Source organism: Gasterosteus aculeatus, chromosome 8, assembly GCF_964276395.1.
Source record: "Gasterosteus aculeatus chromosome 8, fGasAcu3.hap1.1, whole genome shotgun sequence".
Lineage (NCBI taxonomy): Eukaryota > Metazoa > Chordata > Actinopteri > Perciformes > Gasterosteidae > Gasterosteus > Gasterosteus aculeatus.
Window position 1 is genome coordinate 19,150,359 of NC_135695.1, and position 130,633 is coordinate 19,280,991.

Genomic DNA, 130,633 nt, shown 5'->3' on the forward strand with positions numbered 1-130,633 from the left:
TTATTTGTACATAATACAGTTAACAACCTGCCAGGTTTGACTCAACTTTTCCCCTCCGCATTCAGCAGACTCGTCGCGCTCCTTATTGTCTCCGGGTCTGTAAACGCCAGGTAATGCAGGCACATGCCGTCCTCCCAGTGCGGGGCCGACTGGTCCTGGATCAGCCCCCTCTCCGCCAGCTTCATCACCAGCAGGGCTCGCTTCACCGTCAGCCAGTTGTGCACAGCGGCGGTCACAGTGCCTCGTGGCCCCCACAGGAGCGCCTGAAGCGCGGCCGCCACGTCGGCCACCCGCGGCCCGCCGCTCTCGCTCCGCAGCCCGGCGGCCAGCTGAAGGAGCCCCCTCCGGTGGGGGGGCATGGACGGGTCCAGAGGTGCCGGGCCGTCTTGTGAGTGCAGGCAGTATAGAATCAAGGCTCCGATCTGGGATTTGATGTAGGCGAGGCCGTCCGGTACGAACTGAGCGGACGGCAGCGGGGTCAAGACCACGCGAGGGGATCCGTGGGTCCCCCATAACATCTGGATCTGTCCTTTTGTCTCTGTCTTTCCCCGCTCCGTCTCCTCTCTCAGTCCGCAGGTCTCGTGGCCTCGCCTCCTTCCTGAGGCCTCGCCTCCTTCCCTCTCCCCGCTGGGCCACACCAAAAAGATCCCCCGCGGTCGCAGCTCGGCTACGGTGGTGCTGATGTTGCACAGATGTTGCGAGCCCTTTATTATCTGCAGCAGCAGAGCGCACACCCGCCTGTCGTACTCGAAGCTGTCTGCGCGCTGCAGCGAGCTGCCGTCCAGAACAAAGTCCTCGAGGGTGGCCTGAGGCAGGTCCCTCTCGACGCTCACCAAGAGCCCTTTCACGAGGAGGGACTGAACTGAGGTCAGATCCTCGCCGCCTCCACTCTGCGCTTCGGCAGCAGTGCAGTCGTCTGACTTGGAGTGACCCGATGGACCTTGAGCTTCCAAGCGGCCGGAATCATTCCTCGTTCCCTGGAAATGAGCGACCACACTCTGCACGTTGGCATGCGCCGTCTGGCGCTCGGTTTGAGCCGAGGAAGCTCCGTCCGTCTGTTTGTGCACCTGCAGAGAACGAGAGGGAAATTAAAAACATACACGATTAAAGTCACAATCAAAAAACACTTGCACTGTAACATTGTTTTGTCATATGTGACGAAAAATGTCTTCTTCCTGTCGCAGTTGTGACACCTGATGACGGTTTAGAGGAAGTGTTTCTGGCACCGCAAACCAGTCTTGCCAGTTGCCAGTCAAGATAAAGATCGAGTTTGCACAGCAGGCCGCTTTGTATTGCATCTTGACTGCAGTGCACAGCAGGACATTTGAACCTCATGCATCATCACACAGAACATTTTGTACAGGCGGAGTGGTTCGAGTGGCCTTAACGTTACCCGTAGGCCGAGCACCCTCCCCGGGAGCTTGTGGCAGCGCAGGCTGTAGTAAAGCGCGTCTCCGACCCGCTTTGGCTCGCTGTCCTCACACAGCCGGAAATCCTGAGGCTGGTAGGAGGTGAGGTCGCTGTCGGCGGCCTCTCCCTGCAGCAGGACCCCGGCCTCCGCGCTCTGTGCCGCGCTCCTCAGAAACAGCAGGTGTCGACGCTGAATCCCCTGAGACACGAGCCTCCGGTCGTCAAATCTGCCCAAGAGGCACGGCAGGTGTTTGTCTGGGGTGTCGAAGGACAGCTGGGAGAAGGACAGTAAGGGGACGGGACGCCCGCTCACTGGCTGCAGGTCTCCGGCCTCCTCGTGGAATTGGGCGTCGGGCACGGGCGCCAGCATGTACGCGGGGTTGTCAAAGTTCTGAGGGCGTCTTTGCAGCGGAGACAGAGGGGAGAGTTGAGGCACGTTGTTGCCGGGGAGGGAGAGGGTGCGAGATAACCTCTTCTTTGGGACGGGCGGCGGGGTGCCATCGGAGAAAAATCTCAGCTGGTGTCGGAGCCGATCTGAGCGACACAGTGGAAGAGATTTAGGTCAGACTGGAAGACTTTCTGTCCGGATGGATGGTTCTGAAAGTCCAGAAATCACACGCATGTTACTGAAGGTAAAAGTTTCAGCTGGTCACTGGGAAGAGGCCCCCGGGCCAGTGTAGAGATTACATTTCTATACTGGCAAGTGAGAGCTGGCCTGGGAAAGGGAAGTTTGGGGTCCCCCGAGACCCGACCCCGGATAAGCGGTTGACAACGAATGAACTACTTCCTCTCTGCTTCTTTCAGTTCTCACGAGAAAAAGACGAACTGAGCCGGCCGAAGTGCACATTACAGGAACATGCGTACCTTTTCTCTCACACTGAATTGTTTACGTCAATCATGTTTACAGAATTGGGGAAATGCACAAAAGACGCAGCAGGTTGCATGATGACATTAGGCTATATTCATCTCTACAGTCACATTTTGCAGGGCTTTTTTTTTTTTTTGCATAACCTCACTCTGTCTTTCTGTAAGCCTACCGTAGCGCTGGTGTACGGGGCACAGGACTGCGTGGCAATCCGCGGAGTCAGAAAAGACGTCGTCGCATGCACAGTTTGGATGCTGGAGTCCGACGGGGCTGAGCGTCGCGCTGTCAAACTCCGAACGTGCGGAGGAAAGGCGCCTGTGTGCACAAAATAACAAAGAAATATCTCGAGTGCGTTCACTCTGGGACGTCAGCAAATAGATTAAATTCACAATGGACCACGTGATGATGGATTCGTGTACTGATGAGACAAATAGCAGAATAACCATCGGCGTGTATCTCCCTGGGAGACGGTCTGTTGGTCTCACCTGAGCTGTTTGACAGGCAGCGCCGGCGGCAGTTCCTCCGCTCTGCTGCAGGGACCGGACGCCATCAGGGATCTACAGAAGGTCCCAACACCTGTACCCCTGCTCCTGCACCTTGCTCACTGCTTTCACTGGGCGTAGTGTGTGTGTGTGTTTGTGTATGTGTGTGTGTGTGTGTGTGTGGATGCAGTGGTGCCTCTCTGACATACTTCCCTTTGTCTCAGTTACTCCCTTGGTTGCTTTTTTTTAAACCGGCGTCTGTCTGTCTCTGTGGAGCTGCAAGTTTCAAAGTGGGCTTTTTGGCTCTCGTTATCTTTTGGCAAAAATCGAAGCTTGAGGTTGGTACCGGAAAAAGTGGTGTCTGTTCTGAGGGCACGCACGGCTCTCTGCGCTAACCTCAACGTGACAGAATGGGGAAGAGCAGTTATGCAGCAAAGTTCCTTCTACTTGCACGGTAGATTTTTTCCGTTTCTCGGTTGATCTAGATTCTTCATGCGTGGAGTTAGCATGAACTTCACCTCTTTTGGATGATGCACTTTGAGCCCCTACGCATGAGGTGCCCTCTTCGGGGCCCCGTGCTTGCATGCAGGTGTGCTTGCTTACAGATACTTACAGATAAAGGCCGGGATGACGAACCTGTCATTTTATTTTACTTTACAACCGGGGGATTGTGGATGCTATCTATATTGCTATAAAATAATAAAACGCTTCATCGCCCTGTGCGCAGAGAACGGTTTTGTCGAGAGGTCAGGGGTCAGGGTTGCTGATGAGAATTGGTTTGATGCTAAAAAAAAATAATCATTGACTCACCACTTAAGTGAATTAATGATTAGACTCCAACTGTAATCAAGAACACAATATTCCATAATTATAAAATAAATAAATAATAAAATATAATTCTATAATAATAAGAGGTTTGGAACCACTGTGTCTGTGAATACAACAAACGCAGAAAGCCGTCTTTGGCTAGAAGCATTAAATGGCTTGTGTCATCCGCACAAAACAAACAAAACAATTTGATTATAATTTCAGATCCACCGTCCACCGTCTACTCTTGTCTTCAAGGGCTCATTTTTGTGTTTTCATCAACCGCCACTCGGAGCAGAAGCGCTCTGCATCACAATGACGTTTTCCGAGCACATCGCAGTGTGTGGGAGTGTTGGATATGAGGATGCATTAGTCCCCCGTCATTGAGGGGCCCTCCACTAAAACCTCTTCATATGCTAAGGGGCCTTTGTTTCTCGGCCTGAGGGACGAATTGGCACACATTCATGCAAGTCCACAGTTCATGCTAACTGTGGCAGCTATTCAGACGTTTTGGACCCGGTGGCTAAATAAAGACAGCTTGAAAATGAGTGACATTTAAAATCCTGAATTCATTAACCTTTCAACGCTATAAATATTCACTCTCTGACCGTTATTCTAAAGGTGACCGTCCACGAATGAACAGCTCGACATTCAACGGGAAGCTTCGAAGTAAATAAAACCAAGAAAAACTCAACACAGAATATAGCTGGGGCCTGTTTATTATCAATTTGCAATTAACAACTGCTACATTTTTCCTGAGTTTTCATTGCTTGATCTGACATTCTCGTCCACTGATAAGACAAAAACTCATGACCAAATGCACAATTGAAGGCGTACTAAAGCCCTTGGTTCTCAATCCTAATGGCGAGAGGTGAAGTGTTTCTTTATAGCCTCGTAGAAGCCACCTTTGTGTTTGCCATCAGGGTTTCTGGGCATAGAAGAGGATAATACCGTAGCGCCGACGAGGGGGGTAAGAGAAGCTTTTATCTCTGCCTTTACTGAGATTTCTTTCTTCTGCGAGTCCTTACGCGTCCCCCTTTCGTCTTTGAGACCGCATGCCGTCTCCTTGTCCTTGTTGAAGCGCCGCGGCCCACATTGGGAGAGGAGGGCCCCCTCGCTCGCCATCTGCGGGCTCTGGCTCAGGGTGACGAAGCCGTACGGGGTGGTGACTTTGGTCAGGTGCGGCAGGGAGAGGGCGGCTCTGCTGGCCGGGTCCAGGCAGTGCTGGGCCTCGGCGTTGGTGCAGGGATAGGACACCTCCCTCTGAAGAAGAGACCTCCTCTTGGCCCAGGGGGCTGAGACGCTCCACTCGGCCCCGCGGTCCGGCCCGACCGGGACGAGGCCCAAGGATGAGGAGGACGGCGACGGAGACGCCGCCGGCTCAGGACTCCCGAAGCCTTCTTCTGAACCCGCATCGTCCTCCCCCGTCTCCTTGTCCAACGACTTGGAGCTGCTCTGCACGGACAGCGTTGGTATGGTGAACTGTGGGATGCTTTCGGGTGTCAGGATGTTGGAATAAACGCTCTCCCGGCTCGTCTGGGAGTCCGATCCCGGGGAACCCCCGAGGGACCTCGCGCTGCTGGTAGCCCACAGGAGTGCACGGACTCCCGCGCTGCTGTGTCTCCGTGCTGTGGAGAAATCATCTGAGCAAACAGCTCCAATGCTGAACGTCCGCGTTACGACTTCCTTGGCCATCGCCGAATGTCTCTCCCTGCCTTCGCACACAGGCCTGGTTGTAGGGAGGACGGACCACGGGGAAGCTTTTATGCGTCGCTGCATCAACAAATGCGTAAATGTGACGGAAGCCAAGGCCAGAAATGGTCTCCAGTTATGGAGATTTTCAAGTATGGAGGCATAATGATGGGCCTCCTTCGCAAACCTCTTCATATGCTAATTGGAAGATAGACATGATGCAACATCGCCACGCCTCTCAGAACGCCAGAGTTGTTGCTAATTTTATTAGCAATCAATCTAGCATTTTTTTTTATTGGTCAATTAATTGTAGAATATCACACCATCTTGTCTAAATGTTTGAAGGTCTCCAAATGTAGTTATTTAGATTATTATTTTACATTCAGAAAGAATACAACAGCATCTGCTCAATTAAGTAGCTTGAACTAGAAAATATTAAGTGTTTTTGGTTGAGAAATATGCAAAGTTAAGTCACATTTTCTGTTAATCGGGTATGTATGAATCTGCAATAAATAACCTGTAGTCTTCAACCGAATGCTATTGTGTGTGTGTGCTTTACCTGGAATATTCCATCCATGTTTTAAATGTTTCAGATAATCAGCTTCTTTAAAAAAAAAAAAAAATCTATATGTGTGGGTTATATACAGGTTATATATACATTTTTTTCTGGCCTGCTAGATGTCCTTGGTTAGTCATGTTGAAACAAAACAATGTTTTTTGACCTGCTTATGTCAAAACCAGGCGCGCCCGCCACATCTCGCGGCCTTTGGCGGGTTAATTGGCGGCCTCCGTTAATTGGTCCGCTCTGATTGCGCCAGGTGCGTCGGTCTCTCTCGGTTGGCTGAACCGTGGCAGCGTCCGGGTACATCTCACCCCCCCCTTCCTCCCTGAACCCTCACCTGCAGTCCCTTCAGCGTCTCTCCCCCCGGCCTCCCCAACGCCACGTTCACCAGGCTTTGACCCGCTGCAGCATCATGACTTCCACCGACATCCACCGAGACACCGCGGAGGAGCTGGAACAGCCGGAGAAGCCGGAGAGTACCGAGGTAACCCCCCCCCCCCGCCCCCGTCCCGCGGCAGAAACCCTACAGCCCGCCGCAAAGGCTTTGTTTTCACCCGTGTTGTCTCCTCTGTAGGCCGTCGTCGTAGCGGGGAGAGACGGGGTGCTTCGCTCGATGCTTCGCGGCCTCTTGTGGCCCTTCGGCCTCCTGGTACGAGCAGCATCCGCCACCAATCGTTCTTTGTGCGTTGAACCCGCTTTTTAACCCCCCCGTGTCTTCTCGCGCTCAGGTGCGTGCATACCGCGGGGTTTGGTGGGCGCTGGGCTTCCGTCGGCCTGCGGAGAGCGAAGTAGCAGCAGCAGTCGTCGTCGTCGCCGACGCCGCCGGCCCCCCCGCCGGCCCCCCCGCGGTCTCCAGCCCCGCACGACAGAGCCTCGCCGGCCGCAAGCGTCTGCACCGGGCCACCCGCATGCTGCTGTCCGTGCTGCCCCGCTGGGTGCAGGGCGCCCTGGGCTACCCGGTGTCCAGCAGCATCGGGTGCTCCCTCTCCCCGGGTATTGATGTATATTGTACCTACTTGTTGAAGTACTAACCGTGGAAATAAACTTCTTTAAGCTGCGTACTTTTGGGTTGCATTGTAAGAACGATGCATAGGGCTTTTATTACATTTGATTTTACTTTGACCTTTTGTATAGGAATTTATAATACACCTCAATCGGTGAAGGGTTGTAGTTATATTACTAAAAATAAGCTTGTTTCCCAACAGAAATTCGTTACTCTCCTACTAAACCTTGTGGAAAGGGCAGCAAGCGAAAGCAGGATGAGTTGTATGATGATGACGACGATGATGATGAGGAAGAGGAGAATCAGACCTGGGTGGAGGCGCTCAATCTGGAGTATGCTGACGACGACGACGCTGCCGAGGATGATCCCAACTATGAGGTGATCGCTCCTATTTAACTCAATCCGTGCTCCAACTTAACTATTCTATGTATAAGGAAGCTGGCGGGTTAAAGATCCATTGAGGATTTCTTCTCCGCACATGATTCCTTTTTTATTGATTATTGTGAAGTGCTGAACCACTTGTCAGACCACCGCACCACTTTAATCTTTGACACCCGATTCTGTCCGTCCCTCAGCCCAGCACTGTCGAGACTGAGAGTGAAGAGTACTGCTCGCACAACAGCACAGAAAGCGACATCGAGCTTGAGGGGAAATGCGTTGTCATCGAGGACGTGGACACGGTGAGCTCGCTGGAGGAACAAAAAGAAGCCCGGTCGATGTACTAATGTGACTTCTTCCTTTCAGGGCATTGAGATCTGTGAACCATCGGAAGGCTCCGGCCCTGCTGTTGTGTCATAGGGACTAAATGTTGTGTTTCAATGTTTTTGTATTGTTAATATATGCAATAAAACATGTCATAGCTGTGGCCTCCCACTAGATGGCAGTAGCTATTTTTCTATTCCACTTGAGACAACCCGTGTGAATGAACGTTGACCTCAGTATTTTGTACAAGGTTTGTTGAAATGCAGCAAATGACAACATTTTAAAACCTGTTTATTTACAAATACTTTTTCAGATCACCAAACTCGATGCTTGTTTTTAGGTTGCTCCGTTTCTGCAGCTTGATCCAGCCTGTGATTTACTAATAAATGTTACACTGAAACTTATGAACGCCTTCCAGTTGTGATTCCTGACTTGCAGCTGAAGCCTTTTGTGTGCTGTTGTGTCAATATGCTTCCTGGTGAGCGCAGCAAAGTGTCTACAAATGCATCATGTGCTGCAAAATGGGAGCTTTTTCCAAGCCGCCTACTAGAGCTTTCTCCCTGTATACCTCTCAAAGACTGACTTTGACTGTGTAAGTGCGCTGTCATCCACGTGTGCATAGAACGGACTGCACATTAACGTGACACACTATGAAAAACGCTTTTAATGTGTTCAAATATGTGGCTGTTTCAGTCTCCCTCAGGCAGTCTTTTTTTTTTTTTTTTAAATTCATGGCCAGTTGACTTAACTTTCTGACAAACCACTTTTTGACTTCAGCACCTGACTTCCTGTTTGACCCCTGAGGTCATCTAATCAGGACATGAGCGTCCTCGCCTTGGGGGGGGGGGTGAAGAGGGTAACTTTGCTCTTCTGTCCTCCCTGGCGCTCTGTAGACTGAGTGTCTGGAACCCGCCGGCAGATTACTGTGCAGAGCCACTTGGACCTTTTTTTTTGAGGGTGAACGCGAGAGCGGAAGCGACACACAATCGCTGTGAAGCGGCCGCTGTCATCGAGGCGGTAAGGAGAGCTCCGCTGACTTTTATTTACATGGCAGTAAATTAGTCACGAGTACTCGGAGCTTCACAGTGACGTCACGGGGGTTGTTCTGTTTGGAGGGAGGAGGCCTGCGTTACAAGTTAAGATCAAACCGGTGACTCACAAGTGTCAAAACTGCAGAAATATCCGCTTAATACCTAATATTTGTCTGAAGCCTTTTCCCATAATGGAATCGAGTAACATCCTCTCATTAGGACCGTCCCTGCCTGGTAATGAAAAGATGCTAATGAGTTGCATTGTGGGAATTATTCTCTGATCTCTGCCGTGATCTTTTAAAAACCTGACTTCTATTTGAACAAAATGAGACTGGATTTCTGCTTCGTGCAAAGTTCTGTTCTGAAATGCAATGCAGATTTAATACATATCTAATGAGATCAGCGTTTACACGTTTAAACGCTGCACTGAGATTAAGAGCTAATCATCGAGGAGACTCCATTGTACAGCGAAGTACTGTAGTAAACATACGAAGTGATCACAGCGTGGCTTTTTAAAGTGAGCTTGAATCTGAATCGTGTGCATTTTGTTTTGACTTGTGCGTTGTTTTTAAAATGAAGGTCAACGTTTCATCTCCACGAACATTTGACGATATGAACCTCCTCAAAGTGCATCGCTGCCTGTCGCGTTGGAGTTAATTTGTCGGCTCAGTGTGTTCGTGTTGGGAGTTCAAAGGACCAGATTCGGGGAAGCTATTCAGTCGCTGACAACGAACGCCTGGAAACACTTGAAGTGGTTGTGAAGGTGAACTCTGAGGCTCTCCTTTTTTTTCTTTCCACCTCCCGACGCTCAGGTGCACGTGCAGCCGCCACCTTCCCGAAGCAGCCGAGTGCACTTTGGTATGAATTAAATGGTGTGTGTGTGTGTGTGTGTGAGGGAGAGAAGGGAAGCAGCAGCAGTGAGCGCTGGATACAGAGAAGGAAGTGATGGTCTCTGGGGGATCTCATGGCTGTCTGAACGTTTGAAGGGTAAAGGCTGCTTCAGCATCGACCCCCTCTCTCTCTCTCTCTCTCTGGTGTTTGTACCCAGCTGGGGACCGCTTTGAAACCCCCAGAAACCTCCGTCTTTGCCTTTCTTCTGCAAGCGGGGTGAAACGCTGTGTCTGGGGTGAGAGGGGTGAGGGGGGGGGGGGGGGGGGGGGGTAAATGTCATGCAGAGTCCCAGGTGTGCTGCAGAACAGAGGGCGGCTGCGTCGTGCAGCGAGCGGAGGCCTTGTTGTTGCTGCGTGCGGAGCCATTTGTCGCGGTGATCAGTTTAGACGCAGGGAGGAGGGTGGTGAAGGGGGTGATGGGGGGGTGATGCAGGCGGCGATGGAGGCGGCAGGGACTTTTCATTTAGCATCTTTCAGCTGATCAGAACGAATCGAGGGAATTTGTTCATGTGAAGTGTATTTTGTGGGTTTAAGCCCTTCAAATATTTGTGTGATAACCCGATGCCCTGACCCATCACAGCCTCCCCCCCCCCCGCGGCTCCTCATCTGGATGATGTACCCAACGTCTCACGGCGGTCCTCCATCACACCGGCCGGATTTAGAGGCTTTGCCGCCGCGTGTGATTGTGTTCGTCCTTCGTCTGTGCGAAGGTCGCCGGCTCACGGCTCACGGCGCCGCTGATGCTGATGCTGATTTGGAGACACGGCCCCCACGAGGCTTTTCAGCGACTTAGCCTTGTTCAACCCGTTCACACCAGCTGGAGGCTTTTCTGACACTTTTTTTTCGGTAAAGAGACACTCGGAATGCGTGGCAGTCTCAGTTTGTACGTCCTCCTCGATCCCTTCCCTCGTCTCCTCTCCTGGCGTCTACATGAAATATATGACCACAGCTGCAACATCTGTCCTTTGTTTTCTTATGGGCCTCTGTGAGAAGTGTTCGTGACAACGTATAAATATTTGCCCTTAATTCAATATATAATGATGCACGCCTCTTTTCTGCATGGTGGGTGAAGAGACCTTTGGTCTTGGGTGGAGAGGTGGAGGCACACGATGCAGAAATGGGAGGAGTGGACGAATGTCAATCCTGTACGTCTCAACGGAGACTCCCGGAGTTAAATGTTCTTCATTGACACACGTTAACTTCTGCAGAAGTTGAAGGGGACTGATGTTCTGGTTTGGAACGAGACCGTCTGCCAAATTAAAGCTTAAAATAGAGACAAATAAAAGTTGTAAATGCTTCCATTGAAGCAGAGTCATGCTTTATAGATTCATGTAACTATTATAATGAGGAGTTAGAAGTGAATGTATTCTCTTTTAAGAATAAGACTCACAAATGCAGTAAACCTCTTCGATTTAAAAGCACTGCAGATCATTTTGTGATGTGAACAACCAGCATTAAGCATGGAAGAAGCATTGCAACGTTCCCACTAGTGAAGTTAGATAATAATACATCATATTCTATCAGATGAACCTGTTACAGTTGTGCTTCCCCCTTCATGCATCGGTTGATTTTGCGGCCAACCTGGGCCGTGCTCACTGGGAACTGTTTGACAGTCCTCCTCTTTTACAGTAAAAAGTAATGAAAGGGATTATGAGTTATTCACACAACTCGTACGTTGTTTTGACGGGAGTTTGGACTTGAGATGTGACTGCAGGTACGTAAGTGTAACTCCCGTGCTGGTGGATTTATTTATTGTTTGGATTTATTCATTATTAGCTGGCAAAGTGTCTGCAGACAGCTCGTTAAAACTCGAGTGTTTAGAACTAACTTCCAGCATGTCCCTCTTCCTATAGTCCATTTTTATATTGTATATTTATATCATGTTTATCTATTTGTCCAAAACAGAAATCTTGATGTATTATATGACAATTTAATATTCCCAAACATTTGTCATTAGATCATGCGTATTTTGCATATTTTGGCATAACATTTCAGCACGTTACTTCATTAAGAGGCGTGACATTTAACGCTCATCCCTGTTGTGTCTAGTTTAAAGCGGCTTCGAGCGGAACAGCTTGTTCTTCAATCTATTTTCTTTTGTGTCATCTTGAAAGGCTTCTTTCATATTTCTACATTCTCTGAGATTCTCCTCAGCCCCCCCACATTATTTCCCTCGCTGATTCCCCGCAGTTTGTGGTGACAAAGTGCTCCAATTACCAGCTGTCCAATTAACCCCACAGCTTTTTGCATTTTCTCATTGTTGTGATGAAACATTTCTCTGCTGGTTCGCACAGCGTAGGACAGATGAACAGAGTGACTGAGAGTGATTCTACTGAAGCTATTGAATGTCTGGCTGATGAAAACTATTCATTCTGCGGTGAGATAACATGAACACATCTTGCAGAGATTTCGCTGCGTTGTTCCCTGCGCTTCACTGCTATCGTTTTGTCGTTATGTTTTGGGGCGTGTGCCCAGCTGAGTGACAGTAGTGATAAAATGCAGAGAGTGTTAAGCTTCCTTTCTTGTGAAAGCCTCCCCCCCCACACACACACACACACAGCAAAGAACTCAAATCCTACACCTGCATCTTCTTTGATGTGCCCACCGGCACTAATGGGATTTGTCATCTCTTGTGATGGAATAACTGCTTTCCTTGTTCAGGATGTGCATGTTTCCCTACATGCACGCACGCACGCACGCGCGCACACACACACACACACACACACACACACACACACACACACACACACACACACACACACACACACACACACACACGCTGGAGGTAAAGTTAAGCTCCTAATGAATGTAACTCGGTTGATGAGTTGTTATCAGTGACTCGGGCCAATTAATTATGAATGTCCTTCGTGACTACGACACAAACACTATGCCATCTGCCTGTTTTCATTTACAATTTTGCGCATTAAGGTTATTTATGCTTGGCTGAGGTTGCAAACTTGGGGCACGGATAAAAGCAAAACAACTAAATGATGACTTCTAAGGAGCCCACGGCTTGTACGTCTACTCAAGCTTCTGCAACGATGAGAAGAAAAAGAAACTAAAACAGTCTGTATTGCACCAAATGGATGTGATGCAACATTTACTCGCATCAGTGCATGAAACATACAGGAATGACGTTTTTCATTTTCATTCTGACGATGGTTTTTCGGACTGGTGAATTGTCGCCACTTTCTGCTTATCTCGATAAGCCTAACGTCCATCTGCATTAATCTGCATTTTCCTATGCAGATTTTCTTGAAATAAGATGCATGTTTTGCATCAGGGATTGCATGAATACATTGATGGTGATTGTGATGTAGACTGAGAGGTACCGGTGCGGGCACGTACTGTGTATTTATTTATCTATTTTTAAGGTTTATTCATATATTTTAACCTAATTTCTTTAAACCTAAGCTTTTTTTTTTTTCAAAATATTTTTCGGCCCAATATTTTTCGACTTTTTTCCATGACATTTCTAGACAATGTATTTTGACTTTTTAAAAATATTTTTTGACATAACATTTTTCACTTTTCCATGACATTTGACACCTTACATAGTTATTTCCTTTTTTTCAGAATATTTTTTGCCCTAATATTTTTTCCCTTTTTTTAATGACATTTCTTGACACAATGTATTTTGACTGTTTGAAAAAAATATTTGACCCAATATTTTTTTATTTGTTTTTTACAAGACATTTTTTTTGACATCCTTCCACCTGACAACCTGACTATTTTTCAACCTAATTCTCTGTGGGCAATCGCCTGTTTGGCCACTTCATTTCCTGTGAGCTTGAGAAAAGACTTTCAGCTTTTGATTTGGAAACGAAAACAGAAGTGAATCACGACCCACCAAAAGACCAAAGCATCCAGAGTGAGCCGAGACCTGTCAGCAGGGAGGGAGAGACAGATCAGAGTAGCTTTGTACAATTAGTAGCGGGAACAGAACCTGGCAGCTAGATGCGCTACTCGCTCCCGCGTCCTTACATAAGAAACAGCCGGGGGCGCGTCAGCAGGACTGATGAACTGCAACACGGAGCGCTCCTCTGATACCTGGAGGCATCAAAGCAGAGTCTCCAAAAATAATCAGGAGATGAGGTCAATGTGTTGAGAGAGAGCGAGAGAGAGAGAGAGAACAATGGGAACACTTTTGTCTTTTGCCATTTGTCATCTCTGTGAAGGGCCCTCGAGGAGGCGGCGGAGGTTAAGAGCAGCCTTTTTTCTGGCTTTGACGGTAGCTGGACATAACCTTCCGTTGACTCATCGCAGCGGCCCGCTGTGGCGCCGACTATTGCACCTCTGGTGATTGCATAACCTTGGATTCATTGGTGGCCTTCCAATGTCTTTCCACTCTGTAAGCTCCGTCCGCTCTGACATTTGTATGTCTGTTGGGGGCATTGCGGCGCTCGGGCTTAACTCCTACTGGCCACCCATCCTAATCTGCTCTCCTGGCCTGAGAAATAACGAGCTTAAAGCCAAACAGTGCAGCCGCCAGCGAGATATTTTCCCCCTGCAGTCGCTGTAACATGTGCGCGGGCATATAGCTCTTTTTAAATGTACATATGCAGAAGCACATTGTGTAAGTGGTGAGGAGAACATCAGAGGCCGAAGGGAGAACACGATCCCTCCGCTCTCTGAATGTCATTACAAAAAAAACAAATCCCATTTCTGAAATGTGTACTTACTGATAACGTTTTTAATTCACTTCGGCCGAGCCAGAGCGTGGAAGACGTCTCCTTCCCAGTTAATCTAATTGGTTTTTATTGTGCCCTCCATAGTCCGTCCGCTCGCATCATGTGAAGCGATTTGGATTTCTTCTTGTCTGAGCTGCTAAAACCGGCTGGACACCACAACAAAGAGAAACATCAGTTTTCTAATCCGCCCACGTTCCGCTGCCAGGCCTCGATCTGCATACGACGTGGGAGGCTATTGTGTGAACTCGCCGGTCTGATGCCACATTAAAATATGTGCTCACACACGTAACCGCTTATCATTTAATAAAGGCACCACAAGTGTAATCAAGACCAGATGAAGTGGAGCAGGGAGATAACTTCTACTCTAATTCATGTTTTTTTTGCACAACCTTCATTATGTTTTTACGGCCTGCGGTTCATTAATCTCCGGGTAGATCTCGCTTAAATGCTTCCAGGCTAACAGGGAATAAAAAGCATTTCTTCTTATTGCACATGTGGAGCAAATATTGCCACAGGCTGAAGATAGTACTCTTTTATTCTGATGCAGCATCCTGTTCTCAATAAGATAAAATAAGGGATAGAAAAGCTCGGCGAAGTCTTTATGAGCAATTGTTGCCTCCAGGTGGGTGCGAACCCTGCGTTAATGTCTGGTCTTGTGTCTGCATTTATTCATCACGTTTGACTTCACAGATTTGAGCACAAACTACAGCAATGCTGAATCAGTGAAAGGGTCCATAGCAATGATCATTCCGCTCACACCTTTTCACCGCGATGCATGAATAATTGTACACAGCGGCGCCGTACGTTGTTGTTGGCTCATCTGGCGTTAAGCAGTTCAAAGTCTCTCCCTGTTTGGGGCGTTTCTGCAGTAAAGGTGGAAATGAGTTTCAGCAGAGCGGCGCTCGGTAATCCTGCCCTCGGCGCCTTCCGGCCGCACGCTCTTTATTTACTCCTGACAGCTTCGAATTGGAACTGTGATCACATTTTTCCACCAATGTTCCTCAGCCACGCTCACTTTTAGAGTCAACCAGCACCGACACTTAAGTGAGTCCCCACCTCGCTTGTTTCTCTCACTCCTGACATCTCTTTTACTCCCAGTCCAGCCTTGTTCTCCTTCAGGGATTCATCCAGAGCTGAGCCTGACATTGTTCAGCCTCCCTTTCTCCGTATTGGACGGCCCATTTGTTAAACCGGACTGATTGGATCTGAGATTGGAAGATGAGAACAGGGAAGAGGAAGAGGTGGATCAATCGGGGTCAGTGCGTTTCTCTGGGCGACAGTTCTGTCGTTACAGTCTGATTGAATGGGAGCGAAGGATCCTCTCGGGCCAGTGAGTCTACACTGTTTGTCTACACTCTCCCTCCTCTTTGCACGTCGGAGATGCAGATCTATCAGACGACAGCCTGCAGGAGTCATTGTGAGAGAGTCGAACCGGCACATTTACTCTCTCGGTTCAACCTTGTTTTTAATTTAACTGTTAGTTCCACTGTCACGGTTGCACATAATTAGACTTGTAGACTCCACTTTCTGACAGTAGGAGTGGATGATCCATTAAATCTATAGACTGGAACAAATGGCACACACACACACACACACACACACACACACACACACACACACACACACCTTAATATCTCAATCCTGAAATGAGCTAAAAATAAATCAATGTCTGAAAATACCGATCGTGGGAAAACAACACGCGCATCTTTGGGAGAGGACGCAAACTCGTTGCCACATCATCAACTTCCATGAGCTCACGACCAAGGAGACGGTGGTCAGAGAGCATTGGGTGAATGTAACTGGGTCATCACAAGGAGCTGGTTAAGTGTGACCATCTATAGGACGAGGCCAGCGGCTGGACATTGTAGAGGAAATATACTCTTTCCTGTTTAAGGACTAACTGAACTGGCAAATGGCCTGCATCCAGTTTTTAATCCATGATGTTCCGCTGTTACAACAGACAACGTAAAATAAACGAACCGTCCAAATCCCTGTTGAGTTGAAGCGAATAAATACATTTTTGATTACTACAGATTAATTTCTCTCTGAGATGAAAGCAGATCGTAGCCTTTGCCACTATAGACCAGAGCCAGATTTGAGGGGATGTGATTGTGTTTGTCCAGTGGGAAAGGGGCTTTGGAGTGCGTATTTAACTGTGGGGGGGTGGATCTCGGCCTGTACTGTAAGCAGACGTTGACGCTGTGATGAATATTGGTCGGCTGAAGAACGTCCAGCTTGTTGCTTTGATGAGGACACAGACAAAGAAAAGAGCAATCAAAGCCGTCTCCTCATTTAAGCCCAATAAACCCTTTTGTTGTCATTTCCGCTGTGAATAAACAACACGTTCATGTGTTCACAGCGTGGTGACTTGTTTTTTGTGTGAGAGAGCGGCGAGGACGATGATGACCTGCAGCTGGACAGATCGTTTTTGACGTGACATTGTGTAATTAAGCACAAGTTGCTTTGCTGTTTACTGGGGCTTTTAGTTCTGTTGCATCTTAATGTTCCTGCAGCGTTCTGCGTGTCGCCTCCTCCTCCTCCTTCATTTACGCTTGCCTCAGCTCCCGTGACTGATTTTTAACCTGCTGCCTCAGCTCGTTGGGGGGCTAAAAGCTTTACATGACAGATTATCTGTTGTGTATTTTTCTCGGGCTGCGGCCATGTTTTGTGGACAAATTCGCCTATATTTTTTTGTTTTTTTTCCCCTCCGTATGATGGCAAAAGCTCGGCGCAGTAGGGCCTCCGCTCTCTGACACACACACACATCCCTCCCTTTTGTTTAAAATTAAACATTCATATAACTTAACTAAGTCGGTCTTGTGAATAATTGCTGTGATTTAATTAGTTGACCCTCAACACTAAAGGCCAGGGGCCGTCTCTCAAGTGCGGCTCACATCGACCCACCAACACGCAGCTCGCCGTCGGGTTTGTTTCACCATCGTGTGTTTGTGTGCGTGCGCGTGTTGCAGATCGGATCTCATTCTTGGGGAATTTGAGCTTTTTAAAAAAATGTTCCTTCCCTTCAGGCTCGGCGTTGGCGATCTGAAAGTGTGCGAGACGGTGATTCTGAATATTTCACCAAAATAGAATAGAAGTATTTTTGGTTGTTCATGATAAGCAACAGAAAGGCTGCAACTCGGTAGGAACTGAAGATTCATACAAGGATATAAATAATGTTCCAACACTACATTGCTTTAATGTTTGTGGCAGAAGAGAAACCATCGATGGTTGAATTTATAAGTTAGTATTTATGTTATGTGAAGTGAGTGATCTGTTAATTTATAAAACAGCTAATGGAAAAGACGTGAGTAGAAAGTAGCCCTGTGGCGTCATACGATTTTTTATTTGCATCAATTGTCTTTTCCATCGTCAGTCAAACTTTGAAATCGCATCTGCACGGAAGCTCAATTGGTCCATTCACAGTGATTAAGCACAAACTGTTTCTCAGAAGTGTAGATTTTATTAACCTGTTAATTATATATAAAATTATAAACCTAAATCTACTACTGATATTTCAAAATGCTAAATTTGAAATCAGAGCATCAGCATCACATTTGCTTTTATGAAGATGTAGTGGATTAAACTGAGCAGAGAACGAGGTCACACTTTCTCACACAGTGTGTTTGTGTGTGTGTGTGTGTGTGTGTGTGTGTGTTAAAAAGACGTCATTCAAACTCACAGACAAACAATGGACTCGTTGTCGTACAGTACGCTTCAACAACAAAAGTAATTAGCATTATATAATATTTTTCCCTGTGACCACCAACTGTTTATTTACCTCTTTGCATGTAAAGCGCCGCCAGAGGGTTTAATCTCCCCGGGGCGCCTGTGGGACGGCGTGCTCATTAATCATCGCCGTGGAAGCCGCGTGCTTCTCCTTGCTCTGTCCGTGTGGCGAAGCAGCCCGACACAACGCGGGAGGTCAGAAGCCGCTGCAGTCGGCTTCCACTGGTGTGCGAGGGTGAACGTGTGCAACCGTGTGTGTGTGTGTGTGTGTGTGCGCGCGCACGCGGCTTCTGTATTTACTCGGGCAAATTTGCTCGCCGAATAAATTCAGTGTGCCTTTAGTCCCCAGAGTTCCTCGGAGCCGTTTCCTCTCTTCCTCCTCGCTGGGTCCCAGTGGGGGGGCTGCCAGCCTCCCCCTTTGGTCTCTCCCTCCCCACAGTCGCTTCATCCTCCCCTTGCTCCCCGCGGATCAGCCCTCGGGGCGAGAAGCAGACGTCCCGCCTTTGCCTCGTCCTCCAAACTCTCTGCTCACACATCTCTGCTCTCCCTTTGGGTCTTTGCCCCCCCCCCCCCCCCCCCCCCCCCTGTGGACCTCCATCCTCCCCCTCTCCCTCCCTCCCCCTCTCCCTCTCCTCTCCACCAAGAGTCACAGCTAATCCAGTCGCTCGCCTGCTCGGTATCACTCTGGTTTATTTCTCCCTGCTTCGGCGGAGCTCCGCTGAGTCACCGACATTTGTCCGAGCCGGCGGCGGCGGGACCGTCCGGCCTACGCGCGCGATAATATGTCACGCAAACACAGGAGCACCAGCATATTACTCATCCCGCCGCTGCCTGGCGACGGCATGAGAGTCCTTACCTTCCAGTCTACACAAAGCGAAAAACTGTTCACACATTTAATCCTGCAGAGATTAGAGACGTGTAATGGAGGAGACATTGAGTCACTGTCTGGAACTACATGAAATAAGCAGAGCCGCCATATTGGATTGTCTCCTTTTGGTAGCTGGTGCGTGAACGACTGTTCCTGTCTGATTTGGTTTTGGTTTCTGTTCGTACAGAACGTGTTTACTCGTTCATATTCGCGGTGGGACGAATGCGCCGCTGGTGAAGCACACGTGAGCTCGCCGCAGCCGCAGGGAGGCCGGAGCCGGGAAACGAGCTGAGCGGCGATCATCACTCACGCAGTCTTTTTCACGGCGGCAGTGAAGATCTAACACTGTTACTCACACACACACGCACACACACACACACACACAGACTCGTGCACACTCGGGAGAATTGTGTGATGGCTCTAGTCGTCATTGGTTCACAGCTGCAGCGGGCCGGCCGGTCCAGCAGCAGCTAAAGGCCAGATGGGCTGAGCGCGGCACTCGCTGTTAGGCTGCAGGACACCTCCGCACACACACACACACACACACACACACACACACACACACACACACACACACACACACACACACACACACGGGTGTGCATGCAAAGCAGGTGCACAGGTGGATGCTCAACAACGTTATGCCTCATACTCACCCATTTACGTCTCAATATGTGTATAATATGTATGTGTATCTTCATGTGAATAGGGTGTTGTGTTAGCAGCACTTTGATGGGTGCTAATAAATTATTGTTTTATTGTGCTGCAGCCTACAATGACCTCTGACCTTACAATATCTGAGTGAAAAAGGATTGTGTTGTTTAACATAGCTCTCCCTTATGTCCACTGGAGAACCGCATCCAATGGAAATGTTATATCCACTTATTCTTAAGGGGTGAAGTGAAATATTTCTGCATACTGGAGGGTTAAGGGTCCTGAAACACTAAAACTTGCATGTTTTGTGTTATTTACAAAAATAAACATCAAGCATAAAAATCCCTCGGCTCACAATTTAAGAGAGTGCAGCATTTCATAAAGGAATGTGCTGCCGTTCCTCCCTGAAATACTCTCAAACTGTCCCACTCGCCCACTCGCTCTCCGAATTCTGTCAGAATTACTTTTTGAAAGGTTTTCTCAGTAGGCGTGTTGCAGGTCCCGCTGGTGTTCCTCTCTTTGTCCTCCATTCACGGAGGTCTGCGTCTTTCCTCATTGTTGTGGGTCTCGCTCGGAGGGAGTGGGCGTGCATTGAGCTGCTCTACGTTGCCTGAGGCCACCAGCTTGTTGTTCTGTGTGTGTGTGTGTGTGTGTGAGTCGCAGGGATGCGAAACAGGCAGAGGGGTTCGGTGAGTCTTTGCTAATGGCCTCTGATCAAAGTGTGTTCTGGTTAGATGTGTCAAGCTTAGAGCAGTAATGCTTCAGTAAAAAGCGTATAATGAGCTCATAATGTTGGCTTTCGCCTTTTTAGTGTTGGTGGTCATTTTTGAGGCTGCGATGTTAAATGTCAGTGTGGATGAAGGTCCGCTGAGACGCACAGTGATGCTGATTATATTCAACTTGTAACGACTGGCGGCTTTTGTGATTTACTGTAAACAAACACCGCATGCAAGGCCGTGTTGTTATGAGAAGATATTTTACACACACTGCAACCACTTTATTTCTGACAAGCTGACAGTTCATATTTCCACCTGAATAAACACATCAACATTGATATACTAATATATGGGTAAACCTAGCAGAGTAGTTTTGAGCTTAAATGAATATTGCTGGACGAGAAGTGAAACATGATTCATCAACAGTTGATTTTTTTGGGGGGGTCCAACACAATATCTGTGAATTCTGTGGACTCAAACGCATGAATCTCACATAATACACACCATTACTACACAGTTGTACCTATTGGCCGCACTTGCATTCTTCCGGCATGCTTTACCCCTCTGCCTCCGGCCCACGCACACACAACGCGAGGGTAAGCAGTACTTTCATTTTGAAAAATGACCGTGGAGCCCCACCGCTGATGAACGCCCTTTTCAACCTGCGCAGGCAGGTACATTAACTTCATCTTATGCATAATGCATTCAGCAAAAAACCTGCTCCTTTAGTACTTCTGCAGAAAGCCTTGAAAATATCTTGCACGAGAACCCGCTGGAACCCGGAGTGATTACTGCGCTGTGTGTTGTTGTGGAGCTGCAGCGACTCAGCCCAGCAACGTGGCATCATTTACTTCACAGCAAAGGCTTAACCTGGAAATGGTTGGGGGGGGGTGGGAGGGGCGGAGGGGGCGTTTATGACATTCGTGAAGGTTACAGTGCCACAGGCTTTCGCGGCGCGCAGCCTTTTGGGTTTGGAAATGCAATAACCGGCTGTGATCTGTGTATCATCTCTGTTTTAGTGCCACCGCGCACACACACACACACACACACACACACACATGTGCACAGAGACTGCAGCACAGAGCTGATCCACTGTGTCTTTTGAAGACAACAACGCAGACTGCAGATGGGACCGAGCACGGCACAGCCTCCATTTTCACCTGGATATGACACTGCTGCTCTGCCTCCGGCGCCGATTTATGCTGTCTGGAAAAAAAACAGAAGCAGCAATGAAATGTAAAAGATGTGTGAGGAGGCCTGAAGGAGTGCGAGTCTCCCAATCCTTGTCGCCATCTGAGTCCACTTAAGAGTCTTTATTGAAGAGACTTGTATCCCTTTAAAAATGATGCATGTAATCTGATCTTATCGACTATTGGTGTATTTAATGTCCTCGATTCAAACAGCATTATGCTTTTTTTTCTTCTGTGCAACGACCGCTAACAACCCGGAGGTCAGTGTTGAACCTTCGAGGTCGTCATCGGCTTTGCGAAGCGCTCCGTCTCCCTTTGAATCCGTTTTGTCTCGGCCTCAAACAGAGAGCCCCCCACACCCCCGCGGTTTTATTTAATTAACGATCGAGCGAAAACTGCAGAGACATCACTTCCTGTTTTATTTATCAGCGTCGTCACTGTGATTGCTCAAAGAAAACAAAGGAGCGTTCCCACACCAAACACAATTCACCTCTGCGAGGCGTTTCTGCTATTCCATCTGTCGTCCTCGCCACGTGGAGGTTAAGAACTTCTCCCAAGTCATTTAGTCTGAAATTGCATCGCAAATAGTTTGGGCCTCGGTCCCATGTAGGGAGATCTACGAAATACAATCCACCCGTCGGCGGCCTATAACGGTTCCCACCACCTGGCGCGGCTCGCCGCCACCATCTATCCAGTTTCAGTGTGTCAGGGGTCGCTGTCGAGCTGGTGGTCTGAAATGTGTAGATTGAAAAGCAGTCCACAGAATGAATCCAATGCGATGTATTTCATTAGGTCCATATGTTGATATCTCGCTGTCGTGTAAAGGCTTTGTGGAGAGAACTGGAGAAAGTGTGTTTGCTCTCATTGTTTTTGCTCTTATGGACTCTCTTTGAGTTCCCTCTCAGGCAACGGTGGAAAACAATTCTAAAAACAAGGTGTTTGTGACTTGACGCTGATGACTAGCCGGCGGCCTTTAGCAGCTGAATGGCCAGATATCTCCCTCAGGAAGATGTTGAGACAAAACAGAGTTGAATTAACTGTTTGCTGGAACACAACTTGTTACTGGTTGTAAGTATTTAGCACTTTTCTGAATAATAATAAAAATATTGGATTAAACCAACCGGCTGGCCAATTAGCCATTAATCAAGTGTTAACGATCATTTGATCTGTGGGTGAAGGGAAAGATTGGGTTAATAACCAACTTTACACATTTCTGCTTGCCTAGCGTATCGCATTAATATAAAAACATATTGTTCAACATTTCCGTGCATTTATTTGAGAATATAGAAAAACAACTTGGTCCCATATGGAATCTCGCTGCCGAGTGTAATCAACCCACCACCTGAAGGCTTCAGTGAGCTGAGTTCTCAAGTAGGGAACTCGTCTTCCGTTTTCCCCCCACAGGACGTGAATGCAGCACAAAACAGAGTCAGAGAGAGAGAGAGAGAGAGAGCGAGGGAGAGAGGGAGAGAGAGAGAGCGAGCAGCAACAGCGCAGATGAGCCTTTATGCACAGCAGTCGGGTCTTCTTTCAAACCAACACACACACACACAAACACACGCACACACTGCGCGCCACATCCCTCCCGCCCACACACACACACACACACACACAAATGCCAGGACACTCACACACGTGCAATCCCATAAGCAGAGCACCGTCAGTCGGAGCCGGCTGCCGGTGGCAGACCTCGACGTGTCCGCGGGACGCAGAGCCGGGAGCCCGCTGTGAGAGGAGCTCCTACCCGGCGCACAGCAGAGGGGAGCCGGACACTTCCACCCGGGGGGCCGGAGATCCTTCGGCTGCAGGAGAAGAGGCGACGGAGCGGGGAAGGTGAGCGAATCCAATCCGGTCCAGCTGCTGCCGCTGGAGGAGGAGGAGGAGGAGGAGGAGGAGGAGGAGGAGGAGGAGGTGGTAGCTCGGTGCCGGGAGGAGCAACATTATCCCGCACGGACCCAAAGCAAAGCACCTCCGGGCGTGCAGATGTGAGAGGAGTGCCGGGCAAGTTCTAGTCCTGGGTGAGCAAACTTGACACACGAACACACACACACACGCACACGCACTCGCGTGCACTCCACTTGGTGCCGTGGGACACTTTGACACAAGAGGTCTGAGCGCAAAGTGACCGCGCACGTGGATCTTCTGGCGTTTCTTTTCCCGTTCCGCTGCTTCATTGTGTCTTTCTCGCTCACTTACGCCGATGACCTGATGAGCTTCAGATCTCACCCCCCCCCCCCCCAACCCCCTCAACCCCCCAACCCCCCTAAACCACCCGCGGTCGTGGTGCAGTCCCGGCTGATCGATTTGCTCTCTAACTCAAATGGACATCGGGTCTCATAATCTCGTCATCCTTGAGGTTATTATTGTTATTATTATTATTATTATTATCATTATTATTATTATTGTTTTGCATCCACGCGCGCACAGCCTCCCTGTGAGCGCGCGTGCATGTGTGTCTTTGGTTACCTAAATGAGGTTGTAATGATATAAGCGCGGGGCAGAATGGGGGTCGGCCTGTGATCGATCCCTGCGTGACTCTGCTCACTTCTCTCCTCCGTGTTTCCACTTCGGCTTTCATCTCCATCCCGACTGTCACGGACTGCGGTTCGACGATGACCCGGCGATCCTTCAACGCGACGCCTGCATGCATCGCATAATGTAAATAATGTACATTACAACTGCGATTGCGTAACTGTCTTTCTGTTGGAGAATAGACGTCACAGTTGCTTTGCATTTTATGGTGGCGATATTTTGTCCGTGATTGATTTTGGGTGCAGGATCAGAAGGTCGATGGCTGGAAAGTGACAAAAAAGAGATGGATGGGGAGTAAAACCTTCATGGGTGTTTCCACCCTGGTTTACGGAGCAGAGAACTTTAGTGTATCACTACACACAGATGCTAATCACCTCATTTTCGATCAATATTGAGATCATGATCATTTATCACGATAATAATGGACATGTATATATTTTTATTGCACGTTCACATTTACACTTCTGTCACAAACATGTTGTGCTACATTTCCCCCTATAGACATATTTGCAATGTAACAAACCTTTTTACCTAAAATCAAACCAACAGAGCCGACTTCTGCCTTCACCGTATTCTACGCTACAATACATTTTTGCATTGAAAAAAGATTCTTATTGAATCAATTAAAATGTAGCAGCACTTTATTATCTGAAATTGCATCAGCAGCCGCAGCTTTACATTCCTGCTCGGGGAAACATCTTTGCATCAAAAAAGGATTTAAAATAAGGTTTTTCACTTGAATTCACTTAATTTAGTGCAACAGCGGACGGGCAAAGTAAGTAATACACCGGTGGTTTATTTCTCTTTTACTCTGGAACATTCAGGAAAGTGTTTCCTATGAGCTGAGTTTTAAATCTGAATATGTTAGTTGATCCTGCTCATTTAACTGTGGGAAGCCCAGATGTTTGTCTCTCTGGGTGCTGGAATGAATAACAGCAAAACAGAAATTCACTAACCTGCTGAATTGAGCATCTTCTAATTCTTTTTTTTTTGTACTTAAGTAATTAAAACCGTACCCTGTGTAGCTCGCATCTTGTCTGCAATGACTGAGGCATAAGCGGGTTTTGGTTTCCCATCCAATTAAAGTAAAACGTTGTGTGTGATCTGGATCTAGATTTTTAGATGTTGCTCGTCTTTTGGCTGCCATTGTTGTACAAAAATAATCTTTAATAATTCACTTTTCTTTTTTTTTTTCTCGTGATATCGGAATTGAAGTTGCGCTGGTGAGGTTTTATTCTGCCTCACGGATTCCAGCCTGCTTGTCGAGAGCCACGGCAGCGGCTTCCGTCTCAAAAGTGACGACAAAACCAGCACTGAAGTCAACGCAATTACACAAGAGCACTTATTGGCACCCGAGGTGCCACTTAGCCTCACAATGTGACAGATTTACGTGTCAGTAATGAAATGTGTGCTGATGTGCCTGTGTGGTCCTCTGAGTGCTTTGTTCCGTCGGGCCTGTTAAGCGTCGTCCGTTACTCCGCCCACACTCACCTTCTCATCTCGCCGTGCGCTGCGCTCCATGGTGACATCACCTCAAACCCAAACCTGCCTCGAGCAGCAGAGTGGAGGCCGTTATAAAGGTTGAGATGAAGCTTAGTGAATGTTTGGGCCTTGCAAGTATTTTATTTCCCCACCTGGTTACCTCACACCAGCCAACACTACCACATGCCAAATGTGTGCATGGATGAAGATCTTTCTGAAATATGGAAACTAACGTGAAAGGGTCAATATAGTTTTTATACAATCAGTTTGCAGTTGTATTACTCCCACTTTTACATCATACTTTTATCTTTTTCCGACCCCCGTTATCGCTACTTTCAGCTCTCTGCTCGGTTGCCGACTGCTTTCCCTCGCACTCTGCAATAGTTGCGTGACCTTTTCGGATTGTCATAGCGGACCCAATAAATGGATATTTGTTTTTTAACTCCTTCTGGCTGAGCCGCTCACCACGTGACCCCCTGCCGGTCGGAGGCCGTGTGGTAAAAGAGTCGCTGCCTCGTGGGGGAACGATTCGAACCAAGGCGTTGAAACGGCCGGTGAAATACTTATTTTTCGATTCGATTTGGAGTAGGACAATTGGAGCCCCCTCCTCGCCCTCGCTGCCTCCCTCCTGATACGGTTGCTGATTGTCTGCAGTAGCGTCGTGTCGTGTGTGTGTGTGTGTGTGCAGAACCGGGGCTGCGTATGACGTTACTTTCAATGCACACACAGAACCCACGGCCCGTTGCCTGAATTTGACGAGGAGTGAATGGAATTATAAACGCGCATTTTAATGTAAGAGTTCATTCAAAGTCACTGACGTTGGCGTGTGAGAAATGGAGGCTCCATCAGGGCCGTTTATTGGTCGGAACAATAAAGCAGACTGATGGGCTCTGGTGTCGAGGAGGTTGTTTATCTTCCTCTGAATGTCTTTTGGAAGATGATTCAATTTCTGCCAGTTTCCCTTGAGAAAATGTACATCTACCACTCACCACCACAAAAGTATTCTATGGTACATACAGCGGAGTCCATTTATAGATTGTACGGCAGATTAAATACGCTGCCGTAGTCCCACAGCGTCATTCAACACTCATTCAAGCTCTGACTTTTTCCGTCTAGTCTGTCTTCCACTTTTCCTAATCTGGCCGAATGCTTTTTCCTCCGGTTCACTCCTCCGTGATGCTTCGCAGGAGTCTTATCTCAACCAAATTGGCTCATTTAAGCCGATGATAGGTCCCGTGTGACTCTACTGGACCGGCTCAGCGGGAACCGGAGCGGAACAGATGAGATACGGAGAGGAAGCAGAGGGGTGACAGAGACGAGATTTTGATCTCCGGATGCTGCATATTTCATGTTTTCCGAGGTCTGCGGATGGAAGAATGAGCGCTGAGACGACCGTAGTCTTACATAAGTACTAAAAGGGAAGCCGAGGGGTCCCAGGAGTGTAGGTAGACAGTGGTTACTACAGTACGACCCGGGGATTCTTTAACAATGTGAACAGAACTGGTTACATTCATTTATGTTCACTACACTGACATATAATTACAGGCTTTGGGCTTAAGTGAGCTGATATTTGAAGTCACGCACCACAGACCATCTTCTAAGGGTTGAAGTGGGCTGTTTATATACTCGCCGTTCTCTCCGGCTCATTTCCTTTTATCTATTTCTTTTGCTGCTGGCGGCTCGAGGAGCCGTAAAACAATGTTCCCCGGTTTGGATCGTCCATCTCGACGGAGAGAGAGCTGGAGAAAATGGAGTCAAATGCTCCTGTCATGAGGGACCATCCTAAGCCAGCACACACGTCACACACAGCGCGGGTTCGTTAGTGCTGACACAAGACGTCGATTGACTGATTCTGAATGAAGTGCGCTGCTGTTTCTATCGAATAATCTCGTACGATCGACACCCACGCGGCAGGACGGCGAAATAACCAACTTATCCGGTGCGTTTGGAGCCTCCTCGTCTCCTCTCTCGTCGCCGTGCCCCCCCGGAAATCCATCTCAGCGAGCCACCTTTAAGGGTGTCTCGATCCCCGAAATGCATCTCTAGGAGAGAAAAGCCTGTGACAGGCAGCAGAAGTGCGACGGCGAGCAGATGTTGCAGCTGCGCCGTACCGTCATATCTCATTGACGGCGTGTCTCATCCGGTTATCTGTCTCTGACTCCTCTCTCCTTTCCGTCCCTTCACCTCCTCCTCCGTTAATATCAGCGAGGGAGGGCTGAGATCCGAGGAGAGGAGGCAAGGAAAGGAATTGAGACACCTGCACCCAGACGACTCCTGATCCTTAACTGAGTCCTTCTCAGTCATTTTGCGCTGCAGCTGCATCAGCGAATCAATATGGTGTGATGCAATCGGACATAACTTGACCTCCCTTCAGAGTAAACAGTGAACGCTGAAAGGTGGTTTTCATCCTCTCTCAATCCCCAGAGCTAAAAATGTTTTTCTGCTCCAAATGGACAGCTACGCCGATTGAGACAGTTTATTAAGACGTTGGCTTTAAACCATTTATTCCAACCGTGACACCATTAACTTCACGTGTAATTTGTCAAAAGAGGCGATATTTTTTTCCAAAGAACATCCCTTGCGAATAAAGCCTCAATTCGGAGGGTCTTCTGCTTAATATTAACCAAGTGATGGATTCCACAGGTATTAAACTCGCCGTGCTTCCTCGCGCGCTCCGTTATTAAAGACATTTGGTAGCAGCTGAACCGAGCAGACGCGGCTCCTCGTTCTCATTGAGCCCTTTCAACGGACCAGCTGCGTCCTGTGGGTCAACTCAGGTTACACACAACCTTCATGCCGCCGTCTCCCCCCCGTTGTCTGTTCAATGAGCCGTCTTCGGTGAACTCATTACAAGATTGGAGCAACGGATGAAATGGAGTTTATTTTTTGTTGTAATGCTGACATTGTCTAAAGTACGACGCACACGTTCATCGTCATGCATTTGTATCTTTCCTCAACACTGAAAACCTCTAATGCCTTTGGCCAAAAACCATCCTGTAATTTGAAATATAATTAAATATAGACGGCTGTAGGTGCACACGCACGTATTTACACACCTCTCACGGCCTCCCCTAATTTATTTTGCTTTGCTCGGTTGATCAAAAGTGGCATTTTCTTATTTTCATAAAGTAACCTCACTCCCGGAAACCCACTTAATGACTCCGACTTAAACATATGAACTTTCCGTGTTGTGGTCAGATCCGCTTACCACTGAGCAAGGGTATTAAATCCATGATTAATTAATCATTCCTCTAATGGCTCCTGTCGTCCGGAGCAGCGTGTTTGAATCAGCTGACGCATTCAGTTTGCGGAGGAGAGTGATGATGGCGACGCTTTCAGATCAAGATACGCGTGTTTTTGGTTCATGGCGCTCTCTCAAGCATCGTCTCCTTCCCTCTCTCCTCCTCATCAGCAAGTGCGTCTTCAAACCCAGTGAACCCATTTTTGAATGTCCCACTGAGCCGTTAGTGTAAATGAAGATTAAAGAGCCGGTCTTTGCATCTTCACGCCGGCCCTTAACCCCCCAGTGCTCCTCCATCTCTCAGAACCAAAGCCCCCTTTTTATCTCCTTCTTCGCACGCTGAACATGAAACAGAAAACCGGTTGATCAAATAATTTTCCTGAAGTGGAGACGCGCGGAAGCGGGGGATAAGAGGTCCTTCCGTTTCACTTAACTTGATCTGCTCTCTCCGCTTGTGTCCCTTTTACGTGCAGCTCTCTGGCTCCCGTGTGCGTTTGGTCGTTTGCTTTAACGCATGAAAGAGAATTAAGCCTGTACAGGATCCAGGAGGTTCTGCGCCGCGTTGTCAAACCCAATTATCTGACGGAACATTGGATGAGAAGCTCAACAGCTCTCTGACATGGTGATAGCCAGCAGCTGGTTAGCTTAGCTTTGCACAGAGGAAATAAGAAAACAGATTGGCCGTAAGACTGAACAAGTGTGAAAAGGAACATTTGCTGTTTCACAGGTTATGTGCTGGACTGTTATTTATATTAGTCACACATGTGCAGGATACTGTTCATTTGTTTCCCCAAATGAGAACATTTCCGTGCAACACCAGCTGACCGTCTAGCATGTAGCTAACAAATTACTGCTAGCTGCTTAAACGCACGCGAGAGATGATTTGACTCATTGTTTGAGATGTTTTAGGAACTACACTCCTCTTAATGAGCTTCTAGTTGGACGTCGTCTGCCAGCTGACGAAAGGCGCAACGCGCTATTTCATTATGGGGGTGTTGATTTGAGCTGGTTGGATATTTTCAAAGTGACCTTTTCACTTTTGGGAAAATGTTTAACGTGGCAGTTGTGAATACTGATTAGAAGATGATACCGTGGTTTCTATTATCAATACCCTTTAAAAAGAGCTTCACTCTTCTTGGATGATAATATGTCAAACTAATGGAGATAATTGGCCTATGCTTGGTTTTATATCACAGGACTAGAATCAGGCATCATATTGTTCATGCAGCAGATGTCCTTGGATTTGGATAAGTACCCAATACAGTTGTACTCTTATGGAAACATAGGTTACAGTTATTATTGCATGCCCAATAATGTAAGCAATATTTTCCTGTTTCCATTAGTAATGGTATTTTATATTCCATGATATATACATTTGCAAAGGCAAAATAGACTTGTTTTGCATACAGCATTTCAGAAGGCCTGTTTAAAGTGACAGTAAACCATACGTCCAATTAATGCCTGCACGGTATGCTAATAGAATATTCCTTAGATACAGCTCTGCTGTTTGAGAAGCAGACCGGACGGCATGCGGCGGATTACAGAACGCTCATCACGATCCCAAGAGACACGGGACGTGTCTTTGACTTGTGAGCCTCTCTGGCATGTGACAACTGAGCCTTTTACTATAATGCCGCACCCAGAGAGGTGGGATGGGATGGGGGGGGGGGTACGTTTGAAGACGAAAGCCTTGTTCCAGCTTCTCTTTTGAAAAGGATGTCAAAGCCTGGAAGTAAAATCTCCGTCGCTTTGTTTCTCCATCATTGGAAGTAACGAATCCGCAGCTGTATGTGTGTCCACGTGCAGCTGTGACAGATGGCTGTGATGAGATTGTGCTAAATGGAGCTCTTCCTCCCTCGTCTCCGTGCTCTTGTGTTCCTCTCCCTCGCTCTCTGTCTCCGGTGGAACATATGGATTTTGTTTTGCCTGTCGGAGGCGTTCCATCAGAGGAAGTCTGCTCTAGATCTTTTCCTCTGAACTGACTCCCTGCGCTGGCTAGTTTTTTCGTTCCGTTGTGTTGAAGGTATTACAGAGGCCACGCTCTGCTCGCGAAATAACTGCATGTGCACTGTGCGCGCTTGGCCCACTTTAATCTGCGGAGGCGTTCTGCGCGCTGTTTCGGGGACGTATGGGGTTGTCCTTGTCTGCATTGATCACAATCGGTGGATCCTCTCTGCACACGTGCACGAATGCATCTGTGTGTCTTCAATGGCCTCCTGTCACATTGCCTCAGTGCTCGTGGAGACGCGGCTGCATGGGGCTGACATCCGTGTTGTCTTTGCTAACCTGTCATTGGTTAGCGATGAATTATTCATCTTTTTTTTTTTCTTCCAAGAAACACTGATCGTCCTGCCAGCCTGACAGTCGGCCTACGGTGCGCTGTCAGAACCTTCCATGTCTCTTTCAAAGACATCTCTGCCCGCTTCCCTTTCCCTCTGACCCGTGGTGCACGCCCATGGCTTTCTTTTCAAAGAATTTTCTGTGCACCCTCCCAACCGCCTCTCGCTTTTCTCGGCTGCAGTGAAACATTCAGAACATCAGAACCTCTTTCGATGGATCTCTCTACTTTCTCGGTGTCTGGAAGGCTGCGCGTGCGTCACAGTAAACAGTTCCAAAAGAGCCCCGTGAATAATTTGTATGTCAGGATGTAGCTGCGGTTGCGTCTATTTGCATGGACGAGGTTTTTCTTTTTTTTCCTTTTTTTTTTTTTAAGGGCGGTGCAGTGTGTGTTTTCTGACTCCAGCATGCTGTTTCATCCCAGCACATCCAATGCAGAGTTCCTGTGGGATGTCAGAAGAGATCCAAGTTCAGCGTGCAGGCCGGGGCCCAATTACTTGATGCCCATAGCTGTCCGTAAAGAGACTTTAAAGAGGCCCCTTCACATGGCAGCCAGCCATGATGTCGTAATCCTTCTTAGACTTGCTGAGATGCCGTGTCATGGACCCTTTTGAGGACACAGATGGCTCATCCCTCACTCGGGTATCGTGGACATTAGCAGTTCGCTTCAGGGGTAAATTTTCCCTGAAGAGTTATTTGAGGTCGGCGCCGTAGTGACTCGGCTTTCGCTCCGGGGGATTGGAGGCTCTGCGTGATGAGCTGAGGCTCAGCGCCCCTCCTCCCGGTGCCTCTTCATCCCTCTCTTCCTCACCGAGTCCTCCAGGGAGAGCGGCTGAGTCGTTCTCTCCTCCCCTCTCCATCCTCAATCTGCTCCTGCTCCTCCTTCCTCCACCTTCCTTCTGTTTGCTCCCACTCAGCCTTCATCAAAGGAGTTGACAGCCTGTGTCATTTGCCACGGTTCATTTCTAACTCCCCGCAGAGCCTCAGCGCAGAGGCCGTATGTCAAATCCAGCATTTAGCGGAATTTCTGGGTGCGTTTTTGTGATTTTATTTTTTGCTGTCGTCTATCCGGCCCCCTCGTAGGCGCCGCTGGTAGCCTGCGTTGTATCACGGACAGCAGCAGGAGCTGATGGAATCTGTCTTCGGTTTAGATTTACTCCAGAGAGATGAGAGAGAGTGTGGCTGTCAACCACCCATCTGACAACACATGCACACACACACATGCACACAGTCTATGTTCGTCTGAAGTGCCTCACTTTTGAGAAATCCATGTCTAATGTCCTCCTCCGGGCTCCGTCAGGACGTATAATCCCTCATCACCTTCCCTAAACCATCTCACATCACTGTTTTTCTGCTTTCATCTGTCGCTCTGCTAAAAAAATCTCTCTGTTCTTCCTTTGCTCCTATTTCCAATTGTATTTTGCAAAAGCCGGCGCCATGCTTTTCTCGTGCCTAATAAATGTTTGAAGGCACCCCGCTCCTTCTTTAGTCTCCTCGCTTTTTTTTCCGTTCATGGTCAGAACCGCTGTGCGCGCCGCCGCTCTTCTCCGCCACCTCCTCGCCGCTTCAGACTTATTTTACCAACACGCTCGTTGTTGCATTAGCTAGTCTCTCAGAAGACCTGGCACAGATACAGGACTCCTACTTACAGCTCATTGCTGTAAGCAGACGCTCCCCTCATTATTTAAGCGCCACAAAAAGGAAATTTTGGAAAAACTGATGCATTTGTGATTTTTACAAATTAACGATTATCCGCGGGGATTTTGAGCAACGCGCTGAACGCGATTCTGATGTTTGAAGATTAATCCACAATTGGCTGCTGACTGTCAAGGCTCTCTGTCTGTGCCGGGAGAACTGATCCAGCGCCAGCAGTGTTGCTCGAGATCCTATAATTGCTTCAGAATTCTTCCAGTAATTAATACTCTCGGTTAATTACCCCAGAATCTCAAACATCGCCTTGTTCTCACATTGTCGGGCTCAGCGCCACAGGACGGAAAACATGCACGTACACTCTGTCTCGCCAGATTTGATTATTTATCGCCCTGTTTGTTGACATGAAGGCTGTTTTCCCTCCAGTGATTTGACTCGTTCCTCGCGGACGGGGTGACATTTGAGCCGCGCCTCATCTCGCCAGTGGACCGGGCAGTGCGGCCATTCCCATCGGAAACAGAGGAACAAGAGGCCGGTAGAGTGAAGTAGGCCACACAAACGGGCCGAGCGGGAATATGGACGACGGAAACAATACATGGACACAGCCGGCTGGCTCAGTACATTTCATCAGCGTGCCATCAGGCCGTAACCGCAGTGCTGCCCCTGTGCCGGCTCTGATGCACAATGTCGACCGCACACGTGAACCAATCAAAAATCCAAATCTTAATGTTTGATGGCATTACAAGAAACAAGGATAAAAGACGGGAAATAAAAATCAATACACACAACAAAATGTTCCTTTTGTAAAAGCAGTTTGACATCCACATTTACATTTTTATCCGTGTCATTTTTTTTTTAATGTTCTTAGAACTGCAGGAAAAGAGACGCGCATCCCCGTTTCACAGGCGGCGGGGATTTGATGAGTCGACCTACATGAGGTGACGTGAGACACACTGGCATCACGGCTCCTCGCTTCTCGGTGAAAATGATGAGCTGCTCAGAGTCGGTGCACACTGACGTTAACGTGAGGGGCGACGCAGATGTCACGGACGCCCGCTGGCATCGTGTTACGGTAGTTTCAGATTTCTGCGGCTGCATTGGATTAGATGCTTCCCACGTTGCGGAACGTATTGTATCTGTGCATTCGTGTCGTCACGGTATGAAATGGAATAATTCAACTGTTCGACAAACCAAAGCGCCTGGGCGGTTTGCAGGGTACGTTGTCACTAGACCAGCTGTGTGTGTTTTATTTTTATTGTTTCATTAACCGGTTTCATCTTTCATAATGTTGTCTGCTTGACTTGAGCTCAGTGAGTGTGATCCGTCGTCTCGGTCATCATCAGTCTCCCCGGATGACTTTAGCTGTCGGTACCGATCGGCTGAGGACTTCCTGCATCCTGGAGTGAGATTTCCATTTCCAGCTGCATCGCATCGTAGCGCCTTGAAGAACACAATAATACTACTTACTCAATGCCAAAAAAGCAGCCAGCCGAAGGCTATATCTGGAAATTGTCACATGAGTGACGAGCCGTTATTTTCTATTACACATATTAAAAAGGAAAGATTTTCTTTCATCAACTTGCGAGTGAACCGAAGCGTTCGTTAAATATTAGACTTTAGACAACGTTGCCTCGTGGTTGCTAACATCTTTGCTGTATCAACTTGGTATCAAAATGTCCTTTTTGCGGTCATTTGGTCAAAAGCTTAAATGCCTCCAAATTGGAGGACATTTCGGTTTCTTGGTCCCAAAAGAGACGCCTGCGTGTTCATGTCCGGCCGACGGCTGCTCAGTCGCCTAATCTCTTGAGCAGTCTGGATGGTCTGCTGTTGGATCTGATATGATGTGGAACACGTGGACTCCCATCTCTCCCCCGTTTCCCCTGCTCTCACCTCCGGTACCTTCAGTGGGGGGGCGGGAGGGGGGGGGCTGATCGGCCCGATTCCATCAGTGCCTTTCAAAGACGTTTCCTCCTGGTTTATTGCACTGACAGAACTTTCCCCACCTCACTGCTGTCGAGTGATAAATTATGAATAGATGCGAATGCAGCAGCGGCACCGCCGGCCAGGCCCGAGGATTACTTTCAAATTGCTCTCCGCTCCCCCTGCAGCCCCGCCGGCTCGCTTCACCAGTCACACTTCCTTCCCAAGGGACCTCAAAGGCAGTATTAGATTCCCGCCCGAAACTCTACCCCCCCCCCCCCCCCCCCCCGCCAATCATGTAAAAAGTTTTTGAGAAATGAGTCACTATGGATGCCCAATGCACTGTATATAGTTACACAGCGCGCGCTCGGGTTGCAGCCCCCCCCCCCCCCCTCCCTCCCGCTGCGTTTGACTCCGACTGTCAGTGGGTGACGTCGCTTCTTTTGCGTTGATAACATTTCTCACTTCCCGCTCTGGAAGGCAGCGAAAAGGAGAGCGGCCCTCTCGGATACCCGTTGACTCCAGATAACCGGGGTGTAATTGGGCCCGGTTGAGGAGCAGGCAGTGAAAGGCGAGGCAGAAGAGGACGGGGGTCTTTTTAATGAAGCCAGTGAGAAGGACGTGGGGAGCCCGCGGGCCTTCAAGGAGGATTAGAGCGGGCTCCAGCAGATTTAGGCTTACGGTGCTTCCACAAGTCTCTCGACCTTCAGGGGCGGAAAGAGGACAAGGAAGAGTGTCGGGGTCGGAATATAGAGTAGTTTGCATCTTTTTACAATGCGCGTGATGTGCCGTAGTCTGTTTACCCCCCCCCCCCTTGTTGTAGCTTGATCTTTAGCTGCTCCCCATCCAGAGATGTTGGCAAACAAAAGGATGTTTTTCTAAAGGTCAGCGTCCCACAACACACTAACCTTTTAAAATACAGCTCACACACATTCCTCAGCGGGTTGAGGACTTTGCACGCCGCTCCGTCTGTTTCTGTATCTCGGTGCGTTCATCCGTGCTCGAGTGTAAAGCGTAAATCTGTGTTTGCGTGTCTGTCGGGGGGACGCGATGCGTGCAGGCAGAGCAGCGTGCGACTGTGTGATTCGGGCTTGACGCGTCCCGCCTCTGCCTCTCTCTGGACGTGTGGCGGGCGGCGCCAGAGAGCGACGGGGAGTCGAGCCAATTGGCGTAGAAAGCGCCCCGACGGGCTGAAGTGATGGCCCGTGACACGGCGGGCCCGGGGTCAGCCGGGGCGGGAAGTAGATGCCAGCGGAGATACCGATCATCACTCTCACCTCCGCCTCTCGACGACTTTGTCTTTCTGGTCCGTGGGTCGGTGCCAGACGCCGGGGCCTGCGGTGAATCTAAGTGAAACCGCAAAGTGCCGCTGTGATATCGATTAAGCAGCTGTAGTTGTGTATTTACAAGACAAACTAGGTCACGTAGGGCTCCTTTTATGAGGAGGTTGGCTGCCAAAGCAGTTGGCTGATCATTTGAGCTTGAGAAAATGACTCTTCTATTAACTGTGTTCATGCTTGGATGGAAGATCCCTTCTCTAGTTACATTGTGTTTAAAAACTGGAATTTGCTTCACGACTACCTTTGACTTGCTGTTTTTTATGTGAAAAATGTGCAAATTACAGTTCTTTTTGCAATAAATATTGATGTATTGTGATTATTTAGGTCTGCTGTGTCTGAAGTAATCGGGAAGGATGAGAAAACAACAGAAGTGTTCTTCTGCTTTAAATTGCTGCTCTATTTTACCGGGCAGCCTAATGGAAATAAAAGAGGGTAATGTCTAATAGGTTGAACAGGTCCCACGTATACTGACGGTGTGACAAGCAGCCGTTTGCTCTACAGTTCTAAGATTCGCAAAGCGATGGTTGTACTTTTCACGTCATTACACCTCGCGTTGAATCACCGTGCTGTCAAGGACACAAGTCTCACTGTTCAATGGGCCCGATGCCTTCAAAGAGGGTTGTGTTATTTCATCAATTCACCAGTTACTGCCAGACCAAATCAGGCCAGCAAACTAATATTAAATTCTCTTTCATATTCCTTCTTTTGAAAAACATCCCCAAAAGATTTGGACACGGACAAACGAACGTTTGGATCGGTTTGTCCTTTCTACCAATTCCACCCAATTATGCCTTTTCCGTCCCGGTGGCCCGCCGCTTCTCATCCCGGCTGAAGTCAAGGGAGTAGCCCGAGAGGAGAGCGCCGGCTGACTGACAGTCTTTGATCACAGGGGCTTGGAGACAGAATGGACATTTAATGCGCTGGATGCCAGTGGCAGCCTTTCCGTACGGCGAGCTGGCTGTCAAACGGGTGGCTGACCGGCGACGTTGTTCCACCGTGACGCCCGTATTATCCTGTCCAAAACCAAGTGTTCCACATGACTTGACGGTGGCCTTTTTTTATTTATTTTCTGCCAACATGACAGGGCTGCCATTTAAGAGAAGTGACACACACGCTTTAAAAGTGAGTGAATGGTCACAAAATGGCGTGATGTTTAGAAAAAATGCACCATAGGCAACTTAAACGTATAGTTTTTGACATTTTGGGGATAAATCTACCCCCCCCCCCCATAGGAGCACTATTGGATACTGGGTCCATGCTAGTTGTTGGGTGTTCCTACAGACTTTGACAAATAAACACATGTCTCAGTTAATCAGAAGGGAACTAAAGACTAAATTCAGGAATCGTTGGGTGTGCAGGTTTTCGTTCCCTCGCTGGCTTCAAAATAAAAGCATCCAGGCATTTCTCTGTTTGATATAGCAGCTTGTCGCTGACAGGCAGGTGCGTTTTAAGAGGATAAAGACAGGTGTGTCGGGATGGCGGGGCAGTAAATCCTGGGGTGTCCTAAACTAAGTATCGCTCACTGTCGCTGAGCTGGACCAAATTCGTAAGTAATATTGATACCGGTTTGAATGAAACCAGAACAGATAAAGACCGGAAACATTCACAAACACTGTTAGTGTACTTTTACATTCTTCTTGTAAAGTGTGTTGAGACTGAATGAAAGAAAACATCTTCTTTTTTTGAATGTGAGTGCTGGACTGTTTTTTTGGTGCGATGCTGTACAGGCGTCGCATGGACTGGATCCATTCACAAAGATTACATGCTCAATATTGCTTCTGAACACACAATGAAAGAAAAATGACTGTTGACTTAATGGAGGGCATTCAGTGCCAAAATATATAATCTGAATCATTAATTACTATAATTGGAATTTTTTAATCATCATTAGTCTCTTTGCAGGGAGCTCTCAACTCTTATGAGGCCTTGAAATAAACAAGCACAGCATAAATAACTCACCCACCCATTTAGTAGGGCTGAATTGACGGAGATCACTAATGAATTACTGTTACACAACGTTGCTGATGAAAGTGTGTGAGGTTGGGTGTCGATACGATAACACTGCTCAGGCTTCTATAGGCTTCAGTTTGCATCTCTCGGAGTGTGTATGCGACTTGGAGGAAGATGTGTCACCCCGCGTTACAGTGACGGCCCGTGGCATGGAACTAAATGTTCTATTGAGGCGTGCATCCCTTTGTGGTAACTCAAACTGACTGCGCTTGGAGGGTCAGGATTGTGTGGGTGTGTTTGTGTGGGAACCCTAACATTGGTTTTAACCTTCTCCTGTGAACATGCCTCAGTACAAAATGTGAAAAAGCAATAGTTGTTCATCAAAGTTCAATCAACAGAACTTTTTTAATTGTCAGGAGACGTGATTATTGAAAGAAATGTACAAAAAGAAAATCACCGGTGTGTTATAAGTGTTATAATTTGCTTTTGATTGCTTACATTTTCGCCCCAGCCACGGGCCGTGTGAATAATGTACCTTTTTGTCACTGAAATGAGTTTTTCTTTAATACCAAAAATCTGCTTAAAATAGCCACTAACCTCTTTTCCCATTGGCAGGAGACGAGTAAGCTTTTATGATTTCAGAGAGGGGGCCTATCACCTGCGGCATGCGTGCTGTCAAACGCGTTGGAAAAAGCAGCATGGAAGCCACTGAAGATACTAGTGGTTATTCCATTTTCTGTCAAACTCGGTGGAGACTAATTTGAAACAATGTTTAAGCACTTCTTAAATATGAGGGCCTCATATTTGTTGAACAATGCATAAGAAAAGCACCTTTTTAACTACTTAAACAAGGCGATTGAAAGACACGCAAGTTGGCCCATATCTAAAAAGATTGCAGCTCAGAGAAATCGCGCACATTCTTGTAAAAATTACAATATTTTACACTATTTAAAACATTTTAAAAGAAAGAAACCCTACGGCTTCTTCTGGAATTGCGTAATAATGTGATTGACGTGAACAATTCATCCGTGAGTTTCTCCTTGAAGACCAGATGATCTGATTAGCCATTTGCTACGTAAAGGTGTAGTGGAGTAATGTTGACCTGAGAAGAGAATGAAGTCACTCTCTCTCTTCGAGTGTTGTTATCGAGCTTCTCCACTCTTGGATGACAGACATGCTTTTAGTGCATTTAAGCTTGACTCAGTGGTTAGCTCACAGCCACCACTCTGCACGGCTCTCATGCAGTCGCCCTGACCAGAAAGCATTGTCGTGATAGCTAAGAGCTAAGAGCTACAAGCTACGAGCTGTGAGCTACAAGTTACGAGCTACAAGCTGTGAGCTACAAGTTACAAACTACAAGCTGTGAGCTGCAATTTACAGGTTGTGAGCTACAAGCTATAAGTTGTGGGCTAGGAGCTTCAAGCCACGAGCTTCGAGCTGTGAGCTGCAAGCTACAAGCTGTGAGCTACAAGTTACGAGCTACAAGCTGTGAGCTTCAAGTTACGAGCTACAAGCTGTGAGCTACAAGTTACGAGCTACAAGCTGTGAGCTACAAGTTACAAACTACAAGCTGTGAGCTGCAATTTACAGGTTGTGAGCTACAAGCTATAAGTTGTGGGCTAGGAGCTTCAAGCCACGAGCTGTGAGCTGCAAGCTACAAGCTGTGAGCTACAAGTTACGAGCTACAAGCTGTGAGCTTCAAGCCACGAGCTGTGAGCTACAAGCTACAAGTTACGAGCTACAAGCTGTGAGCTACAAGTTACGAGCAACAAGCTCTGAGCTTCAAGTTACGAGCAACAAGCTGTGAGCTACAAGTTACAAGCTACAAGCAGTGAGCTACAAGCAACAAGCTGTGAGCTACAAGCTACAAACTACAAGCTGTGAGCTACAAGCAACAAGCTGTGAGCTACAAGCAACAAGCTACAAGCAGTGAGCTACAAGCTCTGAGCTGTGAGGTACAAGCTATCAACATGTTGGGAGTTGTCGAGTGGCGAGGCTCCCAAAAAACGTTTTCACTTTTAACTAGATAAACAAAATGTATTTCGAATCCCCCTCGTAATGTGCATCACTCAATGTCATAGATCATATTTTTAGAACTTGATGCATATTATTGTGAGACGTTTGTCAGCTTTTACTTTTTAAAAGGACATTTTACAAGCTGACTGGAGGTTCTGTCTAAAAAGTTCCAGTCAAGGTCAAAGTCTCCATGTCAGTGGAACATGACCATGCAGCCCTGCATCCTTAATCATTTACCTCCTGTTCGCAGAAACCTGTATGTTCATAAGCCCTGAAACAGTTCTCTCTCATTACAGATTAATGGCACATGGCAGGACACATTCTTAATCACCTCTTTGTGTCCTTTGTTTTCACCGCTCGTGCTTTGCCTACGGCGGAAGTGAAATTTAAGAATCTAACTTTAAGCCATTATAATTAAAACCCTATTTGGAACTTTTTGTGTAATGGAAATTTTTGACATATCTGATCAGTTAACTGCGGCAGTTCAATCATGGAGGGCAGGAGCAAAACCACATTAAATATGTGGACTGTTTGCATAAGATGCCCCTCATCCATCATCTTCTGACTTCTCCTGTCACCTTGATGCCCGCACCGTTTCTTTTTTCATTACATACCTGTTTGCTGACGCACGGTGCAAAAGGTTACGACATCGTCTTTGGGAAGAACTGACACAATCTCATGTCTGCTGGTTTGCAGGCCGCTGTCCTCCAGCATCTGTACATACAGTAGAAAAAATATATTGTGCACAGATGGGAGGTGGGTGGCAAACCTGTACATACTCATATAAATGCACACAGAATGCTCAGAATCCCTCCAAGCGACTCCGCTCCCGCCAGCATCAACGATCCATCACCAGAGTGCACGGTGTGTGTGAGGATGTGTGTTTGTTCACTGCCAGGGCCTTCAGGGTCTCCCTACACACACCGATGGACACCGGCCGTGGCTTCCCTTGGCGTACATGAGTAATGTGTTCTTTTTCTCTCTCTAATGGGAATTCACACACACACACACACACACACACACAGTTTGGGCTTACGTAAAGCGCAATGAGTAGACGTGGTTGAAATGAGTGAGCAGCCATTTGAGGAGTTTTTTGTGGATGTTGCGCGTCGGCCTGTGTGCCTTTTCTGGAGAGCGCTCGGCAACACCTACGCTCTCAAACCAGCCCGCTGCTCATTTGTCAGCCGTTTGCTACACCTACAGTATGACGATGGACCCGACTCCGTTCTGCTGCTGTCCATTGTTCTCAGCTTTTTTCTTGCAACAGATAACACACATACACAGGAGAGAGCTACGTACAAGCCTGTATTTTGAGGCTCCTAAATAGAATGTTGAGTCCTTCAAACAATCACATTACTGCTGTGACTTAGCAACTGGGTATTAGACAGGGGCTGGTGAGCATTTTCCTCCAAAAAAGCAGTAGTTCACCTGGTTTTTTTGATTGTTAATTGTTTTTTTTTGTAAATATAGAATATAAGATAGAGTATCATCTTCTAAACCTTTTAGTATCTGAGTCTACCTTGACACGCGCATGCCCGGTGTACTTGCTGCTGGGCTGCATTCAGATCGCTCGCCTCCCCGCACACGCACACCAGCGCTTCTCGGCTTATTAGAGAAGCGCCATGAATACGTTAATGGGGTGTGCGCGTGTTTAATGTGTACAATTTTGTCCGAGCATCAGCAGTGCCCTCTGTCTCATCTCGTCCTAATGCCCCCATGTCGAAACATGTGGGCGCTTCACTTCAAACGGCTGAGAAGGACCGGGTTTTCACGCGGCCCATTAGTGCAATTTACTGTCCTTTCCAAGCCCCTAATAGCTTAAACAAAAATAGCGCACGGAGTAATGGTCGCCTCTGAAATAAAACGCCGTAGGGGTTTGTGCAGGGAGAGGTGGTGGGGTTGAGGGTGGGGTTGGTAGAGGGCAGGGGGGGGGGGTTACAGAGATGGCAGAACATCTCAATGAGCCCCTTTCCCCTTTAGCTTCAAATCCCTCTTTACTTTCTAAATTTGGCTCTGTTGCTATCTGACCTGCAATTGGCTTTTTATTTCTATTTTTTTTAAGCGCACAGGCTACACTTCCCTCGCTCACTCGCCGGGTATCCACAGTGTTTTGGATACTAATTGGGCTGCAGTCGAGGAACTCGTGAACACAAGGTCATCCTCTTTCTGCGCTCTGCAGTCCCGTGACGACCCGGGCTGAGAACTGCTGCACACAGGTGGCACCTGGCCGTACCGGTGGAGGAATGGGTGACAAGATTTTGGATGGTTGCAATTAAAGGGTGAGACCACAACTGTCATTTTTAATACAGCAATGAATTGTCATTTTCCATTTTGTTGCGTAGTCAAGCCAGTTAAGTAAACAAGCGTGAGTCTAAAGCCCGCGGCTCTCTGCCGGCTGGTCATAAACAATTTATTTAGATGGTGACATGATGATCATACAAATGTATGACATTAAAGATTAAACACGAGTAAAATTCAGTAATGGCTTTGGTTAAAACAAGAATCCCAAATATCCTCTTGGCTCTAATAAAGCTTAATCTAGAAGAAACTAATCATTCCCTTTGGTTGCGTCAACAGCTGCTATTTTGTGAAACTTGATAACATCCTATTTCCTGTTGTTTCTATCAGCTCATGACTAAAGACTGCTCACGTCTGATGACCGTGTGGTTTATTCTAATTGATTTTTGAAAAGAAACGGGTCGATAAGCTGTCTTTGAATTAGATATAGATCATAACATACGCAATTTTACATTAGGCAGCACAGCAAACTGTTAAGACAAAAATAAACAAAAGTGTATCAATGTTGAGTCACTTCAAGAATGCATCATAACTTCAGGCACTTTTTCCATTAGGAAGTACTGGATCAGTTAATGTTGCCCGGCAACCAAATGATAAGCACCTCTTGCCTTATGCTACTGGATAAGTGCACAGAATATACCAACCGTAATGACTCCATACAGACAAAAGCCATCTTCTGCAGCAGGGTGATACTACAGAAACAAGACCGTACTCGCTGCCTTTGATATGCGTGAAAACACCCACCTAGATAATTCCTGAAGAGCTGGTGAACAAATGAGCAGCAGCTGTGAAAGGGTCTAGTGGCAGAATATGCAAGAGAGTATGAAGCTGGGAAAGGGGTTGGTGGGAGGCAGGGGGGGTGTAAATGGAGATGGTGCAGGCGTCTCCATGACAACATGAGACACCTACAGCATTGTCCTTTCCGAAGCCCATCGTAGCATTTGAAGTTCATGTCAGAGCCAGAACGTTGATTCTGCCTTTTTTAACACGTAGCTGTCAGCCGACATCGCCGACCACCCACACTCCCGAAGTAGAAACGCAGCAGGGGGACGTGGAGGAGAAGCAGCTCCTTCCGCTCTCCGTGACCCGCAGGCCGTCCTCCTGTTGCGTAATCGCAGACCACAACCGGGCACTTGTGACTGCAGCGTACTGCCAGTTAACAGCAGCCTCCCAGACTGCTGTGCGGAGCTGCTGCTTGTTGACCCGCCGCGCTTCAGCTGGTCGGGGGCCTCCGGGTTTATGAGTGAGTGACTGCTACCAGATATGCGTTTGGACAAGAGGCTCGTGTGATTGACATTTGAAAAATGTGGGGTAGTGGGTGGGGGTTTGGAGGAGGGGGACGCTGATTGTTTCAGAAACCCGCTGACTGTGGTTTAGAAAAATGTTTTAAACTTGGAAAATAAAAAATGTATTGGAAAAACTTTCAGACGTCACTGCTTACAAACATCATAGAGGTAAATTAAGTATTAAGTATTTGCAGTCTCGCACGACAGTACAAAAAATAATTTGTAGTTATTTCCTTAGAAATAACCGACACGTTTTGCCTTAGAAATCACAAACAATGTCCAAACATACTAAATATATGTGCTCTGCTTTGAGCGCACAACTGTAATTACCACGTCACTCCTCGAGAGCCTCTTTGCTGGTCAGAGAGCCGTAACCATGGAGATTTTTTGCCAGAAATATGTTCTACCTAGAAAAGCTGAACCTTACTTTACTTTGAAAGGTCATTAACGTCACAGAGCTGCCAGCTGTTGTCTATTATGAACAACATCACTACTTCTATCCAGGGTCTGCATGGTGCACAATATTTCACCAGGAACCGGATGCAATCTGCTTACTATTGTTTCCATACTATTGGGTTCCTCGTGTGTTAAAACATTCAGTTGTAGTGAACTGGATATCATTTGAGGACGGAAATTAGGATTCTCAGGTTCAATTTCCCCGATGCCAGATGTGAGCAGTGTCTCATTCCACGACAACAAACTGAACATGATTCAGATACTTTACGATAGAATTAATGGAACATATTTACTCAGATAATTATTTCTGTAGCCTCCCGTCTTCTCTGGTTGAAACTAGCAGCACAAAGTTCTATTATCAAGAAATCAACAGACATTGGCTAATGTGGGCGTCTGTTTTTTATAAGGGAGAGTACCAAAATAAAAAAACTATATTCTGCTACAGTAAAAAAAATAAAGAAAGAAAATGCGTCTGTGAGGAGCTGCCTCTATATACATATGCATATAAATGACACTTCCTATATAAATATAAATATATCATTAGACCACAGTGCATAACACAAAATGTGTGTGAAGAGTTTTGTGTCAGGCTGCGGCGTTGACAGTTAAATGCACGTGTGGCGTGTGGTTACGGCATCCACTGCGCCTCTTTTTGTTTGACTGACGGTAGAAATCTGAATCTGCGTCTTTAACAAAGCTCAGCTCATTTTAAGTCTTTTACCACAGTTCTGCTCCCATTCCAGTGTCCGATTGGCTAATGGGAATATCCGTCTCTGAGCCAGGGTGAACTGTAAAATATAAGGTGTGTCGAGGTGCAGGACATTAAATAAGTTATGAACTCATCTGTTACCGTGGCACGAGGTGAGCATGGAGGGTGAGGGGGGGGTTAAATTGTAAAACACTCCCTTATTTTAAACAGATGGACATTCTGGAGTTACTTTCCGTCCCACTACTTAGTATTTTACAATGCATTTCTAATGGGGCTACCACTGCTGCCAACATCCACAAGCAAACAGAGGGCTGTGTGTGTGTGTGTGTGTGTGTGTGACACATGAAACCCGTTGGCAGGTCAGGCTCCCTGATAAGCTTCATGCCTCAGAGACCCATGCAGATGATGTGATGGGCTGCTGTATTGTGATGCACTGAGTTGTATCCTTGTGCCGCGGCGAGTGACCTTGTCAGGCGTCCACTCAAACACTGCTCATACTGCACCAGGATCCCATCTGTTTTTCATTGTTTCACGTTTCCTTCAGCCTGTTTACATCCTGGTATTTTCTTGAGTTTAACATATCTCCTCACACAATAGGAATAGACCCTTTGAGTGCATTTCTCAGTGCTGTATTGTGCTTCTAATCATTTTTCACATTCATTCACAATGCGGGAAATAACAAGTTCACACATGAAATTGACATCGGGTTATTCCTTTGTGTGTGCAGGCATGTGCTTTTTAAACCGGAGTGCTGGCAAGGCACAGTCGACCCTTTGCAAGTTAAATAGCGCCAAGTGAATACAGACTCCTTTGAGGATTATCCGGGAGCTCTAGCTTTAATTTTGCTGCCGTGTCGGGTCAATTAGAGTTTATAATAGTAATTCCACTCATTTAGGGTGATTGATAGCTGCTGTTGGAGGGGAAATTGGGTTCAATTAGTTTGTCTCACTGTCGATCCCTTCGTCTCCCCCTCTCATTCTCTCTGTCCCGCCGTCCGCCTTCATCCCATTCTTTTGTCTTTCCTCAGGTTTCTGGCCCGGTGATTCGAGAGCAGGAGGAAGCCGTGAAAAAGGAGTGGCATGGGGACGAGGCCGGGCCGGGACGAGCTGGGCTGGCTCCCGCCTTTCCTGGTCTTGCTACTGATGAGCACGGTGTCGCCCGCCCAGAGTCAAGGATGTCCCCAGCGTTGCGATTGCTTCGCCAAACTCAAGACTGTGTCCTGTTTTGGTAAGCGGCTGTCCTCGCTGCCCGACGGCATCCCGCTGGACACCAAGGTCCTGGACCTGAGTGGGAATAAACTCCGCTGGGTGGAGCAGAGTGACCTGCTTTCATATCCACGTCTGGAAAAACTGGACCTGAGTGACAACATGGTCAGCAGCCTGGAACCGAATGCCTTTTCCAGTCTGCAGAACCTGCGGTCGCTTTCACTGAGGGGCAACCAATTGAAACTGGTCCCCATGGGGGCTTTCGCCCGTCTGTCGAACCTAACATCACTGGACCTCAGTGGGAATAAGATTGTCATTCTTTTGGACTTTACTTTCCAAGACCTGAAAAGTTTGAAAAACCTTGAAGTTGGAGACAATGACTTGGTTTATATTTCCAACAAAGCCTTCCTGGGTCTGGTGGGGCTGAGGGAGCTGACCATCGAGAGGTGCAACCTGACTTCTGTGTCCAGCCAGTCTTTGTCCTACCTGCAAAACCTGGTGGATCTGCGCCTCCGCTACCTCAGCATCTCCACCTTGGAGGACCAGAACTTCCGTAAGCTGGCAAACCTGAGGGGCCTCGAGATCGACCACTGGCCCTTCCTGGAGCACGTTCCCCCTCACAGCCTGCAGGGGCTCAACTTATCTTGGCTGTCTATTACTCACACTAACATCACCTCTGTGCCCACCTCCGCCCTCCGCATTCTGGCTCACCTCACCACCCTCAACCTCTCGTACAACCCCATCTCCGTGCTGGAGTCCTGGGCCCTGCGGGATCTCATTCGGCTGAAGGAGCTGCATCTGGTCAACACAAATCTGGCGGTGGTGCAGCCGTACGCGCTGGGCGGTCTGAGGCAGATCAGCCTCCTGAACCTCTCCACCAACGGCCTGGTGTCCCTGGAGGAGGGAGCCTTTCAGTCCGTCAACACTCTGGAGACGCTGCGTTTGGACGGAAACCCTCTGGCCTGCGACTGCCGCTTGCTGTGGATCCTCCAGCGCCGGAAGACCCTGAATTTCGACGGCGCCTCCCCTGTGTGCATGTCGCCCGTGGAGGTGCAGGGACGGGCCCTGAACGCCTTCTCCGACTCGGCCCTCTTCGATCACTTCACTTGCCAGAAGCCCAAAATCCGCAACAGGAAACTGCAGCAGGTCTCGGCCCGCGAGGGGCAGGTCGTGTCGTTCGTTTGCAGAGCGGAAGGCGAGCCGGCGCCGGTGATATTCTGGATCTCGCCCCAGCGCCGCCGCATCACCACAAAGAGCAGCGGCCGCCTGACGGTGTTACCAGAGGGCACACTGGAGATACGGTACGCCCAGGTGACAGACAGCGGCACCTACATCTGCATAGCCAGCAACGCGGGCGGAAACGACACCTATTTCGCCACGCTCACGGTCAGCGGGCTGCCGCTCGACGCGGCCCTGCTGGCCAACCGCACGTACTACGCGGGCGACCTCAACGACACGAATCTGAATGACACCAGGGTCTTCTTGAAGTTCACTCTGGACCTCAAGACCATCCTGATATCCACGGCCATGGGCTGCATCATGTTCCTGGGGGTGGTGCTCTTCTGTTTCATCCTGCTGTTCGTGTGGAGTCGAGGGAGAGGCCAGCACAAGAACAATTTCTCCGTGGAGTACTCCTTCAGGAAGGTGGACGGACCCGCCGCCAGCGGAGGGCAGGGCGGCGCTCGCAAGTTCAACATGAAAATGATTTGATTCTAGTGGTTCTGTTTCTCTCTTTAGAATTCTTGCCCTGTTTGAAAGGCGGTGACGTGGACCTCTGAGCTTGCAGAACATAAAATGCAGTTATTTTTTGGACATTTTATTCAGTTCAAGTTTTTTTTTTTTTTCAAACTGCTGTATATATGAGAAAAGGACAAATCTGCATGGATTTGATATATTTACATTGCCCATTTGTCGTCTGCTCAAGTCATCACGCAGAGCAAACCTGGATTTCTAAAGTATAAAGATGTCTTCAAATCTCAAATAGACTCAAATAGAAAAAACCCCAGCGGTCTTTAACCTCCACTTAGCTCTCGCCAATTCAATCGTTCTTCTCTACAAGGAAGTCGTCTTTAAAGGTCTCTGTGCTGTGTGACCTCTGTGCTCCATCGGAGGTTGTTTTCTCTCTCATCCCCCAAACCAGGAATATTTATAACCCGGCGGTGCTCAACGAATGCCAAGGACTTGCCAGTATGTATTTGATTAGTTCCAGCTACCTACTGCATATTTAGACTTAATTACAGTCAGGGTTTTTGTCCACTACTGTGATATAAATATAAAAGCTCTGCCTTTTTTTTTTTTTTTTTGCTCATGATGAGTTTGTACAGAGTACAATAAAACGAGACTCTGCAACACTGCCAATTTGACCGTAAAGCACCGTGCGATGTGGTGGAGAGAAGATTACCATCCAAAAGATGGTGAGGAAACGAAACAGGACACTGGAGGTTAAGCTACAACTAAAAGGACGAAATGCACATTTGTGTGGTGACAAATGGGTACACGCAGATGTTCACTTTTAGGCTCTGGTGTTTTCCATTACAAGACTCTTGGTCTGAAAAGGACTGCGTGTATATATTTACAGAGGTGGCTTCTTACTTTAAATAACATGCATCATTTGTAAATGTGTTGGGGTGCACTGATCCCGCTGTTCAATTGCTCATACTGTATAGGTAGGATATATATATGCTTTATAAGATGTATTATATATTTTGCAATCAAAACCTTGTTGTTGTTTATAGTACTGTTGAGTGATCAATCTGAACCTTCTGTTCTACTGTTATTCTACAGTTAGTCTCTCCTTATCATGTCGGCGGATCCCCGAGCCCACTTAACAAATCATCGTGAAATCCGTTTACATCAGAGGTCAGCTCCCTTTCCTTTTTCTGGCAGTATATATATATACTTATATGCTTGTTGTGTTCTAGGCTCATCTCTTGATCAGTGGGTTAAAACAACAGTAAACTCCTCCCAACTCCTGGCGTTCTCCGTGTTACTCTGCCGCCCCCTGCTGGCTGGAGACGGTACTGAATTGTTTACGGTCAATTAAAGCAGTGGTCCCCAACCACCGGACCGCGGACCGGTACCGGTCCGTGGGCCGTCTGGTACCGGGCCGCACCACAGAAAGCTTAAATATTTTTTTTTTCTGAAAAATGTTTTATTTTGAAAATTGACCGGATTTTCTCCTAATTGTGTGCGCTCGTCCCTCTGACATATTGTCTGACATACATACATACTGACATACAGTTGTCCTCTTACCGTGCACGGCAGTTTCACCCACCAGCGAACACAGAGTGCGGGACTACAACACCCCCCCCCCCCCCCCTAAAAAAGGTTGGGGACCACTGAATTAAAGGACAATCAGATTTTACCTCACCGGGCTTGACACTTGATAGGAAGCAATAAATTCAGTTTCACCAAGGCCAACCGTGAAGGTGATGGAGGGATGAGCTGTATTTTATTTTTCTTAGAGGCGAGAATTGATTTTGAGTGATGAGACAATATGTAATATAATAACAAATTTTACAGATTAAACCCACAATATCAAAGTATTAATGATGAACTGTGAATATGCTCTGCGCCTTGACATCAGTTCCGCAATTTGAAATACAAATTGGGTATAATTGAAGCTGAATTCTTCCTGTGAACATGGAAACCACGGTGTCAGGAAACTGCTAGACGTTTTTTGTATTGTATTGTTTTATAAAAATGAAGCACAATGTTTATAAAGCATGCTGTTATCTGCTATGATGTCTTTGCCCTGTCTTTTTCCTTTTTTTCCCCTCTTGCGGTCATCTGGTCACTCAACCGTTACGGTGGAAGTCTGAGAAGTTTGAGCGCTGACATCACACCCGTGACCACGCCACTGTGAAATGTTTGTTTTGCAAGTTGTTTTTGTCGTATTAGATTTTTTTTGAGTGGATAACACATTAAGCTGTCACTAAGGTGAATTATATGGTACTGCTTATACTGTATGAGGAGATTGATGTTCATTTTCTATGCATTCGTCACATCAAAAGAGTTAAATGTCCTTTGTGAGCAGATTAAAAATAGCGCCGCGTTCACAATTCGATGTGTTCCTTGCTCTTCACTCACGAATCGTTGTAAATCGCTGTAATGACTGGATGTAATGTGTGAGCGTAACTTGTGTAACTGATTTTAGCCCGTTGGCGTTCATGGGCCAAGTGACTTCGTACAGTTGTAGTCAAGTGAACACACGAATAAAACCCGGAATGCACTTCAGGAACACCTCGAGGTGGAAGTAGAGGGCAACAGGAAGAGGCCCATACATGCACATAAATCAAACTAAATCTTTTCAAATTCTATACTTTTTAAAGGCCCCCCTTCCACTCAAAATGCTTATTGTTGCTTCACCAGTGTAAACTTCACTTTGCAGAATGATGCATCACTAACATAACGCGTTAAACCTCCAGGGTAAAAGCAGAGAAACTACTTTTATGTGACGTTTCATGATCCTGTGCAAAAACACGCTGTTAATCCTCAGCAGGGTATTTTCAACAAGTATTAAAACATGACGAGAGATCTCTAACTATCGCTAAGTTAAGATGAACAGGCCATGAAGTCTCGCAGTGAAGATCTAACACTGTTGCTCTCTCACACACACGCACACACACACACACACACACACACAGATAGACCCTAAGACAGACAGCTCATGTCCTGTGGGTGGTGGTGTTGCCATCGTGGATCACACCTCTCTGAAAGGTTCCATGAAGGTGACCATGTCTCTATGAGCAGATAGGTCACTGTGGGGGTCCTGTTGGGGGGAGGGGGGCGGGGGCACCAACCCACAACCAGGAATGACGTAACAATTTTATTTATTTTTTCAATATACAACCCCTCTGTACACTGTCATGGTTTTTACTCCTCTGATCGATCCCTCAAATTATTATTACATTTCCAAAGAGTCACTTTGGTCTTTCAGAGGATCTGAGCATTGCACATTAATATTGATATTTTTAAATCCATTCAGTCTGGCTTCTATTTTGCGTTTTTTTTATAATTTGTTTTTTTAGACTTATGTTTTTTGTATTTACTTTATTTCTCTTTTTCATTACGAGTTAATTTAACTTAAATGAACATTTTACCGTACTACCAAAATCTATTTATTCTATGTTGTATTTAAATGTTTCCTTCACTTCATTTGGTTTTGCATTAGCCTTACTTCCTCTACTTTTTCTTTTTTATTATCAATCATCCCTAAAGTACGTTGAGTTGCTGTTCTTAAATGTTACAGAGAAGGAAACGTGCACCCGGTTCCATCGTTAAATCAACCAAAATAAAACTATTAAAACGGAATTCGATAGTGACGAACTTAATTTTTCTGTGAACAACTTATTCCTCTAGTACGTAAACACTCACCAGTTATGCACCAGAAACCCCTCTCAGTTCAGAGATGAGTGTTCAGAGGAGTCGATCTCTCCTAACGAATTAACACGTGTCACCGACATCTCAGTAGAGACTCTGAGAGATGTGTCATCGACCAACACCACAAACATCTCGCTGTCAGCCGCTCGATGGGTCCGGCCTTTATTTTTTTTAACATGCACGTGTACCTCATGTACCTCATGACAGCAGCGGTTAAGTGCACCCAGCTCTGAAACGCTGCCACCAGATGTGTCTCTGCAATGACATCAGACTGCCCTTTGACACACAGACGCTCTTCTGCAGCACCACAACTATTTCCAGCCGTGCAGCGGGAACATCGCTGGTCGATGGAGGTGATGTAACCGCGTGGGTTGGGTTCTAGAGTTTGATAGTCAGAGGTTTAATCTCGGAGGGTTGGGAATTGTCGTGTCGTTACTGGGAACTGTTGCAAATATTATAATTCTGTGTCGTTAGAAACATTATGTTCTTGTGTGAAGAGAGAGATTTTGATTGTGTTTGGTGCCATTAGGAGTAAATAGTATTTTACCATGATGTTAAAATAAGTGGGGTCAAAATCAACATACGTTTTCCAGGGTTTAGTTTGCATATAAAATCAGGATAATATATTACTATGTCTGCACAGGAACATGGACAGTGTGTTATGTTAAGGTATGTAGTCATCCACTACATTTACTAGTTACAGTTCACTTATTCACTCTTTTTGTTCTATGTTTTGAATTAGTCTTCGACATCAATCATTTTAACTTTCTTTACCTTTACCTGAGCAGCCCAGCTGTTCACGTTGCACAAAATAAAAGGCTGGATGCCGGAGCCAGGAGACCAGTCAGCAGCTGCAGAGAACAAACTACGACGACCAGCAAGGCAACCGAATTAAAGACGCACAATGGGGGTTAAAATGAGCGGCTTCGCAGCTCGGGTTGTGATCAAAAGAAAATGATGCATGTTCCTTAAAGACTTATTGAATTAACCGAGACAACGCGCCGAGTGACGCATCCGTGACGCTTGTGACAGCTGGTTGCTGCTAACATGCTACATGCTGACAAGACTTGTGTGCGCAAACATTGGGATTGGGAATTGTCATCCCAGGAGGATTGTGGGAGCTCAGAGGGGCCAGAGAGGCCCATCTGGACTGGTTCTACTAGGACAGAGAGACTGAGGACTCCTGTGTGCACCTGCTCAGACAGGTGAGGACCACAATGCACCGCATGGCAACCAATGCTTTAAAAAAAAGCATTAATCTGTCATTTTTGCTGCAGCTGATATTGTTTATTTGTGTTGTCTGCTATGGGGGAAGTTATAAAGTTAATGTTACTAAATGTAGGCGTGTTACTTGTGGCACTCAGCTGTTATTTGTGCATAATTGAGTTTTGTTACATTTTCTGGTGAATTATTTCATGGTTACATGAGGAAGGAAGTCTGTCGGTTTGGGGTACATATGAGGACGTTGTCCTACTTGTGTCCAACTTGACATTCAATGCAATCCTTAGCCGAGAGATTTTCTTTATTTTGACAATATTAACATATTTCCACACAGGGTTATCTAATTGGTGGTTATCATAGAGACATAATGGAGGAGGAGGGAAAATGGATGTGGATGTGTTTGATTTTTGATCTACGGTTGAGTCCCTTAAAGGACGACACGTTACCATATTGCATTATTTCTACAAATGTCAAAGGTAGTGAAAAGGAGATGGAAATAATGGGCACAAGGTAAGATGAGGTCAGGGAGCGTGGGAAATTTACCGTTTCAAAAAGGATCGTTTGGAAAGAGAAGGCCGTGTCGTGAGATCTAAATGCTACTAATGTTTGAGTAAATATTCCAACTTGTTTCTCCAGTTTTCTCTGTTTATTGTGTGCCACGAATCCACCTCAGGGTGCTTTTCACTAATTGCTATTAACAGCCCCAATTGCCAATTGCGTTCCCGGGCAAAAAACTAAATAATGTATTTTCTTTGACAGTTTCCTTGTGTGTCTTTGAGCCTGCGGGCGGTTTGTAAAACTGGAAACCTGCTGCAGCGTGGGGTTTAAAGACAGACAAATACACCAAAATACCCAACAGATGAGGAAGAGGAGGAAGCAGTCGGCTGCTGTCCCGGCACCGCGTGCACTAGTTTCACTTTGGGTCTCCGGGCCGTGGGCCGCAATTTATTTGTTGTTGTTTTAGCAAAAGCCTTCAGTCGCCCAGTTGTACAAGTTGGCGTCCGTATGGAGACAAGCGACGCGGTGCTTTAAATATCGATGGATGCAGAGAGGACTTCTTTTCTGACTTGGTTTTTTAGGTATGTATTAAAAGAAACATAAATATCTTTTAGTTTCTTATTGAGTTAATTTTTTTTTAATGACACAATGTGGCCCCAATTGTAGCCATTTGGAATATTACATTTTTCAAACATGCTGTGGGCGAAACGAGAGGAACGTGATGATGACCGAGGGTGATAATGCGTGATGTTTGAATCTATTCCAGCCTCTGATGTGAAAGCACAAAGAGACCTGAGAACTTTCGCATGAACAGAATCTCATGAAACCTTTTTTTTTTTTTTTTAAACCTTCTTTATTTATATAAACCTTCTATAATTCAGTGCGTTTTCATCTCGTTCGTTTGCAAAGCTACAGTTCTCGTCCTCTCTGGACTGCTGACCTAAACTTCAGAAAAGTCTTTGAGAGGCTGCCGCGGTCGGGGGCAGCGACACGGCGCACCGTTCGGTCAGTTGGACGTGTATTGTCTCGGTGGGGAGTAGATCCTGTGTCCCCTCGAGGGGATCCTGCGAGGCGGCGGCGGAAAGGACGGGGACGACAGCCCCGGGACCTGCTGCTCCTCCTCCTCGTCCGAGGCGGTTCTGGCGCGGACGGGCTTCAGCGGGGCGGCTCCGGGGAGAGGCGAATAGCTGGCCAGATTTTGGGGCAGCATGAGGGGAGTGAGGAGGCCGGACCCGGCGCCGCCGGACGTGTTCAAATACGAATAGCCCCTCATGGCGTGGAGGGCGTATGCCGGGATGTAGACTGGGTGGGGAGGCTGAGGTCTCGCCATGACCGAAGACTCCCTGGCCCCCCGGTAGTAGTCCCTCCCCAGGGACTGGTGGTATGTGCCGGCGGCAGTGGCGGGCTGGGGGCCGCTGTGGGCGTGCAGCTGGCTGCTCAGGTGCGCGGTGTAGGCCGCCGGGTGGACCAGGCCGAAGTGCAGCTTGATGGCCATCAACTCGGCGGCGAGCCGGCTGTTCTCTTCTTTCAGGGCCATGAGGTGACTCTCCAGCACGTGGTCGTTCAGCCGCCTCTTCTCCCGCGAGCGCTTGGCCGCCTCGTTGTTCTTGTGGCGTTTCTCCCAGTACTGGGCGTCCTTCTTCTCCTCGGGTATGAACTCCCTTTTGCGGCGGGATCCCTTCCGCTCCGGGTCCTCCCCGCCTTGGCCTCCGTGGAGAGGGGACGACAAGGACTCCATGGCAGAGAGACAGAGACCTGAAATGGCGAGGCAGAGAGCAGAGAGGTTTTAGTCCCCCACCCCCCCCCCGTGGGAGGCTGAGTCACACAGGTATTTGTTGCATAACAGCTGATCTTCTGAGGAGGCCTAACCTCATTTGCACCTCACTCCGTCTGACGCCTCCTGCGCTCAAACGCCCTTTCAGACCTCAGCTCACCTACCTGTCTAGACCACAAGGTCAAATGTGACGGGGAAACAAGCTGCCATGGAAGAGATGTGGTTGTCAATCAATCTGCAGTTCTCCGCCCAATTCGCAGCATAATGAAGACGAGTATCGAGTCCTCGATACTGCATCAATTTTTAGCGAAACGCGCAGCATCAACTATCGATCTCTGACGAGGATTTATGTTTCTTCTTTATCTCCCACAGGGCGGTCAGTTTGTTTGAACGGGGCCCCGAAGGTGAAACGTTTTGAACAGGCAGTCTGAGAGTAACGCGAGCTGCCTTTTTGATATGGTCTCGTTCAGGCGCGTGGGTTTGTGGGTGGTTCGATGGGAAGCTGTGAGCGAGAGATGAACATTGTGTTGAAACCACAGCCTCCCACCTCTGTGCTCGCAATCATGAGCGCACAGACTGCCGCACGCACACACACACACTGCTCTGACGCACACACACACACACACACACACACACACACAAGGGCGGCCTTTCAACTCACTGGCGTTGGCCTCACACCTTTTTCTCGCGAGCAAAAACCACAGTGGAGCCGTCCTTCTCTAATTGGACATTGCGCACCCGACACCTTTTTAGTTCACTCGGGAAGAAGCGAAGCAGAAGCCGTAACTTCACAGGCGATTACCTCAAAAGTTATCATGCAGCGTCCTGTTCAGTCAGGGACTTCTTCTTTTTATTTAAAATGTTTTTTATTTTTTTATTTCTGTACTCCTCGGCCTGTTGGCTGACCGCGCGGTCGCCAGTCGGGCCGAGCCGGGGGGGGGGGGTGGGGGTGGGGGGGGGGGTGGGGGGCCCTCGGAAACAAAAGGTCCCCCAAGGGGGCCGAGCGCTCTGTGGGCGGTGGTGAGAGAGCGCGGCGGGTTAAAAATACCCACGCCTGTGCCCAGCGAGGACACGCACCCCGTGTGTGTGAGTGTGTGTGTGTGTGTGTGTGAGAGAGACACACACACACACACACACACACACACACAGAGCGTTGTTTACTGTGTGCTAGCATAGCCGCAAAAGAAGCAGCAGCAGGAAGAGAGAAAAACAATAATCGTATAGCGAGATCGAGAGTTTACGAAAAAAAAAAAGAAGGGAGGGTTCCTGAGTGAAATCTCTCTCGAGGCCGAGTGTTGCTCGCCACTCTGCTGCACATTCGCACCTGTTTCTTATTGACTAATAATAGCCGGCCTGCTTTTTAGTAACCTTCCAACTTCTCCTTTTTTTTCTTTCTTTTTTTTTTGTCTATCCGTTTTCTCGTACTCAACCATCTGCTGTTGTGAACCCTATTGTTAAAATAACTATACGTCCCACACTGTATAGCAGAAACCGATCAGTCCGTATTGTTTCCACCTCACATGTGTTTTTGTAAACTGCCAGTGCGGAAATGGGAGAGAATGAATGCTGTCTCGGGGGAATATAATATAGTGTCTTGAACAGTCCGTTAACGGACAGATTCCTTGATGGGCGGCGTTTATAACTCGATGAACAGTCGCGTGTGTGTTTTTAGATGGAAAGCCCAATCGAACCGTCCCATCACGGTCTCTAACCTGATTACTTTAAGTGGAAGTATTTACGGCATCAAGAGGCAAAAAATACATGAAATGTATCACTTTCTATGGCGCCCGTACACTATTTTTTACAATACATACTTGCTTATTTTTTTTGTATAAAAGATCATTGTCTATTATAATTTCCTACTTTCCTTTTTATTAATCATCGTAATAACTATTATGTCAGTTGCGAGTGCTTTAAAATATCATACAGTGATGTAAATCAAACCATTAAAGGCATAGAAAGTGAAACTTAAAATGTTCAGTGGAGAGAGTATATTAAGATATTGATTCGATCATGTTTTTATAGATGGAGTAAGTCTTCTAAAGTCAGTGTTTGACCGTCGTACTGTACAGTAAGATGCTTTTTAGTGACGTCTCACAAAAACACGCGACTGCTGCAGCCTATGAACACAAAATCACAGTTTCTCATGACGTGCTTGCAGCCCATCTTAATCTGAATCACTACAAAACAATAGCATGGCAGTAAACGCCATCATATCACCAAATTCACTTCAAAAATCTGGTGTTTTGTTACGTCGGACTTTCATGTGAGGTGTTAAATATTCCTTCTACCTCAAAGATATATATATATATATATTGTATATAGGTCTTGATGAGCACGGCCTTAAGTTAGACAAAATTCAGCTAAGAATACCGTAACGGTTCTTCCTCCCGCATCCAAAGATAGAAAAAGAAAGAAAGAAAAGATCTTTAGCTTATTCCACTGTAGAGGCTTGGAATATCCTTATTGGTTCCATCAGAGGTTTAATATCTCACTTTTATATGAGAAGACCTATTTTGCAGATACAAAATCCCAAGCATTCTTTATTTATTTCTTACTTTTCTTTTTTAATTAAAAAAGTGAACCGATTACCTTTCAAGCTCATTGTTTACATAAAAAAAGCCCCCCAGATTTAAATATTTATATTACATTTTATGTGATAGACAATCAACGTGAACCATTTACATCACGGCTTTGGTAGATTTATAAGTGTATAAGTATTCCAGGCCAACACTTCCTCTTCCTCAAACGCTTCTTGACGGATAGGGTAACATCTTCTGCAATCTACACCAAATTGATAGATTTTGTTTTGATAACTCAAGCCCGGTCACTTATTTCGGCAACATGAACATTGTTTCATGCTCTTCAATGGGTTTGAACGAGCTGACTCGCTGCTTCCATCACCATAGAACGCGTGTATACGTGCAAAGAAAGGCCCCCCGGAAAAACACCGCCCCGCTCCTCTCGCCAGACCGCTTTTAGGTGCGAAAATACACAGGAGGCCTTACCGTCAACGGCAGCGTGCAGAAAGTCCACCGACCAGCTTGTGCGTTCCTACTCCTTCACCCGGAGATGAAAGCTCAACGCGGGGAACCGTCCTCTGAGACGCCGTCGTGAGATTGATGCACACAGGAGGGGGGGAGTGAGGGAGTTTGGGGGAGTGTGGGGGGGGGGGCTGGTAATTGTCTCTTTGCTCTCAGTCCAATCTCCTTCTCCGCTGTCTCTGTTGCTGCCCCCCCTCTTTCCTCAATCTTGATGTGTGGTGACGGAGGCCTTCCCTCGCAGGGGCTCTGACCTGCGCGCTGCTGGTAGTTTCAATCCCACAAACAACAACAACTTTTCGGAGAGGGATGTGCATGTACCAGGCCGCCGGATTACAGTGGCCACGTGGTGCTTACCTGGCGCTTCTCTCCAGGACCAAGACTCCGATGTCGCTCAGAGAGTTGTGTGTTTCGGGTGTTTGCGGCCGTGCGCCTCCGAGACGAGTAAAGTGAAGTGGTGAATAAATCTTTTGGGCCCCTCAGATTCACGCAATAAAAGGGAAGTGCTCGCCGCTTATCGGCGTGGAGGGCAAGGTTGTAACTTCTTGTCTGATCGTCTCTGATCTGCTTTTTAAAAAACGCAACGTAGAACCGCTTGTTGTATATTTCAGCAAATTGGCTTTGTGATTGGCATCAGCGGATACTTTTACCTCAACACCCTGTTTCTATGTATAGACTGTGACATGTAGACCAGCACAGTTTGCTTCCTGTTGTGATGCGCTTGGGCCGTGAATGTTAGAAGGAACCGTTTTTTTTTATTGTCATTATTTGTCAAAGAGGTTGTAGACTCATTGCACATCGACAAAGTACTTTTTAAGCTCTCGTACTTGGTGCCCTCATACGGGAACGGATAGACTTCTTTTTCAACTTCCTGTAACTGTTTGGATTTAACATCATTTGACGTAAAACAATGTAGAAAACACAAAAGAAATGTGCAAGTTCTGCCCCAGAAATTATGATTTACAGACCGACTTCAATCGGCAAATTAAGAAAATAATTTGGATCGAGATTTACTGTGAAGCTCCACTGAATCATCCTCAAATTCCTACATTAGCAAGACAATTAAATTCAATTGATTTGCGTTCAACTTGGTTATTTAAAAACGTGTGTGCACAAAACGTCACAGGGTTAGAAATATTCAGGAGTTAAACTGTCTGATCAGTACAACAAATTATATTTAAAAAAAGAATTGTTCTAAAAATGTTTCCAACTCCCAGTTTGTGTATATAAGTGAATCATCTTACTTTATTCAGCCCTTAGTAATAGTGTTTTAACATATTACCTCACAATAACAAAAATAAACGTAAAGGAAGAAGCCGTGTATTAATCAACTCCATATCTCGGCAACAATTGTCCTCTAGCCTGAGGTCCACCGACGCTTTGCTCTGGCGCCCCCTGCCGGTGGCCTCGGGAGCTGCGGGACCACCTGCTAAGAAGCCGGTGCTGAATAGAGTTCAGAGAGCACGTGACAAGCAGGAGGAATAATACGGTTACTTTCGATTGGTTCTTCCGGTGCAGTTAACAGATGCTCACACCACGGTGGTATTTGCACCAGTACTGAACTAAATGACCGGAAAGTGCCAATTACTTTTGGTCATAGTGGCATTAACTTTTTTTTAACTTCGGGATTGTTTTTGTAATTTTAATATTTCGTTTGTATCCCTCCCAAATGCTATTTACCTACTGACCTCTTAAAATTGCACTAATTTCTTATTTTTCCATAACGTTTGCAAAGAAAGTATTTTGCAGAGAAGTGAAGTTTGTTTGTGTGTATTTGACAGTACACACATTGGAAACCACGCATCTGTCGTTTTATTAATGTTAATATCCAGACAAACAAACGAACAGTGTATATATGGAACAGAGGAGGTGATGCCACATGAGCTGTAAACCAAATAAACTTTTCAACGTTTGGTTTTCCACTGAATCTCAGACTCCGGGGAAATCACGCATACGGGAAATACCGCTCTTAGTTTCGCAGGAGGTGTGAATATCCGCAAATGAACGTCAAGAAAAAACAAACGGAATATGAATATGAAACAATCGATATAATATGTCTCTACTTTAAATCTATTACATGTACTTTTATAAAGCAAAGTATCCTTGGTAAATGTTTGAAGTTGGCGAATTTATCATCCCTATTCCCCACAAAGTTTACAGAGTTACTCTATAAAGCCCTGGTCTGTGAGTGCAAGACAATGGAGAGAAATATAAACTATCCGAATATTCTGTCTATTACGGTACAGTCCGTCCGCTGTAATCCCAGCAAATACAACGTGAAAGAACAATCCTTAACTTTATCAAACATTTTAATTGACAATGTATAACAATATCATACATCGGCATTTATATATATTTTAAATATATATAATATATATATTTTAAATATATATAATTACCAAGGATCAAAACACACTTTGTTAGCGTGCATCAGGACTGCGGTGCATCTTCAGGGGAGTCGGCACCGCCGGCGAGCGGCTCATGAGAGCCTCCACGCCGACGCCCTGGCCCCGTGTCTCCCGTATGTAGAGAGGCAGGTCTGGGTACACGGCCGCTGGGACCCCGTAGGACGACCGCCAGGGTAGCAGAAAGTTATTGCACGACACCGCCGAGGGACTCAGAGGCGGCACCAGCCAGTTCCCACGCGACAGGATGGACGCGTGGCGCAGCTGGCCCGGCGCCTCGGTGGACTTGTGGACGTCGTCGCTGGAGGACACGTGTCGCTGGGCATCCATCTCGGCTGCCCTCGCTGACCTCCCGCCGTCCAGCGCTGCAGCTCCCGGCCCGAAGAGGGGCGAGACGCATCGCGGCGCGCCGCAGCTGTAGTAACCGTGCGGAGCGAAACCCCCGACGCGCGGCAGCATCTCGGCCTCAAATGGGTGGACGGCAGCGCAAGCCGGGCCGCCGCCGCCGCCGTTGCCGCCCCAGAGTCGTGGCTGGAAGAGGGCGGCCGAGTGGACCGGTCGAGGTGACCCGGGCGAAGCGCAAACCGGTGCGCCGGATGTCGCAAAGGCTCTCGGGACCCCGCAGTGCCCCGTGCCGAGGACGCGGGCCCGCAGCTGCGCGTTCTCCTCGCTCAGAGCCAGCAGCTGGCCCTCCAGCAGCCGCTCGCTCAGCCTCCTCCTCTCCCGGGACCGCTTGGCCGCCTCGTTGTTCTTGAGTCGCTTGTCCCAGTAGGCGGAATCTTTCTTGTCCGTGGGTACCATCTCCCTCTTGCGGCGCACGTAGGGGCGACTCGCGTGGCTCCGCGAGCGCAGAAGACGGCGGCTCAGCAGGGAGGCCTGCGTCACCGGGAAGAGGGACTCCGGGTCCGGATCGGCCTCCAGGTATCCGCTGTAGTCGGCGGTGGAGGAGGAGGAGGAGGAGGAGGAGGGGGAAGAGGACGAGGAAGAGGACGAGGAAGGCTGGCAAGGAGCAGCCGCCTCCTGCACGCTGGGGCTGCTCGAGTTGGACATGGAACTGCAATAGAAAGTTTTATATTCATTATAGTTTTGTACCATCTGGACCCTGAGTCTGAAATAAAAGTTTGATGATTATTTGTTTTATTTTAACTATTGTTATCACCAGGGCTACTTTTGAGTTTTTTTGTTACTTTTACTATATTATATAGATATACAATGTAATTTAAATGAAATTGCTTATCTGGATGTACGCATTTGTTACATTACAAGTAGAAGTACATCCACTTGTCTGTATTTTCGCTTGAAAGAATACGCGAGAAATTAGCAGTGAAACCTTGTTAATTGTTATAGGTTTATATGCACATTACAACCAACCTTACTTACCTGAATCAGAAGTTAACGCTTGTGGGATAATTTGGCAGAAAGGATCGACTCTGCGAGAACTTGTTGTAAACTTTTCAACACATGCAAACACATTAACGTACAGAGTTGGATGCATATTACTCAAAGTAATCGTGTGTGTGTGTGTGTGTGTGTGTGTGTGTGTGTGTGTGTGTGTGTGTGTGTGGATGGATGTTACTTACCTGTCAATCACAACCAGGTGCTGAAGAGAGAGAGAGAGAGAGAGAGAGAGCGGAGCTGCTGCGCCCCACGCGTGCACGGTATAATGAACAGCAGCCAATCGCGTCGTGCTTTTTCTTTGTGTGCGTGTGCGTGTGTGTGTGTGTGTGTGCGCGCGCGTGCGCGCAAACTGATCTGCAAGTTCACTCCGAAGAGCGGAAGTCCAAGACAACACATGTGGTCACGATCAAACCGACAGTCGATGGCGAGATGAGTCACTTCGGATCATTTGCCCTACTTATCTCTCACTGCAGAACGGTACGTTGATTTTAGGTGTGTGCTGTTCACCGAGCTTAGTGCGCGGTCTGCAGCCGTAACAAATGAATGCACCGTAAGACATTTTTTAGAGTGTGTGAGTGCTGAGTGACCAAAACACATTCCATACTTTGTAGAAATGTAATTTAGCTGAACTGGAAGTATTATTACTTATTATTTGTGTTTATTTAATCTGATAATTTATTGATAGATTAATTCGTTTGCACCATAAAATTGATGATTGTAAAATGATTATTTTTCTGAATCTGAATGGCCAGCTTTGAGTGAAGTCTCTGCGTTCAATCAAAATAACGTTTTAATGATGTCGCCAGGTTGTTTGTTCGCAGGTTGTTTGTTCGCAAACTTTAGGATTAAGAGCATTGGCGGCAACATTTTACCAGGTAAAGCTGTTGTGGAGCAGATTGGTCATTATAACATTCATAGAACTACTTAAAACTAAGTGCATTTGTTTCCTGTGTGTTGGGTCCGTGTACCTTTTTGATAGTTCCTTTTACCGTTGGTGTTTCCGTATTTTCGTTCCATGGTATAAACGATAAAAGGAACTGTCAAAAGGTATACTGACCGTGTCGTCATCACAGTTTTCTGTGGGTGTTGTTTTAGTAGCCGGGTGGAGGGCCTTTTAGTGCACGTGGGTTGGTAGTTCCCACCACTGGCGGTGAAATAACCATTATGTGCACATACATAATGGGGCCTTTTACGGTTCGTCCCCTAACAACACAACAAGAGAGTTTTATGTTGCCCTTTGAACCGATGAGCCAAACCTGCACTTTGATGCTAACATGTTATGCTAAATGGAACATTAACATGTTATCCTTCTAAACATATACAGCCAACAGGTGTGTGACAGTCGTAGGGGGCTCTGCCTTCAGTTAGCGCGATAACATGCTAAATGTGATTACATGTACGGTTGGTAATGTAATATCAAGAAGCTATAAGTAAACATTTTAACATGTCAACACTTTTGGCTTTGCAGTTTGTTTGCAACGTTTTCACTGTGGCTTTCTCGTCATAGGGGGCTATCCGAATCAGTAAGTGGGGGGGGGGGCGGGTTGACCAAATTCTTTCTCTGACTCACCGTAACCACGGATGCCACAGTCAGCCATGTTCATACAGTCAGGTTCGTCTCTCTGTAGAAGTTGGTCTCCAGATTTCTAAAGACGTTACGACATCTCGAATTGCATTGATTCATGCTGATTGCTCTGAAAGCCAAGAAGTAAACATGCAAATGTAGTTGAAGTGCTTCTATAACATATTTAATATTGAATATGCCTCAGAAATGTATAGTGTGTCACAGAACAGAGTACAGGTCAAATGCCAAGAACACCAGGATGACCTCCTCTATCCTGTCACATTTTCGCAGCATGCAGCCAGCATGCTTTTTGAGCAATTCTAACTCTCATTCTGAAGGCCGGCACAATGATTAAGTTGGAATATAATTAGTTATCCAGCTATGATTGACTGTGCTGCTCAGAACGAACTGACTTTGATGATGACTCACCGCTTCGAAAGCATGCGTGTGGTACATCAAGGCATGCCTACATACGTTCTACCACGGCCACTTTCTCATTTTGTGGCAACACGCGCATCCTGTTGCAGATAACTTCTCTGCGCGTGGATGATTTGTCCCGAGCAGCACAGGTGTTTTTTTAACAACGTGGTGACCGGCCGGTTCATCGACACTATCACAACGCAGTATCCGCTTCTCATTCGGGCGGTTGGCATGTTGTCCCATGGTCATTTTTTACATATCATCCTCACACAGAGGGCTCCAGTAGTGTTGGCAAACACGAGTTAAACAGGGCTATTCAGCGGTGGAGTCATACTAGTTTGGTGCTGCTTTTTTGAGAAAGTGGAGGGGACCTGACCATTTGTCCGATTTAAACTTGAACGCATTTCTAACCATGTCTTTGCCATATGTGGTACATAATACGCTGACTATTGCCAAGGTAATATGGGTTTTATTTCCCACGCCCACAAATTCAATTCGATTGATTTAAGGATCAACTCAAATTAAACTAAAGTGCAAAGATTATTGTAATGAAACACGTGAGCCAGTGCGTCGTATCTTCGTACAGCTTGAACGATGTTCCTCGTTAGTGTGTTTAAGGCAACCAAGGAGACCGATGGTGGTCGGGCGAAGAAAGTGGTAGCGGTAACCAAGCGGTACAACAAAGCTAGCGTTGCATACCGTGAGCGGGAAACGAATCGCTGTCAAAAACAAAGCCTCTCGTCCGTCAGAACCGAGGGAACCGTCACAACCACATTCTTGGTCATTCACTTATCCGGATGACCTGCACTGGTGTCTGTCCGTTAGTCGGCAAGGATGCTAATTAGCACTACCAAGTTTTCCGTTAGCTCCCGCGGTTGACCGCGCGTGCGCGGTGACCCGACGGGATTTTTCTTTTCAGCGGCAGGCGATCTACCGGCACTGCCTTGGCGATTGACCTATTTGCCCCCCCTGTGTTAGAGCTTTGGTTGTATTTCCCTCTCTAATATCTATGACAGACATGATCATGTTATGATTTAGCTCATTTTCACCGAACGGGGCCTGAACGCATCACAATGTAACCTTTGTTCTCCATCACAATGGCTCTGTTACCATTGGGGACGTTGCATCTTGGAAACTTTTATGTCATGTCAGCCCCCCCCCCCCCCATCCTCTCTCACACACACACACACACACACACACACACACACACCGTGTTCTACTTTCAACAAGCTGCAGCTTGTATGTCAAGCCTTGTGTATTTTACAAACCCTTTTAAAGGGGGTTAAATGTGTGATATTTTGGGGTCTGCTGGCCTGATTCCTGCTCCTCAACTCACTGCTGAGCAGTTAACCACTTCTGCTACAGGAAGTTGAGTTGAGGATATCGCCCCCTCCCAGTCGGCTTCTGTGTGACTCTTGCCCGGAGCTTTCTCCCACCCACTGAAATCAAGTCAAAGGTAGCCTCAGGGTCAAACACTGCTCAGATGCTGTGAGATACAGAATGAGGTGAGAACAAACGCAGGTAGTGGAAATCATGTTTTTTGTTTTTCACCGCACGGCGAAACACAGCGTGAGCGTGTTTGGGCCGTCGTAGATGTTGTTTTCACGTGGAAGTATAGGAGTTTGTATAAAGTGTGACTTAGATTTCTCTCTGCACATCGACGCTTTGTCGTGAAGTGAAAGAAAGGAGTCAAATGTGTGAACGTGTCCAACATCACAGCACGGTGACTTCCTCACAATTTGAAGAAATGAATCTGTCGTACATTTATGACGTATTTTGTCTTTTTTTAAAAAGTTGTTCCCGATTTAGCAGTTTGTTCATATTGCAATTTTCTAATGAACAAAACATGAAAAGTTAAACTCGTCACCTCTTGTGTCTGTTTCACTGGCTGCCGATAGCTTATATGAATGGTAAATGCTTTAAAAATATTTTTATATTTAAGATTTTATTTTAATTATTTGATTATTGATTTCTAAGAATTTAATTAAACTCCAGTGTCTTACTTTATTATCCTTCTAGCAGGGACAAACTACTCGCATGTCCATACGTACAACGATAGGATGATGATTGCTTTAATCATTTGTCTATTTTCAGTCGCTACGAGAAGGAGGAATATTTACAACTGTTTCAACGCACGAATGTGACTTTTTAAAAAACGCGCTCTTTTAGTGCTTTACTCATTTGTTTCTTTGGCTTTAAGATTTCTTTTTTAATTCCTCCGAGCAGACTAGAAATTAGACAGGAACCCACAGGCCCAGAGAGATGAGTCTCCCCTACGCGTAAATGCCTGTGAGGTTTGGCAGCTGTAATGGCCAACGGCTCCACTGTGGTGGGAAAGCCCGGCTCATCCACTGCCACTGTCAGGGGAGGCCCGAGAGCCACGCCATCGGCACATCTCCCTAACCACTCTGCAGCGCAGCCCAGCTGTAAAAATAGATAGGAAAGATCGCCCTAGATATGCACAAGCCCGCACACACACACACACACACACACATTAGACGTAACAAACGCACACCTTTTGTGTTGGTATGTGGCATTTGTGGGGACGGCCACACTTACATAGGAAAGAGAAATGAGACAAAGATATGAAACCAAAGATAGTGCTTCTAACTGACGTTGAGAAAACAGGTACGTATCCAGTGAGCTGCCTTTTGTTCAGAGGAGCCAATGTGGTCGAATCCAACCTTTTGTGACCTTCATCTAACGGGTGCATTGCAGTGGGTGCTTACCTCCACCAGGTGGCATTAGATGCATGAAGAAGGCAGAAAGGCCCTGAGGTGAATAACGAATGGCCCTGCTTTGATCCGAAGACAAAGATTGTTCTGAATAAATGTGAAAGATACTTGTACACAACTGACCCATATACTCCAAGTACCTGTACTTTTGAGATTTTGAAAAGCTTGATAAAATGCTGAAAAGAAATTCCCAGTGCTCATTTAGGGAGTCACTGGTGGAGGAGTGCAAGATGCCAACCAGGCAGAGACAGGTGGGATAAGGATGAGAGTTAGAGACACGCTTTGTTTGTTATGTTCACATTATGTTAGAAGACCACACGTTGCATGTGATTGGATCTTGTGGTGCGGCGAGAGGACCTGCTCCTCCTCGACGCCAGTTTAGGGCCAAAAGAAATCTTTTCTTTTATATCCAACAAGAAATACAAAACGTAATGTTCCTGCTGATGTCAGTCAGTTGCGGGCCGACAGAAATGCTCCTGCCTTTGCAAACGCAGCGCTTGTACTGTGACCTGTGATCTGACAAATAAATCTACCACATCGAGAGAAGTTGTTTGGCTGAATCCTTCCAGATGTCCCCAACCGGGCCTCCAATTTTTGATCACGTTCGTTCGCTTCACACGCTCTTTCAAGCTGTCATATAAGACAAATTTGTCATTTAACTAGTTTAACTTAAGTTTAATTTTGTGTTTCTAGGTGTCTCACGTTTGTCTGTCCTTTTCAGACTGCATTGCATAATATACCTTTTTTGTTAGAGTACATTCTTATGCAAAATATAATGCCAATAAGGTATGTAGAGCGATTGTGGGACAAAGGACAGCTTGTTGTGAATGAGATGGCAAAGTTTTGCTGGTTTCACATAACTGTAAACTAATACTACTGCATCACGCTGTAGAAAATACCTCCGCTCACCCAGAGAGCACGTCTGTATGTTTGTTTTTACATTTAAAATGATTGCAGTGATTTAATTGTTCCCCCACTGCACTGGCTGGCTTTTGAGCCCCTCCTCTTCCTCTCCTCAGGTAAGAGAACACTGTGAAACCCGATCATTCACCTGGGAGCGAGAGGGAGGCCCGGGGGGGGGGGTGGATGGGGAAAGAAGGGGCGGGTGGATGCAACCTGTGTGCTCTTATGAGAAGCAGCTAACAGAAATGAAAATAAACATGTTTGTGTACATCTCAGCAGAGCTTTCGTGACGACTCGGCGGCCTCACCTGTGCTCCACACAGTTCCCTGACCGCGCAGGTGAGTTGTGTGCGTTATTTCTACACCGCTGCCTCTGAGTGACCTCGACGACAAAGCCACTGAAAACGGTTATGCTAGCAGGATTCATCACTATCAAAAGAGACTATTTTGTTGTGTTCTGATTACTCTGCAGCCGCTCTGATTTCTGTCTCTGTTGTCAATCCTCTCAGGTTTGATTCAGACGGTCCGATCTGAGCCGCCGTCAGAGATTCAGCCAGAAGAGTTGGTTCATTTCTGAGCGGTTGCTCTCGCGGGGGGAAAAACACAAGCGTAGAGTTGTCGTCATTTCACCTGAGTAACATGTTGCGATCAAAAGGCTAATGGGTACAGTTTGTAGAGCTTTAAACTGTGGCGTGGTGTCCCATTCAATGTGACTCGCTGATCCCTGCTCTTGTTTCCACGCAGCAGAGTAATGAGTAACAAGTTTTTTTCATAGAAAGGGTCGCTCGGTTCTCTCCTTCGTGTAGCGAAACCCTCGCCCGCAAAGGTCTCCGCCGCATCATGGCCAAGGAGAGCCTGGAATCTGGTACGTCTCTTTTCTAAACTCCATTCTCCTCCTCCTCCAGTTGCTCGCGGCCTCTTTCTCTCCCCGTGTTCACTGCCACTGCTTTCATTTGAAATGAAACGTACTTCACAACATACAGATCCGTTTACACAAACTGCCCGGTGTCATGTACAGGGGGCGGCAGACGGTAAGGGATCTTTCATGTAAATTGAAATTATTCTCCCATTGGGGCATCGCGTTTCTTCGGCAGATGCTGTCGCAGTGGTCCCTGCCTTCTCCGGGCAACGCAAGACTCCCCTTGAGATCGGCACGAGCCCGCCGCGCATTAACACACACTCACTGAAGCGCGCGTACATGATAAATGATACATGGAAATTATTGTTTGTAAAATGGTCGCCGGGTCTAATAGTCGACCTATCGTGTGTCCGACAGGCCTCACATGGGAGGTGAGGGCAAACAGCCCTCGTTACCACAAACCCAGGCAGAAGAAGTCCTTCCTGTGCTTTCGCTGGGGGAGATACGCGGTGAGTCCCCCCCCCCCCCCCCTCCCCCCTGCAGGCAGTAACCCAACACCCGTTGGCAGGCCGATGCACCGTGGAACAGGTTTAATGTGCCGGCGCTGTGTGTTTCTCTGTGCCGCTGTTCCCGTCCGTTGCCAGGACAACGTGATCCGCAGCCACAAGTTCTCCCCCCTGACCTTCCTGCCCCTGACGCTGTATGAGCAGTTCCAGCGAGTGGCCAACCTCTACTTCCTCCTCATGGTGGTGTTGCAGGTCAGGTCAAGTCGCTGCCGCCGTCGCACGTGCTCCGTTTTTTTTGGAAAGTGGGACTCGAGGCGCTTTCGTGGGTTCAGCTTTAGTGTTAAATGTTTGATGTTTATGATGTTTTCAGGTTTGTGTTTATTTGAGGACATTCTGAAGTGATGTGAATGATGCTGATGTGTTTTTCATACTGGGAAATAGGCCCGTCATCATGGTCATTACTTTGTTTTCTCTGACTTGTCGTGCATATTCACCCGCACTTTCCTAAAAATATTATGAAAAAAGACGTGTGATTCGGTACGGAGAAATTTAACGCAGAGCTCCAAAAAATGTAATCCAAGATGGTTATTTTCATTTTTTTTGGGATAGATGGACCAATAGTGTTTTCTTTAACCTACAAAAATGCGTGGACTGAAAACAAAAACAAACGTTTCGGCAATTTTTTCTTCTTCTCAAAGACGAGACTAAAAATAAGAAAAGAAAAATGTGAAATAAAATTGTCTATCTTGCATTTCTTTCCTTAAGAGGCATATCATTTCTTATTTTTTTTGTAATCTAATTTGGGAGATGGAGGGAAAGTTGCCTATGCAATAACTGTGTGTGTGTGTGTGTGTGTGTGTGTGTGTGTGTGTGTGTGTGGTTTCCAGTCTGTCCCTGTCATCTCAGCCATTCCCTGGTACATCACCATCATCCCGCTGGCCATCATCCTCTCTGTGAGGGGAATGAAAGACCTCGCCATCGACACGGTGAGACCGCCAGTCACTCCGTAGAGCCTCCCTCCCCTCCTCCCCTCCTCCCTCCCCCTCCCTTCCCTCATTCACCCTGGTGGAGTCTGGGAGGGAAAACAACACACAAATGCATGATCTAAGACGCAAATATACGACCGGCCTCGCGGTGGCATTTATTCCCTCTTCTCCCTCCTTCAATGTCCGCATTGACTCCTTGTCCTCTCCTCATTGACAAAACCAGTCATCCCAGTAGCATTCATTTTCTCTCCTATCATTAAAGCTTTTCCTTTTTAAATGCAGGCGTGATGTTTTGCATGGAGAATTCTCTGGTTAAGTGCATCACTGAGTTACGGTCGTTAACAGCTCTGGGTGAAACGCTTGCTTGACCCCTCTCTATTGACTAATCATTTAGCCGGGGGTGTAAATCTCCCAGCTGGTGTCACCGTAGGGGCCCCGTAATGGCGGTTGTCCTTTCTCCCGTTCAACCTTTCACGGCCACCCTTCACTCCCTCTCGCACGCTTTCTGTCCATCGCTCTTTCCCTCCATCCCTCACGCAACTCGGCCCCTCATCTCTGGCTCGTCGTTCCTTCTCCTTTCTGTCTCTCACTCTCTCCCCGTCTGCGGTCCAGGCAAGGAGACGCAGTGACGCCGCCATTAACTCCCGACCCTGTGACGTACTGGTGTCCCAGAGGTGAGGACAAAGACTGTTCGTTATTCTCTCAGGAACTTCCAGTTCGAAACGGCCCCGTAATGAAGCGCTAATGAAGTGTGAAGGAGTGAATCCCTCGATGGTCCTTGTGTGCATCAGAGCGGGGCAAAAACATTTTCCACACCTATTGGAAGACACGGACTTTGACCGTCGTCTTGATGACATCTTCTGCTGTCTTCAGAGATACGTCAGTCTCAGTCTGTTTTCTGTAACCTTTACCCTCCAGACGATGCGCTTCACCTTGTGAACTTTGGAGATAATGTATTTACTCAAGTACCCTTGAGTGTACTACCTGCAGGGCGTTTTTAGCACATATCATTGTAGTTAAAGGCTCTGATATGTTTTGCTGTCTTCATAGTCTTTTATTATAGATATTATAGAAATGATAGGCCTCGTAAAGAAAGAAATACAATTTAATTTCAGTTTGCAGTGAGTGTGTAACTTTTGATAAGCATTGTGTTTTACGTCTGTAATAATGAGTCAATTCCACTCAAGGCGAAAACTTAATTGTTATCTACAATGAAAGAAAATCCAATATAGTGCACCCGTAAAGCGTTCTCTTATAGACCAAATTAATAATTGTTGTGTTTGTTTAACGGGTAGGCCTGCTCTGCTCTAGCTTTTGCGTAGAAAACATGAATCATTTACACATAGTTGTTACAGTTGGTGTGTCGGGTTGGTTTGTGTATTTAAAGTTCAATCATTTTTCATATTTTTCACACCTCATCCGCCCACTGTCTCAGTTTCAACAAAGGAAAGTGGAAGGATCTGCATGTAGGAGACGTGCTGCGGATCCACAAGGACCAAGTCATCCCTGTGAGATTTTCAATTACCAACACATAGAAATTAACAGCAACATAGACAACAAAGTGTCTGAGTAATAACTGTTGCTAAAGTAGTGGTAGCCAAATGACTTGTTCCTGGGTTACATAGAGCGTTACTCCCTCTTTCCTCTCAGGCTGACCTTCTCCTCCTGTGTAGTTCAGAACCTCACAGTCTGTGTTACGTGGAGACAGCAGATATCGACGGGTAGGAAACTAATCTGTTCTCTCAACATACCTCAAATAATACTAAACTGTAGTAGAAGTATGTTAAACAAGCAAAAACCATTAAGTTCTACAATATGAAAAACTCTTAGTACGGTGTAAAAATAATAGAACAACTATAAAGTTTTGAGTTTTGATCTCAACATTGATATTGATTTTGATGCCCGAGATCTTCAGCCTCCTGTTCTGTTGTCATGGGGACAAAAAAACCTCGTCGCTTTTAAAGGTCTAATATTGTCACATCAGAGGCTTCGTGGTGGCTCAGAGAAGTCAAAAAGGTCCACGATGCTGAACAGTGTAGGATCAGTAAAAGATTTGCACAATTTCATATTTTTTTATTACCATTGAAGACTAGATTAAGAGGTTATTTGCTACTTGTGGTTTATTGCAGAGTAAACAACTTATAATGAGTCAATAGGATTAAATGTATTTCTTTCATACTCCCAAACAGCAGACGTGTGAAGCAATTTGGTCCAAGTGACTTTATCTTTGGGACGTTGTGTTTCCCACACACATAGACAATAAAAATTGAAAATAAAAAACTGACTTTTTCTTGCGACAGAGAAACTAACCTCAAATACCGGCAGGCACTTAGTGCTACGCACAGCGAGCTGACCTCTCGGCCCTCACAGGAGACGCTTGCTGCCTTTGATGGTGAATGAATCCTTTTCCTGGTAATATAGATGTTTTTTTTAAAACAGAGCAAAAAGCAAATGAACCATTTCTAAAGAAGTACATCACTTGGCCCAATGTGACAATGCGACCGCTCACTTTTCAGGTGTCGTGCTCTGTGAGGAGCCCAACAATCGCCTCTACGTCTTCAGGGGCCAGCTGCACTGGCGAGGAAAGTGTCTCCTGCTGGAAAATGAGCACATCCTCCTGAGGGGAACAGTGCTACGCAACACCGAGTTTGCCTACGGCTTGGCCATATACACCGGTACACGTATGCATAGAAATCCCGCGCGGAAACGCCCTCCTCCACGCCGGGGTAAATCCTTAAGGGGCGCATAAATGAAGCAGCCTTTGTTCAGGGAATGGCTGCTAGCCGCCGTCACGGTGCCCCCTTGAGTCTTTATAGGACACCGAGGGAGATAGGGAGCTCTTTTATATGGAAACACAATCAAGGTGTATGATAACAGAGATAAAAATCTTTTTGTGCCCGGGGCACCGATGCTCATTTCACCTTCTGCCCGTGGCCTCCACTCGTTTCAATGACACATTTTATTATGTGGAATACATTATACTGTTAATTATGGACAGTACTTAACTCATGCAGCTGTGTCTTAAATGTGGGTCTGTTAACGTGTGGCAGATTACAGGCTCCTCCTGTCTTTTTAAGTGATCATTGATCGGAGATTACTGGACCGGGCGACGGTGTCACGGATCTCACTGCTGTGACCCTTTTCCAGTTCTGGCAAAGTAGATCAATAGATCAAATTCTTCCAGAGATGGGTTTTATACCATTCATCAGAGGCCCCCTCTACACACGCTTCGACGCGGCCTGCTTTAGAGTATGCGTGTTCAAGGTTGATGTTGTTGTAGCGAGATGAAGTCAGTGTCAGTTTTTGCCCTTGAAAGGTTTGAAGATATGGAACCACTGTTCTCAGCCCCCCGAATCACAACCCACCAATGCCAAGGCTTGGTCAGTCGAACACAAGACTTTCTTTATCAACGTTGAGTTATTTTACCATTGTTTTGTTGCATAATTTACCTGCGCCGCAGCTGGCACCACCATCTTTTCATATCGTAAGCAACCCCCCCAAAAAAGTAAAAGTACTCTATTAGTTAGTGTATTTTGAAAAGAGAGGGTTTGCATGTAATGAGTGGAAACTGTTCATTTCTTGAGGACATGGAAGTCTATACATAATAATCAGGACGTTGTAGTTGGACGTGTTGGGCCACTGGCTTGTCTCAGTATGTCTATGAAAGATTGAGACATCACTAGAAATCACAATGTGATACTTTGTTAATCGCCGCAAGGGAAATTCTCTCTGACCTCTCAGCGGCCGGGTCAAACCTCCCCACCACCCCTCAGGGTCTGGTTGGGATGCAGCATCCCGCCCAAGAGCTGGTCAGCAGATGCTGACTGACACGAGGAATTTAACCTTCACCGACTGGACCCACTCGCCGGGGGTAGATCGCCGGAGCGATGGCGTCTAATAGTTGTCTGCCTCTGTACCAGGCGCGGACACCAAGATCATGAGGAACTGCGGCAAGCTGAGAGTGAAGACGACGCAGACGGAGAGAGTTTTCAACCGAGTGGTGATGGGGGTGAGTGGGTGAAGGGCAAGTGGATGATAAGTCCAGGCGACTCGCGGAGGTGTTCTAATATCCGTGTGTGTGTGCGCGCGTTTGTGTGTCTGTAGATTGTTCTGTCTGTGCTGCTCACAGCTGTGCTCCTTGCCATCGGCGCTGGCGTGTTTTCGAGCTGGGTCATGAGCCACACGGGGGCTCTAACCCCTCTGGTGGTCGACGGCAATCCCGTCTACGCCGGGTTCCTCATGTTCTGGAGCTACATCATCCTGCTCAGCCCGGCCATGCCCATTGCTCTCTACATCTCGTTAGTTCCACCCTCAAGACCACTCATTTGAGGGAAGAGAGGATGTCTGAAATACACCTGTGTATGTGTGTTCACAGTCTAACTGTGTGTGTGTGCGCGTGTCCACAGGTTTGAGGTGATCCACTCGGTCCACAGCCTGTTTATCAACTGGGACCTGGAGATGTACTGGCAGCCGGCGGACAGACCGGCCCAAGCCAGGAATACCTCACTGAATGAGGAGCTCGGCCAAGTGGGATACCTGCTGAGTGACAAAACTGGGACACTGACACAGAACCGTCTGCTCTTCAGACAATGCTGCATAGCTGGGGAGATCTACGGTAAAACATTGACTGTGCCCAAACCGTCTTATATTCTATACAATCTGTCTATATTTTGCTACACACCTAATTGTATTTTAATTCCTGATAGAGGAAAACAACTTCCAAATGACAGCAATTCTGCAAAGTAAAAATCTGATGTCAAGCAGGACGGATAGCCCAAAATCTAAATGTATCTTCTACTTTTAACAGGATGCACATACAATTAAGAATTGAAGATGCTCTCAACAACAAGTGTATTCCCTACCGATGGCATTCAACACACTCACAGTTTATAAAAAGCAGACAGGAGTACAAACCTTGTAAAATCTTTTAGTAATACCTTTTAATAGAGATTCAGGGTTTTATTTTGTTACTTTTCTTTCTATGACATTTTTTGACATAAAAACAATTTTAGTGTCACGGTTTGGGTTCTTTTCCTGTTTTATTTTGTAGTTTCTTGCCTCTTGTCTCCCTGGGTAACTTCACTTCCTGTCTTGTCCTGTCATCCCCTGTGATTGTCTGCCATGTCTGATTGTTTCCACCTGTGTCCAATCACCTGCACCTCCCTAGTGTATTTAAGCCATGTGTGTCTGTTGTCTCACTTGTCGCGTCATTGTTAATCGTCGGATGTCCACGTCAGAGTGTTTCTGGTCCATGTCTGTGTTTTTGCCCCTTGGCCTTTTTTGCTTTTGGACTATTAAAGTCCTCTTTTGTTTCTCAAAGTTTGAGTTTGAATTTGAGTCCTGCCTTCCCCGCACCCTGACATTTAAACCTTTTTTTTTTTTTTTTTCTTTCTTTAAAACAGTTTTTGCCCAAACATCTTTACTTTTGACCTCATATTTGTTTACTATTTTTTGTTGAAACATTTTGACCCATCATATTTTGACTTTGATGTCTAAATAATATTTTTCTTAATATTTACTATTTTTTACATTACACTTTTCAACAAAACATCTTTCGACGTAATACTTTTCGAACTAACATATTTTGTCATACATACATTTTATGATTTCATATATTTTTTACTTCTTTTTTTGTTGTTTTGACCTAAATGTTTTGACTATTTCTTCAAAACATTATTCAACCTTGTTTCACCTTATTTTCCATGGAAATATTTTGACATAACATATTTTGACTTTTTTCAAAACAATTTGACTTAATATTTTTTTTACTTCTTTCTCCAAAACATTTTTTTACCTTATATATTGTTTTACCCACATACTAGATATATTTTGACTTAAAAAACATTTCCACCCAATACCTTTTTACTTTTTTTTTTTTCAGACATTTAAAAAAAAAATCCTTTTAGTTACCTGTTATATTTTGACGCTTACCTACCCCCTTTTGTATTACCTAGAATAGTGATTAACGTTATTATTCAAATTATGAAGTTTGATAATGGCCACGGAACCTCGGAGGGGCAAAGGTCCCTCTGGGGAGGCAGCTTCTTCAAGAGACAACGGGAGACACGAGTCCATCTATTAAATATTTAACACCGTCTCTGCCCCCTGAAGACAAACTGTAATTGATACCTTGTCAAAATCATCTCAAACGTATGTCTGAGCCACTTCCTGGTTCCGCCTCAATGTTTTTTCTCTTTTTGGGTGTTTTTTTTTGGCACATTTTCTTCATCTCAAATACTCTGCAAGTCCTAAAATATAATCATTTTTCAAATTTCACAGGTGATGCATCGGTCAGGGCCGAAGAAGTCGAGGTATAACGACTCTTTAATCTGTATCTAATTAGTTCTTACTTTGTCTCCTACTTGCATGTTTCAATCTAATTGAAAAGCATTTCCCAACCTTTATTAGGAATACATTTTTTCTCTTATGTGGCTGGTTTTATGTCATGTTCAAAATAGATTCTCAATTCAAAACAAATCCTGATTCAAAGTCTATTCTCAGTGGAAAATGGTAAATGCTGTGACATTGTCACTGAATCCCCAAATGTTAGAAGATGGAGACTCTAAATTCTGACCGCTGATAAAACATGAAATAGTATAAAACTCTGCTTTTGCACGGTCGTTAATGCTTGCAAGAAATCCATTAAGGAGAAAATGTGTCTGAAAACGCATTGAATCGATCCAAAATTGTAGAATATAGAAATCTAGATTTTATTCCTCCCTAGTCGCAGCTTTGTAATAAAAAATAAGTGCACTATAACATTTGGTGGATCTTTTTTCCCCTCAAGCCCATGGACTTGAGCTGGAACCCGTTCTCCCGCGGTGGGCTCTTCATGACGGCTCCCGGCCTGTTGGACAAGCTCAGAGGACGCCGGTGTCCCTTCAGCACGGAGTTCCTCAGAGCGCTGTCTCTATGTCACACCGTCATGGCCGAGTGGAAAGAAGGTTGCGTTTGTTGATTCAGATGGAAGCACTGTCGTAACGGAACCAATGTTACCAGCCAGCTCCGACCCGATTTGCAACACGACGACTCCCGGTAGACGACTCGTTCACATCCACTCTGCGTGTCGGCTTCATTCCTCCAGAGACTCCGGTCTACCAGGCCGCGTCCCCAGACGAGGAAGCGCTCGTTGGGGCAGCCAGGGAGCTGGGCTGGGTCTTCCTCTCCAGAACAAGAGACTGCGTCGCTGTCTCCGAGCTGGGTGTCACTCGCCAGTATCAGCTGTTGGCACTGCTGGACTTCACCAGCAAGAGGAGACGCATGTCCGTACTGGGTGAGAGTGGCCTTCTGGATACACGGCAACAGCACGATCTCTCCGTGTCTTTTACGATTGTGCTTAATGCTAAGTAGCTCCATGTCTAGTCAACTTCTTTTCTGAAAATCCATCGGGGTTTTTTTCAGTGCGGGAGCCGGAGGGCGGGTTAAAGCTGTACAGCAAAGGGGCAGACATCGTGATCCTGGAGAGACTGCAGAAGGACTTGCCGTACCAGGAAGCCATTGAAAGAGCCCTGGAGGTGAGTTTCCTCTGAGACGCTAATGTCTGCTGTTATCGAGCCTACTTTTTATGACACTCTCACTATCTTTAAGTATTTCAGCTCCGAAGAGATGGGCTTTTAAAAAAAAAATCGCCCCTATGAGGAGACATTGGTAATGTCCGTGATCAAACCCAACGCTTGCACAAACTGTTTTTTACGTTTTTTTAGAAGAAAAGGTTTCTTTGCATATACTAACCCACATTGTAGTAATACAAAACCAGTGGAAAATCAATTATTTTGCATTGAGCTTTATCTCATGTTTCTGGGTTCATCTCACGTTTCCTTTGTCAAGCCTACTTGAAGGATCACTCGGTAAGTAATGTGCACCCTATAATAATGTGTTAACTTATCTTCCGTCAGTCGTTTGCCCAGGCCTGTCTGAGGACTTTGTGTGTTGCGGTTCGATCCGTTTCCGAGGCGTCGTGGGAGCAGTGGAGTAAAACTCTGGACCAGTCTGCTGCCATGGCGACCGTTGACCGCGAGGCACTCCTGGAAAAGCTGTACGATCAGATGGAGAGAGAGCTGCAGGTGGGCTCGCCCTAAAGGGGATTTTTTTACAGGTTTACTTGAGGCTCATCATTGACACAAATAAGTATTTTAAATCAAGCTTATTGGCCCCCCGCTACTTTCCCCCCATATTATATTTGACTTGGAGCAGTAACCCATTTTAAACTTTTTCTTTCGTTGTAGCTCATAGGGGTGACGGCGATAGAGGATCGGCTTCAGGAGGGCGTTCCTGAGACTATTGCGCTCCTTAAACAGGCCGGCCTTAAAGTATGGGTACTGACTGGGGACAAAAAAGGTATTGTGACAAACTGCCGCAGCAGATGAGTTTTGAATGCTGTGATGCTGCTACATGCCTCACTGTGGTTTCTGTCTTCCGCTGCTCCCTCCCTCTTCATCCTCGCAGAGACTGCTGTTAATATCGGGTATTCGTGCAAGCTACTGGATCCTGAGACCAGATTAGTGGAATGGCAAGAGCTGAGGTCAGCAATGCCAAAACAAAAACACACACTCACGCGCACGTTTGCACCAGCTCATTGATCTTTGTTTGTTCCCCCCCCCCTCCTCTCCTGCAGACAGATCCTCCAGTCCCCGGACCCGGAGCTGAGTTTCTTAAAGGCCAGACAGACGGAGCTGTGGGCTGTAGACAAGCAGGCGGCCGGAGCAAAGACGGCCCTGGTGCTCACCGGACCCGAGCTGGTAAACACGGGACGCACAGGCGCTGGGTTACTCGAGCAGTTCTCAAATGACCAGCTAGCCGTCTGTGAGATGAAACACTGCGTTTTAAGGTTTCCCTGCTAGTGGATTGAGGGCAGAATGATTTTTCCTCCCGTCATTACTTCAATGTTTCTCGTCCAGCTGGAAGTAAAGAATCCTATGTCGTCACTTATGAAAAGACCAAAAATGGACACTATATGTATATAGGGAGAGAATCTGAGCTGTTTTAATGGTTTTGTGCTCCAGGCAGAGTTTGACCAGAGGCCAGAATGGGGGGCCACATTCATGAGCCTGGCGGAGCGCTGTCAGTCGGTGCTCTGCTGCCGTGTCACACCCGGACAGAAGGCTGACGTCATCACGTTGGTCAAAAAACACACCAGCGCTGTCACCATGTCCGTGGGGGACGGTGCCAATGACGTAAATATGATCAAAAGTAAGTCGGATCACGATGCAACATACAACTGAACCTTACTAATCAGTGCACTAATTAAAGTTGGGTGCATTCTATGTGTCTGTGCTTACTGTTCTCACCAGCGGCTCACGTCGGGGTGGGAATAGCAGGAGTGGAGGGAAGTCAAGCAGTGCAGAACGCCGACTTTGCGTTGTCCCAGTTCAGGTTCCTGCAGAGGCTGCTACTGGTCCACGGACGCTGGTCCTACCGGCGCATCTCTCTCTTCCTGCTCTACTTCCTGTTTAAGACCTGCGGCTTTGCTCTCGTGCACGTATGGTTCGGTTTCTTCAATGGCTTCAGCGCTCAGGTCAGACGTGCGTCGATGAGAGTTAAAGGGTTGTTTTTGAGCTGGTTTGCATGAGGTGCTCACCCATATTCAGGGCGGTCTAAACACTCGGGGAGAAACGAGAGCAAAGCCCGCAGCGAAACTTATTTCATCCACCTTGAAAAAAAGCTCTTCCCGCCTCACATTTCTGACGGGGAGCTGAATTCACAATCAATGTCCTCTTCGAAGCCACAGGACTCCGTTGACAAAAGCAGCAATTTTACCTCCCAGGAACCGCCGGTCCACCGCCGCCTCGGTCGGTCAGTTTGTTTTGTGTCTTTGTGTGACTTTGTTGAATCCAAAACCAACCCTTTTAACACACCAAAGTCACACAAACAAACTAACCGATCGAGGCAGCGGTGGACCAGCAGCTTGGGCGTCCCACGATGATAAATGGCTGTATTTTTGTGAAAGGACTATTGAGGCTTCGGACAGAGCACAGGTGGCGCTTTAGATTCCAGTCGGAAAAAAACCCCCCATTCTGACGTTCTAAGGGAAGGCGGTGAGTTTTCTCCTACACACAGGATCACATCGCGTCCTTTGGAGGTGACGCACTGACTATGAATAAGTACCTCATGCAAACGCATGTTATTATGGACTGAAGTTAAACGTGGAGAAGACAACCTGCATTCATCCCATCATCTGTTCCTCTCCTGCAGTCGCTGTATGAGACGTGGTTCATCGCTCTCTACACTGTCTTCTACACGGCCTTCCCCGTTATGTGCCTGGCCTTCTTTGAACAGGTTTCTCCGAGCTCAATGATCCCGTTTTGTGATTTCACTATTGATGTTATTTTAAATGTTCATGTTCTGAGTGGTAACGCTTCGCCCGGCGCGTTGGCGTTTTTAGGACGCGAGCGCAGAGAGCAGCCTGAAGTGGCCGGAGCTGTACAAGACTGGGCAGAGACAGGAGCTCTCCAGCCCCCTGGTGATGTCCTCGTCCCTCCTGTATGCGGTCTACACGTCGCTCGTCCTCTTCTTCATCCCGTTTGGAGTTTACTACGACACGGACTACGACTACCAGACAATGGCGCTCACTGTGGCCTTGGCAGCCACGCTCACCGCCACCATCGAGGTCAGCGTCTCACTTGTGAATTCAAGTTCCTGTGGTTCATTTTAATCCATGACGAGGCAAAGCGGATACGAATAAAATATATGAATGAAAGGCGATTGTTCGATATTATTATATTCATTTTAGTACAAGATAAGTTCATTTTCAAACACTTATTCGCATCACTTAAACTGTCTCCCTTGTTGTGAAAAGAATCATTTCCCAAAATATGGAATATCCAATAGGGGGAAATGCAGTTCACCCTATTGTTATATTTCCATATGAAAATATAACAATAGGCAATATACAATATATATTGTATACTGTATATTGTATATATATTAGGCATTTTGATTCTCACCATGGTGGGCGCTGAGTCATTGGCTCTCAGCTAGCAGCGCTAACAGCGTATAACAACGGCATAAGTGCCGATAGATCGAATAGCGTTTACCACAGGGGGAACCGGAGGGTTGCAAGGTGCAACACTTGCAACTATCATGACGTGTTGTCAGCTGGGACCGCCGGTGCGTTGAGGGAGTCACTGGGGCGCCGTCACGTGCACTAAGAGCATGCGTGGCGACTTAGTCAACAGCACGAGGGAGCTTGGATAACAACACTCTCAAAAAGATGCTGACCTCATTCTCTGCTCAGGTAGACTTTACTCCACCGAGTCTTCACATAGCAAATAGTTGTCTGCTGCTGTATTAACGCTCTGAATATTACATTTAGCGTCTTACAAACCCATTGATTGGTTGAAATAAATGACGAGGAATTGCTTAGTTATGGAACTTTCAGGGGAAATGTGTGTGTATTTAAGAGCCTGGACAGTAAACACAGGAGCGGGACGTTGACACTTACGTAACTAATCAGGAGGCCAGTTGGGGAGGAATTGTGAACGGAGCGATAGGCGGACGACCGCTTATCCGGATGTGCCATTTTTCTTTGTTTTTGTCAGATTGTGCTGCTGACCAGATACTGGACAAAGTTCAACGCTCTGGCTGTGTTGGTCTCTGTGGTGCTGTTCTTCCTCTGTACCAGGATTACCCACGGCTCCTTCCTGTTCCGGAAAGCACCCAATGACTATTACTTCATCGGTACATTTCCGCTCACCTCAGCGCACGTTGGTCGTTGCCGTCCGTGGCTGCTCTTAACGCCCGTCACTGCGGGAACTGCTGGATTACATTCACTGAACAAGAAAACTGAAATACACACAGCCCAAAAGAACTCAAAAAGACAGATGTCCATTTTAACGACTTTATAAGCTGCTGATCTGTCATCCTCGTCCCTGTGGCCGGGTTTGATTGCTCCGTGTGTGTGCTTTTCATCAGGTGTGTCTGATAAGGCCTTCATGGATCCCCTCGTGTGGCTCGCAGCTCTGCTCACTACTTGGACGGCCGTCTTGCCCTCGTTCACCGCTCTGGCCCTCCGAGTCGTCCTCAGCATGCACGACAAACACAGGGTGAGTAGTCTGCGAGACGGCCAGTCGCTACAGGGGAAAAAAGAGGTTTGCTCCGTTCGTAGATTTTAAGATTTTGGAATATGCTGCATCTATATCATGTCTTATTTCAGACCAGTGCAAAGACGTCATTTTATTATTATTACTACCAAAGGTTGGCATTGGATAATGCCTTGTTTGCTGTTGTTATAGAGAAAATAAATGCCTAAATATACAGTGATATTTATTCCGCACTGAACATTTTCCTCTAATATCTTACTAGCATGTAACAAGAATTTTGTCTACAAGTAGCACCACAACATGATTCTGAATCTGTTGTCATTTTGGAGTTGTGAGAGTTGTTTCCCATTCGACAAGTTATTGTTGAGCTGTAATGAGCGGTGATTGACGTCACGCTCACCTGGCTGTGATGCAGGTCCACAGCGCGTCCCGGCAGCCGGTGGAGCTGAGGGTCCAGTGGAGGAGGGGGGCGCCTCTACGCCGCTCCTCTCACGCCCTCTCTCGGGGGGGCGGGACCGGCGTCCGCAGCACCGTGCCGACGGTGGAGGAGATGGTGGCCCCGCCCCCCGGGTCACGAGTAAATTCACGTGTACAACAATAATCAAAATGAACAAATGCATTGTAATAAATGAATAGAAAACAATTTCGATATCTTCTATTTTTGCTGAAATTAAATTGAAAAAATTATTCTTCATGTGTTTATACTTAAAAAACGGTTTTGGGGGATAATTCTGGGTAGAGCCTAAATGTATCTTTTGTATTGCTACTTTTTACAATAAAGTATGTGATGTAATAAAAAAAATAGTTTGTACTCTCATCTCATTTATTGTCTTGACATAGACCGTTTCCCTCTACATGAACGTCTCTGATCTTTGCTGTTTGAGACTGTTTCCTTCTGAAGATCAAACCAAACACAATAAACCGCACAGCACATCTTTGTTTTACAATTGTTTTTATTTGTTAATTTATTTCAAAACACGCAATTTTACCCATATTATCCTTTTAAGTTTTTATTTTTCTGTAACAGTTATTACTCAGATTTTTTTCCTTCACAAAAGTCTCAACAAGAGTGAAACTAAAAGTCCTCCACAGGCTCTCCGGCTTCTGCAGTGGGAAGAGGGAAAAGAGGCTTTCTGACCAGACGTGGTGAGTGGGTCTATCCATGTGTCTGTGTGGTTGGAGGTGTGTGTGTTTATAGTGTGTGTGGGGGGAAAACTACACCAGGGTGTGTATTTGTACGTGTGTTCATGTATGTGTGTTTTAAGTGCAAGCGGTGGAATGTCCACATGTCCGGTAAATCACAGGACCCGGAGAGCTCAGCCGGGTCTCCTGGGTTCCGGGAGCCGGATTGTCACGCCTCTGATTTCATCTTTGGTTTCAGCAAAACTCTCTCAAAAGGCCGACCCGCCCCCTCCGGCACGAGCCTGTGTCTGTTTGTGTGTCTGTCGGCCCGAGTGCAATATAAGCCACTGTCTCCAGACGACTTTGTAAACTTGGGTGAGTACAATGTAAGCGTCTTTGCATTGATTGTGGCCCTTCCTTGGCGCTGGGGACAAAGACAGTCGAACATTGTAGAACAATGGAGCCATGAGTGTGTAGGGGGGGGGGGGATGGGGGGTGGATCAGCTTGCAAACATCAACGTGGGCTCCATGTTGATGTCAATGGCAGTTTGGGGCATTTGTGTAGCGCTGTGTGACGTCAGTGGGAGGGGGGGTGGTGGTGGTGGTGCTCTCCGCTCCCTTGCAACACTCTGCCGTGCCCTGAGTGAATTATGGGTTTCTCAGGGAGGGGGGGGAAGGGGTCATGTGGGTGAAAGTGTGAGCAGCGGGAGTGACGTAATGTGGGGGGGGGGGGGGGGGGGGGGGGGGGCGGGTTATGGGGTAGAGGGTTGTACACTCTGACCCAGCAGCAACGATTAAGATTGGGGGGGTCAGGTGTTTGCATAGTTCTCTGTGCAAAAGCCACCAACCGGAGCCATTTTTTTATTCCTCGCGGCTGGTTACATCATCGTTAGATTAGCAGGAAGTCGTGGCGGCGGGAAGATGTGAAGAATGGTCTTTGCACCACAGCTCTTGTTCTCTTAACCTGCAGTGCACTACATTGTGGCAGTGTGGGAGGTGTGTGTGTGTGGGGGGGCAGGAGGGTACGAGATGAAAGCGGATGAGTGAATTTGAAATGTTTGGATTCCAGTCGGGTAACCGAGCTCGATGCGACGGGTTAGATTGGTGTTTGGGGTGGGGGGGGCAATGGGGCAGTCGTTTGGCAGTCGGGCCCTACAGCTCGTCGCAATTCAGAGAGCCTCTTTTCCCTTGATTTTGGTCTTCCGTCCTCCCCTTCCCACTGGCCTGCCCCTCTCTCTTCCCTTTTTTCTTGTTTTGAAACTGATTGTCTTCTACCATCACAAAGACACTTGGTTCTGATTGATCAACAGGTAACAGAAGAGGGAGAGCACAGTGTGACTGGGGGGCGTCTACACCGGTCCCGTTGGCGTCATTGGACCCCCCCCCCCCCCCCCCCCCCCCCCCACACGGTGAAATGACACGCACATACGCTGTTTGACAGGAAATGCTGGCGACATTTCGGGGCTGGATCGTCAGTTGCCAAATGGTACCGCGGTTGGTTGGTCGGTCAGTCAGTAAGAAATGGTTTCAAAGTTTTCGCATGACAAATATTGCAACCCATGGCAAAAGGAACATTAAAAAAAAAGGGGAACACGGTTTCTTCCACGTAGGTACAAATGAACACACATACACAGATGGAAGAAAAGCATGTGAACAGACATACAGGTATATTCGAGGCCGCTCGGGCCTGTGTGTGTCCCTCTGATTAACTCCAAGTAAACAGCCCGTCTTTGGAAAAGCAAGACACACATTTCAGGACCCGAGTGAGGACCACAAGCTGAGGAATGAAGATTGAATGCTATTGATTAGGAGGAGAAGGAGTTTGACCTCCCCCAGCACACACTGCCCCCTACTGTCTGGATTTATATACATTACAAAAAAAAAAAAACAGGGGGAGAAGGAGAAGGGTTGCAACAACACATGCACACAACCAGTGACTCCAACAGTGACAGAAATTCTAAAAACAAGGACCCCGCCAACGCCTAAAACCCCGATCCACCCACCCTTTTTTTTGTTTGTTTTGATAACCAAAATATCCCCCCACCCCTTCTCCACCCACGCTTTCCATCCTCCTCTCCCCACAGAATCACAGGTCATTCCTGTTGGTTTCTATACAGTTATACAATATCCATGCACAAAAGAAAAAAGCGCACCTTCTTTTCAATAGGAGGTGCTGGTCTTTAATATTCTAAGAACATCAGGAGCACTTGAACACAACCAGGAACCTTCAAAAGTAACTGTGAAATTGTTTTTTTTTTCAGAGAAAAGACTAAATTAAAGGCAGAAGAAAGCTATTAATGAGTAAAAGGTTATTCGTCCTTTGGTTTAACATCACATTTTTGGTAAAGAATTCAGCCCAAATAGTATTTTTGTCATTTCATTTTTTTTTTTGTGTAATTTTTTCTTTAACTAAACATCAAAAGTGAGCATTTCTCGCCCCTCTCGCTCGATTCTAGCCGTCTCTTCTGTCTCTTTTCTCACGTAACCCTTCACAGAAACATTCACAATGTCTTTTCCTTTATGAAAACAGTAAGTACATGCCGTAGCAAAAACAAACAAGAGAACGTACGAGAAAAATGAGCAAACGAATAAAAGGAATTTAACAGTATAAAGCTTCAAGTCACAAGTTCCAAAACTAACTATCATAGTATCATAGTTTCATAATCATTGTTATCATTAGCAGTATTATTTTCAGTTTAAATTACATAAAGTTTACATGAAAGGTTTTTGAGGTATTTCAGAATTAATTGTCAACACACGCCTACCGGGTCTTAGCACTAGCCAGGGGGAGAGGTCGTCTGGACATATGGTGGTGGAGGGGGAGGAGGGGGGAGGGGGGGGGCAGAATTTGTGTGTATAAACTGTCAGTGAGTTTTCTAGTGAAGCCTCTGTGCTTGTGCACGCAGGGCGGACGTAGAAAGACGTTAAGTTATTACGGTTTCCCCACTACAGCCCATGTGGTGCTTAGATCCCCGGCCTTTCAACACCCCCCCCCCCCCCCTCCCCCCTCTTTCTCTGTTACACAAAAATATCTCTGATGCGAGGAGGGGTAAAGTGGCCGAGGGCCCGAGCACACCGGGGGGGGGCAGAAATAAGAGGAGAGGAAAAAAACGCAAAGGCTCTGAGCTACTAGAAGATCGACTATACAGTAACAAAGTCTCTGACAGATTAAGGAGTAACATATAATTTTGTTTCAAATAAATAGTGTATAGAAAATGTTTTATAGACTTTCTACATGATAAAGTGCTTGTATTCTAGTGTATCAAGATGGAAAGTCAATATGGGAGAAAATGCTGACACAGCCCCCACTCTGTGTCCCTCTCTGTGCCCCCCCTCATCCCGCCTCCCCCCTCGCTTTACGTCCATCCAATTATGGGTGCGTTGCCTGAATGTGAGTGTATGTTGTCAATGGGTGTGGAGCTATGTGCATGCACCCGCTGTGTGTGTGTGTGTGTGTGTGTGTGTGTGTGTGTGTGTGTGTGTGTGTGTGTGTGTGTGTGTGTGTGTGTGTGTCCAGTGCAGTCCCACCCGTGGTTGAAGGGAAAAGGCACTCAACTCTGTCTGCAAGGCAGCCACCTCCTCCTGTGTGGCACGATGCTGTCCGACTGCGCTGTTTGTGTGTGTCTGCGTGTGTGTCTGTGTGTGTGATGTGTATCAGTCCATCTGTAGCAGTTTGGGGCAAAGATTGGGGAAGGGGTTTGGTTTTTTTTTTGTTGAAATCTTTTTTTTTTGTTGGTTTTTGTGGGTTTGAGTCCCCCTAGGCAGTTTGGGACCGGTAGGCTGCAGTTTCTTTGGTATCAGTGGCGGTTTCACAAACCACTCAGCTTAGTGAGGTAGCCACATTGGTTCTCACTACAAACAAATGTCATTTTGTCAGCCTCATACCTAGAGCTGAATCTAGCTATTTACCTATGCTCACTGAACTGTATACCACAAATCGATTTTTCGCTCATCGTTCTTTTGGCGGCGTTAACTCACCGCTTACAGCGACGTGAAGTTAGTCAGTGTCCCTCCGTTGACTCCTCCGCGTTGAGCATCTCTTTATCTGATCCGCACCGCTAATCTGACTACATTGTTGGAAATGCTACAGTTGCATCTTGAGACCACACAGATAAACAATTGAGTCCAGAGCGTCGCCCCTCCCCCGCCCTATACAATTTAAAAACGCACTGAATGAGCCAGGGCGTTTGGAGGTCGTGTTTTGTCCCCCTCCGTTGCGCCCCGTTCTCCAGGGCTCGGCCTAAAAAAGGGGCCCGAGGGCTCCGCAGTTCTGACGCGAAATGCCAAAAGTGAGAGAGCGTCCGTCGTTCATTTGTCTCTTCAGCAGCTCCCTGTTTTTTCTGTTTCTCCTCCTTCTCACGGTAAATGTCTCCCCCGAGTCTTTATTCACATACAAGGCAAAAAAAAACAGAAAATCCTTCATTGGCCTCAGTCCTGGCATCCCCTTTTTTTTTTTTTTTTTTTTTTTCAAAAGTCCTTCCTTTTTTGTTTTTGATTTATCAACAAGGTGCCTTACTTATGCACAACAGAGCACAATAGTAACAAGAAATAGAAACTTTGTGTCTATGGTACTAATTAAATACCCGCATCAATATAGAGAGGAAGAGAGAAAGAGGGGGGGGGCAGAGGGGTTAAGAGGGGGAGAGAGGAGGTAGAGAACCAAAGATAGAATGAGAGATCTTCTGCTTCAAAATGTGTCCAGTTATGCGTTGGAGACATTTGTAACACATTGTGTGTGAGAGTGGTATCTTCGTCATTTGAGGTTTGTTTATTGTATGCCTTAAAATCTGATTCTTTTTTTTCCATTTTTTTACTAAAAAAGTATATTTTAATTCAGATAAAAGCTGATTGTTGGTTGCTATGGCACACACCGCCCGTCATCAGAGGGGCGCACTGTAGCTGTGTGTGAACCCTAGTACCATATTCTCTGATTCGCATTAAGGCAGTAAGCATTGGCACTAATTATTGTAGCTTTTTGACAGCTGAGTGTGGTAGTTAGCTTTGGGTTAGCTACTGGTAACCCTTGTGTGGGAATAACCAGGAGATTTGGTTCCAATCGCATCTGTTAAAAGCGTCTGCTTTTTTTTGTTTTTGCAAACAGATGGGATGGAAGGATGATTTGACATAATATGAAGCCTCCCAAAATAACATGAATTAAACTTTGAATGTGTCCGTCCCACTAAGCCTGTCTGTGACTTTGCCCTCTGTTGTACTTCTCCGTCCCGTCTGTGTGATTTCTGCTCTCTGTTCTGTGGATTCGCGACAATTCCGATCGGCTAAACAAATCCCTGCCCTTGCTAAATCCTTTTTTGGGGGTTTTCAGCATTCAGTTTAACCTCCCTCACCCCCTCCCTCCGGCTTCCCCGGTGCTGGTTGGGTGAGGAACGACAATAGGATAATGGTTCGCTATTGATCTGCCTTCAAAGAGCTGCGAGGCCCTGAATGTGTTGTGCCGTGACTTCTCCTCAGCATCTAGTGGCTCTTTCCTCCCTCTCCTCCCCTCTGAGCCCCCCCCCCCTCGCTCGGCTGGATGCAGGTCTCTATCATCGGCTGCAGGGGGCACTGTTGCTCTGCCGGCACAGGCAGGACTTGAGCTGTGCTGCTGCTGCTGCTGTTATGAGGCCTTTTGTGTCCCCATCTCCTGTGGGTTCCGTGTGCTCCTCTTACGTCCTGCTTTTCATGTGCAGCTGTAATGTAGTTGGCCGCATGCCCGAACGTGTTGTTTGTCGCTTGACTCTCAGTTATTGATCAGAGGAAAAGCTCCCGGCAGAACAAAGAGCATGACCAGACATCTCGCCCGCCTCTCCTGTTGGTCCGAGGAGCACAGACTCCAGGCTCAGGCAGGAGAGCAACAATGACATGTCTCCCTACAGGCCTCCAACATCTGTGCAAAAAAATATATAGACCTGGGCCTGGAAGACCTGAGTAACTCCTGCCGAGCATCTTGAGTTTCACCTTCAGGAGGGGTCAAGGCCCCCCGCTCTCGCTGTCTGCATCGATTCATTTTTCAATTCATTAGTTTGCCGTATGATCGGGCTGAGCTGCTCTCTGAAATGGCCGGCCGTCAGGGAATACCTTCGGCCGAGGAATGAAGGAGACTACGGGAGAAGGTGGGGGGGGGGGTTGGTAAAGGCGCAGAATAGGAAAGCCGGGTTGTTGTTGTTTTTTTTCGTAGGCTGCGTTTGTTCTCTTTGTGACGGCCCGGCGTGTGCGGGATGGGGCTTGGATAATAAGGCTATGTGCTGTTCTGTTTTCAGATTTATTGCCGTTCTTTCGCCCCCCCTTTGCTGCTTCCGCGCGCCGGCATGGAGGGGAGATGAGAGAGAGAGACTGGAGAGGCAGACACGGGGTGAGTTGAGTTGGGGGAAAGAGGAATCTGTGGCTACTTGGGGTTTGGTGAAGGAGGCCGGCCAATGTGTCTTGATGCTGTCCAAAAAAAAAAAAAAAACTCAAATCTTTGGTGTCGCTTTACTTTTGTCAGATGCCGTAAAAATGATTTCCTTTCCAAAAAAGACAGAATCAATGATTGTCCTTGTGTGAGTGATGCAGAGTGGACCTGACTTCACAATTCACCTTTTTAGGCTTATTTCAGGTGAGAGCTGGAAATTCTGACTGACAAAAGAGGTGATTGCATGGCACAAAGGATTCTTTTTTTTTTACGGGCAGAGGACGCAGTCAGGTGGCCCTGGACAGGTGGGGTTATCACAAACCTGGTTCCCCCGGCCCCCTGAAGGCCCTCCCCTCCTCTCAGGCCTTGGAGAAAGTGGTGGCCGACGTGCCCGGCTGCCCGGGGCTGCCGCCGTGGTCGTCGTGCCAGCGGTCCACGCAGCGGCGCCGCGCGTTCATGAAGAAGTTGCTGACGGTGCTGAGCTCCAGGCCGAGCTGCTGGGAGATGGTGATCTGCATTTCCTTGGATGGGCGCTTGTTCTCCTTGAAGATGGCGATGAGAGTGCGGCGCTGCAGGTCGGTGAAGACCAGGCGCTGCTTCTTGGGCGCCGTGTTGCGGTCCTTGTGTTGCTCCTGTTCTTTGCGCTTGCAGGCTTGGTGTGGATGGCAGCGGTGGGAGGGATTGGGATGAGAGTGGGAGGCAGAGAGGGGAAAGAGAACACAAAGCAAGGTAAATATACAAAAGTGACTAGTTTCCTGATTGGATGGCAAAGACGGAAGGTGGAGGGAAGTAAAGTAACTAAATGTACCGTTTAGCCAACACCTAAAGACATAGAAACTACTTCATACACAAGCAGAGGTTCTACAGCTCCATCTCTATCTCGCCATATTAAAGTTGATTTAAAGCTAATCCATGCCTCCTGCCCAGTGGGAATATTCCTTCCATCCTGCAGAGTGCAGACAGGGAGCCAGCCTGCGGTGAGAGAAAGATGGGGTGAGGAGGGAGGGAGGGTGGGAGGGTGGGGGGGGGGAGACTGGCTGTTGCCTGCTAGCTGGAGACACTGCTGTTTGATTCAATATTAATGCAGTTTGAGTCGCAATGGGGGACTGAGTGACTGTTGCACAAAAGTAAGCAGTTTGTGTGTCAGTGTGTGTGTGTGTGTGTGTGTAAATGAGAGATAGAGGAGGGGCATTCGCAGGGAAAGAAAAGATTCAGAGAGAAAAGAACAGAAAAGGTGGAGGAGTAACCCAAAGTGTGCGTTTTGTGTGTCTGTGTGTGTAAGAGCCAAAAGAGAGGAGCTGGGAAAAGGAGGGAGGGGCGGCGAGTGAAGGAGAAAGAGAGATATTGACCGACTTTGCTGTAGGAATTGGGGGGTTCTCTGTAGGGACCGGGGTCAGAATCTCCCCCCCCAGCAGGTCTACAGTCTGCTACTTCAAACAGAGCACACTGGAGCCCACTCTATTGAGCTCTGAGAGGGTATTTATAACCCCCCCCCATGCCCCCTCCTCCTCCACCACCACCACCACCCCTCCCTCCCCAAACACAAACACTCGAGAGGTGCATGCAACGGCTGCTGCGAGCCCCTTCACACACACAGAGCAATTTTCAAAAGAAAGCGTATTCTTCTACGTTTGGGAGTGATGCGGGTGGGGGTATGGGGGGGGGGGGGCGGGGGGGTAGTGAACACAGAAATTAATAGTTAATATGGTGGGTAAGTGTGTTGTAACTCAAAGTACTCGTAGGAGACGGGTGGAAAGAAGCAGACAGGTTCAGGGTATACAAGAAAACGAAAAGGAAAAAAAACACCCAGAGATGATGTCGGAGGAGCGTGTGTGTGTGTGTGTGTGTGTGTGTGTGTGTGTGTGTGTGTGTGTGTGTGTGTGTGTGTGTGTGTGTGTGTGTGTGTGTGTGTGTGTGTGTGTGTGTGTGTGTGTGTGTGTGTGTGTGTGTGTGTGTGTGTGTGTGTGTGTGTGTGTGTGTGTGTGTGTTGTGTGGAAGGTTAAGGCACCACCTCTGCAGCCACATGTCCCCCTGCTGGCTGAGGATCGAATCCTGCCAGAAAGGACCGTGCGTTCGTCTCGGCCTCCCGACCGTCTCAATAAAACGAGAGCAAATTGGAGAGAGAAAGGGAGAGAAAGACGCCCTCCCTGTGGGGTCTCCACCTGCTGCCGTCGCCATTGTCCAATACTTTCATACTCGCCTTCAATAATGTCTCACTCTCACGCTGCGTGTGTGTATATGTGTCGTGATGCATTTGAGGACGGAGTTTTATTTCCTCTCTCCGCCCCCCCCTCCTTTTGCAGCGTGAGTGTGTGTGTTTTGCAGGGGAGGTTGTGATTATGCTGAAGTGGCTGGAGCCAAGCAGTGGCGCTGTTGTGTGTCTAATTACAGTGGAACAGAGCCCATTGATCAGCCATTGCAGCCCAATCTGTTTACTACAGATGTCTAACCTGCACACGAGCCCATCCATCATATTCGTATTTCACATCAACGCCACAGATATATATTTATCACACACACAGCAGTGCACCACGTCGCGGTTTAAATCCATGGCTGTAAGTACAGGACGTACAGCATCATCATACATTGTGGATTCATTGTAGGATTAAGGGTAGTCATGGCGATGAGGCGGAGGAGGAGGAGGAGGAGGATGTAGTTTGATCATTTGGATTCGGGGCTCAAATGATTCCCATAAGATGGATGACAATTGACGGGACGGGACGAAACAGTTTTGTAGCGAGGCGTCACGTAAAGATTTAGTTTATCTTTGTATCTATTGTTCCCCCTTAAAGAGATGCTCCACAGATAATGACCCAACAAGCAGCCAACAGCCACAAGCCAAATATTATCCGGCCTTTCCTGGGGGGGAAACTTCGGCCGGCACATTGGTGTAAAGGATTTATCAGGAAAAAGATTCTTCAGTTCACTCGGTTCGTGCTTCTTATTCAAGCATACGTCAATTGTGGCTGAGACGCAGCCGACTTATGAGAAAAGCGCAAGTAACGTGTGACCTTTTTGTCGATGGATCATTCGGTAAAGTCTTCTTGCGAGTCCTCAAACAATTAGTGTGAATTGTTTTTGATCATAAACCGAACACCGACTAGATCAGAAGAGATTCAATTAATCCAGATATTAAAGTATCTGAAGTCCCATCGTGACACTTTCCCTTGATTAAAATGCATTACAAACATGATGTTTTTACATAATTATGTAAGTTACCATAAGTTAGGCTTAAGTGGTCATTGTTTTCTTTCAGTGAAGTAAGATGGTTTTTATGTTTTGTGTATTTTTGAAAAGACGTAATGATATTTGACTTTACTTCAAGCAAACCTCTTACCGTTTCAGTCGTATTTTAACACATAACAGGGATTCCGATGCATTATTTAAGAAAATTATAATGTATTATAACTATGGGAATTTTAATGAATATTTGAAGAAATATCTCTGATCAACCAGTAATAGTTTTTTATGAAATGTGATCACCATAAAGCCTCATGGAGTGCTTTTACCCATAATTCAGTACTTCAAGTTAATTACATGTATGTTTAGAATGCATTATGTAAATAGACGTTGTCAGCAAATGATTTTCCACGTTGGTGAAAATCCATCCCACCACCAACCTGCAGTTTAGCTGAACATTTGGAACTGATGTGTTCCAATATATTACGTTGGCCTCTTTACAAAAATGTAAAAAGAAATAATTTAAATCTGAGAAACAAAAACCAGTTAGTGGAACTCGTCACTCGTCAGGTAATGTGCAGCCTTGATGGAGAGAAATGTGGCTTCCAAACCATATTCTTCAACTACAAAGCCACTTTTAACATTTATCCTTTGCCAAAATAACACCAAAGTCTCAGTCAAAACAACCTTGCTTACGCATGCAAACATGGTTTTAGAAGAATGCCCACACCAGAGGATGCTCTTCTTACATGTAGGGACTTGTACTGCACTGAGCTCCCCACTGACCGGGGGAGTAGCTCCCACTTCTCCTCAGCAAAGACCTGCCATCCCCTCCGGCTTGGACTAGTGTTGGAAGAGGATTGGTTTCCCAGCAGGACGGTGAGCCCAAACACGCTGTGAAGTCTGTTTGAAGACCAGCGAGGAGCAGCGAGCAGTGCTGACGTGCACGGCTTTGCCTCCACAGGCACGAGAATTCTACCTCACGGAACAAAAGGTGAAGATTCCAAAGACCGTTTTGTTTTTGTTTTCGGTTTTGCTGAACGCTTCTTTTGTTTTCTCACAAGCTTTTTAAACTTTTATGTGGTATTAAATGTGACTTGATTGCAGATGTGTGTTGGTATGCAGACCGATGCAACAGCATTTTTTATATTTGACTTTACAATGACTTCCTCTGCAGCAATACAGTATATATCATTATAAATATATAATGATATATGATGTGATATTTCAGTCCTCACTGACTTCCCATTTATCTCGTGCAGCTTCCAGGTCAACAGACTTTCCTGCAGTACTTGACCTTTTTCTCCTGGGATTCGTACAGATGTGGGACCGTGCACAGGTATTCATATAGAAGCACACAATCTAAGGCCGTCCCAGTATCACATTCTCATTACACAATTATCTGGAGGGGGGGGTCCAAACGCTATTATTCCAACATCTGTGGAAGATTTTGAGAAATAAAAATTGTCAGTTAAATTGGCCTGTGACCTTGTTTATTGCGCATTTACTGTTTTATTTGTATCATTCTACCCAGAGTCTATATCCATAATATTAAGCTGTTTCAGAGGTGTTGGGTTATTTACACAATATGTATTTTATTATTAACATCACATCACTATTTCATTTTTAAATCAGGAAACATTTATTGCCAAAATATATCAAACATACAAGGAATTTGTCTTGGCGGTTGGTGCGCGACAGTATATCACTGTTCTGTATATTTATATATATTTAGAAATATTCTCAACGCCCATGGACCTGAAAATCTAATGTTTTCATTTTTATATAAGCCATTTCCTATTTTTGCCTGTAAATGGATTGTATATTGGAACGTAGTTAACATATAGCAACATCCGGACTCCTGAATAGTCTCTATGGTAACACTTTATTTTCTCTAAATCCCCCAAGAGCTTCAGACTAAAGACGCAGAAGTCCTCCTCCCGTTTTGTGTGGACAGCCGCTCCTCTCTCCACATCCACCGGCGAGTCGCGTCCCGCTCGCCTCATCGACCGCTTGCTCGGTGCCGCTGCGGTCGGCAGGTGTCGCTCTCACCGCGGACCCCGGCTGCACGGGGATCGGGGGGGCGGGGGGGGGGGGGGGGGGGGGGGCGACGTGGTGTATTTGCTACAGGCGCTGGATTTAGCAATCAATATCGATCGATCGGTGAGGAAGGGGGCCCTGATTACTGAACCAAGCTCGGCGTTAGAAAAGAGGAAAGGAGAAGAAGAAAAATCGATCATTGCAGCTTTTAGAGCTACAGTAGGCACCGGGCGGAGAGGCGGGCGTAAAGGCGCGCACAAAGAGCAACCGGACAAGGGCAGAAATCCCGCTCCGGCGTTGGGTTGAGTGTTTTCCGAGGCGGACACCCCCGCTGCGACACGCAGGCATCAGAGAAACGGGATTTGTGTTTCTCTCTGTATGTCTGTGGACTGCAGCTGGCCTATTTGGAACACAACAACGACTGATTAACGGACGCATCCGTGGCTTTCGTTTCCCAAGTGCGCGTTTTGCATTTTTATTCTAATAGTGTTGTTAGAATAACGCCTCCGTGTCCCCCGACGGGTCTTTTTTTCTCCTCGTTAACTATCAAATTCCTCAATGAGTGATTCGTCATCTGTGCGCGTCCGCTCGCGGTGAAAACGGGGATAATTTAGGCCCATTCCTTCTCCCCCGATGACATTAATATTCTTTCCTTCACGACAAACCGAGCGAGGTTAAGAGAAAGGCCCTGGGTGTTCGATATCGATCGATGGATTCGTGAATAATTCGTGTGTGAAATTCAGTTCGTCCAATTAATTATGCCTCGGAGGGTGGGGGAGGAGGTGTTGAGGGACGGGGGTGGGGGGGGGGGGGTGATGGGCCCGCAGAGGATATTTACGAAGGGATCGGATAGACGCAAAAGAAAACACGCCAGGCAGGAAGGACGGAAGGAAGCGTGACGATCCGGCGCTCTTTGCGGACAAAAAAAAATGTAAGAAGATGAGTAACTGATCATCGCCTTGGTCTGCCGGTGTTTACCGCGTGCTCACAGCTGTCTCGGGCCTCCCCCGTGCCTGCAGATGTGAGTCCATCTCCAGCATTAATCGTGTATTGATCACCTCTGCCCTTCCTGCTCATTATGAGGAGGTCTAACGGCCTTAATATTACGCCCACTGTGTTTGAGGAAACCACGATTACACATATGCACGTAAGTATATAAATAAATAAATAAATTCCAAACCTGTACCCACGAGGCCTTCTAATTAATTTACCAATGGGGATGTTTACCGGTTACCGCGTTTATGGACACACACACACACACACATACTGCAGCCCGTTTATGCAGGAACAGTTTGCGATGCTCTCTGGACTCTGGAATGTAAGAAGCACGAAGAAGCAATTTGATGTTTAGGGTTCAGTCAATTTATTAAGCAACGTCGCTGCTGTTTTGCACGCGCTGTTGCCTTAAAGATTGATGCAAATGCGCACAGACCCCCCCTCCCTCTCAGTCCGGGTGGCATTTATTTCATGCTGCGCTGCAGGGCAATGCCAAGCTCTCTCTCTCTCTCTCTCCCCCTCTCTCTCTCTCTCTCTCTCTCTCTCTCTCTCTCTCTCTCTCTCTCTCTCTCTCTCTGTCCAACTCCCTCCTTCTCGCTTTCTCCATCGCCAGGCCGAAACACTTGCAAGCTCGATACCCCTTAATGTAATGAGTGAGAATTGGTGTTAATATACTGATAAAGCGACACCATTTGTTTGTTTGCATTCTCCGGCGACTCAGCTGCGAGGCATTTCTTCTGCAGCACTTCACTCAACCTGATCTCAGTTGCACCTTCTCCCACATCGCAACTCAGTCGAAGTGCCGGCATCATTTTCCCTTCATTTATTCTGTCGGCTAACACATGCAAGTATCTTTTGATATGTATACATGCATCTTTATTTTTAAACACTATTTTCGGTCATTTGAGAAATGGACAGAATGCAAATGAGAAATATATTGTCATCCAGCCACGCGTTATTAGCCAACCAGCAGTAAACCTGCGTAAGAAATTGGACAGTGCTTAAAAAAATTCAATAATCAGTACAGGCTGCTGCATGTGATGATCACGCTCCTTATGAGGTTTTAGATAATTAAATGCACACAGTCATTTAAGCGCATGATTGAGGGGAATGTCTACATGTTAACCTGCATTATAATTATAATCATTTCTGCTGGTTAAAAAGCAACTTTGGTGCTCGGGCCACTTATTTGTAGGAGTGGCTCCGTTGTTGGAACAAAGCTCCTATCTGCGTTTATCATTGATTTTATTCATAATTGCTTTGACCAGTTATGCGTGATAGTGGTAATGATCACGATGCTTTATTGGATTCCAGAGGAGAAGGGCTTTCATTTCCCACAAACAACAGGTGTGCGCCCACGTTTTACGGCACTTGTGAATTTATTAGGAAATTCTTTACTTTAGGAGAATTTAAGGTTTGTGTTCTCAAAATTGTCGTAAAATATACTCACACCTGTATTACTAGAAAATAATAAAGAAACAAAAGATATAACTCCTGCTACAATTCACCCCATTAGCGACGAATCCCACTTCATTGACATTTAAAGAAATGTGTGTGTGTGTGTGTGTGTGTGTGTGTGTGTGTGTGTGTGTGTGTGTGTGTGTGTGTGTGTGTGTGTGTGTGTGTGTGTGTGTGTGTGTGTGTGTGTGTGTGTGTGTGTGTGTGTGTGTGTGTGTGGAGTCTCTTTTGGATGATGGTGTGTGGGGGTGAAAGGATGCGGCCAGTCAATAACTTCGCGCTTCCGGGGGGGGGGTCGGGGGGGGGGGGGGGGGTCGGGGGGGGGGGGGGGGGGCGCATGTGAAAACCACCGTGTGTGCCGGGTCTCCAACTCCCATTAAGCTCCTTTTCATGTGCTGTAGAGTTCACACACTTTTAAAAAAAAGTTGGCTTCAACTAATTGGCATTATATCACCAATTTATTAGAGTCTTTAAGGGACCAGCTGGATATAAAGGATCTTAGTTGGATGATTTATCAAAATGTCTCAATGTTCTTCAAATGTCAGCTGCCACTTCGCTGTTAATTTATTTATTTCGTCACAGGAGAATCTGCAAACTGATCTGCAGTCAGATGATCTGTTTACTCTCCACGGAGGGACGAGACAGGTTTTCAATAGGCACGAATTCTCGAAATTCAATTCAATACAGTTCTCACTCAATCATGTGCAGAGACTCAACAAATATCTCTACACCAACCATTATTGCGGCGATTTAATTGAATTGAAACAGACTATATTAAATCAAATTAAATAGAAGTTATTATTCCGTATCACATTATTCTATTTTTATCGCGGGATATTTTCTCGATGCTTGTAGCTAAATAACATTGTTAAAACGTGTATTTATTGCCCGCATTTATTAATGTATACATTGGTGCAAATCATTTAAACAATTCCTTCTGTGTGAACACTAATTAAAGAGATGTGGTGAAAAATAGAGTAAATAAAATGTAATTCTAATCATTGGATTAGATTGCGATGGCTGCGCGAATTTGAAAAACATTGTGGTTTTTTTTTTTAAACTTGCACACAAACACACACTCTGCAGAAAACCTCAGTAACTAATGGAAGAAAAAAACAGTCAGCGTTTTCATATCGGCTCAGTAAAGCAACAAATTATTAATTTCAGAATAACCCGCAGCCTCTTCGTTGGAGGCTATTTAATAACATGAAATATAAAGGCTATATGCGCTGCATCGATTCATTCATCAATTGATTTCACAGTCGTTTTGTTCCTTTGTTGATCTGTGTGGGGTTGCCCAACCGGAGTTTCGAGTTGCTTCTGTGGGCACGATAAGCTGATCGTGTGTGTGTGTGTGTGTGTGTGTGTGTGTGTGTGTGTGTGTGTGTGTGTTTGCGGTTTTGTTGAGATCGACCCTGCAGGACGACTTACAAGATCCCGTACAAACGTTCTGCGGGCTCTTGTTTCAAAAAGGCCCGGAGAGATGGACACACGACTTGTCATCATCATCTGTCTGTCTTTTCTTCTCTTTTTACACGACTCAGACTGAAGAGTATCAATTAAAACCCAAACCAGAATAATCGTGTAATAGAAACTGCAAAACCTATATTATACCACCTTATTGAATTAAATATTGGCTTGTTTTAAATCAATAAGTGAAACAAATAAGCAGTTGTGTCCTTTCTGTTCTTCTTTTTAGCCACAAATAGTGCCACTTTTTATTTTTCTTTAAAAATAAAACCTTGATTCATGAATCACTGTAAGAAACATGTGGAATGATAGACACAGACAAATCTCTCTCGCATGAGATTTTTAACACCTAATAAATTACTTGTTGATCTCCCAGAACCTTAACAGTGTTAACTCGTGCGCCTTCGGATCGCGCGGACATTTGCCTTGTGTTCTTAAACTGCACATTAAACAAGCCATTATGGGGCCTTTAATAACCGATGGGCCGTCCTGTCGCAAGATAAGCAACACAATCACACCTAAATGTTTGCGCGTTACAGTCTGAGGAATGGGTTGCATGTAATGGCAATCACGTGATGCATTATTCGTTGCATTGTTGTTTGAGTGTGTGTGTGTGTGTGTGTGTGTGTGCGTGTGTCTGCTTTGTGCTCCAGCGCGCGCGCACGCACACAGAGTTTTGGGGGGTGGGGAGGGAGGGAAGTGTGTGTCTGTGGGTGAAGGATGGGGGGGGGGGGCGCCCGGCGTTACATAACAGCGCTGAGCTCCATCGACACAATGTGCTCTGGTCAACATTTTAATTGCTCAACAGTCTGCTCTTTGGAACCGCCGCTTTTCTTCGGCGCTGATGCAAACCGCTGCAGATTGTCGCGGGTCAAAAAGCCACAGTGTGTGTTTTTGTGCGTGTGTGTGTGTGTGTGTGTGTAGGATTGCAGACCACACACCGGGCTCGACTCTAGCGCATGGACGAATGATGATATTTAAAAATGATTATCTAAGGGATTTGTGCCCTTTTTTAAATGTATTTCCTTTTTTGGGGGGGTGGGGAGGGAGTGTATTTGGTTTCGCAGGGGAGGGAGGGAGGGAGGCACGCGGTGCCATTAACCATTTGAGGCTAGCCGCGTGCGTTCAGTCGACTCTGCCAGCAATTTGATTTAAAGGTCATTCTCTCCTATCGATCCGGTTTGGCGAGGGGGCGACGGAGTAGCGTAGGAATTGATCATCTAAAATAGAAGAGACGGTATTCGAGACTGTACTGACTCCAGACCTCTGCTGTCTGTGTATGCGTGCGCGTGCGCGTGTCCGTGTGGGTGTTTGCAGTATTGCCCGAGTTCCCTCGGAACGCCCGATGTGGGAGACGGCGCAGCCTGTCGCTAATCTGATTTCTATTAAAATTACATTATTTTGAATAATAAGGTCGACTCGGTCAGAACGTGCGCGCGTGCGTTGAATAATGAGCGGCTGTGACCTTTGAGCCGTCTGGTGCTGCTAATCCGTCGCGATATCGCAGAACTTAAGAGAGTGGGCTTCCAAAAACTGTCTTACACTGTCCAGTTTACAAAACCAGTGGTCCTTTTTTTTTTTTTTTGGTGGGTGACCAGAGCACGCGGCGGGATTGTTGCAGCGAGCCGGCGCGAGTGCACGCGTTTCTATTAGTCGTTCGTTCTGCTGCTGTGTGTCGTGAAGGGTGAGCCGTTAATGTGAGAAATGGTGTTGCATGGTGGAGAGGGGGAGTGTGGGGGGGGGGGGGGGGTGCATGGGTGCATGGCGCAGCTCCAGAGATGGAAAGCCGAGGCCGGGGGAATGGAAATCGATACAGATTCAGGGCTCGCCAGATCGGGCTCAACAATGTGGCGTGAACGCGCTCAACACCCCGATCACATACACACAGGAGAGGAGAAACGGAGGCGACACGTATGGAGGCGGAAGCGCGTAAGGATATGAAGCTTCAGCCCTTAGATGTAAACCATCTTGTAAACCACACAACACGAGTGCCCCCCCCCCCGCCCCCCCATAACCTCCCACGAATGATTAAATCAGGAATATTCATTCTAAGTTGTATGACTTGACCCCCCCCCCCCCCCTCCCCCTCTCCACCACATGCATCCAGCCTCTTCGTTATCTACTGACGTATAACGTCATTTCATTCACTCGGGATTTAAACAAAATACGCCTCGAGGTATAACCCCAAGAAGATGACTGTTGCATCCCCCCCCCGCAGGATTTCAAAATGTGTGTCTCCGTAGTTCTTCTTCGCGAACAACGAGGCTCTGAAACCGCAGCTGCCCTGCCCCCCAAATCAATTATTAAAGTACCAATCGATCATTTCGCAGGCTAATATCAAGCCATCCCGTCATGAAAAACATAAATGTTTCAGATTAACCGTAATGCCTTATCCCGTCTTATAATGAACAAAAATAAATGCTTATTTAGCCTCCAGTTTATTTTCTGCACACACACACACATAAATAAGAAACTGATTCAAATGGGATGGCGTCGTGCTGACAGTATGGGTGCAGGGCGGTGTGATTGACGCGGTTGTGGATTGTAATATTGATCGATGGATGGAAGCTGTTGGATGAAATAATGGTGTTCAAGGCCTACAAGAATGCTATTAACTATGTATTGGTACAACTGCAGTTCACCACCTTGAACTGTCCTCAAAACAGAGGAGATGCCCACAGTTCACTGTAGCTGTAGCGGGCAGCAGATATCAGCACTCTGGACAGCGCCCTGAAACCGGTGAGAGAAAACTGACCCACAGGAATAAATTCCCTCATTCTAAATGATTTGTAGAGGGAAATAAAATGAAACGTTTGTAGCCTCCTTTATGTGGGTGCCATCATTATTTATTTTAAAAGCAATATTTAAAGAACACTTGAATTAACAGCAATAAGGAAGTTAACTGGGTAACTCAATAAAAATGGACATTGCTAAGCTGAGGCGGAGGGCAAAGGGAGCATTGTTTGGGTGGGGAGGGTGGAGGGGAGGGGGGGGGGGCATTGCTCCAGGATTAGGGCCGTGTAAACTGCGTGTAGTCCATTGAAACATGAATAGAGGCCTCCCACCCTTAACAATGTTTTTCCTCCGTGGCCCTTGGGTCTTGACCTGCACACTCTGGCACGTGCTCCGGCCATTCAAATGGTAATAAACCAACTGCGCTTTTGACCGGGACCCTGGCATGCACCTAAATGGGAAATAGAACGCGCGATTTAGCGGACGTTTGGTAAAATAATTGCCTGCCTTCTTGTGGTGTGCGGCATTTGGCTTGAATATTCAACACCCAGGACAAATTACACACAACAAATGGAACGCGATTACAGTAAAGGAAAAGGTGCGCAAATGAGGGATTTTTTTTTTCCAACAGCTGTACGCATCCCTTCCGTTCCCGGCTGCCCCCTCCTGTGCTCCGGGGGAGGGACCAATGGGAGAGAGTGCTGAGGCGGGATAATTGATAGATGCACTGGCTATCCTTATCGATCAGGGCTGTATTGACCCGACCAAATACATTGAGATGGAGTGTGGAATTCAACACAGATGCAAAGACGAATTGTTTTCATCGTTAATGTGATCTTTAAATGTCTCCCCAACCTCACTCGGCCCGCGTCTTTCTTATCTGTGCAGCGTTATAATGAAGTTGCTGTTTATTTGCACAGTAGAAAACGAGACGTCCAAAGCAGCTTGCCTGGGTGCCACGAGTCTGCCTGCGGAACACAATAGGTGCATGGGACGCCTGTGGGTCTGCCCTCGTTGCATTAGGAGATGTTGAGCGTGAAGGGCACACATTTTCACATTTTTCCACCCCCACCCATCTCTGCTCTGCTTTTCGTTTTAGGGCTGGATTGTCATGTATGTGTGTGTGTGTGTGTGTGTGTGTGTGTGTGTGTGTGTGTGTGTGTGTGTGTGTGTGTGTGTGTGTGTGTGTGTGTGTGTGTGTGTGTGTGTGTGTGTGTGTGTGTGTGTGTGCACAGACACTGGCATTTTCACATTAGCTAAGCAGGGCAGCTGCATTGATTTGTGTGACTGTGATGAATTTGGAATAGTAATTTGAATTTATTGATTGATGTGGCCGAGCGAGCCTCAGCCTCACTTTCAGCATCACATCCCCTCCCCACCTCGACTCCCACTCCCGGCCCACACGCTGCACAGAGGATAATGGGGATTTTAAATGCAATAAGTAAAATGTTGCTTGGTGCATTTGCATACAAGCCATTTGTCATTTTGCACAACTGCTTCTTCTCTGAGACCGTTTTTTGACTGTAGTTTAATGGACAAAAGAGGCACAAAAATCGGCTATTTTAAGGCGGACAATATGAGTGGAGTAGGCTATGCATAAAAATGTATTTTACAATAGAATAAAAAGAAATGATCACCTCTGGATCAATTTGAAAATGTAGGCCTGAACTACATTCTACATCCAGATAAGCACACGCATGCACATTTAGGCTGCCTGAGGCCTGATCACATAAAAATATGCACTTGCAGGACTGTGGCACTCCGACATATCAATTGAGTTGGGGCAGGTGGGGGTGTATCCTGACGCCGAGTGTGGAAGATATAAAACCTCACAGCCCAATTAGCTTTAACAGCAGTGGCACTTAAAGAGACAATTGTGGAGTGTTTAAATCTTTATTTACCAGAACCCCACTAAATGTGCAAAGGAACAATTTACATGCCATTAAGTGCTTTTCAATAGGGCATTGACTGGAACTAAAATATGCCACTATATCTGCTTAATTGAACTGGTTCGCTGAAATACGACACAGAAGAGCTGATTGACGTTTGGAAGAGCAGCACGTCTAAACGGGGCCTTTACACAAACATCAATGCGGCGGGGGACCTCTCACTCACATCTATTTTAACCCCACCGCGACGTCTTGCGTTTGCATTTACGTCCTGGTAATCAGGTACTAAGTGTTACGGGGTTTGAAGGAGGGGGGGATTAAATTCACAGCGTTTAGTGCGATAATCTTTACGCAATAAAACTCCAAACGATGCGTGGACATGAAGCATTCAAAGAGACGGGGTTCAGAAACGGTGCATTGGTGTGCCCCAATTAGTCTCCAACTGAAAACGAGGGACGTCCACACCGATTTTATAATAACATGTGACCGCACACAAAATCTCACCAAGCGCAATAATTGGAATTTCTCAGTGTCGGAGAGCTAAAGCCCTGAACTAACTTTTGAGAAGAGATACCCCCAGAGTGCAGAGCAGACAGCACGGGCCAGAGAAAGACGCATCTGTTTGTGTCTCTGTCTTTCAGATCCAAATCGATCATTTATCAGTGTGCTGCTCTGAAAGGGGACGCCTGGACCTGAAATATCGATCCACAGGAGGTCATGCTCCCCCGACTCTTGGCCAGGCCTCAGAAGATTCTTGTTTGTGGCGAAGCGCTGATTTGACAGGGGGAGTGCCAGATTACCACATCAACTTTGTTTGATCGCAATAAGTGCAAAGTAAAACGGGTTATTTGCGTTGCGGTGATCCCTCCGTGTCTGTTAGCTTTAGCAGCTGCAAGATGCAATCAATTTTGATCGCATCCTGCTTTGATTTGCTTTGTTTGGCTTCTTTCTGTGCGTGTGTGCGTGCGTGCGCGCTCGCGTTTGTGTGTGTGTGTGTGTGTGAGAGAGAGAGAAAGAGAGAGAGAGAGAGAACGACATTGAAAGCGAGTGACACAGCATGAGAGGGGTGCTCGTATCCTCGTCCCTAAACCGCTGCATGTGTGCGTAACACATCTGGCCATACTGCGCGTGCACCTTTTCCGCTTCTGGGAGATGCGTCCTCCCTTTTTGTTTATATCACCTCCAGTGTTGCAGAGCGTCTGTTTATACTATCATGGATCGTAGCATCAATCAAAATATAGATTTCCCCCAACATTTAACACCCCAACTGTCGTGATGAAGTTTTACTCGATACAATCGACTAATAACTTCTAGTAATGTCTGTTTGAGCAGCTATTGACAGTCTCGCCACATTGACTTCTAATTGATCCCTCCACATCACTCAGGTTGGGAGCTGTCTCCTCACTCACCTGCAAGCCGGAGCGCCGACATCCGCTGGAACTCGGGCTCCTGGAGCCACTTCCACATCCTCCTGAACGTCTCCCGGCCAGACTTGAGTTTACTCCACGGTTTAGGGTTCCGCAGGAGGTCGGACAGAGTTCCCTGGGACCGGCACAAGATCCTCTGAGCAAAGATGGCCTGCGGGATGCTGTAGCGCTTGAGCTCCGCCGTTATTCGCTGTGCCACCTCCTTGGTGTTTATCTCCTCCACCTGCCCCGACCCACCTCCCTGCCCGCCTCCCACCACCGTCTGCCTGTCCCGATCTGACATCATGGACCCGTTTGCCTGAGAGTGCGGATGGTTGTGATGGTGTATACCGTTCAAAGATGTCATGAGCCCGGCCCCGTGGCCCCCGAGTCCCCGGGCCAGATGCTCCTGGTCCCGGGACAGCATGGCGGCGTGGGACTCGAACCCCCCCGAGGATATCATCTTGTCGTTGGAGAGGTGAGCTCCGGGGCCGTAGGCACCGAGAGTCTGCTGGGAACTGTGCAAAGACCCGAGACCGTTGGACAGCGGGGACAGAGACTGCCCCATGCCGGACATGTCCTTTGGGTAGTGCCCGTAGAGGTTGCTCATGGAGGCGAGGCTCCGGTCGTCCCTCATCAGGGTGAAGCTGCCGCTGACGTTCCCGGCCGCGAGTCGCTGGTGCGCCGGATGATGGTGAGCGTGCGGGTGCGGGTGGTGAAATTTCTCCGAGACGGTGGATATCGGGGGCAGGTGCTGCAGCGGCGTCAGCGTGGTGTAGGTGCTGCTCAGGCTCATCCCGGAGTCGCACGACATGGTCATTGCCGGATGCAGGGGCCCAGACAAAGCGTGGTCCGTGCGGTAGTCCCCCGCTCCCTCTAATATCGAGGCCATGCTGGACACCATGGCTGACCGTCCGTGCACCAAGTTCCGATGAGACGACTGGCGCGCGTGCGGGGAGTTCATTAAGTCGTTCGTTTGATGGGAATGGGGCACGCCGTGCAGATTTCCAATGTTTTCCATTGTAAGCTCCATCGTTGAAGGGATCTTTATTTGCACCCCTCTCGCCGCTCTCTCGCTCTCTCCCCTCCGCTTCTCCCCCTCTCTCGCCGCCGCTCTATCTCACACTCCTTTCCAATAAATTTAAAACGATTTCAAAGCTAAGCCATTGATTGAGGGTTGCCTCTCTGCAGTCAATCCAGCATGGTTTTAAAAGATCGGGTCCCGACCGCCACGCCAACCGCGCCGCAAACCGATGCTTCAGTGCGCGAAGGTGTCTGCGCCTGCCTGGATTTCTTCCGCTGTGGAGCACCTTCTACTATAGCCAAAGCGCCGCTCCGCTCTCTGTGTGTGTGTGTGTATCGACGTGGCCGCGCTCATGTTAAGATGAGCTCGAGCCTGCGCGCCTGTGCGCGCTCCCGTGGTGCGTCCGCGCACTCTTGTCTGGGGCCAACCTGACGTCACTGGACCCGATGTCATCGGGGTTGTTGGTGTTGTGCGCTGGACCTCCAACACTCAGAAGAAGAAAAAAAAAGAAGAAGATTGCATTAGACACTTGTGAAGATAAAAACACAGGAGTGCAGTGTGTGCAACATTTACACTGAGATGGATAAGATGGACCTGCGCCTTGTTTTCTCTGATAAAGGCATTTGACACGGCGCCAGCGGCGCACGTGATCCCTCTCTTGAAGGTTAAATATTAATTGACATGTGTCACATCGGACCACGAGTGTAATGAAAAAAAAACACACAAGTTATCTCGAAGGGGTCACAGCTCTCCTCCTTCTTTATTTATTCAATTTAAGACACATAATGTCTCCATGCGTGCTGCCATTAGCTCCATTTAAGATGCAAATTCTTTAAGAGATTGAGCTCCACGGCTTCAGACGCGTGGGTGACCTTTGGCACGTTTACATTCCATTTGGGTCTCTCTTTAATCGAAAAACGAGACAATGGTTCTTACCGATGTCTCGCCATTAACTTTCACTTATAAGTTCAGAGTTGAATTTTTTTTTTTGTATTCCTTCAGCAGATGTTACTGAATAAATCTGAAGAGAACATCGCCTCGAGGCTTTGACCCTTTTTTGCATCTATAGCTCCACGGATTCGGGCCACGAAAAAAAAACTCTCCCCAAACTGTATCAAACTCGCTGCTCGCTGACGTCAATCCAGGTCAGCAATCCATCAATGTCAAAGTGTGTATGGATCAGTGGATGGACCAGGAGATGCATCGATGGGCTGGTGCCTGCAGGAGCCTGCAATATGGATGCCATGTAGTGCGAGTTAAGATCAAGACATTGGATATGGTTGGCGAGTAATTCACGCGAAAGCTGAGATAGCCTCACCTTTCCAGGTGGGTCCATTTAAAGTTAAAAAGGATAATTTAGTGGCCCTATAGTTTGATATTGCGTTTACTTTGCTTTATGGCCCCACATGGCCTGAGAATGGCCCCCATCTGACGCAGTGTTTCACAAACATAACATATTTATTGCAGGGTTGTTGTTACTTTCCAGCACGTGCAGCTATCTTATAGGGTGCGATGTAGTGAGACATGTAACACATGAGATTGAAAACGGCAAAAAAAAGTCACAACATCAACACCTCTGTGACAGATTTTGTATGTTTGAACACGAGCGTGTCTTGGCAAGTGTGTGCGCGTGCATCTGTGGACGGATGTTGGTGTAACCAGAGCAGCGCTTAGTCCATGAAGTTGCTTTGTTAACTATGCAAAAATATGGCATTTACACCGATGTTCTAAAACGAGGTCATTAGGACTCCACAATTCAAAAAACTTACATCACTAATCACGTGCAAATTGCATGAAATAATTCCCCAGTGTTTACCAACAGACAGGTCACGGCCATCCATAACTTCACTGATGAATTGTGATGTCAGTGGCCTTGGCACACGTCTCCTCTCGCCATATCCCCCAAATAATGACCCTAAAAACTATGTCTTTGCTGATTGCCAACGGGGGATGGTGGCTTTTGGCTTGTGCCATCGGGAGAACAGCAGTGTCCGCTTGGGTTAATGTCCCCATATTGATCCCAGCAACCACTGCTATCGAAAATGAATTACCGAAGCCCGCACAGCAGCGAATCCGTCATCTGTGCTCAGCCAGCCGGCCAGAGCAGCTTATTGGTCGCGGTGGTGATGGATGTTAACTTTCATTGCTGAGCTCCTTGCTCCTAATTCACCAGGGTTTACAACCCAAAACAGCGCGCTGGAAAGTTTTATACCCTCACCAAGAACTTGTAGAACTCCCTGCAAGTATGTTTTGTTGTTGTTGTCTTCATCCTGATTCTCTGGGCTGCGCCGCGAGGTCAAGTTAACACCACGCTGATAAAGAAAAAAAAATGATACTTTTACCATTTTTAATCATGTTGCTTTCTTCTATTGCATGCAGCTTGGTCCGATCGTTCATTCAGTCAGCTAAAATAAAATAAAAAACACATGGAATGCTAAGTAAACCCGAGCTATTTTCCCCTCCTCAAAAATCCATGGATCCGCCTAGAGCTCAGTTTTAATTTGTATTGTAATGTACTGCTTTGTGATACGCACATAAGCATATCCTATGGCGAATACAATATGAAATATTAACCGTGTCGATATCTGCGGTGTGACCAGGGCGATGCCGCAGAGACCCGGTGATTTATTTCATATTAACAGCGGGCCGGGCGGCGGTGGCCTCGGCGCCACGTTGGCATCGACTCCACGCACACACACACACAGATGTTCTAATCTGGGTTTTAATTCATTTGTTAAAAAGTTAGACGTTGGTGTAATTCGGCGGGATTCGTTTGGACGCAGCCTTTACGAGGCCCAAAGCATTTTGTTTTTTATCCTTAAGCACTGCTGTCGTTTGCGGATCAACTAATCGATGCTGAACCCGGAGCTTCGCTCGATGCATTTCTGAAGGATCGATGGCGCCCAAAATGCATTCTGCTGAAATGGTTTAAGTTATAGGAGCATCCTGTTATGTGTTTGACCTGTGTCAACAGGCAGTTTCATTACAGGAAATGACCACATAGCACTCAGCTGGGAAGTTTAAGCTGAGCTTTTCATTTGGCTGAGTGCTGCAGACTCTGTGCTAAAGACACATTACATTCAATCCGTGTGCACATCTGCATTGTACATCTTCAGCAGTATCGTTATTATTGGCGGGTTTCTAAAAAAAAAGTTTCTTGAACTCCATGATTTTACACAAGAAAAAAAAAGGCAATGTTTGTTATTTAACCCCTGGTATTTGTATTTAATTTAATTTCTATTAGACACAGCGTGTCAATGAGACGTGTTCGGCCGATCAGCTTCTCCCGCGTGAGCTTGTGTATTTTCCCAGGAATCACTCGATGGAGACAGACTAATCTTTTCATGACTTCTTGAACGACTCCGTGGCTGATGCATCGCGCTTAATGTATTCTAAAGTATATTTACTTGAATCTGGCTATTGGCAAAAGTTAAGCAGCGGTGTTTAGTAATGTCGCATTGATCAGGCCTCCGAGCAAGTCAGCGGGACGGGCCGCCGCTGCTTCTCATCACACACACACACACACACACACACACACACACACACACACACACACACACACACACACACACACACACACACACACACACACACACACACACACACACACACACACACACACACACACACACACACACACACACACACACACACACACACACACACACACACACACACACACACACACACACACACACACACACACACAGCATGTGGTCTTGTTGGGGCAAAAACTCTACATCTGCCTTGTTTGCCTATGGCTCTACTTTAAGTGAGCCCGTGTGTGCGATTGTGTATTCACGTGAATATTGTTATTTAGATGCCGGATTAAGTGTAGAAATACGATCATAATGATCATGCAAATTGCAACTATTGATCACGCTAAACTGAAACTCAGCACTGTGTTTGTTGTGATTTTGCTCTGGTTTTTTCCTGCTTCTTTTGGGCGAAATATTGCCAAGTTAAATCTTTAAACTTTAAGGCTTTGCTTTTCAAATGTTTTCGACCAACTTTCAAAATAGGCTGCAGGCTAAATCAATGTCACCCTGCATTTTGAACGTTGCCTGTTTTTTTTTTGAACTTTTTATTTATATTTTTTCACATGACAAAAACAAAAACATGGAACATTATCTGAGACTAGGGCTTGGAAAGAAAAACACAAAAAAAATAAAAAAAAATAAAACATAATTATTATAAAGATATATACTGTGTACATACATGTATATCTTGCTGCATCTAATATGAATCCCTATATCTCAACAGACACAATACCACAATGTACAGCCATATCATTTATAAATTTAAATATTCTTTAACCATGTGCCATCTCCGGATAAAGAGGTCAGTTTTCAGTTGTAATGATGCAGTCATTTTTTCCATCAAATAAATCTGCTTCAGTCTCTGTTTCCATTCAGTAACGGTTGGTGATTTCACAGACCTCCAATTAACAGTAACGTTTTTTTGCGCAATTAACCGTAGTACACGTAAAATGTATCTTTGGTCAGCATTGAAAACATCCACTGATATAACACCCAATAAGAAGAACTGTACATTCGATGGTACTTCTCTTTTTACAATTTTCTCCATCTCCTCTTTGATATTTTTCCAGTACGTAAGGGTTATTGGACAGTCCCAAAATATGTGTGTATGGTCCCCTATTTTACCACATTGTCTCCAACATAAAGCTAGAGATGGGTCTTTTACAAAATTTGAAATAGCCAAAGGAGTATGAAAATAGCGTATTTTAACTTTCCAGTCAAATTCCTTCCATTGTTGGCTATTAATTCCCTTATGACATCTGTAGCAGAGTTTATCCCATAACTCTTCCTCTATTACTGTATTAGCTTCTATTTCCCATTTTTCCTTAATGTTGTACGTGTTTCCAGCTGTTTCTAATATCAGTCTTTTATAAAGATGAGAAACCCGTTTGCCAACAGGGAGGCGTCTTTCAGAAACTGAGATAAAGTATTGTTCAATGCTGTTTGGGATTTTGCAGATTCTTTCCCTCTCCTTATGGTTTGTAATGTAATGTCTAATTTGCAAATATCTATAAAAATCACTTGAGGGAAGATCGAATTGTTCCTGGAGTTGTATGAAAGACTTTAAGTGAGTTTCTTCAAAGAGCTGGTTAAAAACAAAGAGGCCCTTAGCCGCCCATCCCCTAAAACCATGGTCCCACATTGAAGGTGGAAAATCTACATTACCCACTATGGGCATAGCTCGAGAAATTGTTCCAACATCTTTAAGCATTTTCTTTACTTCCACCCATACTTTGATTGTATGTTTTATCCATTCATTTTCAATCTTCATTTTATTGACGTGTTTTAGATCCATAAAGGGTAGGACAGACAGTTGTGCACCCCTAACTTCCCCTTGCTCTATTTGGGTCCACTTTGCTTCTTCATCTCCACTGATCCAAGTCCCAATTGCTGATAATTGAGCTGCCCAATAATACAATTTTATATTTGGCAAGGCCAAGCCTCCTTTATCTTTAGCCAGATGAAGTGTTTTAAGTTTAATTCTCGGTCTTTTGTGTTGCCATATAAATTTAGAAATTAATTTGTTTAACATATTAAACGTGGAAGCTGGAACTCTTATGGGCAACGATTGAAACAGAAATAAAAGACGTGGGGTCAGGTTCATCCTTACAGTCTCAACTCTGCCGAGCAGAGATAGAGGAAGAACCTCCCAACGAACTAGGTCACTCCTTATTTGATTAATTAGCTTATTGTAGTTTGCTTCAAAAAGTCTTGCAGTTTCAGGTGTGATAATAATCCCCAAGTATCTAAATCCATGTTTAGACCAATGAAATGACACCCTCTCGTTTAGTTGTTTAGGCCATATTCCTGATATCATCATTGCCTCTGATTTATTTTGATTAATTTTGTATCCAGAAATGTCTCCATAGTCTTTTAGGCATTGCATTAGTCGAGGTATTGAAGTAAGGGGATGTTTTATAAAGAGAAGGATGTCGTCAGCAAAAAGGGAGACTTTGTGAACTCTCCCCCCACCATCCTCCACCCCCTCAATCTGGACGTCCCGACGAATTGCCTCCGCCAGAGGCTCGATACTGAGAGCAAAAAGAATGGGAGAGAGAGAATCACCCTGTCTTACGCCCCTCCCTATATCAAAGAAGTCAGAGCATTGTCCGTTAACTCTAATTCTTGATTTGGGATTCTTGTACAACAGCCGGAACCAAAAGGTAAATTTTTCACTGAAGCCCATCTCAATTAATGTTTGTTCTAAAAACCGCCAATCTACCCGATCAAATGCTTTCTCGGCATCTAAGCCGAGAAGCATTGACGTTTGATTACCCTTTGCCATGAGCGACTGCACGTTTAAAGCTCTCCTTATATTGTTTGTCCCTTGGCGACCTGAAATGAACCCTGTCTGATCTGATTTTACTATTTTCCTAATGTATTTTTGTACTCTAGTTGCTAAAATAGATGTTAATATTTTATAATCCACACACAGGAGGCTAATAGGTCGATAACTAGAACACTGCAATGGGTCTTTTCCTTCCTTATGCAGGACTGTGATGATAGCCTCAGACCATGACTCTGGAGGGTCTCCTGAATTTAACACATAATTATACAACTTGCATAGTGCTGGAGTGAGGTCATCAGCAAACACTTTATAATATTCTCCTGCGAACCCGTCTATTCCTGGCGTTTTGTTATTTTTTAATTTAATAATCGTTTCTTTCACCTCCTTTTCTCTAATTGGCTCTACTAACGCAGAGGCTTCATCCTCCGTCAGTTTGTCTAATTTCAGGTTTTTAAAGAAATCGTGCATTTTTTCTTCTTTTAATTCCTGATGTTGACCCTTATATAACTGTTCGTAATATTTGGCAAAGGCATTTGCTACTGCTTTTGGGCTAGTTTCGACATCGTTAGAATATGGTTGTTTTATTTTAGGAATTGTTCGACTAGCTTGTGCCTTTCGTAGTTGGAATGATAATAACCTGCTAGCCTTGTTTCCCAATTCATAGTATTTTCTGTCAACAAACCTAAGGGCACCCTCTGCCTTGTATGTCAGAATCTCATCTAACTTGGCTCTATTCTCTTTAAGTTTATTAAATACTTCTTGTTTTCCACTTTGTTTATGTTCGTTTTCTAATTTCTTGATCTCAGTTTCTAAATCTACTTGTTTTTTAAGTCTGTCCTTCTTTAACTTTGATCCTATAGATATTATTTTCCCCCTTATTGTGGCTTTTCCTGCTTCCCATAAAACCGTAGGTGTGACCATTCCATTGTCGTTTAAAGCAAAATATTCCACTATTGCCGACCTTATTTCCTCTCTTGTATTAACATCTGTCAGTAATGAAACGTTTATTCTCCAATACTTCATATTTGGCTCCAACCCCAAATCAAGTGTAATCTGTACAGGGCTATGGTCTGAGATGGTTATCGGCTCAATAACACAGCTTTTAACTCTGTATGTGTCCTTTTTGGACACCAAAAAATGATCCAACCGTGAATAGCTTCCATGCACTTGTGACATAAAGGTGAAGTCTCTCTCTTTTGGATGAAGATGTCGCCAAGCATCTATCAACCCCAATTCCTTTATCATATTCATTAGACTTTTTGACATTCTGCTTTGAGGTTTTGAGGATGATGGTAATTTATCTATTCTATTATTCAGTACGCAATTTAAGTCCCCACCCATTAACAGAAGACCCTCCCCATGATCTGCTACCAAATGTGCAAGCTTTTTGAAAAAATGTGGACAATCTTCATTTGGTGCATAGGCATTCAAAAGAGTTAATTTAAAACCAGCCATCCTCCCTATGACCATAACGTAGCGACCCTCCTTATCCTGGAAAACATTTTCACAATGAAAGTACACAGACTTACCGAATAGTATAGCTACACCTCTCTTTTTACGTTTCCCATAAGAGCTACTGTACACCTGATCCACCCATTCCCTTTTTAATTTTTGATGTTCTGTTTCTGTGAGGTGAGTTTCTTGAAGTAAGGCTATAGAGCACTGCATTTTCTTCAGCTGTCCTAGTATCTTTTTTCTTTTAATTGGGTTGTTTATTCCTTTTATATTGTAGGTAATTAAATTAAGTAATGCCATCCTTGTATTTGTACTGAATCATGTAACACAGCCCAAACCTCTCATGAAGATCTGTTAAATAAAAGCAAATAAAATAATTTAACTGCAAATGTACAAAGTTAAACAAAAAACAAATTGCACCTTGCCTCAGATAGAACACAACACTAACAGCATGAACACAGAACAGAACTTCCAATTTTCCAGTCAGACATAGCGAATAAACTACAACCATGCCTGACCCCCGGTGATAATGGGACAGAGAGTGGTGACCTAATCCCTCTGTGGAGAAATGCACCCAGTGTGCAATAGTGACCCAAATTACACTAACATGTAAGAAAGGTCTTAGTGAGTGTGGACCACTCATGTATACCTCAAGAGTCCGTCAGATCTCTTTCTTATTTTTAAACCTTTGTGACAACTTTGCGTTTTTATTTTGTATTGTGCTATTATTGCTTTCAGTCTATATATTGTTCATACACACTTGACCTTGTGTACCTGAAACTGGTTGTAAGTGTTATATACCACAGACTACTCATCTTTATCTTCTTCCTGAACCATAGCCCTCAGGTCAGCTAACGCCAGCACGTTGGTTCTCCTCCTCTTCGCGCTGATGTTCCATCCTCCAGTTAGTTTCTCCTCGATGCGCTCTCTCTCTCCGCACTGCACCTCTACACCCATCTCTCTCAAAGTATCCGCGGCGTCTGTCAGCGAGGAAAAAGTCTTCTCTCCAGAGTCCATCTTGACCTTCAGTCGAGCTGGATACAGGCACTTTGCCTGAATGCCCCTCTGCTTTAGCTGCTTGACGACTGCGTGAATCTTCGCTCGTTTCTTTTGCAGCTCAGGAGAATAGTCTTGATCGAAGAAAATCCTTCTGTCTTGAAACACCGCATTTCCTTGGCTCCATGCTTGCTGCAGAACAATATCTTTCACCCCCGCGTCGAGGAATCTCACAATGATTGATCTGGGGGGGGCCGCTGGATCTGTCGGTTTGGACTGAAGTGAGCGGTGCGCTCTTTCAATTTGAATGTTCAGGTTAGGTGGTAACGTCAATACTTTGGGAAGCAAGGCTTTCACAAACGCGACCACGTCTCCATGTTCACTCTCCTCTGGTATTTGAAATATTCGAAGGTTATTTCTTCTCAGCCTGTTCTGCATATCGTCACAAACACCTGAGAGCTGTTTTTCGCGTTGTAACAGGTACCTTATCACACGGTGCTGCCCTGCCCCCGCATCTTCCACAGCGCTCACCCTCCCCTCCAGCTCACCGATCCTCTGCTGGTGGTCACCGAGTTGCTCCTTAATATCTGTCATAGTTTTTTCCAAACGTTCAAGGGTCTTTGTTGTTTGTTTATGTCCCTGGCTGTTTTCGTCGCGAAATCTTCTCATTTCTTGTATTAAGGACATTTCGCCCTCACGTGTTACCTGCTCTTCGCGGCTACCGCTAGTAGCATCTAAGCTAGCGCTGTTTGTGCTCGGTTGTTTATTGTCAGTTTCTTTCAAATATCCTGACTTTCCTTGTCCTCTCGTTTTGGATGTGGTAGTCATCTTGTTCATGAGTTATTTTCCACCCTGAAGGCTTTATATATCTGCAGTTGTCACTGTTTTCTAACTTTTTCCTGACGGAGCCTCGTCTCTAACCTGCTCTTTCCATCATGACGTCACCGGAACCGAACGTTGCCTGTTTGTCCTGTTAAATCTTTAAACCGCCTGCTCTTTTCAAAGCCAGATCTGTATTTTAAAAAGCACAAATGTTCAAAGAAAGAAAGGAGAGGGAGAAAAAAAAAAGAATCACTTTAAAGCGTTTTCCTGCGGTTTGTTAAGGAATTAGTGTGTTGCTGCGGATTCATATTTAGCTCATTTGCATTTGAAAGCGCCTTGCAATAGAGGGCCGTGGTGATCAATAGCCCTGGTGCCATATCGATCTATCTGCAGTCTGATCGATTGGCAGAAAGAATTGGGCGCACACAACTGCTCTCTGCTCTTGGTTTCACTCAAAACCGAAAGTCAATTTAGGTAGAAATGGACTTTAATACAGCTGCGTTCTTCACGAGTGAAAATATTTCCGACAACAGGTGCCAAATAATGTCCTATATTCAATAATCACCACGGTTAGATTTCTCTTGATACATTTCTCTTTTTAATTAAAAAAACAACAACAACGTGAGATCTGTTATGAGGCTGTTTTATGAGGGAAAACATTCCCCGACACACGTGTTTTTAAAATAATATAATTGTTCCACTTATTGAGCGCTTATTTTCTCGCGGATCTAAATATTTTACTCGATTAATTTGTCTGAAGACACATGTGATCAAATAAAGGTTCCCCGTCTTGTATGTGAGGTGCAATTTATCGAAAAGAAACACAATTTGAGACAAACAAAAACATGTCTCATAAAGGTCATTGAAACCCACAGATATATTTTCATTCTGACAAGTTGTTTGCGAAACAACCATCACTCCGATGTGTTCACATGATGTCACTGCAATCAATATAGCTACTAATCACGAACACATTCAATAGGCTATCGATCCGATTGGGCTGGATTACTAAATGTTATTCGGATTAACTGTTTTTTTTTCTCAGTTACTCTCGGACACTTTAGCGAGCAAGGCCTCCAAATGCCAATGGCACGGCTGGATAATATATTATTATAATATTGTGATGACATAAAAAATATTAACAGGACAAACCTTGATGGTCTTTTTAATTTTTCGCAGAAGAAAAATAAAATACCAAAGTTAAAATATAATTTCATTAATTATTCAGTTTATTTATAATGGCGCACGTAAAATAGCTGAAATACAATGGCTGCGTTTTTATATACATTTACAGAATATTTCTAAATTATACGTGGGAAAATACCAAAAATTAAAGTGAGAAAAAAAGTTCAAAATAAAACAATCCTCTGTGCCTTATCAACATGTTATCAGTCTGCCAACAGAGACAAAGCTCCAGTGGACCTTTAATTATATAACTGATTATATTAGTGAGGGGGAGGGGGCATCTTATTTCATAATATTCTATACTATGCATTGTGTGTGTGTGTGTGTGTGTGTTTGTGTACCGTTTCCTATTGAAAACAATAGGGTAGTTGCAGAATTGTATTTCCTAATTTTATAAGCTTTATGAGCATGTGTAAAAAATTCTAATTGTATGTAAAGACGACGATAGATAGATAAAGTAAATCATTTTTAAGTCAATTGACTCTAGCTGAGCGAATTCAGATGAACCGAAAGTGCTTCACACCCACCTTTAATGTTTTCGCCTTGTGTTTACAATCCATCAGTTCTCTCGTGTTCAACTGTCTGCAGGAATGTGTGTGTGTATGTGTGTGTGTGTGTGTGTGTTTACATGCATGCATTTAAGTGAAAGCTATCAAACATTACTCGCACTATCTTCCAAACGTTTACATTTAGCCTTGTATTTAGATTCTGGATTAAAGAGATCAGTTTTCAAATGTGGATGCACATGATAGCGTTGATCCAAGGCCCTAATATCTATACGTTTATTCTGCTTCATAGATCGTAGATTAGAACGATTATAGATTGTAATGTGCATGTATTATCGCACAAGCTAGTTAAGAGCATTATTCATTGTTCGTCTCCCCTTGCCCTCCCTGTTTTAAACCACACAGCTTTTTCCCCTCTTAAGTACTACTAAGGCTGGATTTATTAGGCTTAAAGAATAGCCTACACATCTTCCTCAAAGGGGATCAGACATTAAGTGTAGATCAAAAGGATAAGGTCTTAAAAACAGAACAATGCTTCTTGCTCGATGCGTATTCTTATTCCCACATGCATGTTAAGGCAGGGATTGTGCAGACCACATTAAACAGCTCTTTGTTTCAAATGATATTCACGCAATCAGCAATAATTCTCATGGCCACAGGGGTTTATTTACTGCAATCATTTTCCACCAAAATAACAGTTGTTTTCATTTGGTATTTGAAAGAAAAAGTGTCTGTTGTATTTCCGCGGCTTTTTAAAGCAATATGGATTGTTTAAAAAAAAAACAAAGCAGTGAGAATACTCTGTGTGTGAGCCAAAATATCCTGTCAGTTTTCTTTCTTTCTTTCATCTTGTTTTCCCTCCGTGTTGCGGAGACAGAAAACAGGAGGCGCAGGTATATTTAAAGTGCAAGCTTGCACCAGTTTGCTTTTGTGTTCTCACAGCGAAGGCTCGCTGCATATGAAACGGTGACACAGCTTCAGGGAAAGAGATGGACACTCACTCACATGCACAGAACACAACCGTGACCTACTGATAGTCATCCTTGGCTCCAATATCAAACATTTTTTCCACTCTGCTACAACTGCAGCGCATTTTTTTTTGAGATGATATAAATAGTGTAAAATCTCTCTGTCAGAATCGTTTTGCTATCTTGTAAATCAGCCCGAGAACTCAAACCTCACAGTCAACAGTATAAAAGGGAAGCATGTATCAGTCGGAATAAATGTGGAATCAAGTACAATCGGCTTTTGCTTAACCCCCCCACTACCCCCTTTTCCCTCCCCACCCACCCATACATGCCCCCCCCCTTCTTCCTCTCTTCCTCCCACCCCTCCCCTAGCGAAACTCCCACCCTCCACACCCAATAGAGCACCCGTTGCTAAGCGACAGAGGGAGAGATGGATTGAGGAGACATAGTCGATCAATTCTACAGAGAGGGAGAGAGGAAGGGAGGCAGGGGGGGGGGGGGGGGGGGGGGGGGAGAGAGAGGACGGGAGGCAAGAGAGAGAGAGAGAGAGGGGTGGGAGGGAGAAGGTAAGAGAAGGCGGGAGAGAAGAAGGGAGAGGAGGGGAGGACAGAATGCAGAGTGATTGCAGTCGCACTGAGGCTCCGGTTCGGGCTGAAGACGCTCTTTTGAAACATCTATCTTTGTTAACTGTATCGTGCCTCTGAAAATAAATCCATCTCTGCAGCTGTCCACCCTTTCATCTTTGTCCAAGTGCTTTACTTTAATACTTTTATCACTACAAATTACAGTCCGCGCAAGCAGCCTGTATTTAATATTCCTTCCCTCTAAAGAGAGTTAATTGTATATTGCATGCACTCTTTCTCTCCGGGCGGTTTCCCTCGCTCTCTCCATTAGTCACTAGTGCTGCACACACACACACATGTGTGCACACCAACATGCAGATGCCCGGCAATTCCACATGCCCCACTGTGTGTGTGTGTGTGTGTGTGTGTGTGTGTGCAGAGCCGGGTGTTGAGCGCATCGACTGAGTATCGACCCCACCACTCACCTCCCTGCAGTCAGCTCTTGTCCTACATAGCATGCCCTGTCTGATTTCTCCCTTAATGGCTTTTATCCAGCTCCAATCTTTATTTAAACTGAAAAGTAGGAATTAGCACCCACTTCTATCCCAGTCTCTTACCTTACCTTTTCTCTTCACCGTCATCTCGGAGCGAGTATCGGCAGCTATCACGCTGACCCTTCGTCATCCTCTCCCTGCCATGATCACTGTTAACTTGGCTTCCTCCTGGTTACTCGGTGTTCGGCGCATCACGAACGCAGGCACGCAACTAAGGCATATTTATATTGTTGATCAATCCTTTGAATACCACTCAGGGATTAAGAGTCTGGGCTGTGAAATGTCAGCAATGACAGTCTCAAGGTGACATCTTCATCCGTCTGTTTTTTTGCAATCATAAAGATATAGAAAAGAAGAAAGCCTGATTTTGGGGCCGTTTTTTATGAAGAAGGACTGCATGATCGCCTTGTGTTTTTCTCTGGTTATCGACTTAAGAATGTAGGTTTTCTGTTTTAAAAGTTTGTGTTAAAACGATAATCCATGTATATTGAAGAGTTAAAGCGGCTTCAATAGTTTCCCCAGAAATATTCAATCGCGAAGGAAAATGGATGGATGGGCTTGGAAAAGAACCCGACTGAAATAAAAGATGTGCTTACAAACAATTGCACCGTATCGCAGTTTGTGTTGTATTTCGTGTTGTTTGAATTAAACGGCATTGATCCACCCTAAACGAGGTCGTCAGACAACTCAAGTTATTTAAGATGTTTACAGCCTTATACTCGATTGTCATGGCAACAGGGCAGACATCTTGGCGCTCAAATGAGCGTCATTTATTCTGCACAGACTACTTTTCATATTGATGGCCTTTTCTTATTGTGATCAGCCAGCCACAGCCTGGGGAGGAACCCTCTGCGTTCCGTCATCCCTTTCGATTTGATTTGATTTCTTGCTCATAGAGGGAAGTGATGGGAGAGACTCTTATCTCGGCCGAGCAGAAACAAGCCGTTCCAAATCAGACACATCGGACTATCTGTGCTGGCACACACAATGGGGATTAATTGATCCCCTAATACCACAGATAAATCAATTCCTTCCGTCCTCCCCCTCCCCCCCCTCTAAGCTCTCTGGCCAATTGGACGGCCCCGCCATTTGATCAACAGAGCATCTCCAGCCAATGGGAGGAGGGTTGCGGGTTGACTGACAGCGGCACAGAGGTGAGCCCCGCAAAGAGGTTAACGGGGAGAGAGGGAGTCCATCAGAAAGCCATCGGCAGCGGCAGCGCCATCCGAATGTACAGCGATCCACAGAGAGCACAAACACGCACAGGGGCGGAGCGGGGCGGCATAACAAGGTGTTAACAGCACCACCCGGATGCTGTTCGACAAGTGTGATCCAGGCCCATGCGAGCACTAAAAGAACTGCAAGGTTAGAGGTTCAAGTCCCGGCTGAACCATGTCGAAGTGTCCCTGAGCAAGACACCTAAACCCTAAATGCAGAAAATGTTAAAAATGGAATGTAAGTCGCTTTGGATAAAAGCATCAGCTAAATGACCTGTAATGTAATGTAATAAAAGAGGATGGTGCTTATTTGAAGATGTGAAAAAGCAGACGGAGCAGTAGGTGTACATTTTTAAATATATCAAATGTGAGGTTTTGCTAACGTAAATTTGTTCTTGAGGTTGCACATCCATCCGCCTCAATAAAACACGTCGACACATCGTTGCGGGGTCCTTCTCCTCACACAGAACTCCATCCTTTGGTCAAGACATCAGCCATTTTCTCACAGTTACCCCATCTTATCTCCACCCTGGTTAGATCCATCTCCATTAGACTCTGCTTTACACAGCCCTGCACCATCATTCTCACTCTTTCGCTTCTTCTCGTATCTCTCCCACCCAATCTTTCTCTTATCAGCACCGTGGCATTTCTGTCTTTCCCACAAACAGTTTTCCTCATACAGCTCATATAATAACGGGCTAAAAATATGCCTTCTTCTTTCTTTCTTTTTTTCTTGGCTGTATTGATTTTGCCCGTAGCATTGTCTATGGAGAGCGGGAGAGAGAGGAGAAAGACGGAGGGCGGGGGAGAGAAGTGAAGTAGAAACAACTGGAAAAATAACTACTTTCCACGCATGTGGTAATGCTCTCACTTTTCCTATTTTACTTAAGTGGAGAACCATACTTTGCTTTGCTTCCACGCAATACCTTTCAATTTAAAGGTAACCGCATTTACCCGGGATCCTTTTCTCAGCAGCTTTCACCGCTCAACCCCACAGAGCACCGAAAGCACTCACAGGCTTCTAATGATAACCCGCGGAATTTAGAGAAACCTTACCATTGCAAACGTGCTCCAGATCAGCTTTTCAGGGAAAATGGTTGGCTCTTTTGGCACTGGTGTGTAATGGGAATGGAGAGAGTTGATCAATAGGCTATTGATCGAAGCTGGCCAGAGTCTGGGGAATTGAGAGTGAGAATGGAGGGGAGTCGGGGTGGGGGTTGGCTCCAGGTTGAATTTTTTAAAATGCTCTATTTCAGAGATGACAAATAGTCTATTTGAACAGGGAGAGACAAAGATGGAGCGTCATAAAGAGATGGAGAAAGAGTCTGTGGTTGTTGTGCTTTCTGAGACCTCAGCCGAGTTGCAGCGTTTTGGACGAAAGCTGCTGAACTACAAAGACAAAGGGAGCAGGGACTTCTCGGGCTACAGTAGCCGGGGCGCATTCGGGCTGGATGAGGAGGAGAAGGGGGGGCTGATTATGAAAAACAACAACAAAAACAAAAAAATCCTTCAGATCTAGAAGACTGTGCTTCACACAGACGAAGGGTTAGAGTCGGAATCCTTCAACCAGCGTTACATTTACCCTCAGATCTAAACTCGAGCTGCACATTCATGCAGATGGTGCAGTCTTTAGTTCCGGAATCCTTGCCAATATCTGATTTCTTTGGCAAAGTCTTTACACACAAGTTTTAAAAAGCAAGCCATCTCTGCATTCGGATTTAACGCTCAAATAAGGCCAAACATAGACCTAACCTGCAGGTCACTACCATAAAAATACCAGTTTGTGTTGCAATGGTATCTGAATCATGTATCCTTTTTTGCACAAGTCTTATTATTGTCTCCCATATACATGTGTTTTACATCCCAGTCCCAATTGGGGAAACGTGCAAACCAGACAGAATGGTGCAAAGCATTAAAAAAAAGTTATTATTTCTGACGGACAAGGCGTGTAGATTATATTCTTGTTTCCAAGTGCTTCTTAAAATGATGGCTATAGATCCAACAGCAGCGTTAAATAATTCCAAGCTCCATGTGGAGGTTATGTTAACATACAGGCTTGTAAACACCGGGAAACGAGCTTTAAGTGTCCATTTGGAAGGTGGCTCAACTCGACTGCAGGCAATGGGAAGCGGTTAGAGCCCCACTCTGTAAACACCCCTGAGAGAAACCTATGCCCCGGTAAAAAAATTCAGCTGTAAATAATGTATTGAATGCAAACTTAAGGTCCACGGGGAGACATGGATGAGCTCATTACGCTTTTAGTTTGCTGGGCTTTTACGTAGCGCGCACAGCTCTCGACAACCAACTCCCTGGTTTAAAGATGCTTTTACCTGCGGATGTTGTTCTGGATATAGATATTGTTTTTTGTTTTTTTTTACCCTGCACACATTGCCCTGAAGTTTGAAGGCCGTTACCTCGTTCACCCACCCACATGATCCGTGCTCTGTTCAGGTCTGTGTGTGTGTGTGTGTCAGTGTATACGTGTGTGTTATCTGTGCCGGTAGTGGAGGTGGAACACGCGTGGCCTGCGTCTGTGTGTCCTGTCCGGGACGCATTGATCTCGAGGCAGGATGTCAAACATTTTAACGCCGATCTTGTCCTTGTTATTGCCTCGCACAGCCGGGTTGTTAATGCATTAAAAATCGTTTGTCCCTATCTTTCCCGAACGTATCTCGCCCTACTGCCCCGAGCAACACAAGAATACCCCTCCGCTGTCACATACACACCACTCCCGCCCCTCCCCTCCCTCCCCCACCACCCCTCCGTTTCTAACCACGTCCTTCCATCCTCCGTCTCAATCAATCTTTACGACACCCGGTTGCATCTCTCTAATGTTTCCGGACTTGACCGTATCCCCGCTCAAAAATTCTTAATTAAGCCCGTTCTGTATGTTTACCGTTGGGCAAATTGCAATCTGACAGGGCTAATAAAACAACATTGGCGAGAGGCGGCCGAGAGGAGCGTTTGCTACGACCCTCACCTCTTTCGCCGGCCTCTATCTCCACCTCTGCTTATCTCGCTCCATCCCCACCTCGCCATATCTCCCTATTTTCTACCTCACGGGTTTTGAGGAGGAAAGGGAGGGACGGCAGGGCGAGGCGCTGGGTTTGGCGCCTGTTGGTCAGGGTCTTGCAGCCTCAGTCGCGACTGTTTGTTTTAAATACTCACTTGTCGTTACGCTGACACGTCTTGGTAATGCCATTCAGCCCACTTGCTTCTCATCCCTTGATTATTAAGATTCATGAAGCCGCCTGCCTGCATGTCAACTCTCACAGATATGAGTCACACACCTATGTTCACATCAGCATCTTTCTTCATTTAGGTATTGACTCATGCACTGTTCTCACATTCTGCAATCCATAGCCCACACAGTGTGTGTATTGCATCTCTATTTCTGTACAGTTTTGTCCGCTCACTTGGGAACTGCCATTCGCTTCATGCTAAAGCATGATGGAGATGGAGGCCGTGTCGCAAGAAGCTCTTCGGCTGCGTGGCTCAGTGTTGGACGAACCCAGCTGCACCAAATAAAAGGACCTCAGTAATTGCAACGTGCACACGAACCGCGTATGTAGAACCAGAGGACCGACACGAGGAAATCAAATGCCAAATAGAAGAGTTATTAGAGCTAGAGCGCTTCCGCGACCAAGATCAATACCGCACACTAACTCTGCGTAGGTTTTGCCTATGTGGTATGTTCATTCTGGATGAGTGACGAGAGGAAGTCCTTTAAACTCAAACTAGGCGCTGTGCATGCTAAGTAGGGTTGTATTTCTAGTAGCTTCAGTATATTATCCCATCGTGCCGTTACAAAGTCGCAGTTTAGCGTTCAGCGAAGTGAGGTTAAAGCTGTAGTGTTCATTCCGCCATCTCATCCTTTATCATTCCATTAATTAAATTTGTAAAATGATCGTTCACCTGCATCGAACCGCATGGGGCACGCGTCCACCAAACACTCCATGAGGAGGTCGGTAAGAGCAACCTTCAGACTGTGGCATCCCCACATTGAAAGTCTCTCGGTACTATATACAGCACATATGTTGTTCACTGAACTGTGGTTTAGTGTATATGGCCCAGGTTTTAAGATAGTATAGTTGTTGTCAACAAATAGTTGTTCTAGAACTGGATATTGCATGTTCTTAATAAGAGACACAACGGGCTTAACACGTCCCAATATGGTCCCATTAAGGTACCTGGTTTTCGGCCCGGGTTCGACTCCAGCTGTCTGAGTGTCTGTTACAGCTGCTGTTGAAAAGGAATTATCAATAGGATTGTAAGCGAATACTCCAGTGATTGATTGATAAGTCTATTAAACGTTGCTGCCAACAGAAATACAAGTCGGTGAATCAAATTATTATCTTCAAAGGACTTATGCCTGCCCACAATGCACTCCTGTTTCTGATACAGCGACCGGGGTCAGATGCCAATCTGGTTCTCTCTTGATCCACCGGGTCGTCCAACTGCACTCTGCCAAAAAACCTATCGCTCTTAATCATTCAAAATGTTAATTCTCCATTGTTGTGAGCACCACAAACTAAATTCAATTACCTTGCAACTACGTCACTAGAAACTACATTCTCTGATAGAAGATTATGAAAATATGACGCATACTTCTCGCTAGAAATGCCATCGAAATGCATACAAATGCTGATGCTTTCTTAAAATATTGTGTTTTTCAGATAGTAGACCGACAGTCGGCCATTTTCTTTTTTTAGCTGAGGGGAAGTTGATAGTCACGTGACCTCGTTGCAACTAAAACGTAGTATTGTCACGATGTTGGGGATGAAGCGTGAGAATACCACGTTCCACAACGCAGCTATTTCACGTTTTGCTGTGATTGGGTTGCCTGATACCAGTAGAGCTGAGCAGGACCCTTAACCCTAAACCTGCCAAACACACCTCACAGAACCGAACCAAACCAAGTCCAATCAAAGCCCAAATGAACCATAATCTCATCTACTTCAATGTGGAGAAAAACGTTGAAAAGCTTTCTACCCCCTTCGGACATGGAACAGAACTAATGGTGAGGATGCCTTTGACGATATGACGATCGCATATGTTAATCCCAGTGGAGTCCATCCCGACAGCTCTTTAGGAGGACCAAACCTAAACATTTGAAGCGGCGTTTTGGTGTCCGTGCATGAGAGCGACGATGTATGCCGGTGTGCGTCCTGCCGTTAGTGTGTTGCACTACACCAGCTGACAGGTGCAAAGCCCCGTGGGGATGGCATCGTTGTATCTTACACACGGCTGAACATATACAGCACATCGGAGGTGTAACAAATCCATTCCTGACCGCCAGAACCTTTCAGAGAGTTTCTGTGCCCGTGAACAACACCTCATCAGGTTTCCACACCTCCAGGTTGATGTGCGTCTTACGCACAGATGAAGTGCAGCCTCGGATGGAAGCGTGTGACTTTGAGGGACGGGGGATTGGGGTTCCGTGAAAGGCCGCGCAGACGAATCGGCAGCACGCGTGTGTGTTTCCGCGGCGAGCGTCCCCCCCCCCCCCCCCGTCTCAGTGCCGTCTTAAGAGAGGTTAATCAGAGGAGAGGTTGAGGAGAGTGTCTGAGGGTCGGGCGGGCTCCGCTGAAGAGTCCTCGAGCCCTCTCTCTTCCTGCGTTGACACCTCTTAACCTCAGTCTATCATCTCTCACACTCACACACTCCACTCCTATTGACACTCGCTACCCCGCAGCTCTCCTAAGACCCGAGGAGAATCCACTACAGTGATTGTCTGCGAGGGGAGAATCCTCGGAGCCCTCAGAGAAGAAAGGATTATATAACATACAGGACACGATGTGATCGGATTGAGGGTCGCTGGCAAATAATTACACATTGATCAACAAATTTGACTCCGGACAGAAAACGCTTCGTCCTCTGTCTGCATTATTTTGTAAGTTAATCTCGGCCTCTTTGTCTTCTCGCACCAGGAAGTGCACAGGATCGGCATGTCCACCTCCCTTGCTGGCGAATGTAAATGGGCGGAGAGGAAGGTTAAAGGTCAAAGGTCATAGAGCAGTGGGTCTTGTTAAAATACCTTTTAGCCTCCTTTAGGGATATTTTGTGATGGCTATGGGAATAGGTGACGGTTCCACGGTGACTGTTTTGTGGTGGACGCTGGATGATGTATGTGTTGTGCTTTATGCCAGATGTGTATTTGTTACTCTTCTTAAGAAATCGGGACGCAAAGGAAGTGCCGGGAGATCAAGAAGGGTCACATGTAGGGGGACACATTTATGTGTGTTGGAAGGGGCATTTTCCAGGATACAATACTCGTATAACAGCCCTACCTCTGAGTTGCCACGACGGAAAGGACTTTTTTTTGGTTATTTATTTTGTAAAAAGCTCTTCTTGTCTTGTATTTTTTCCCTCCTGGCTTGTTGTACAGGCAAAACCCAAAGAGGTTCACGGAAAAACTGGGTTGTGGTGATCAATATATTGGAGACATTTGAATATCAATACAATGAGCCTGCTGTCTTCAATCTTAATTTTTAATATGGTGATAATAAGTGTATTAATTTTCATAACTTTCGTTCAATACTTTTGGAATATGAGCGATGGTGGCACATTTTTCCACAGAGAATATTCATCTCCTCTCTGATGCCATTGATTTGTCCTCTCCTCGCTTTGTCCTCCCTCTTTCCTTCCCATCACACCATTGCCGTGTAACATTCTTCTTTATTCCCCGTTTCAGCAGGCTAACTGTGCCCACTGCCTTTTATCAGTCCAAAATGTTAAATGAATAAATTGATATTGACGAGCTATCAGCCGGGGGGATAAATTATTTGGATGCAGAAGGCCGGGGTCACATGACTTTTAGTACCCACAATTCTGTAATTATTCCCCACGAGAAGAAGCCCGGTGTGGTGCATTGCCCTCCCCCCTGGAAATGAACAAACATGCACAGATGCACACACACACACACACACACACACACACACACACAGGATTACAGGAAGAGCTATAGATATCCTCACGTACACTGGATTGCACGGGCCAGGGGAGTACTGAGAATCATTACTGCTATCGTAACCATCATGATGCAGAATGTTAGCCTGCTGGTCATTGCATTTTATCATCACAATTTACATTAAAATCTGAAGTGGGAGAACCCGGAAGGCAGAGCGGCATTGAATGCAAATCGCAGAATATCGAGCCTTGCATTGCCGTGAGCGTACAGCGGGCTACCTGCTGAAAAGTAAAACCTCCTGCAGCTGATGGTGTTCATCGGCCCTGAGACGAAATTTAAATAAAAGGTGCAAACTGTGGGCGGGAGGTGAGCGCTGATGAAAGAGGGCAGCGAGTATGTCGGAGGGACAATTATGGAAGTGCTCTTGCTGCCCTGCGCCCATCGCTAACCTTCTGACCCTGGCCGTGGCCTAAATGTCAGAGGTCACCAACCGGGGTCAGCGCAAATCACGGCAAGACCCTGACCAGAGATGCATCGCCATGGCAACAGTTCACTTCAGAGAACGCGAGTTGGTGGGGGGGGGGTTGCATTCTGTATGCTGAACTCGTTCTGTATGCAGAAACGCGTGTGCGCTCACACCAGGTAAAGCATCACAACTGTTTATGTTGTTGTTCTTTGTGACAAACAGCTGGGCCTGATCTGAGGAAGCCATGAACACACCAGTGTGCAACATCATGCGCCTGCTCTGTAGGCCATATTTCATCTGCTGGAATGGCTGAACCACCCCACCATTCCGCTCTATTATAGGGTTTGAAGCCGGGAAGAAGAAATACTCTTTTTGTGTCAATGAACAGTGCAGGGAATACCTTTAAAAAAATAATGATGTATAAATAAATAATGTTGTGCTGAATTAGCACGCCCCCCGTATTCAAGACATTTTATTTCCAACACGACTTACGGACTGATGTGTTAAGTAGAAATAGAAGAAAGAAAAAAACTTCCTCCTCCATTGAATGATAGAAATCGTGCCGGAGACATTCGCTTGCACCTTGCGTCATCTAGTGGCCGGATGGGACCGCTTCCTCGGCGCTGCTGCTCGGCTCCTCGGCGCGGTTAGAAGAAGGAAGGAGGAGGAGGAGGAGGAGGGGTGGTGTGTGTGTGTGTGTGTTGGGATGGGGATGAGGGGGGGGGGGGGGACCCCACTAGTCTGCTTTTGTCCCCGGGGAGCTCCGGTCGATGCCTCGTCCCACCATATGTCTGATCGCAGCTGCCAATCAACAGGTCAACGCGACCCCGGGGAGGCAGACACTGGTGGGGAGAGATCAAACAGCGGACCTCGGGGATGGCAGATGCAGATGGAAGAAGAAGAAGAAGAAGAAGGGGAAGAAAAAAAAAAGAGGCCATAATAAAACATTGCTTCAAAGATGGCAACGGTGCACTAGGAGGCAAATTATTGTTAACAGTAATCTGCGGAATAGCGCCTCGCATTCTGATCGATTGACTATTATGGAGCCTTTGAAGCCGAGGTGACGCCGGGCTATTGTTCACGGTGGGACGCGACCAGAAAATAGCAGCTGCTTTTGATTCAACCAGGGCGCTTCCTAAGCCGTAAATACTCCTCACTTCTATGCATTCACGCTTCATAATAGACTCGCAATTTGGAGTCCTCGTGGCTTTGGGCCCATTGAGAGTCATTCGCACATCCAGTTGCACGACTACAGGCTTCTGGGGGGGGGGGGGGGGGGGATTCAGTCCAGCAAATGGCAAGTAGGTGGTTGTCTATTAATAACTTGTAACGTCCACGTCAGTATCATTTTAGAATAGGTTTCAAATTGTTGGACATGAATGGCCTGGTTTTACACACGGTTTGTTTGTTTCGTTATCAGACCTTTTTGTGATATTTGAGTCTGAGCGGTTATATTGTTTTTGTACACTTACCACCTAAAAATTAACTGCAGCGCTCTCAATCAAACTACGTCAATATTAAATAATGAAATAGATCGGAATTAGTCCTGGGTGACACTTCTGCTTCTGAATAGAAAAGCTGTAGGGAAACAAAGATAATATATATTACCATCAGGCGTGTCTGTTCATTGGTCTGAATTAAGTTATCAACCGAATACCAAATTAATTCATTAAGAACATGTTGTTAAAAGTGGACTTGAAGACTTGCAACGTTTTTTTTCCTATTTGATCCTAGATGTGAAATTCGGACCATTAAATATTCCTTTTGTCATCGTACATTTTTCAGTAGTCCTTTTTTAATGATCGAAGCCATGCATTTATTTCGAGTTAATCGTATAGCTGTAATTTGTGTACGTTTACTCACCCTAAAAGAGCCAATACATTTTAAATCCTAATCATGAAGACAAAAGCAGAGTCACTTCATTGCATTTTTTTATTACGACGTGTTAAATCAGTTCTCCCAATGATTTATATTCACACAAAAGTGAGCTGAGCCAACCTCTTCCCTTCTCCCGTGCATCTCCTTGATCCATGTGCAGGTTCATGCTTTGTCCTGCGTGAACTGTTGCATGTCGAGCCCACAGTCAAATCAATGAGATACATGTAAGCTAAAGGGAATCAGCTTCGGAATGCTGCTGTAAATGTGTTGTATTAAAACACAGCCATAATGTTTCATTGTCATCTCAGCGGGACTGATCTTCTTACCTCACTCTCTGCTAATCAGGAACAAATCTTTGTGCCTTAATCTACGGCCCCCTGCACCCTTCCGCCCATCTCATTAGATTAACAAAATACGCACATACGAACGCACAGAAACCCACAGATGCACACAAACATACACAAGCACACACACTCGCACAGCTCATGACCTCAATCTCTTTCTCCTAGAAAGGTAGTTAATTACAATTTCGTGTGAGTTTGTTGCGCACCAGTGATTATATTTGAAGTATTTTAGCAGGAAACAGATCGACAAAATAGCTTTGGTAAATCTTTTTTGATTGCTAATAAATCATTTAAAACATATAAAAAATAATTAACAAATACCCTATTACCCTGCAGGCTTCACACAGATTTTATTATTTGGATGTGTTGTCTGCATCACTGCAAGAGTTTTAGGAATTAGTTGCGTTTGGTTTAAACTCTCGCAAATGGGCATTTGTATGCCTGTGTGTGTGTGTGTGTGTGTGTGTGTGTGTGTGTGTGTGTGTGTGTGTGTGTGTGTGTGTGTGTGTGTGTGTGTGTGTGTGGGTACAGCAAACATATGCAACCAAATTAAAGCCTTAAAGCTGGTGAATTGAAGAGGATTTGATGCAGAGAGTAATTCATGGGAATTAAGCAAATTAGATCTCCAATTAGCTGTCGACATTGAAGTGGAAGATTTGGTTAACAAAAATTAATTAGATGGATTTGTCATTGTTCTAATGAGCATTGCCAGAAAACAACTTTTGTGAATACCCCCCCTCCCCCCTTCTCTTTCTTAAGCTCCTTCCTTCTGACGAATTGTTTGTTGGTTTAGAGTCTAATTTCATGTCAAATATTGCCTAATTCAAATATTCAATAATTTGCAAATGGGAAGCCCACATGCGCCAGGACAAATAAACTTCAAAAAAGTCAATGTATGACCTAATCCTCTTAGGCTGGAGCACTGTGGATGTAAATGCCAACCTTTGCAAGTCAGAGAGGAATTTCACTATATTGATGTGAGAGCCAGACAGGTAGAAATTGACTTTGTTCTTATTGTGGCAGTATGTTGGAGTCATGATATGACTGAAGTGTTCCTGCTTTAGAGGCAGTTATTATTTCTAAGGTGTCCCTTCATGATATCTGTCCTTTGTCATATTTATTTTGACAGTGACTGTATTTCTGATTATTTGTGTGTCGGCCACGGCCCGTTCTTCTTCTCAACACCGTTTCTCTAAAAAAGCCCTCCCACCTCTCTCCAATAAATCAGCCTCCCCCGCCCTCCCTCTCTCCCTGCCTCCTTCCCTTTCCTCTGCTTCCTTCATCCCTGACCTCCCG

At 46.2% G+C, this 130,633-nt stretch overlaps 7 protein-coding genes across 14 annotated transcripts in view; 3 read left to right on the forward strand and 4 right to left on the reverse strand.

The window, feature by feature from the left end:
- The window catches only part of LOC120823389 (inactive tyrosine-protein kinase PEAK1), a 3,357-nt gene extending 210 nt beyond the window's left edge, over positions 1-3,147 (reverse strand). The window contains exons 1-4 of the mRNA XM_040183305.2: positions 2,761-3,147; positions 2,448-2,590; positions 1,394-1,944; positions 1-1,067 (exon numbers count right to left, since the gene is read on the reverse strand). The exon at positions 1-1,067 is cut by the window's left edge and continues 210 nt beyond it. Of these exons, the coding sequence (XP_040039239.2) occupies positions 42-1,067; positions 1,394-1,944; positions 2,448-2,590; positions 2,761-2,825 (1,785 nt within the window). The 5' untranslated portion in view covers positions 2,826-3,147 and the 3' untranslated portion in view covers positions 1-41. The remainder of the gene's footprint in view (positions 1,068-1,393; positions 1,945-2,447; positions 2,591-2,760) is intronic.
- A 2,778-nt stretch (positions 3,148-5,925) lies between these two features.
- org (oogenesis-related gene) lies at positions 5,926-7,927 on the forward strand. Its single transcript, XM_040183308.2, has 6 exons — positions 5,926-6,302; positions 6,393-6,467; positions 6,547-6,811; positions 7,024-7,199; positions 7,397-7,501; positions 7,566-7,927. Exons 1-6 carry the CDS (start codon positions 6,231-6,233, stop codon positions 7,617-7,619), a joined length of 747 nt encoding a protein of 248 aa, XP_040039242.2. The 5' UTR covers positions 5,926-6,230; the 3' UTR covers positions 7,620-7,927.
- A 14,808-nt stretch (positions 7,928-22,735) lies between these two features.
- On the forward strand, positions 22,736-49,770 carry lingo3a (leucine rich repeat and Ig domain containing 3a). Of its 2 annotated transcripts, none has more exons than XM_040184898.2 (2): positions 22,736-23,307; positions 45,534-49,770. In XM_040184898.2, exon 2 carries the CDS (start codon positions 45,586-45,588, stop codon positions 47,419-47,421), a length of 1,836 nt encoding a protein of 611 aa, XP_040040832.2. In that variant the 5' UTR covers positions 22,736-23,307; positions 45,534-45,585; the 3' UTR covers positions 47,422-49,770. The 2 variants fall into 2 exon arrangements, with proteins under 2 accessions (XP_040040832.2, XP_040040833.2); XM_040184899.2 differs by having other exon boundaries at positions 22,763-23,122.
- A 3,870-nt stretch (positions 49,771-53,640) lies between these two features.
- On the reverse strand, positions 53,641-58,301 carry LOC120824367 (uncharacterized). The gene is made up of 2 exons (XM_040185156.2): positions 57,595-58,301; positions 53,641-54,567 (listed from the first exon to the last, which is right to left on the reverse strand). Exon 2 carries the CDS (start codon positions 54,548-54,550, stop codon positions 53,819-53,821), a length of 732 nt encoding a protein of 243 aa, XP_040041090.1. The 5' UTR covers positions 54,551-54,567; positions 57,595-58,301; the 3' UTR covers positions 53,641-53,818.
- Positions 58,302-59,918: 1,617 nt separating this feature from the next.
- On the reverse strand, positions 59,919-61,770 carry LOC144411479 (uncharacterized). 2 transcript variants are annotated; one of them, XM_078108584.1, is made up of 2 exons: positions 61,413-61,770; positions 59,919-61,086 (listed from the first exon to the last, which is right to left on the reverse strand). In XM_078108584.1, exon 2 carries the CDS (start codon positions 61,080-61,082, stop codon positions 60,048-60,050), a length of 1,035 nt encoding a protein of 344 aa, XP_077964710.1. In that variant the 5' UTR covers positions 61,083-61,086; positions 61,413-61,770; the 3' UTR covers positions 59,919-60,047. The 2 variants fall into 2 exon arrangements, with proteins under 2 accessions (XP_077964710.1, XP_077964711.1); XM_078108585.1 differs by having other exon boundaries at positions 61,613-61,764.
- Positions 61,771-61,810: 40 nt separating this feature from the next.
- On the forward strand, positions 61,811-82,242 carry atp8b3 (ATPase phospholipid transporting 8B3). Of its 5 annotated transcripts, XM_078108581.1 has the most exons (30): positions 61,811-61,907; positions 67,329-67,390; positions 67,561-67,916; positions 68,146-68,202; positions 68,328-68,419; positions 68,555-68,668; positions 69,304-69,402; positions 70,015-70,076; positions 70,838-70,910; positions 71,053-71,123; positions 71,703-71,794; positions 71,919-72,077; positions 73,323-73,411; positions 73,507-73,700; positions 73,809-74,017; positions 75,682-75,713; positions 76,190-76,346; positions 76,487-76,675; positions 76,804-76,916; positions 77,298-77,465; positions 77,628-77,739; positions 77,848-77,923; positions 78,017-78,140; positions 78,405-78,591; positions 78,693-78,916; positions 79,594-79,677; positions 79,784-80,008; positions 80,940-81,078; positions 81,313-81,443; positions 81,856-82,242. In XM_078108581.1, the coding sequence occupies exons 3-30, from the start codon at positions 67,892-67,894 to the stop codon at positions 82,039-82,041; spliced, it is 3,483 nt and encodes a 1,160-aa protein (XP_077964707.1). In that variant the 5' UTR covers positions 61,811-61,907; positions 67,329-67,390; positions 67,561-67,891; the 3' UTR covers positions 82,042-82,242. The 5 variants fall into 5 exon arrangements, with proteins under 5 accessions (XP_077964707.1, XP_077964706.1, XP_077964708.1 ...); XM_078108580.1 differs by lacking the exon at positions 61,811-61,907 and having other exon boundaries at positions 67,232-67,916; XM_078108582.1 differs by lacking the exons at positions 61,811-61,907; positions 68,146-68,202 and having other exon boundaries at positions 67,232-67,390; positions 67,561-68,082.
- A 133-nt stretch (positions 82,243-82,375) lies between these two features.
- On the reverse strand, positions 82,376-105,777 carry onecut3a (one cut homeobox 3a). 2 transcript variants are annotated; one of them, XM_040184842.2, is made up of 2 exons: positions 104,126-105,777; positions 82,376-89,602 (listed from the first exon to the last, which is right to left on the reverse strand). In XM_040184842.2, exons 1-2 carry the CDS (start codon positions 105,153-105,155, stop codon positions 89,310-89,312), a joined length of 1,323 nt encoding a protein of 440 aa, XP_040040776.2. In that variant the 5' UTR covers positions 105,156-105,777; the 3' UTR covers positions 82,376-89,309. The 2 variants fall into 2 exon arrangements, with proteins under 2 accessions (XP_040040776.2, XP_077964709.1); XM_078108583.1 differs by lacking the exon at positions 82,376-89,602 and adding an exon at positions 101,075-101,278 and having other exon boundaries at positions 104,126-105,582.
- Between the last annotated feature and the right edge of the window lie 24,856 nt (positions 105,778-130,633).

What these genes read in the sequence shown, in the direction of transcription:
- org (XM_040183308.2), top strand. Translation starts at nt 6,231, where the DNA reads ATGACTTCCACCGACATCCACCGAGACACCGCGGAGGAGCTGGAACAG. An exon ending in AGAAGCCGGAGAGTACCGAG is followed by an intron (nt 6,303 to 6,392) that starts GTAACCCCCCCC and finishes TCTCCTCTGTAG; the next exon opens with GCCGTCGTCGTAGCGGGGAG. An exon ending in TGTGGCCCTTCGGCCTCCTG is followed by an intron (nt 6,468 to 6,546) that starts GTACGAGCAGCA and finishes TCTCGCGCTCAG; the next exon opens with GTGCGTGCATACCGCGGGGT.
- lingo3a (XM_040184898.2), top strand. Translation starts at nt 45,586, where the DNA reads ATGGGGACGAGGCCGGGCCGGGACGAGCTGGGCTGGCTCCCGCCTTTC.
- LOC120824367 (XM_040185156.2), bottom strand. Translation starts at nt 54,550, where the DNA reads ATGGAGTCCTTGTCGTCCCCTCTCCACGGAGGCCAAGGCGGGGAGGAC.
- LOC144411479 (XM_078108584.1), bottom strand. Translation starts at nt 61,082, where the DNA reads ATGTCCAACTCGAGCAGCCCCAGCGTGCAGGAGGCGGCTGCTCCTTGC.
- atp8b3 (XM_078108581.1), top strand. Translation starts at nt 67,892, where the DNA reads ATGGCCAAGGAGAGCCTGGAATCTG. An exon ending in CATGGCCGAGTGGAAAGAAG is followed by an intron (nt 76,347 to 76,486) that starts GTTGCGTTTGTT and finishes TCATTCCTCCAG; the next exon opens with AGACTCCGGTCTACCAGGCC. An exon ending in GTGGAATGGCAAGAGCTGAG is followed by an intron (nt 77,924 to 78,016) that starts GTCAGCAATGCC and finishes CCTCTCCTGCAG; the next exon opens with ACAGATCCTCCAGTCCCCGG.
- onecut3a (XM_040184842.2), bottom strand. Translation starts at nt 105,155, where the DNA reads ATGGAGCTTACAATGGAAAACATTGGAAATCTGCACGGCGTGCCCCAT. An exon ending in GTCGGCGCTCCGGCTTGCAG is followed by an intron (nt 89,603 to 104,125) that starts GTGAGTGAGGAG and finishes ATCCACACCAAG; the next exon opens with CCTGCAAGCGCAAAGAACAG.